This window comes from Lygodium microphyllum, chromosome 8 (assembly GCF_053477565.2).
Source record: "Lygodium microphyllum isolate KBCC chromosome 8, Lygodium_microphyllum_v1.1.10, whole genome shotgun sequence".
Classification (NCBI taxonomy): Eukaryota; Viridiplantae; Streptophyta; class Polypodiopsida; order Schizaeales; family Lygodiaceae; genus Lygodium; species Lygodium microphyllum.
The window spans coordinates 121,128,090-121,272,268 of NC_141142.1; the positions used below are offsets into that span (position 1 = coordinate 121,128,090).

The following is a 144,179-nucleotide window of genomic DNA, read 5'->3' on the forward strand; positions in this document are numbered from 1 at the left end:
AATGACTATTTTGACTCGTTTATTTATGAGCTTACCCATCCATGGCAGGGGAAACTTGCTTCTGATCATGAGCTCCTTGAGAACCCTATAGTCAATGCATAGGTGTGAGCTCCCATCCTCCTTCTATTAGAGCACCAAATGGGCCAGAGATGACCCAATTTGATCCTCCTCTAAGAGTTCATCAATGCATGCTCATAGGTTGTTCTTGCTTATGTACTAGCATACATTGGGGGGTGGTGGGGGGGTGTTTTGCTATTGGAACTAGCTCGATGGTAAAATCCTATGGTCAAGATGGAGCCAACTATTAAGGCAACTCATCCAAGGATGCAATCAAACTCTTATAGTGGTGCCAATCCCATCATGTTCACATCTACTCATGCTAGGAGATGAAGAAAAATCGTCTACATGTTAACACACATATACGTTCATAAAAGTATAATAATCCTATCAAACTACTTTCTTTTCTTAGAGGTGAGATATAACTCCTACTCACAAAGCCACTAAGTCCCACCTAGGATGAAGATAGAGTGTCAACGATAATCGACCAATCCCATGTAGTCATAGAGTCATAGTTTCCCCACAATGACTTCTTGCAATCTTAGTGCAAGTGTGGAAGAATAAATGGCCTTCAACCTTAGAAGCTTGCATAGTGTTCTTCGTTCATATCCACTAGGCATCGACATGTCATTATGTGCATAGTGCACCATGGACTATTTGATCTATAGAACACTATCAATTCCAAGAACACATGCACCTCTAACACATCTTTTGGGAAGGCCACACCATGATCTGCCTAACCTCCTAAGAGTCCATGCTAACAATCCTATAAACTAGGATGTTGTCCAAGAAAAGAATAAGACACTTCCCTAGAAGAGGATAAACATGAAAGCCATGAACTTGGAAGAGCATGTGGGTATGTTGGGCAACCAAATGGAGCAACATCAACTCAAAAAACTCAAAGGGGTCTTGAAAATTGTCGTCGGGTCATTCTCTAAGGCAATCCTAATCTAACAATCTCCAAAATTACAATGACACAATCCTAATTTTACAGTATCCCAAATTCAAATCTACCTTGCTAAAAATGACTATTTTGACCGATAGTTTTATAAACTTACCTATCCATGGGAGGGGAAACTTGCTTCTGGTCATTAGCTCCTTGAGAACCCTATAGTCCATGAATAGGTGTGAGCTTCCATCCTTCCTTTATTAGAGCACCAAATGGGTTAGAGATGACCCAATTTGATCCTCCTTGTAAGAGTTCCTCAATTCCTGCTCATAGATTGTGCTTACTTATGTAGTAGCATGCATTTGGGGGGTGGGGCATGTGTTTCGCTATTGGAACTAGCTTGATTGTAAAATCCTATGGTCAAGATGGAGCCAAATGTCACGGCAACTCATCCAAGTACACAGCCAAACTCTTATAGTGGTGCCAATCCCATCATGTTCACATCTACTCTTGCTAAGGAGAGAACGAAAAATCCTCTACATGTTAACACACATATACGTTCATAAAAGTATAATAATCCTATCAAACTACTTTCTTTTCTTAGAGTGAGATATAACTCCTACTCGTAAAGCCACTAAGTCACACCTAAGATAAAGATAGAGTGTCAATGATGATCGACCAGCCCTTGTAGTCATAGAGCCATAGTTTCCCCACAATCACTTCTTGCAATCTTAGTGCAAGTGTGGAAGAATAAATGGCATTCAACCCTTAGAAGCTTGCATAGTGTTTGTCATCCATATCCACTAGGCATCTTGCTCTATGGCATTGGTAATAGACATGTCATGATGTGCATAGTGCACCAAGAACTCCTTGATCTATAGAACACTATCAATTCCAAGAACACATGCACCTCTAACACATCTTTTGGGAAGGCCACACCATGATCTGCCTAACCTCCTAAGAGTCCATGCTAACAATCCTATAAACTAGGATATCATCCAAGAAAAGAATAAAACACTTCCCTAGAAGAGGATAAACATGAAAGCGATGAACTTGGAAGAGCATGTGGATATGTTGGGCAACCAAAAGGAGCAACATGAACTCAAACAACTCAAAGGGTCTCGAAACTTGTCTTGGGGACATTCTCTAAGGCAATCCTAATCTAACAATCTCCAAAATTTCAGTGACACAATCCTAATTTGATAGTATCCGAAATTCAATTCTAGCTTGCTAAAAATGACTATTCTAATTGGTTTATTTATGAGCTTACCTATCCATGGCACGGGGGAAACTTACTTCTGATCATGAGCTCCTTGAGAACCCTATAGTCAATGCGTAGGTGTGAGCTCCCATCCTCCTTTTATTAGAGCACCAAATGGGCTAGAGATGACCCACTTTGATCCTCCTCTAAGAGTTCCTCAATTCATGGGCATAGGTTGTTCTTGCTTATGTAGTAGCATGCATTTGGGGGGTGGTGGGTGTGTTTTGCTATTGGAACTAGCTCAATGGTAAAATCCTATGGTCAAGATGGAGCCAACTATCAAGGAAACTCATCCAAGTACACAACCAAACTCTTATAGTGGTGCCAATCCCATCATGTTCACATCTACTCGTGCTAAGGAGACAATGAAAAATCCTCTACATGTTAACACACATATACGTTCATAGAAGTATGATAATCCTATCAAACTACTTTCTTTTCTTAGAGGTGAGATATAACTCCTACTCGCAAAGCCACTAAGTCACACCTAGGATGAAGATAGAGTGACAATGATGATTGACCAACCCTTGTAGTCATAGAGCCAGAGTTTCCCCACAATCACTTCAATATTAAATAGAGGACTCACCTTTAGAGAATTCCAATCTTCAATATAAATGATAATGTCCTCCACCTAGTCCCTTAAGTGATACTTCTTAGATTTGATCCGTCTATTGGTCACATGATCTACTCCATTGGTTACGCTACAGTATTGAGTATGATTTGGAGAGGGTAGTTCTTAACAAACTAGTATTGCTATGGTACACTAGTGAGTATGATTTAGAGAGGGTAGTTCTCAACAAACTAGTGTTGATTCAAGTTATTGGATGCTACCCATCCATGAAGGAAAGTGTAGGTCACTTAGGAACATCATGGACACAATCAAAAGATCATGTTGAGCCTAGGTCTATAAATCCACACACTAGCAAACAAGAGAAACCTTTGGTACCCCATCTAAAATCTCACTTTGAAAGCTAGGTTTCCTATGGGAATCTTTAGTGCCACGTCTACTTACATGTGAAACATTTACTTGTCCTGCAACTTTTGTTGCTTCTCATAAGTAGACGTATGAATACATCCATGGTTGCATTGAGAAACATAAGGGCATCAGGAAGGTTAAGTAAAAGAGAAGGAGAATGGAGATGGAGAGGACTCATGATAGAGAGAAAGGAAAGAGGAGAGTGGAGAAGTTTCAATGATGGCAAGAAGGTGAGAGATAACGCATAAAGATTTGCAAAGAAAAGTGACACTTGTTCCATTAGCTAGGTGCCTATTAAATATGCAAATAGGTATTGCTCATGTAGTATATTGCTTTTGGGGAACATCTTTCTCTCCTACTTTGTGCACTAGAGCACCGCATTTCTTATGATCCCCCCTGGTGCCCAAATGAGTCTCATCTCAAGTGAACTTACATACATGGACGTCGGATAAAAGAAGAATGTGAAAAACATATCACAATGGCTACAATACAACCGAGAGGTGGTTTACAAGATTAGACCACAAGGGACATAATCATGAAAATGACATGGACATAACATGGATATCTAAAGTACCTTCACCATTCTCTATGAAAGGTTTGATTGGTGCGGAATTCCCTGTAAATGGATGAGCTGTCCATTGGAGAAAAACTCCATATATAATTGTGAGAAATCCATAGTGATCCTGCCTAATGTCATCAACCAATCACAACCAAGTACAATATCTATGGGCCCCATTTCCAAAGTGATCAGGTTTACTTTGACTTCAAAATTTTCAGCCAACTGCAAAGAAACCTGTGGGCAAATCTGTGTGCTAATTTCCTCTTCACCATTAGCCACTTGTACTCTAATGGGCTGCTGTAAATCTGTGGGAACACAATTAAACTTGTCCATGATGGACTTATTGACAAAACTGTGAGTACTGCCACTAAGTTAATGAGAAGGCTTGTTCAAACAGTGGCCCTTCAGTCCCACTTCAGCCATCTAACCAAAATGGTCATGGAAATGGGATCATTGGAAGAAGAGGCATTCCAAATAGTCAGTATGAAGTAGGAGAAGCTTCACAAAGGCATGATGACTATTTGGGCAGTTTGAATGGGGCCAATACTCAAGCTTTTGGACTGCATACTCAAAATTCCAGGGGTACTTTACCAACAGGAAGATTACATGGTAATTCATGAGGGAAGGTGAGGTGTGAATGGACTAGAGGACAGGGGAAACCCTAACCCTAGCTCACTCAAAGGCTTTATAAACATGGTCAAAGATCACTCTCAACGGATGAGAGAGTGTACCAGTTGTGCTTTGAGTAGCTTAATAAGAAAAAAAAATTCTACATTACTTATATGTGTTGTTTTGCCACTTGTTAAACATGTCAATTGGCATGTGTCATATGTTTGATAGATACATGTTATGATACCTTTGTCCTATGATGTGTGTGAGAAAGGCTGAAAGGTGCTTATTGTCAAGATTGTGGGAGAGAAGGAAGGAGTCTCACTTGTAGCTTTCTTGCTTGCACAATGGGAGAATACACACAGAGATGGAGGCTGAAAACAGTTTTCCTCTTCTTAGTTGTGTAAGCCAAAAAGAACTCTCGTACAAAGAAATAGAAGAACCCTATATATGGGTCTCAAACCAAACTCAACTAACTAAGGTGGCATACTAACTAAGCCACGAACTAGAGTAGATAAGGATAGCTGTCATCTATCTAATATTCATGAGCGGTGTACCAACCGCATCTGCACAACTGACACGTCGGTGACATAAATGCACAACGGTCACCCTGGCATATCACGAGTGGAGCTCGATATCTCAACACTCCCCCTCGAGCTCAATCCCAATTCCTGCACACCAAGTAGGTCTGAACTTGCGCAGCTTCTCTGCGCCCAATGCCTTCGTAAATATGTCAGCTACCTGATCCTCTGTGCTGACATAAGCTAGATCAATAAGACCTAGTAAAACCCTCTCTCGCACATAGTGATAATGCACCTCAATGTGCTTTGTTCTAGCATGATAGACTGGGTTATTTGCCAAGTGTATACTACTCATGTTGTCACAATAAATGACAACTGGTTCATCTGTAGACTGATGCATATCATAAAGTAGCTTATGCAACCAAGCTACCTCACATGCAGCCATTGCTGCGCCCCTGTACTCAGCCTCTGTGCTCGACAAGGCAACTGTAGGCTGTTTCTTGCTGCTCCAAGTGACTGCAGCACTCCCAAAAGAGAACACATATCCACTGGTAGATCGTCTATCAGAAATACTACCAGCCCAATCAGCATCAGTGTATCCATGCAGCTGTATCTGAACCCCAGTCTCATAAAATAGTCCATACGGCAATGTGGACTTCACATACCTAAGTATGCGTCTAGCCGCATCCAAATGCGGTTTCCTCGGAGCCTACATAAACTGACTTACCAGTCCAACAGCATAGCTCAAATCTGGCCTGGTAATAGTCATATAAATCAAGCTTCCTACTATGCGTCTGTACATAGTAGGGTCTTCCAGAAGCTCACCTGCATCTGCGCTCAGCTTCACATTCTACTCCAAAGGAACTGAAATAGGCTTACAGCCTGTCATCCCATATTTGGACAGCATGTCCAATCCATACTACCTCTGCAAGAGCTGTATCCCACTTGGTGATCTAATCACCTCAATGCCTAAGAAATAACGCAGCTCTCCCAAATCCTTCATCTCAAACTTTTGCTTCAATAGCATTTTCACATGAAGGATATCTTCATCACTGTCACCTGTCATAATCAAATCATCAACATAAATGACAAGCAGCATAATACATTTCTCTGTTTTTCTCACATAAAGTGAGAAATCTGCCTTGGAAATCTGAAAGCCAATAGTGACAAGATACTATCCTATCTTGTCAGACCATGCTCTAGGTGCTTGCTTCAAGCCATACAAAGCTTTCTTCAACCTGCAAACAAACTCAGGATGAACAGCATGCACATAACCTGGTGGCTGCTCCATATAGACCTCTTCTTGCAAATCACCATGCAAGAAGGTATTCTTTACATCCATCTGATGTAAAGACCATCCCTTTGATGCAGCCATAGCAATGACTGCTCTTATGGTTGCCATCCTTGCAACCGGACTGAATGTTTCTTCATAGTCAATGCCATATGTTTGTGCATACCCCTTGACTACTAATCTTGCCTTGTATCTGTTCACAGAACCATCTACATTGTGCTTCACCTTATAAACCCACTTACAGCCAATTGCATTCTTACCTTTAGGCAAAGGTACCAATTCCCATGTAGCATTTGCTTCCAAGGCATCCATTTCTTCATCCATGGCTTTCTCCCATTTTTCTTTTCCCATGGCTTGCTCAAAAGAAGTGGGTTCTGGTTCCTGTATCACTTTGACTATATATGCATAGTGAATGGTTGTAAATCCATTATATTTCAGCCTATCCACAAGATACCTAGCTCTCGTAGACCTGTGCAAAGTAGGTTCACTCCCAGGTGCTCTCAAAACATCCCTGGTCTTCCTTAGTCCAGGTGTAACAATAGAAGGAATACCCAACTCATCATCAATACTCTGTTCTGAGCCACTGGATTCACCATCCACATAAGAGTGACCTGCATTCACATCAAACATGGGCCGATCAACCTTCTCTTTTCCTTTTCGTGATACCTGCATACCACTATTTGCATTGCTTTGAGAAGCTTCTCCTGATCTCAATCTGCCTATCCATGGCGAAGAATGTGAAGCACTGCTAGAGGACGCTCCAGGTCCACTAATATTTTGTGACTGCTGCTGTGAATTTTGTGCAGCATTACCATTTTGTGCATCTACATCATCAATCACATTTACTGGTTTATACTAGCTACTCATCTCATCAAAAACAACATCTCTGCTCACTGTAAACTTACGAGTAGAAGGGTTATAGCATCTATACCCTTTTTGCTGCAGAGAGTAACCAATAAAGATGCACTTCTCAGCTTTTGGATCCAACTTGGATCTCAACTCATCTGGCACATGTACATAGGCAATGCAACCAAAAATTTTCAAATGAGAAATATCTGGTTTCCTACCAGTATACCTCTCCTTTGGAGTCATCCCATGTATTGCTGCAGTGGGAGTCCTGTTCATTATGTAGACTGTTGTAGCAACTGCTTCAGCCCAGTAAAAATCTGGCAAGTCTTTTTCGTTGAGCATGGCACGAGATACCTCTCCAATATGCCTGTTTTTCCTTTCTGCAATTCCATTTTGTTGTGGGGTATGACTACATGAATATTGCTGCTTTATGCCATGCTCCTGCAAGAACCTTGCAAACTCATTTGAGAGGTACTCTCCCCCTCCATCTGACCTTAGGCATTTTATTTGCAGGCCTGTTTCTTTTTCAACCATAGCTTTAAGAGTTTTGAAATGCCCAAAAACTTCACTTTTCTTTTTCATAAAATACACCCAAACTTTTCTGCTATAGTCATCAATAAAAGTGACAAAATAATGACAGCCTCTAAGAGATGCAGCTTTAGTAGTCCACACATCATAGTGGATTAATTCCAATGGCTTCTTACTCTCTTGAACATGTTTAGGAAATGGTTTCCTTGCCTGTTTTCCAAACTGACAGGCTTCACATACCTTATGCATTTCTGCAACCTTGAATTTAGGCAATCCTGCAACGATATTTTGGGCCTGCATTGATTTAAGTCGCTGTACATTAACATGACCAATGCGTTTATGCCAGATATCAATATCTGCAACTACACCGGTCCCATGTGCAAACATTGCTGCACTCAATTCAGACATGTCTGCATCCAATGTAAACATTCTGCCCTTCTTCTTTCCTTTTGCTATCAAGCGATCTTTATTTTTCATATCCTCAACAAAGCATCCATGAGGATTAAATCTGACCTGCAAGCCCTGCTCAACCATTTGACCAACAGAAACCAGATTCTTGGTGATATTCGGGACATGAAATACATCGGACAGGTATTTCTTTTTCCCATCCTGCATAGACAAAGGAATTTTTCCAATCTGCACAATAGGATGTGCAGTATCATCACCAGTCTCCACAAATCCTGTTTTTTCCATTTTCCTTGCATCCTCCATCCATTCTGCATGACCTGTCATGTGGTTTGATGCACTTGAGTCAACATACCATACATCGTTGCTTTCTTCTGCACTTGTCACAGAATTATTCATGTGCTGCACCATAAACAAATGCTCATTTCTGTCATCACCCTGTCTACTAGAAGATGCATAATTCCCTTGTTGCAGTTTTCCATTCATGATGTCATTCTGCTTTTTATAGCAGTCTTTAGCCATATGACCCATTTTACCACAGTAGTAGCATTCAACATTACTGTTTGCATTTTGGCCTCTTTGCCATCCACCACGACCTCTTTGGCTCCCCCTGCCTCTAGAGTTACCACGTCCTCCTCCATAGGACTGGTTTTCTTGAGTTTGCTGCATATTCTGATTTCTACCACGGCCTCCAGATCGGCCTCCTCTACCTCTGCCTCTACCTCTTCCAGCATTTGAGTAGAAGACAGCTTCTTTTGAAGTTCCTCCTGAAGAAGATGCACTACCATTTCTTTGCTCCTCAGAAATTAGAAGAGCAATCAACTCCTCAAAATCAAGAAATCTTTCACGGACGGAAATGGATGTTCGAAACTGTGCATAATCCTTTCCTAGACCATTCAAGGTCACAGAAACTAAATCATCATCTTCCACTAGCGACCCAATGGAAGCAAGTGCATCTGCAATCTTCTTCACCTTCATGTGGTAGTCGTTGATGCTCATATTTTCTCTTTGCACATTGTGCAACTCTTGCTTGAGCTGCATTTTCCTGGCTTGCGTATTTGTGCTATACATTTTTGAAAAGTATCCCATGCCTCCTTTGGCGTACTTGCATCTTGAATATGCATAATCATAGAGTCTGAAATGCTGATAGACAGCCAGTACATAACTTTCCTAGCTCTCTCATGCCATGCTTTAAATGCTTGCATTTGCTGTTGATTGGGAACATCAGGAAGAACTGGTTCTTCTTCATTTCCTGCAACAAATTCCCAATATCCTTTTCCCATAAGGAAATTCGTCATTCTAAACTTCCATGCTTGGAAGTTGTTCTTGTCAAGCTTTTCAGTGACAATCTGTGAAAGAGAATCAGACGCCATTACAGAACACTGCAAAAAATTATGTCACTGCAAAGAACACAACTTCAACCTCACAAGGACAAATCTGCAAAATTGATGAAAGTGGTATTTGACCACACAGTCACTTCCTAGTGACGATTTTGCATCAACAGGCAATAGGGATGATTCTGTAACTCCCAATGTCTCTGCGCACAGGCATACGATGCAATTTCTACAGTAACTTTTCACCGACCTGTAGAACAGGGCTGCACAGCACAAAACTGGGCCTTTTCCTGAGTGCGTGCAGAAAACTTCCGCCTCCAAAACAGGCCCCGAAATGGCCTCAAATCAAAAAAATAGGGTCGCCGTGGCTAGAGCCTTCGCCCACAGCATATACTGCCCTCTTGCTTCACCGGAAAGGGCGTCTCAACCTGAGACAATGCACTCTTGCAATTTTCGGCTGTGCTGCCTGCAGAGATCTACTCCCAAAACAGAAAATGAAAGCAACACTGCTCCTCTTACCAGAACACCGCGAGCTTGGCTTGCTTTCTTGAGCTCCTTACCACGAACAAGGCTCTGATACCATGTCAAGATTGTGGGAGAGAAGGAAGGAGTCTCACTTGTAGCTTTCTTGCTTGCACAATGGGGGAATACACACAGAGATGGAGGCTGAAAACAGTTTTCCTCTTCTTAGTTGTGTAAGCCAAAAAGAACTCTCGTACAAAGAAATAGAAGAACCCTATATATGGGTCTCAAACCAAACTCAACTAACTAAGGTGGCATACTAACTGAGCCACGAACTAGAGTAGATAAGGATAGCTGTCATCTATCTATTATTCATGAGTGGTGTACCAACCGCATCTACACAACTGACACGTCGGTGACATAAATGCACAACGGTCACCCTGGCATATCACGAGTGGAGCTCGATATCTCAACACTTATCAAGCAAGGACTCAAACTTGTGAATTTAACAAATGAGTGTCTTTTGACAAATATGTCTCAGTCACTTGGCACTATATCATGAACTCGGCATAGAGGTGTCATTTTAATTATTATACCCTTCCTTTTCCCTTGGGCATGGATGGGCACTTGGTCATGAATTCGCCTAGATAATTATGGAAATAGTACTCAACTTTATCATAATGGCTCAGAATAGTGGAAAAGCTAGACAACAATAACGATCCATCATGGAAGTTTCTTGTGATTAATTTCCTTATTGAAAAAGATCTATACGAGTTTGTTTTTTGGAGTGAATAAAAGGAGCCAAAGGTAAGCAAGCATCCAACTGTAGAAGAGCTAAAGACATGGAAAGAATGGAATGCCAAGGATGAAAAAGTGACATATTGGATGTTTGTGATTATTGATAATAGTATGCTAGGTCATATAAAAAATACAAAGAATTTCCATACAACTTGGACCATCTTTGAGAATATGTTTTCTATAAACACAAAGATGAGAAAGATTCAGCTCAAGCAAATGTTGAATACATTCAAGAAAGAAAAAATGTATGTAAAAGAGTAAATTTTAAAAGTGAGGAGCAATGAAAATGCATTGGCAACTATTTGTGCAATGCTAGATGATGGTTTGGTTTTGTCTACTTTAGATACCCTTGATATTAAAAAGGCCTTGAAATCTTTTGTCACTTCTATCTATGCATGGAAGCCATTTCTAGATTTGATGAGTTGGTCTCTCTTGTAATTGCTAAAGAGATTAACATGCAAGATGAACCATAAAAAAGATGTGGTAAATAGGTCTAAGAATTCTACTCAAGTTTAGGAAGGGAACATCATAGGTTGTCTTCAAAAGGTCGTGTTGTGGGACATAGAGTTGGCCGAATGTTTACTTTGGATGCTAGAATTCTTGCTATAAATGCTAGTAATGTATTCTAAAGGTAAAGATATAGTTGTAGACATTGAAACAGGTCCAAGCAATGAAGATACTTTGGCAACTATTGGTGCAATGCTAGATGATGATGGCTTGGTTTTGTCTACTTTAGATACCCTTAATATTAAAAAGGCCTTGAAATGTTTTTTCACTTCTATGTATATATGGAAGCCATTTCTAGATTTTGATGAATTGGTCTCTCTCTTATAATTACTGAAGAGGTCAACACACAAGATGAACCATAAAAAAGAAGTGGTAAACAAGTCCAAGCATTCTACTCAAGTTTAGGAAGGGGATATCATAGTTGTCTTCAAAAGGTCATATTGTGGGGCATAGAATTGAGTGCATATTTACTTTGGATGCTAGAATTCTTGCTATAAATGCTAGTAATGTATACTAAAGGCAAAGATATGGATGTAGACATTGAAATATCGCACAAATACACATGTAAATTTGCAAAGGCTAAAACTAATAGAGTCCAAAGGGTTGATTATAGAATTTTCTATATTTAGAGTTATAAAATTACATGAGGTCTATCAAGCATGTCAATTTGGAAAGTAGATGAGACAACTTTTTTTGCATATGAGAATGATAAGAAGAAGCCCTCAAAGTCTAAAAGGAAGTACAAGGGCAAGAAATTCTCATATGATTCTTGCAATTTTGCTAGAAAAATCACTTTGGTACTCCAAGGGTAATAATATGAGCCACATGATAGAGCAAATTGCGGGTTTAATCAACAATGGTGTGGTATCTACAAAATTACTACTCATAATGTGAACATGTATCGTACCATATGCGTGTAGTCTGATGGCCTATACTAGGGGTTACCAAGGCACAAGGATGAATGCATCTGCAACCGAGAATTCACCATGGGGCCATATGGGGTATCTGCACTAGTGGTTTCTTATGCACAGTAATATTTTCCTACCCCTGGCATGGACCGAGGTGGTCAAGGATGAGGTCATGGTGGCTAGGGAGACCCTCAATTATTAAGAAAATTGCATGTAGCAAGGCCACTGGCTTGTGTTTTTCTTCGTGCATTTTATGGCATTGTGGCCAAATATGACGTGCTTTCCCACAATAATGACAAGTAAGACTAGACTTGTGGCCACGTGACTTACTGTGAAATTGTCCACATGTCCTAGACTAAGACCTGTTAAAGTATCTACCATGGCCATTTCCATCCTACCAACCTCTCAAAGTCAATGCTACATGTGATGTATGGGAAGCATCCACATTCTTTCTATTCACCTCTTTTGTCAAGAGGGCACTCTCAATATCCTGCAATTTCAATCCATCATTAGCATATAGAGCTATGCAAAAAGTGTCCAAGGACTCAGGCAGAGTACTAAGTAGAAATAAAGGATGCAAAGTATCCTTGAACTCAATCTCCTATGAAGCTAAATGGTTAATGATTGAGTAAAACTCATTCAAGTGTGCAGATATAGAAGTCCCTTCCTTCATGCAAAAGATCCATCAATTGTTTTAGCCAATATATTTGAGATGTAGAACTCTGCTTGCCACATAAAGATTCTTAATCTATGTCTAAAGCCCATATAAGTCTGATTTTCACTTACAACATTGTAGTGAACCTACTTAGAGAGTGGTTAAATGATTGTGGACTTGCATAGCTCATCCAATTCATCCCCATCCTTAGCTCTGCAATGTTTTCAAGTTTGGCAACCCCATTTTTGAGTGGTCTAACCTGCAATTTTTGCACTAAAACTTGTTATATCTAGGTCTTCCAATAGTTGTAGTTGGTCCCATCCAATTTCTCAATATTGAAGATAGCACTATCACGAGAATCACTAGCCATAATGAGGCCAAGCAAGTGCATAGAAGGTCAAAATGGACTATTATAATACCTTGCAAATTGGCCCCAAAACCATTGCTAAATCAAGAGGGAGACAAGAGATATTGCCAAAGGAATGAGCTGTCCACAAAGTGTCGACAAGTAACTGTTAAGTCCAAGTGACTGCCCTCATAAAACTAAAATGATAGGCTACTATAATAAATTGCAATAATATGCCAACAACCAATTGTGAGCAACTAAGAAGGAAGAAGCTAGGAACAACCGACACTAAAGATTGTCGCAAGTGCAGTGTGTCAATAACCATACATGCAATAGGCATAGACATCATGCACAGGGTATATCTCAAAGGTAAATGAGGAGAATTGCCAAATGCATAACCCACTGAGCAAAGCTCAATACATAACCCAAAAGCATATAAATACCAATGACAACACCTTGACAGACATAAGTACCAGGTCCAAGCCAAGATATCAAATTAGCCCACGATAGGGTAACTACATCCAATACATATTAAGAAAGCATGTACATGTCACAATAAGTCCCATTATCTCATTGTAATAAGCTCAAGCTCAATTTCATAAACCAAATGCTCTATAGTACATCCAAGTGCCAAATGTGGCTCAATACATGAAGAAGAATAGCTTCCACTGAAGCAAAAGTTGGATTCCAAATGAGCAAATAAAGCTCAAATGAATGAAATCCATACATCCAAGATCCAAGTGACAAACATCTAAAAGCATTAAACGTAGACAGTTTGCAAGACTCTTACTGTAGTATCCAAGTAGCATCCAAAGACAGGAATGATAGCCAATGTCAAAGCATCCAAGCTCCAATCTCAGCTTAAGAGCAAAGCATGTGGTACCCGAGTAGCTTCAAAGCATAATGAGCATAATTATCCCAGACATGTACCAAGCATCCCCAAGTGTTAAGCTAACATTCGGGCATCAATACCAAGCCCCGAGAGTATCAAATGACAAGAGACATTTACTTTTCACAAATAAATGACATTCAATCCTATTATTATAGCAAGGAAATCTTTGAGAAAAGTGAGCCAAAAGTGTGCCCAAATTAGTTCAATAGCATCTCATAATAATGCCATATCATCCCCCAAGTATCTAGCATCCATACATATGCATATGAGCATCCTAGGAAGCATGTATATGAGCTCCAAATAATGAAGTAAAGATTTCATAGACCTATAAGTAGTAGGTTTATTGTTGTATACAGTAGTGAACTGAAGTGTATGAGCTCAAAGCTCATGTCCAATGCTCAAATGCCAAGAGTGTACTAGAGGTTGTCCCAAGTATCCAAGAGTACTTGGGGAGCTGATGACGATGGCCAAACAAATAAAGGAAAGAGGCTTGGAAAATAGGCACAATTCACCCTAAATTGTTGATCATTTTTACTGCTACTGCCAGTTTGAATGAGGCACAAGCGGAGGTCCAGTAGGTCTTAGGGAAGCCATGGAACATGCCAAAACAAGCTGTTGGGAAGCAAATAATCAACAATACATACCACTTTAAGCTGAGGACATGGCTACCATGAAACTTGTGAATTGTAGGCATTCTTCACAAGCTGCAATGTTGGGTCGAGCTCAAGTTCTCAGGGAAGATGACTCTGGTACTAATAGTTGAAGGGAGTGAGCTTGGAGTGGATGCACGTGAGCGGAAGTAAGAGCTATGGTGGAAAGAGCATGAGCAAAAGAGAGAGAGAGAGACACAAGATGTGGGAACTCAAATAGTCACAATGTGTGATTAGCCTTTCTTTTACTCAAATGTCACTAATGAAAGGATAAAGAATGAAGTGAGAATCTGGTCCCAACACTCGTCAGATTCAATGTTAACCCTCTAAATCAACTCCACATCAAAGAGTTTTTTGTGGATGCCAAGGATAAAGGTAAAGATCTGGTGTTGGAGCAATTAGTGCCATTTACTGATGAGGATGATTAGCAAATGTTGCCTGTCTATCATGATGGCCTGCTCGTAATTTCAAGGACTAGTTCCGCTAATCCCAAGATGGAGTTACTTCTGGAGCACTTCAAAGTATTGGAGAAGCAAAATGTTGATTTGCATGACTTGGTCAAAGTACTCAAAGAGGATGCTCTCCACTACCATGCTAAATTTGAAGCGAAGGTCAAGTACTTAGTCAAGCATATCCCAAAGTCTCAATGGGATTCGTTGGCTTCTCACATGCAAATCACTCCATTGACTATTCTCCCTTTTGACTTGATTCTAGCTTCCAAGGGCTTGAAAGGCCATTTCTCTTGGTGTGGTAAGCCCTGTAATAAGGAGTCTAGCATAGGACATCAGCAAGATGCTACGTAACAAGATTACCAAAAGCTGACTATTGCCAATGATCAATTGCACATTAAGGGTAGTCCAAGAAGCAGGCCTAGTAAGAGGGTCAGCTCACTAAAGTTAAACTGATGGCTTCCAAGTGTCTTCTGCAAATTCATACTCTAGAGGAGCAACAAGAGAAAGTTTTGCAGTAGATCTCTCATATGGATTTCATTCGCTCTAAAACGGGGACCGTGTTTAGTATGATGTGCACAATGTGACATGCTATATGGAGGTTTTGACTGTTGAGATGGTTTTTCATAATGTTCCTCGACCTCTTTTGTGGACTTGAATTGATCTTGATGTAGTGCAATCATCTTACTCATCCATTTGTACCACTTTTGACTCACCCTCCTAGTCCTCCCATTTGGAATTGGCCTCCTCTTCCAAATTTGATTTTGTTGGTTCTTGGATCTTGCTCCACTACATCCTCCAATGTAGATTTACAATTTTGTTATTGTTGTTCGTTTGCTTGTAGTGGTTGCTTTCGATGCACCCATTCTTGATGATTCTGGCGACTTGGAATAGTGACTTCATTGGTTTTGGGTCCATTGTGGATGCCATGTGCTGGGTTCTGGACATGGATGGTCTAAATACTTGGTCTAGGGTCACAAGATTTGAATAGCCATGTAGTAATGGATGTGTCTCTTGGGATCTTCCAATTGCAAGGTGGATTTAACCGTAATGTATTCTAATGTATTCATGAGTATTCATGGTGATAATGAATATAGCAATGAAGTTTTGCCTCATTTGTCTTCTTTTTTGTTCATTTGGTAATGTGATATGGTGAACTACTCAGATAGTCATTATTTTGTGTCAGGTATGGATATGGTATTCCGTAATGCTCTATGATAATGGGATGATAATGTATGTACTTGACTACAATGACAACCCCTAAATTGAGTCGAAACACTTGTTTAACTTAGTTGTATAGTTTATTAGTAAGATTGGTACCTCTTATTCCAATCAAGATAGCAAGCATAAATGTTGTAAATGAAGCTCAAAATCCTCAACCTTGCAATGAAACTTGACTCTTCACACTCCTCTCTCCAAGCACAAGCTCCCACAAAATGAAGCTTTGATACCAATGGAAAGGGAAGCAATAGTGGAATACAAGCTATGGTGTGCAAAAGCGTTGAGAGAGAGAGAGAGAGAGAGAGAGAGAGAGAGAGAGAGAGAGAGAGAGAGAGAGAGAGAGAGAGAGAGAGAGAGAGAGAGAGAGAGAAGCATGTCAGAGAATCTAGTGGGTACAACAAATAGTACCCTTATTTTTTGTTATCTTCACTTATATATGATTGTACAATGTGTACTTATACATGAGGTGCCTACCTAGCTATTGGCCATTGGTCTTTAACCCAATATATAGTGATTGAATTTCTCACATGCTTGAGATACATTTACCCTTATGTTGGTACACATGTTTAATAGAGCCACATGTGAGAGATTTCTAGCTAGTTGGGTAGACCATACTATTGTACCTCTCTTAAGAGAAAGAAGCCCTTGTCACCCACTAACTATTTGGACATTGCTTTTTTGGCAAAAATCAATGGTTTTGGGTTTGAACATGAATCAAGTGTTTGGGCAAAGAAATGTAATCAGAGAGCTTTAAGAAAGGCTACTCTTAGGAGAGACTCCACTTTGGACCATGTACTCATACTTAGAGCTCTCATAGAAGGGGAAAGGGTAAACGATAAGAGAATCTATTAATGTTTTGTAGACTTTAACAAAGCCTTTCCTACTATATCATGGTCAAGGCTTGTGAGCAAACAAGAAAGCATGGAAAATACTAGGTGATAGACAATGGAGCCCATTTACTTGTATGAGTCAATGATGGCACCGAAAGGCCTCTTAGAAAAGGTAAACAACACTATTGGATAAAACAAGGTTGCCCATTGTCGCCTACATGGGGCAAGCCTAGTTGGACTGGAAATCTCTATCCTTTAGTATGTTGAAACATTTTTCTTACCTTATATTCACCAAAAGGTTGTAGTAGCACCTAAATCATTGATGTCTTTTGCATAAATAGAGATCTCTCTGGTAAACCTTGGTAAACTAAAGTCATAATATTAACACCACCAAGGCTTGGATAACTAGATCAAATCAATAACTTAGACTTAATAAGAACCCCATAGATATAGTCAGATCATGCATACATATCTAGGTGTGACTTCAAAGGGCCACAATTTCTATGCAAGAACTAGTAGAGACCAAGTTAACACAAGGTTTTGTAGCACTTGGTACATTGGAGAGACAATGTATACACATTGAAGTCTAGGAAACCACACACCAAATTAAGGCTATTTGACACTCTGGTAACATCAATACTTCTTAATAGATTATGGTTTTGGGGCTTTGTTAGTAATAAACAAGAAGAGAGTCAATACCAAAGTAGGATGACTTGAGAGAGTTTTTTGTGACTAGCAAACCAGTGGAAATACTTTTGACCACGATGATAGCATGCATGCCTCTTGCAATCCAAAATAGATGCCATCATTTAAGCAAAGTTAGGGGTTGTACCAATGGATATAGAAGCACTTTTTAAGGTGGTGACTTTTATTCAAAGCTTATGGGAGCTTCTCTAGCAATAGATACTCATGCCAAGGAGTAAAGTCTTCCAAGAAATCAACATTCAAATGAGAAAAATGTTGTTGCTATTCTTGGATGTGTACGTGGCTGGAATGTGTATGTGATGAGTCTTGATAGGTTGCCCCCTTTTGGTTATAGTCCAAATTATGCAAACCTTAGACATAACATGCCTAAAGTGAATTGAGTGACTAGAATGGATATTGTGAACTTGGATGTTGCGAGGACATGGTTGAGCCATATATAACATGTAGGCACAAAGATGTCACACTATTTAAATCTCTCCAAGGATGGACTTGTCCCATGCCCAATCCCATTGGATGTGTACTTGTCACATGGGCTTGGTTGTGCCAGGGACAAAGACTATAATATATGAGTACATTGTTGTAGAGGTTCCATATCCCAAATGTGCAAGTTAGATCTTGAGAGCGAGAAGCATTGCATTTTATGATGTGCTTGTTTAAGTATGAGATCAAAGGGAGATGCCATTGTCTCTTTCATGATGATTTTGGCCTAATTTAGTGGGTCATGGATATTAGGACCAAAAATGCCTATCCTTATTCTTATTGGATTTGGGGTGACATAAGGAGAAAATTGTAGGATATTGAAGCATAGCATCACCCTTAGGTTCACTTGGTTTTACATATATTTTCACTATAGCCACTATTAGAGAATCCACCCATCCTAAGCAACTTCCACACCCTCCTCCTCCACACTGATGGTTTTTTATAGACTATTCCCATGAGCAATCACAATATAGGCATCAACTATACTACGCCACATGCAATGGCCCACAAAGCTGAGAGAGAGAGAGAGAGAGAGAGAGAGAGAGAGAGAGAGAGAGAGAGAGGATCCTTAAGTCAAATAGTAAAGACATTGGGGAACAAGCAGCTGTACTACTACTTGGGTTGTAATTTTATAACAATTCAAGAGAAGTATGTTTAGGGTTAAGGGTCTAGTTAACTAGGAAAGGATTTAGAGAGATGGAAGGGGGGGGGGGGGGGAGAAATAAATATAATCTCTTTACAACAAGTACCCTAGTGGCTCGTGCTTGTGAGGGACTTAGCACAGAGCGCTAGTATTCCTTTACTTATTTAAAAGAGGTTCGTATAGTACTCTAGGTTTGAGAGATCCTTTGGAGCTCCAAGGCTTCCTTTAGCCCTACAATCACAACAATAATTTAATATAGGTGTAGATATAGATATAGATGTGGACCCTTCAAAACCAAGTGCAAGGAGGAGATAGAACAAGGAGAAGAGAAGAAGAAACGGAATGGAATTAGCGAGCAGAAAGCATCAAGTTCTAGAGGACACACGAGACGTGTCGTATCAAGCTTGCTTCGTTCACGGAGCACCTCCTCTTTTGGGGTTACTCTATGAAATTGGAGAAAGTTCAGAGCCTATCCGCGAACGTGAAATGCGCTTGTGTGTGACACCGCTCTTAGTCGACTAGGAAAACGTAATATTCTGTTCTATTGTTCTGCACTGGCGCAGTGACACGTGTCCCTTTCGCCAGGTCACCATCATTGCCACGTCATTGAGACGATAGAAAAACTTCGGTTCGCAATTTCGCACTTGTAGTATCGTACTCGGACATGGCGGACACAGACACGGAGAAGGAGAAGCACTGCAGATGGAGTCATTTAAAGAATTCTTCTTCTTCTTCTTCTTGCGAGGGCTCTGGCGACGAGGGTTACCACTCTGCTTCAGAAATCCCGTCTCCTCCGCTACTGGCCCTTGCAGGGCTCTTCGCCACACGAGTTGCCGTAATGTCCATGGTGCTTCGGCTAGGCAAGTCTTGGGACGTCGCTCCTCCGGCTCTCGGTTTACCGCCTCTTTTTACCTCGAGGGAGGTCTTGGCCAGAGCGATGTGGCGGGTTCGAAGGGGAATGCGTGACACCTCAAAGTGTTTAGAGGAGGAAGACAAATGTCGGAAAGACCAATTACTAGGATATCCCAACTATGAGCAGTGCAATTGCCAGGTCTCAGCAGCGGCAGAGGAGGAGGAGGAGGAGGAGGAGGAGGAAGAAGAAGATCGTAAGCATGATCATGATGAAGAGGACGATATTTCATATTTAAAGCAAAGGATATATCAGTTGGAAAGGGAGTTACCTCCGGCTCCAAAGAACGGAGAAAGGGCTGCGTTTATAGGCTTATTGAATAAGCAAAAGGAGAAAGATCTGTTGCCTAATCAGCTAGAAGATGCCGTAGGTCCTTATACGTCGGGAGAGTCCAGTGGCGAAGATGAATGCTTATCTTCTGAAAGTATAGTGCTCACAAGTCCCACAGCAGGTAGTGTTCATTCCCACAATACTCTTAGGAAAAGAGGCAAAGCTGACATTGATCCAGATAGTATGGTTTTGCCTCAGGATTTCTATGCAAAAGCAGAAGAAGTTGGAGTTTGGTTGTCTCGTCCTCATAAAACATGCAATGGTGCGAATAAAGTGAGGGCAAGATCGGAAGATATTGCACAGGAGAGCTCTGTCAGTTGGCATGATCAGATGTACCGGAAGATATTGCACAGGAGAGCTCTGTCAGTTGGCATGATCAGATGTACAAACGGCCTCCTGGTGGCCAAAGAAAGGCCTGGCCTATTGAGAGTAATGTGCATGACCAGGTTGGAGATGTCCAGGGAGAAGTGATATCTGAGAATAGCAAGGGAGAAGTGATATCTGAGTATAGCAACGGGGTGATTCTCCGTGAAGACCCTCAAGATCAAAATGAGTATACAAAAGAAAAGGTTGAGATGCCTTTTGATAAAGGCAATGCAAAACCCTTGTTGTACAGGCCACCTGACGATCAAAGCTTGCATTTTGGCAATCCTCTTTTCTGGCCAGTTGGACTAGCTGTTAAAGCTGTTGGTTTCCAGCTACGACTGGTTTTGCAAACACTCATATTTGCTTTATCTGTTTTCAGCTGGTTCAATTCCTTTGCCACAAATAGAGTTCGAGATACTCTGCAAGCAAAAGACAGAGCAACAGAGGTTGTGAGCCATCAAATATCTATGATATCTAATATGCCTCCAAAGGTCAGGGAAAGTGGAACCATTGTTGTCAAAAGAGCTGCCTGGGGGTGCTTAGCTGCAACCTATGTTTGCATCTTATTAAGCATGCTTTTGTTCCCTGCATTGCTTTTAGACTATGCTTTTGTGGGCAAGTTTGTAGAAGAACCTGTAAGCATCAGGGAACCTCTACATTTTGATTACACTCAATCCCATCCTAGTGCAAGTGTCCTTCTGCAACCAACACGGAGTGCTGGAGGCAAATCAGGGAGGTACGAGAACATGCGAGCTATCCCAGTTTCTCATAGAGTCCAGATCACTGTAATATTGACACTGCCAGAGTCGGATTATAATCGAAATCTTGGAATGTTCCAGGTTTTTTCCTGCATTACTCTCAGGTTTTTAAAAGCTATTGATGTTTTTTGTTTGCATATTGTCATGAGGTTTTTCTGTGATTTAGGTGCTGTTTATGCTTCATTTGCTGCAATATTATGAATCAACAGCAGATCAAGTGACTGTAGTGGTTAAGAGGGCCAACGGCTTGGCTCCCACTAACTGCACATATGTGAGGATGAGCAAAATGCCATACACACAGTTTACTCGATGACTTGGCCCATTTCTCTTTATTCCACCGCATTAGCATGTAAATTGGAGGCTCCAAACCCTGATGCCTTCGTCTTGTGCATTTTGCTGGGAGGGTCTAAGTGGCTTTCTTGACCTTGAGGTCAGCTTCCTCAATGGCATAACTACAACACTAAAGAAAAACTGCTTTGTGGGAGTCAAACCAATACATTCCCATTAGAATGATACAGTTGAGCAGGCAAGAAGAGTAACGATCGAATTTGAAGCTTTAACACTCCCTTTTTGGAGCGAGTAGGCAACAAAGTAGCATTCCATTTGAAGTTTTCTTCGCTCCTCTTGGCCACTTTGTCAAATGAAGTCACCCTCTTGTTTGAGCTGAAAGGATAGTTGTTGGTAGTAGGAGCAATATCCATTTAGAAAGCCAAACTTATGTCTCATACTGCTAGATGGCTCTTTGAAAGGGGGTCCTTCTTGAGGATAAATCACGAGATAGTTATCTTTGTTGCCAATTGTTTGTGGTTTGTGGTGTGGGAGGGGTTGTTTGCAAGAGGCCCTACTTGCTGATGTTGCTGTGTTTGAAACAAGGCTGGTGCTCTCATACCAATGAAATGCCCACCTAGTATCCAACCTATATATATGAGACACAAACACAAGCCATACACATGTAGAAAGAACCATAAGGAAATGGACATTAGCCCTCCTTGCTAGCTATAGAGCCAAATATGCTCACCCTTAGGCTTGGAACTAGTACCATGATGGGCCACACTCATGGCATTCCATACCAACAATCCACACCATTCCGGTGTCCAAACGTGACAATCATTGGGCCTAAAATCCAAGTATAATGATCATGCTCAACGTCGCACAAATGAGCTTGTGATTTCTTTTTCTAGCATTCGTTAACACCCCTACCTAGGAACAATGTGTTGTAGACCATACTTGAAGTCTCTTCTTCTTCTCCATGCAATGAACTCATGAGAAATTGGTGATAACACGGTTCTTTCATGAAGTTGATTTCAAAGGTTTTGGTGCAAAAATCATGCTAAAAAAACAATCCTAGAAAGTATCAAATAATTTAAAATTAGACTCAATAATATTAGGTAGGACAATTGGCTTAGAATATTCTATAAAGGATATGCTCCCAGTTTCATCTCTTTATGCCACATCTACTCCATTTAGTGGTATGCAGGTTGCATTCTCAGCTTTGGAGCACCAAAGAGAAATGTGGCCCTTGCCTAAGGAAAACTAGGAAAACCAAAAGAAGGCGTAATGCCTAGAGGATAGGGATCCAAGCTAGCTTATGGAAAGGAAGAGCGTAGACTCAAGATTGATGATCCTAAACTTGCTACCTAAAGAAAGAAAGAAAGAGAGATATATTAACGTCTCTTGATATTGAAATGGCCTATGATGGGACAAAACCATGTAGAATGATAATTGTCACTAGATATCAAAGTGTGACATGCTAAATGATTATGAAATATTGTGCAAAGAAGCTAAATTGATGTATAACAATATAGTGCCCATATAAGGATACAAGAAGAAGAGGATGGGGTGGATATATGGAGCAATAAGGGACTAGATTTGTGGCTGAATATTGATACATTTATGACTAGCTCTACCTAGTCAAGGGATCAGAGTGTATTATACATCTTTAAAATTAACCAACTCGATGAATTATCACCATGAAAATTGAGAGAGAGAGAGAGAGAGAGAGAGAGAGAGAGAGAGAGAGTGTGTGTGTGTGTGTGTGTGTGTGTGTGTGTGTGTGTGTGTGAAGAGTCGACACCACGTTGAGAGGGGAATCGGTCCCTCCCCCCTGACAAGAATTTATTGAAACAAAACCACGAGTACCAAGTGTTTGAACCGTATATAAAATAGCTGATTTACTGCAATTTTGAAACTCGGAGCAGTAAGTTGATTTTTTTCTTTAGTGCTTGGATTAGATCAAGCTAAATAGGAAGTACTTCTTGGATGAGAGATAGATAAGAGAGTATACAGCATGCGGTTGGAATTTCAGTATGAGAGCTTGCTTTAAATGAAGAGAGAGACCTCTAATATATGATATGGGGCTTGGGTGCTCAAAAGTGGAAAGTTGAGGCTATAAATGACAAGTGTTTGTTGAGAATGACAAGTGTAGAGATACTTGTGTCTTCAAAATGACACATGTCCTCTTCTAAATGCCACATGTCATTTTTCTAGAGAAGCTTCTAAATCTTCTACTCTAAAAATCTCTCAAATTGTTTAGAATTTGAGAGAGTTGTTGGAGACAAAATTATTTCTTTTGAAATTTTGGAGCCTTCAACGTGAACAAAATTTTCATTTGAGGAACTTTAAAACATAGTAATTCCCTAAATTTTAGGAGTTCTCAAATTTAGCTTTTGGAGAGCTTCATTATATAGGTTCACTAGTTCATGGTTATGGGCTTCTAGTCAATGTGACTATCTGAGTGTAGAAGTCTATCATTTGAGCTTTCTGGTCAATCTGACTGCTTGACTAAACTTTTAATTTCTCTTGGACATCTTGTCAATGACAACCTAAGTATAATTATAAAGCGTTCGAGCCATTGGCCACCCTTAAATAGAAAGATAAAGATTTAGTCATATTTTGAAATACTTAAATAATACAAATCGCCTTTTAAAGTACATGAGCATCAAATTATTTGGAATCATTGAGCCAATATGTCTTGGTAACAATTGATATATAAAAGGTTTGTTATATTCCTCCCTCTTGAAATCCATATTGTCCTCAACACATTGCTTGAAGTATTTTTGATTCTACAACTTTCTCATAAGCTGCAAGTACTTTTGGATAGTCTTTAAAATACTCATTTGGCATCATTTAGAATTGAAACAAGTGCAATTGGAGGCTCTAGCGGCATTGGACAACCTTGGGGTGGAGTTGCAGACAGGGTAGGTGGAGCTAGTGGGCAGCTGCTTAAGAGTTTAGCAGCTCCTTCTCTTTCTTGTATGAATAAAGCTAGTGGTAGTAGGAGAGTAGCACCGATTGATTGTGGTTGAGTGAAATCCGCATGCAGAAGCTACTGTGATACCAAGTGTGAGAAATGGCACCAGCTATGGAGAAGAAAGAAACAAGAGAGAATGATAGTGTATGAGCTAAAGTAAGAGAGTAGAGTGTGCTTACTGAATAGAAAGATAGAGTGAAAATACAATCTTTGTTTAGGTCAAGGTCTAACCTAACCAACCTTCCACAAAGTAACTAGAGTTAGGTTTATTTACCCTAGAGCCTAGTTTCACTACTTTAATGGTCTTAGATACTAGGTGTACACACACACTACATTTACACTTTAATAAGTGTCCACGCTACATGAATTACATCGGGCATTGACCATAATTGGCAAATTCTAATAAATTTTGATTTGAAATTTGGGTTTGTTTGCCCTTTCCTTGCTACCCCTTTTGAGAAGATGTAGTGAGGGTCCCCTCTTAAGATGGACTTTGAAATTGATTGAACAGCCAAGTGTAATGTAGTAGCTTCTTAGAAAGTGGGCGTGGAAGATTGTGAGATCACATGTTGCACAAAATGGAAGTATTTCCTCGTCACCTTGTTTAGAAATAAGGTGATGTGATCATCAGAGTCTTAGGAGCCCTTTGGTAGGGAACTCAACAAGAAGTTGCTGATACTTAGCCAACTTAACCTTAAGGTCATTCCAGTCAGTGATTTTGAAATTTTGAAGTTCGTGGTTAAGTATGATATGATGGGTCTTATCGTGAGCTACATAGCAATCAGTCAAGTGTGCCCATAGCTTGGATGTAAGATCAAAGCATTGAAACTGGGAATGAAACTCAGGGAGAAGACTTTGCATTAACTCAACTATGTTGGAGGCATTTCTAGCCTTCCATGAGCGGATTACCTCATATGGAACAAGTGTGCAATTGGGTTGGGGTTCCAACCCTTGAATAAGGTTCCAAAGGTTTTGAGAGTCAAGAAGATGCCTCATTAGATTTGACGAAATGGTATAATTTGACTTGTTGAAATGAGTCTTGTTAGAAGAAGTGTGCTTGGTTGATAAGTAAGAGGAACCATGAGGTGTCGGATAAGAAGGATAAGGTGGGTAGGAGGGAGGGGGACAAGGAGGAGGAGGTGTGCAGGTAGAAATAGGCTATGGGTGTCCATATGATGCTGACGATGGAGGCACTAAAACATGAATATTTCCATAAGGTGTTGATGGAGGTGGAGGCATTAGAACACGGATGTGTTAGAGATCACAGCCAGGCAGGTGCAGTCGGACAGGTACAGCAGTGTGCAGTCGGACTGCACAGTCAGACTGCCACGTGGCAGTCCGACCTGTGCAGGCACCGACAGGCAGTTTTTTGGCGCCTCATTTTTCCCCAGATTTTTGGCTATAAATAGCCGACATCTTCAGCAGTCTCCTACACTTCTCTGCTCGCAGATTACAGACCGGTGACACGTGCAGATTGCGTCTCTGTTCGCAGATTTCAGACAGGAGACAGTGCAGACTGCAGCGGACTTCGAGGTGAACAGCAGGTTGCATCGTCGAGGTGGAGACACGCAGTCCAGCGCACTGCGCCCGTGTATATATCTGCATATCTTTGTATTCAGCACACTTTATACAGCAGATCTTCATCTTCCACTCTCTTTCTCTCTCTTCTCTCTCTGCGTTCTCTCTCTCTCAGTCCTACGCTTCCGCACCGCTGCACTCTGACATGGTATCAGAGCAGTGTTAGAGGGCTGACTGAGCGCAGAATCAACCTGAAGAGGAGTTTCTATCGCGACACAAATTTGCGTTTTCAGCGTTTGAGGGCAGACAGGAGGGCTACGCCTTGGAACAAGGCTGAGGCAAGTGTGGGCGCATAGGAAAGGAGTCCAGGTGGTGGATTTGCTGCTGTTTACTGCTGTTTGACGCGGAGGAAGTTTGAGTTTTCAGCCTACAAGTGCAGGTTTTGCTTTTTCATCACCTCCGGCGGGTGAAGAAGTTTCAGGACGCGGAAGAGCCTTAGCAGGCTGAGTTTTCACAGTCAGAGGGGGCTGCTTTTGCGTTTGTGAAGGCATTACAGGTGAAGATGTCTACAGAGATTGACTTGGAGTTCCAGTCGATTATGGACCGGAAGGTGCCTGTCTTACCGGCTCTTCCTGCAGATCAGAAGCTCGACGGCGACAACTACCGCATTTGGCGCATCATGATGTTGGCCATCCTTGAGTCCTATGATTTGACGGAGCTGGTACAGGAGGAGATCGACCGGCCCTCGGTAAGAGATGAGTCCAAACTCTCTTCCGATGCTCGTGCGGAGTTGGCTAAGGCTCAGTCTCATTGGGACAAACTGAATGCCAGGATTCGTTCCTTTCTTTTTCTATCATGTACTACAGCCGTGATCGCTCACATCGAGCACTTGATGGTGGCTCGTGAGATATGGCTGAAGCTTGATCAGATGTACAATCGGATGACCCTTATGAAGCGGGTTTCTTTGGAGGTACAGATGCGGACCTTGTCCGTAAACAAGTCTTCTTCGCTGCGGGAGCACATTAACAAGCTAAGGCAGCTTTAGATGCAGGTTCAGAATGCGGGGAAGCCGATTTCCTCCGAAGACATGGGGATCACACTTTTGTCCCAGTTGCCGCCATGATTCGGTACATTCTACTCTGCCCTAATTGCTTCGGGGCGAGAGTCTACTCTTCGGTGGGAAGAGTTGGTTCCTATGGTCTTGGACCAAGAGGAACAGTTAAAGGGACAGAATGCTTCCAAGTCGGAGGCACTGACAGGTCAATCCTCCCAGAAGAAGGGGAAGGACCAAAAGAAGAAGAAGGGGGATAACAAGTCCAAGAAGGACAAGGACAAGGACAAGGACAAAGAATCCACATGCCATATTTGTGGAAAGACTGGCCATTGGAAGAAGGATTGCCCTGACAAAGACAAGAAGGACATTAACAAGAAGGATATAAAGGATTCTGGAGCGGTGGCTGCACCCTCATCAGCTGCATTTCTTCATCTAGCTGTCATTGAGGACGCTTCACCGAATGCTTCTGATGCTGTGATGACGGCTCCCCAGGCTCGAGAGTGGATCGTTGATAGTGGTGCCTCTCGGCGCATGACTCCTTCATCAGATGGTGTTGCCCAGTTGCGACCCTCGCGTGGGCAGATTCTCATTGGAGATAGCTCTTCAGTATCTATTGCAGGTCGGGATAAGATGCAGCTTATTCCAGATGGACGAGGTGGTACCCATACCTCAGAGGTTTTGCATGTACCAGGCTTAGGGTACCATCTCCTGTCAGTTCATAAGATTTGCTCCCTTGGCCTTTTGGTGGAGTTTGACAGTACTACGGTGCGAGTCCTTGATCGTGGATCGAGGAAGGTTCTATCATCTGGATATGAGGAGAATGGCATTTATAAATTGAAGTCTTCCACCGCCCTCTCTACTCTTCTTCTTACTTCTCAGTCACAGTCAGAGTTATGGCATGCTCGGTTTGGTCACCTGAACTATGATTATCTTCGGAGGGCGTCACGTGGACAGCTTGTTCGAGGGTTGCCGGATATAGTGGTGAGCCAGCAGCCATGTGTCTTCTGCATACGGGGGAAGCAGCATAGGGATGCCATTCCCCACACAGCTTCGCGGCGGTCTACTTCACCAATGGAGCTTGTATCTACGGATCTATGTGGCCCTATGAGGAATGAGTCCTTGCGTGGGAGCTCTACTTCATGCTGATCGTAGATGACTACAGCAGGATGACATGGGCCTATTTTTTGGCATTAAAGTCAGAAGCTTTCTCACACTTCAAGGATTGGCTTCTCTTTGAGGAGAACCGATCGGGCCGGAAGTTGAAGACCTTGCGATCCGACAAGGGCGGTGAATTTGTTTCTAACGAGTTTGCTCGGTTTTTGTGCAGATAAAGGTATTCACCAGGAGTTTGCCAATACCAACACTCCTCAAGAAAATGGCATTCTTGAACGGAAAAACCGCAGTGTGATCGAGATGGCGCGCACCATGATGGAGCACCGACAGACCCCTCAGGTTCTGTGGGCCGAGGCTGTGGCTACTGCAGTCCACATCCTTAATTGATCCCCTACTTCGGCCGTGAAAGGGATGACCCCGTTTGAGGCTTACTTTGGGACCAAGCCAGATGTTTCTTACTTTAGGGTTTTTGGGTGTGATGCCTATGTTCACATTCCCAAGGCTCACCGTGATAAATTTGACGCAGCTTCCCGAAGACAGGTATTTGTTGGCTACAGCTCCCAGTCCCAAGGCTATCGCTTGTATGATCCCGTCAAGCGGGATGTGTACACTAGCCGCGATGTGCGGTTTGTTGAGGTTCCGTCCATAACATTGGGTGAGGAGCATCCCGTTCTTGGAGATCCAGGGGAGAGTTGGGCTCCTTCTACAGTTCCACTGGAGCCCGTGCCTTTTGATTATGATTCTGTTTCTGACACAGAGTCTACCGTTCCACCGGTCACCCTTGAGGAGTTACCACCGGTGGATATTCCAGAGTCTTCTGCTGATGGAGAGAGACGAGGGGAGGTTCGGCCTCCTCCTCGCTGGGCCCGTGACACACTCCATGATTCAGGGATCGAGGGGGTTCTTGATGAGTGGGGACCGCAGGATGGTCCACGGCGGTCATGGCGGCACCAGGCACATTCTATGGAGCTTGTTTGCTCTAACTATTGTTTGATGACCCGTGTTATGCAGGATCGAGAGCCCACCTCCGTGAAGGAGGCTTTACAGTTCGCACCCTGGAAGAAAGCTATGGAAGCCGAGTTGGAGGCTATTGAGAGAAATGGCACTTGGTCACTCGTGCCCCGCCCCCCGAATAAGAAGGTGATTGGCGTCAAGTGGGTCTTCAAGACCAAATACCTTAGTGATGGTTCTTTGGATAAGCACAAGGCTCGCCTTGTTGCTAAAGGTTTTGCATAGCGCCCAGGGATTGATTGTCATGATACTTTTGCCCCCACTGCTCGTATGGCGACCATTAGAGCTGTTCTTGCCTTGGCTGGCCATAGGAGATGGCCTGTTTATCAGTTAGATGTGAAGTCGGCCTTCCTCAATGGTGATTTGAAGGAGGAGCTCTATGTTGAACAACCTCCTGGCTTTGGATCCTCAGATGGGAAAGTCTACAGGTTGAAGAAGGCCTTGTATGGCCTCAAGCAGGCTCCTCGTGCATGGAACGAGAAGATTGATTCGTTCCTCCAGTCTCAGTTGGGATATCGGCGTTCCAAGGCCGATCCGCAGCTTTATGTTCACACTTCCGAGGATGGTTGTGTGCTTTTTGTGTTATATGTTGATGATTTGATTGTCACAGGTGATGATGCACAGCAGGTCCAAGAGACGAAGTCAGCTTTACATCGGACGTTCGAGATGACAGACTTGGGTCTACTCCATTTCTTTTTGGGCCATGAGATTTATCAGTCTCAGAGGGGGATCTTCATCTCTCAACAGAGATATGTACAGGAGCTCTTGGTGTCTTTTGAGATGGAGGATTGTCGGACCCTTTCTACTCCTATGGATCCGAACTGGAAGGCCACTTCCCATTCAGCTTCTCCTATGGCGGATGCTCCCCGCTATCGTCAGTTGATTGGGTCCTTGATTTGGCTTCTCAACACTAGGGTTGATCTTTGTTTTGCTGTTGGGCTCTTGGCAGGGTTCATGAGTGAACCTAAGACGGTGCATTGGCAGGCTGCTCAAAGGATATTTCGGTATTTGAGGGGGACGTCTGATTTAGGGATTCATTATCCCGCAGGGACAGATGGTTCAGATCTTGTACTTGCAGGTTGGAGCGACTAGGATTGGGCCGGTGATGTGGACCACAGGTGGTCTACTACAGGTTACTATTTTACCTTGGGTGCGGGTGTTATCTCATGGAGTAGCAAGAAGCAGCCCACGGTAGCCCTTTCGTCTACTAAGGCGGAGTATCGGGCCGCGTCTTCCACCACATGTGAGGCTGTGTGGCTTCGGAGATTATTGGAGGAGCTTGGGTGCCCCCAGACTCGTCCTACTTTGCTGCAATGTGACAATGAGAGTTGCATTGCCTTGGCACGGAACCCTGTTTTTCATGCCCAGACGAAGCACATAGAGATCCAGTACCACTTCATCAGAGAAAAGCTTCTGGATGAGACTATCACTGTGGAGTACTGCAAGACGGAGGACAATCTTGCGGATTTGTTTACGAAGGCACTTCCCCAGGCTCTACTTCGGAGACATTCCAGATCCCTCAGGCTTCTACCCTGCCCCGGCTCTGAGAGGGGGTGTTAGAGATCACAGCCAGGCAGGTGCAGTCGGACAGGTACAACAGTGTGCAGTCGGACTGCCATGTGGCAGTCCGACCTGTGCAGGTAGTCGGCTGCATTTAATGCAGCCGACAGGCAGTTTTCTGGTGCCTCATTTTTCCCCAGATTTCTGGCTATAAATAGCCGACATCTCCAGCAGTCTCCTACACTTCTCTGCTCGCAGATTACAGACCGGTGACACGCGCAGATTGCGTCTCTGTTCGCAGATTTCAGACAGGAGACAGTGCAGACTGCAGCGGACTTCGAGGTGAACAGCAGGTTGCATCGTCGAGGTGGAGACACGCAGTCCAGCGCACTGCGCCCGTGTATATATCTGCATATCTTTGTATTCAGCACACTTTATACAGGAGATCTTCATCTTCCACTGTCTCTTTCTCTCTCTTCTCTCTCTGCGTTCTCTCTCTCTCAGTCCTACGCTTCCGCACCGCTGCACTCTGACAGGATGCCCTATCCAAATGTCGGTTGGGGCACAAGAGAGTGATTGGTAGGTCCTCTAGGTAAGCCATGGAGGCAAACTGTAGAAGTCGTAAAGGCTATACTTATAGTTGAAGGACCCACCGGTGTGGTATGTGCAATGCCGTGTGGTGTCTGATATGCAAAGGTGAATGGTGCAAAAGGTAATGGTGATGCCATAGAAGAAGTGGGTGGGATGGGTGGGCTTTGTAATTGTTATGGAAATGATGATGAAGATGCATGAAATTGGTTTTGGTTAAGTGATGGAAATTGAAATGAAGATGAAGATGCAAAATGGAATAAAGATGAAACACCAAACTCATTCTGACTTTGAGAAGCAAAATTGAAAGGAGGAAAGGAAGAAGAGATACCAGTCTCTTTCTTATAATCACCCTTTCTTGTATTATATACATGAGTGGAACTTCAATGGGAGATTTACCGTGATCAACATATGATACTCTGGCTCATCTTAATCTTTATCAATATGTTGCAAAGGTGGCGAAGAAAAAGAAATAGATGAAGGGAGAAATGAAAAAACTTGTGTACCTTGCACTAAAGTAGGAGAGCGAGGCTCAAAATAAGGAACGTACTCCAATTCTCTTTCTCTAAGAGGGGGGGTCCACCATCCCGGGTCCATCCCTAATGGAGGTCTTGATGGCCCTACATCATCATCAAACTTGTGCAGTACATTTGATGAGAAAGGATTACATATACCTTCTTCACGCAACTTCTATTTAAAGGCTTGTCAACATAGGTCTTCGATCTTCTTGGCTTTGCGAGCCAAGATCAATTGTAGCTCCTCATTTGTGATGGAGTAGTGATGTGTGTCTCCAATGTATATAGTGTTAGTAGATATGTTAGCTCATGTGCACGTCTGTGCATGCAGAGGCTAGGTACATTATTTAGGATATTTTAGGCATTTTTTGTGGTCTTCATTTGGGTCATATTTAGCATTTATTACTGGCTGACTTGATCATATTGAAGACATATTTTTGTCCTATATATTTAGGCTCCTCCTCCTCTCCTCACTCACACACTCATCTGCCATCACACGTGGAGACTCCGTGGAGAGAGAAGCCAGTGCCAGTGCCCACACAGCTAGTGACTCACTGTTGTATGTGACTTTCTCGTGTTTGATATATGGATTTCTTTCCCTTTCTCTTTTGTCTTGTGTTTTAGCAGTTTGTTATAGCATATATTTATGCTTCCATTGCTGCTCCAGGTCTGATATGGTATCAAATTTCAGGTTCTATGCTCTTGCTGTGTTTTCTTTGTGGATTTCAGGATTGTGTTGACCATTGCTGATCAAGCGACTACTGTTCCTACCAAGCGACGTAATTTTCTTGCATTTTTTTTGTTGACGTCAGCATCTGTACAGCTTGTGTCAACACCTCTCTTGCCTGCATGTTAGTTCCAGCTTGCGTTTTGGTGTCTGTGCATCTCTTATTTTTTTGGCGATTGCATTATCAAGCCGTTTTTGCTGTTTCAGGCAGCTTATGGCTGATTTTTTGACTTTTCGCAGCAGGTTTCTTCTTGTTTTGGTTAGATTTTGGTGAATTTTGTATGTAAACTTTCATTTTCTGCAATTTGTGCTTGTGGTTTGGCTGTGTTTTCTCTCCAAATATCTTATTTTCTCTACTTCTCTTCTAAATCCTCTACAGATGGCTCCTTTGTGCACATCCACTAATGATAAGTTCCATAGAGATTCTAGTGAGGCTCTTGCAGCTTTAGAGAGGAGTTCGAAGAAGAAGAAGTCGAAGACTCAGTGTTATCATTGTCGGAAGAAAGGTAATTTACGGAAGGATTGCAAATAGTTAGTGGCTTCCTGGAAGAAGAAGGAGAAGAAGATGAAGCGGGATGTGGACTTCCTTGACGAGTCATCTTCTACCTTAGACTCCGACTTCGATCCTCTGACTAAGGAGAAGTCTAAGGCACGGAAATGATCAGCTTCTTCGGATCGCGGGAAGGGATTGATGGCCCCTTCCTCAGTTGCTTTCTAGGGTGGTGACGAGTCATCCCTCATGACTCTCTAGTGCCAAAGAGGGAGTGTGAGAGGGCGGTGAGATGGGGCAGCCGTGCCTCATTTATACATCTATACAAATGCACATGATCTAGAGAGGGACTTTCTTGATGCATTGATTGAAGTCTGGCACGTTCAAATCCTGGAGCTAGGATTGACATTTAGGTTCATGATGGGCTGTTTATTTGACAGAGAGCAGGCTTGGCTTCTAGTCTTGAGCTCACATGAGGGGACACTTTGGCGGTTTGGGCAATCCATGGCCATGTATGTTCCAGAGGCATTTTTGATAGGATGTTCATGTATGCTACTGAGAGACATTGGGACCAACATAGAGATATGCTATGATCTTCTCTTTTTTCCGGCACTGGTACGATCGACCTTGACATCATGTTCTCTTCGAGACATCTTGTTGGTGGCTTGATCACCCATTGCTTGGGTATCCATGGTTCTACTTGGTGGTTCTATGGTGTATAGTTTATGATTCATTCTCATTATACCATTGTATTGTATCAGATCACACTGTTTTAAGAGAGGGTATTAGTGGATATGTCAGCTCATCTGTGAGTCTGTGCATGCAGAGGTTGGGCACATTATTTAGGATATTTTAGGCATTTTTAGCATTTATTGCTGACCGACCTGATCATATTGAGGACATATTTTTGTCCTATATATTTAGGTTCCTCCTCCTCACTCAGACACTCATCTACCATCACACGTGTGGAGACTCCGTGGAGAGAGGAGCTAGTGCCGGTGCCCACACAACCAATGACTCACTGTTGTATGCGACTATCTCGTGTTGGATATATGGATTCCATTTCTCGAGCATACATTTGAGTTCTCATTTGTATTCTGTTCTTCAGTGTTCTTTCTTTCCCTTTCTCTTTTGTCTTGTGTTTTAGCACTTTATTGCAGCATATATTTATGCTTCCATCCACTTCTGACAATTAGAAGGATCTCCGGACATGTTGGAACCTTGGGGAGTTGGAAGTGGATGCCACTTTTGCTTAGTTCTCGGCATAGGCTCCTTTGGGGAGTAGGTGTAGAAGTGTTCAATATCATGTGTCCTACTGTAGTTCTTGTCTTTTGAGAAGAGCTTTCAGATCAAGGTCTAGGTTTCTTCAAAGAGTATCTAGCTCTAATACCATGTAAAGAGATGCCCTAACACGAACTCAAATACAATCGTATGACAAAGCATAAATTGATAATAGAACACAATTAGGGTTAGGGTAACTTAGAGACAATGAACACAATGAATAATGAAATGAATGAATCTAAATAGAATACAATGCTTAATGCAACAAACAATGTAGTGAATGAATATTGATCCCCAAACTCCTGTCTCTCGAGGACCGAGATAGAGAGTATGAGTTGGAGAGTATCATACTTTGACAGATCCCGAAATGGAGCAAGGTAGTCTCCAAAGGTGTTTGGTAGCAGCAAACATAGTAGTGGATGCTGGATTAGTTACAAACAAGTGGAAAATAGGGTGAAAACAGCAAACACAGCCCAAGGTGAATACATGATAGTTGGTTCATTACTCTGATCAGCAAAACCAAGCAAAGGGAGGTCCAAAATGATGAGGCGGTAGAAGAGCACTCAAAATACAGTTCAGCGTCGTTTAGGGCTGTGGGTGTTAGTAGATGTTAGCAAATGCAGCAGTGTGGGAGTCCCTAGTTGTAGGTGACAGTTATTCTGGGATGAACACACAGTTTGCAGAGTTTGGAGCAGTAAATGCAAGCTTGAGAAGGTGTACAACAGCTGCCTTGATAATCAGCAAGAAGGAGATGGCTGGAAACAGTTCGAATTTGCAATGGATGGCTGAGAAATAGTTGCCAATAGGTGGAGCACAGTCTAGGACAGCACAGGCTGAGGTATCCTCCGCAAATGGGGTGTGCACAGCAAAGCTTCAGCACTTGCAAACTGTAAAAATGAGATTGGGTTGAATGGAGGGCAGCTATTCTATTTGTAGAAAGTTTGGGGCCTCCCAAATTAGGGTTTTTATGTGGGATATAAAAACTCACTAGGAATGTGTTTCTTTTAATAAATGTTGGTAAAATTCATTAATTTAGTATGTTTTGTCAAAAGATGATGTACCAGCGAGACAATAGGGTTTGTGGGGAGGAACACAGAGTGAACTCGGCAAACATGGAGCAGAGAAGAGAAGAGAAGAGAGAAGAAACTCTGATGAATGGAATGAAGAAGTTTTGAATCATGGAGTGAATGTGATACAAGGGAACAAGGATGCCGTAGCGCAACGAGATAATGAAGATAGCCACAAACCACAAACCACAATGTCCTCCTAAAGGGGTGTGAGGGTAGTGGAGAGGTTGAAGAGAAGAGATGACGGATTGAATGAATCAGCCGTGAGGAATGAATGACAGAGTGGCCTATAGACAGTCAGTCTAGGATGGCACCCCTTTTTGGGGTTGCAAACCCTAAACGCAAAACACAGAAACGCAAATTGTGGGTGAAGGGTTTCTCAACACCCCCTCTCAGGCCCAAAAAGGGGAAGAAGAGAAGAGTGAGGTGGAGATGGAATGCTACATGCTGAAGAATGCTCATGCAACAGGTGCCACTTGGACAATGTCCCACGTGGGGAAATTGTTCACTTGCCCAAGTGCCCTAGTACAAAGGTGATGAAAACATGCAATGTATAGGAGGATTGTCAAACTTTGTGTGGTGTTGAGAACCTTAAGGATATGCATGTACTCGATCTCGGGAGTTGGCTTCATATTGACCAAGTGACCAAGGGCAAGAAGAAGAGGAGGAAGAAAATGTAGAGAATCCCTAAGATCCAAGATTTCCACCTGAAAGGTAACTTGCAATAAAGAACAGTAGACAGAGTGAACTAGAGAACCCGAAACTCAACGTCGGGAGAGAAGCCACTAGCTCTGTGCATCCACGTAAGAAGGAATACAAAGGCCTCATCACCAAGTTGCGGCTGAACCTCCAAGGCCCTGATCTAGGTAGATCCTCAAGATCCTGGGTATCAACAAGCGAGATGACCGTTGGAAGGAAGCCACCCCATCCAAGGGTAGAAGAAGAAGGTAAAAGGCCTCCGCCCAGGGGTGTGAAAGATTGAGCAAGGGGTGGGGATCCCCTTTGAAATTGGAGGAATAGGAGTCCCCTTTGAAGTTGCAGTAGATGTAGATGCCCCCTTGGAGAGCAAAGAAAGATCATCCCCCTCCGAATCCCCATCTGAGGTAGATAGGGAATTCAAAAACTCATGGATCACGGACTCCGAAATGTCTGAGGATGAAGGAAGTGCACCGGACGTGTTGAAGAAGGTATCTGGGGTGGTGAAGAACTCCCAGAGGTGGCCTCTCGAACCTGAGTAGGTGAGGGCGGAGAAGGGTAGGGCTCAGACTGAGCAATGAGTAGGCAACAGTTGCTGCTTCTCAATGGAACAGACCAGGAAGCCGAAGAAGAGGAAGGAGTCGAGCAACCACTGTCTCTTGAAGGAGCGGACTGACAAGGAGACGGTATCAAACAATCACTTTCTCTTGATGGAGCGGATTGCAGAACCGCGGGCCGTGGTGCCACTGTACCCGAAAATAGGGAGAGAAGATTTGCCACTGGCATTGTGACGATCTCCAGGAGATCGTAGTGCCTGATCCTCTATGTGCTCGAAAGGACTTAGTGCGCATCGGATGCATCTTATTGCCTTGAGCATAGTACTTTGATAGTCGATGCAGAACGATCTCTGTGGCCCAGAAAGGAGAGGTGGCACAAGGAGTGCCTAGTGGAAGATGCATATACTCCCGGGGTGGGGGGGGGTGGGGGAGCAAAGGTCGAAGTCGGCAAGCATCGGTGGTGTGTCCTGTGATACCATAGTAGAAGCACCTAGTAGTTTGGTCATCTGTTGATAAAGAAGCCATGGGTACCAGTGTGCCTTGCTGAAGATGGAAGAGGTTAGCCACAAACCATGAACTGCAATGTCTATTGTAAAGCTCAAGTGCAGAGTGACAGAAGTTCGAGTGAGCGTGACGGTTGAAGAGAGAGAGTTAGAGAGCTGAGTCAAGTACGATTGATAAGAGTGTACCAACAATGTATTGGTACACAAAGAATAAAATATATTTATACTTAGGGTACGTAAGGGTGCATTCACGTGTACAATGTGCGTGTACTATACATGGGGGTTAAACCGGGCCTTTATCCCAACAACCTCCCACTTAAAGGTCCGATGTGAACCTCTAACTAACCAACTCCCACTAGTCGTATGCAATGCTCGTGCTGAGCTTTGCTTAGGCTTTTAGTGAGAACATCTGTAGGGTTGTCTTGTGTTGTGATCTTGGTCAATGTGAGTTGACCATCTTCCAGAATCTGTTTGATGAAGTGATATCGCACATCTATATGCTTTGTGCATGAATGATACATGGCATTCTTAGCCAGATACACAACACTCTAGCTATCACATCCCAAAACTGCAGTACCCATAGACATGCCGAGATCCTCTCCAAGTCTGATAAACCATATAGCTTTCTTAGAAGCTTCGGTGGTTTTGAGTGCAACGACGTTCTGTAACCTGGAGCACCGAGACACAGCCGCACCAACAACTGTGAAGACATACCCGCTGGTGGACCTACGAGTGTCCAAGTCGCCTGCTACGTCTGCATCACAATAACCTTGCAAACTAAGTGCACCTTGCCCATAGCAAATACACTTTCTTTGTGTACACTTTAGGTATCGAAGAATACACTTGACAGCTTCCCAATGTGTTTTGCCAAAAAAGACCTCTTGGAAGTCAATCCCTTCCTTTTGTGCATACCCTTTGGTAACTAGCCTTGCCTTGTACTTGGGTTTCCCATCAATTGTCTTTACCTTGTACACCCATTTGTTTGGAAGTGGCTTCCTTCCCTTGGGCAGAGACACAAGATCCCAAGTATCATTTGCATATAGAGATTTAATCTCTTCCTGCATAGTTAGCTCCCCCTTACCGCTGAACTCACATTGCTTGGCCTCTTTGTATGTAAGAGGCTCACCCTTATCTGTAAGCATCACATAATGCAAGGAGGGGTCAAACCTATGTGGTTGCCTTCTTACGAGTGTAGACCTGCGTACACAATGATTAACATTTTTAGGAATTGGGTCTACATCTGGGGGTATATTATTTTCAGCATTTATTGGCTGCTGTAAGCCATTTTCAGCATGCTGTTCATGCTGTACAGCACCTTCATTTTCATTTCCAGCACGTGCATTTTCATAATCAGCAAGCTTATCTTGCTATCCGTGACCTCCTGGTGCTTCTATTTGCTGTCCATCATCATGTGGCTCAAAAATAACCGGTTGATCATCAGTTTCAGCCTGTGGTACAGCACCATGAGGATGTGGTTGCCTTCTTACGAGTGTAGACCTGCGTACACAATGATTAACATTTTTAGGAATTGGGTCTACATCTGGGGGTATATTATTTTCAGCATTTATTGGCTGCTGTAAGCCATTTTCAGCATGCTGTTCATGCTGTACAGCACCTTCATTTTCATTTCCAGCACGTGCATTTTCATAATCAGCAAGCTTATCTTGCTATCCGTGACCTCCTCGTGCTTCTATTTGCTGTCCATCATCATGTGGCTCAAAAATAACCGGTTGATCATCAGTTTCAGCCTGTGGTACAGCACCATGAGGTTTATTTTTTGAAGTAATAGGTGGCTGCAAACTCTGAAACTTCACCTTTTTCATATCTTCATTAGAGGCTAAAGTACCTTTCAACAATTTTGCCTCATTAAACACAACATTACGGCTGCGAATAATTTTCTTGGACTGAGGTAACCACACTCTGTAGCCAAATTCACCCTCATCACCATAGCCCATGAAAATTCCTTTGGTGGATTTTGGGTCAAGTTTGTTCCTCAGCTCATCCCTAACATGCACAAAAGCATCACAACCAAATATGCGTAAATGGTCATATGAGGCCGATTTGCCAGATCAAACCTCCTCAGGGATGCCATTATTTAAGGACTTGTTTGGAGAGCGGTTGCAAATGTGAACTGTGGTTTTGAGTGCCTCTCCCCAAAATTCATGAGGGAGATTAGCAGTGGACAACATGCATTACACTCTTTCACATAAAGTCCTAGTATATCTTTCAGCCACCCCATTTGAAGAAGGGCTGTAAGAGGTTGTAAGCTCCCTCTTAATACCATGCAAGTGACAAAAGGACTTGAACTCAGTTGATGTGAACTCACCCCCATTATTAGCTCTCAAGCATTTCAGCTTTTTACCTGTCTGAGTGGTTACAAATGCATGATAAGTTTTAAAAACGGCAAACACTTCACTTTTCTTTTTCAGCAAGTATACCCAAATCTTCTTGGAACAGTCATCAATAAAGGAGATAAAATATTCAGCACCACCCAACGATTTCACGGGCATACTACATACATCAGAATGCACTAAGTCCAAGACATTGGACTTACAAGAGACACCAAAGTAAAAGGAAATTTTAATTTGCTTTCCAAAGGTGACAGTCATTACAAAAGTCAAGTTTAGAGCCTTTTCCATCAACCCTCTTCAGAGAGGTAAGGACATCAAGTTCTTTTTGGCTCATATGGCCTAATCTCTTATGCCATAACTTCTTATGGCTGCAAATTTCAGCAATTGCAAGAAACTTGCCATTCAAGGCTTTACAGTGCAAACAATACAAAGTGTCCTTCTTGGTTCCTTTTGCAATCAGCATGGAACCCTTTTTCACTTTCCACAAACCACTACCAAACAGTGTGGTGTAGCTATGCAAGTCAAGCTGACCAACAAATAATAAACTCTTTTTAATGCTAGTCACATATCTGACAGCTTTCAACATAAGCTCTTGACCATTGTCTAAAGACAAGTGTATAGTGCCAATCCCATCAATGCTGCAAGCATGGTTATTTCCAAGATACACCTTTCCATAACTGCTTGCATTGAACATAGCAAAACACTCCAAGCAAGGAGTTACATGGAAAGAGGCACCAGAGTCTACAATCCAAGTCTGAGTGATACCATCATCAATTGACAAGAGTGCATCAATCACATTAGGCTTGGTAATCTGCATATTCCGCATGTGACATACAAGAGCATCATAATAAATTGCACATAATACATCAGCCTCTGTATTTGAAAGCTCCTCTATGACCACACTAGAGGCCACATTGGCCTTTTCTTTGCCTTTGGTTGACTCAGATGCATCTGTCTTATCTTCCTTCTTCTTTTTATCTCCTTCATTCTTATTTCTCTCTTGTTCCTTCTGGTAATACCTGCAATTAGGTTTCTTGAGGCCCTTCCGACCACAGTGATAGCAAGTAATGTCACTCTTTTCCTTTCCTTTGCTCTTGCTTGTGTTTCTCTGTCTTGCATTTCTTTTCAACCTTGCCTCTTACATTATAAGCTGAGTTGTTGCCTTCTGCACTAGACATATGTCTAATTTCTTCATTCAAGATAGAATCCCTCACCCCATCATATGAGAGATTGGGGTTATTGCTGAGTGAAACCACCAAGGTCTCCCAAGAGTCAGGCAGTGTTATGATAAAAAAGATCGCCCTCAACTTATCATCAAAGTCCAAATTTGCATCTTTGAGCTGATTTAGAATCCTTGTAAATGTACTCAAGTGCTCTGCTGCAGGCTTTGACTCATCCAGTCGCATATTCACAAACTTGTGCATTAAATGCACCTGATTAATAGGTGTGGTGATCTCATAGGTAATTTTCAGCTTTTCCCATATTGCATAACTTGTATTTAAACCCTTAATGTTTGTCAAGATGTCATCAGTGACATCCATCTTTATGTAAGCCACAACCTTTTTATTTACTTTGGCCCAATTTGCATCAGACATTAGTGCATGTTTATCTTCCTGCAAAGCATCCTCACAATCCTTTAGGAACAAAATGCCTTGCATGCGGTCTTTCCAAAGGTCAAAGCCATGACCATCAAACCGTTTGATTTCCATCAAACTCTTGATGTTTGAACTAGAAGAAGTTGTAGCCATTTTATCACGAACACAAGAGTAAATGCACTAAACTGCACAAGCACAAGCTGAAGCAACAAAATACATTGCTGTTATTTCTCAACCAGAAATAAATCTCTGCTGTTTGTACAAGAACCAGCCACCACACGGGCAAAAAATGCAGAAATTTACCAAATTCTGCACAAATCCCCAAAATTTCAAGTCCAAAATTGCATCAATGTTAGGCAGTTTGACCTAACTGAGCAAAATTTTGCCAATACATGAAAAGCCCCAAATTTCTGGGATCTAATGTCAAGAAATTTTGCTCAAAGGAGCAAAATTCTAACTAATTTGGCAAAATCCCCAAATTAATTGAGGTCACCAATGCAATGTCTACTATTTTTGACTTCAAAATCACTGATGTGCATAAGCAATGTCAAATCTAGGAGAAGCCCCAAATTTTCGGGCCAGGTTTGCACAGATCTGTGTTTTGTGCCTCCAGTGCATGAATTCCCGCCAAGAGTAAGTGATGGCTGAAAGGATTTAAAGGAAAATTTTGATTTTTTTAATAAAAACTTGATGTGACTTGAAGTGGGGTCCGTTGACCCATTAGGCAGGTCGCGTGGCCTGTCTGCTGACGACTTGGTTGTCATAGTCCGACGCCGCGTTGATTGCTGCCTGGTTCTCCCCACGTGGCACTGCCTGTTACTGCCGGCGACTAGTGCTTGGTCTGAAACCAACCTTCCTTCTCGGATAGGGTGGTTTAACCTGATTAAGCACTTAATTACAGCAATCAGCAAATGAACATAAACTGGAATGCTCACTTTACCTTCATAAACTTGGACAGTGAACACCCTGTTGGCCCCAAAATTGGCGCCCCTTTCGGTATTTCTTTAATTTCAATTGCTAATGGATAAATTACAAGCCGAGATTTCACGATATCCTTGGCTGATTCAAAAGCCCCTTGCTGTTCCAATAATCAGCAAAGCATTCAGGCAAATTGCCCCTTGATTTTCACTCAGGACTTGCTCTAATGGAACCCCAACCTGGTCAAATGCTGCCCCAAATTCACAATAGATGGGCTGGCATCTGAAATCCTCACAATTCCACGAATTTTCGCTGCTGATTTCAGTGTACAATGCCTTTGACTGATGGCACGGGTCCCAAGGTGGCTGCTAAACCCTAATTACTGCTGTAATTTAGGGTTTATAGCAGTAAACTCTTTGTTGTCCACTAATTTTGGTTATGCTCTGCTACCAATGGCTGAGAATTATTGAGAATGCTTGAGCATAGACTGGAGGAGATGAGAGAATGCTGTAGAGAGAGAGAAAATCAGCTGAAATGTATCTTTTGATTCGTAGCTCTGATGACAAATCTGATGGCACAAACAGCTTCAAAAGGGGGGTAAAACATTAGCTCGGCTGGCGAGCTCTCCTCTTCTACCGCCGCCTCTCTTGAGGTGGAAGAGAGAACTTGCTGTCCCCTGTCCTGTCGCGGTGCGTGATTAGTCGTCGTCGCCTTTGAGAGCCAAATCTGATCACCTCCTCTCCCTCCGCCAAGCTCAGAATGGTTGCAATTCAGCTTCCACCACCCTCCAACAGCCTTCTCCCTAGTTGCATGGGAAAGTTGTGCCAAGTGGTAGCCTTCCTAATGCATTTTCAGCCATTAAATTAATTTTTCGGAATTAATTAATTTTGAAAATTAATTTCAGCCCTTTTGACCCTGCCCAAAATTAAACATGCCCATCTGTAAAGAAATTGGCTAGGCCATTTGCAACTTGTAGTGGTTTCCAACTTTTGTTGACCCTTGGACTAGCATTAATTAATTAATTAATGCTAGTCCCTAGTGTCACCACTGACACTTAATGGCCAAACAATTGTCCTAGGGTCCAACCTGGCACCAACTGACCACCAAAACCCAGTTGGCATAACTTAACACAACTTTTGCCTTTAATACCCACTGCATCCTTGGAGTCCTTGGCCCGTTCCCATGAAATCACTGCCATGTGTATCACATGTGTTAAACAACCTTGCACAGTTGATTAATAACTTAATCAAATGTTACTAACAAGATTAAAGCATCTCAAAATTTCACGTCCTCGTGACAGACCTCCCCCTTGAAAACCTTGCAATCATCCTCGATTGCACTGCATTGGGCCAAAGCAAAAGTATATAGCACTGGAATTTCCATTTGGCATCACAATCACCACAACATCGGCCACTGTTGTCGAACTGTTGCATATGTGCAAAACTTATTGAAAATTTCCAGTTAGCAAAACATAATAGAAAACTGAAAAACAGTCCAAAACTGTTGCTAGAAACCATTGGATGCATCCATAACTCATGTTTCTCAACCGTTTTGACTTCAAAACCACAGTAAAGCATATTCTTAGCATAAACCATGCTTGAAACTGTCAATGACATTCATTTACATGCAGCTGTCCATGGAATCAGCTGTAAACCATTAAAAATTGAGCATGACCTGATCATAAACTGATCATGGACTGATATGAGAACTGATCACAAATGGCTGCAAATGTGACTCCAAACTGATCACAAGCCGATGGTAAAAAAAAAACTGATCAGAAACTGATGCGAAAACTGATTATCAACGGCTCTCAAACTAATCAAAAACTGAGTTGAAACTAATCAGAAATTGATCTCAAAACTGAGGCTAAAACTCATGCCAAACTGGTCCAAAAACTCATGCATAAGTATAGTCTCAGAGCGGCGGTGACAACCATACTCATATACATGTATCTCACAGTGACAAGTACACCGCGTAGTGACCTCATGGCAGACATACTGTCAGCACAGTACCTTGGATGCATGCTGAATACATCCGAGATCCACTATATATGAGAGCTGTCCAAAACCGGTGGAGTGGAAGTGCTACCTCCCCCTTGAGCATCAGGCAATGCTCCAGACCCCCGCTCTGCTGAACCTGAGTAAGCCCGATCCAAAGTCGGCTCCAACTGAAAAGCATCGAGATAAAGTTGCAACAACTGAGGATGGTCTGCCAAGTCATCCTCTTCCATCCATTTTGCATCCATTGGTGAATAGTTTTGAAACTTCACCAAATATCTTCTGGAAACTTTAGCTCTCACCTTCCTTTCCTTATGTGCTAAAATCTACTCGGGTACCAAGATCTCATCTAGTTCCTCAACCTCTGGATGAATTTAGCGGATACATCTTCTAACACATCACCACGAAAAGGTCTCAACAAACTGACATGAAAGGCATTGTGTATCCGCCAATGTGGAGGTAATTTCAGCCGATATGCAACATTGCTGATCTTTTCCAACACTTGAAAGGGCCCATAGTATCTCATGCTTAACTTCGGATACAACCTCTCTCTTCCCTTCATCTTTTTCAGCCTTGCCTTTTCGAAACGCAACAATACATAATCGCCCTTTGCAAATTGCAAAGCACGTCTATAGCGATCAGCTGCCCGCTTTTGCTTGTCCTGTGATATCTGAAGTGCATACTTTATCTTTGCATAGGCTGCATCCAAGATTTCCACAAAGCGATCAACCTTAAAGATCTTATCCTTAGTGTGTAAAATAGGTGGAGCCTTCTTGCCACCCTCAACCACCTCAAATGGAGCTTTGCCAGTGGAACTATGCACCGTATTGTTGTATGCAAACTCAACCAATGGCAAATACTGCTCCCACTGTGTCTTGTGGTCTGAAACATAGCACCTCAAAAGATCCAACACTGTGGAATTTGTTTCCTTAAATTGACCATCTGTCTCTAGATGGAAGGATGATGAGAATTTCAGCGTGGTACCCATATTCTCAAACAACCCCTTCCAGAATAGACTGGTCATCCAAGGGTCTTGATCACTGATGATAAACTCAGGCATACCATGATACTTGAAAATGTGCTACATAAATAATCGTGCCATATGATCAGCCTTTATCTTCTTCCTCACCGGAATGAAATGGGCTTGTTTGCTAAACCTGCAAATAATAGTCCATATCCCATCATTTCCTGTAGGTGTCCTAGAAAGCTCAAAGATAAAGTCCATAGCAATGCTCTGCCAAGGCCTATCTAGAATAGGCAAGGACTGCAACAAGCCCGGCATCTTTTGCCTATCATGCTTTACCTTCTGGCATATGATGCATGCCCTAACATACTGCTCTACATCATGTCTCAAAGCTGGCCAATAAAAGAAATGCTCCACTGCCTTGACTGTGGCATCAATACCTCTGTGTCCTGCATACGGAAGAGCATGACTTTCAATGGTCACTCTAGGCCTCAATTGCTTTGTGACACACAGTCGTCCATGGAGGAGCATGACTTTCAATGATCACTCTAGGCCTCAACTGCTTCGTGACACACAGTCGTCCATGTATAATCAAAAATCCATCTCTTAGCATAAAATGCTCATGCCTTTGGCCATTGCAAAGCTGATCATAAACATTAGCAAAGTCCGAATCAGCAGCATATTGCTCTTTCATGGCATCCAACTCAGTGTGATAAACCATAGTGACAGCTGAAATTTGTGGCTTACGTGACAATGCATTAGCCACAACATTCTTTTTACCATCAATGTGTACAATCTGAAAATAAAACATAGAGAGAAAATTTGCCCATCTCATATGCTTCTCTGACAACTTTGTTTGCGTCAGATAGTATCTCAAAGTCTGATGGTCTGTCTGCACTGTAAAATCAGTCCTCAACAAATAATGTTTCCATGTAGATAGTGCACGAATTACAGCAAAGAGCTCTTTCTCATAAACGTGTAAATTCCTCTGCACCGTGGAGAATTCGGCTCTCATAAGCTACAACTCGGCCATCTTGCATAAGGACAGCCCTAATGCTATTACCACATGCATCACACTGAACCTCAAATGACTTCCTTAGATTAGGCAACACAAGCACATGATCTGAAGTCATCTTTTCCTTCAACTTTTCAAATGCTGAAATCTCCATTGCTGTCCATCTAAATGACACATCTTGCTTTTGCAAAGCATGCAATGGAGATGCAATTTCAGCAAACCCGCGTACATACTTCCTATAGTAAGAACATAAACCCAAGAAGCTACGGATTTCATGAACATTCTTCAAAGTTGGCCATGAACGTATTGCTTCAACCTTAGCAGGGTCCATACGAATACCATCAGCCGATACAATATGTTCCAAGAAGTGGATTTCATGCAAAAAGAATTCACTCTTCTTGTCATTAATAACCAACCTATGCTTATGTAGCTCATTGAAAACAATGTCCAAGTGCTTTCTATGCTCCGTCTCATTCTTTGAATAGACAATCATGTCATCAAAGAAAGTACCCACAAATGCTCTATGTGGTCGAAAGATGTGATCCATCATCTGATTAAAAGTGGCAGGAGCATTCGTCAGTCCAAAAGGCATGACAAGAAATTCATATAATCCAAAAGATGTCCTGAAAGTTGTCTTAGGCACATCCTCCGGTCTAATGCGTATCTGATGATACCCACTTTTCAAATCTATACGGCTGAATATTGCTGCCCCATGCAATCTATCCATAACATCATCAATCCGAGGGATCGAAAAGCGGTTCTTTATTGTGATCTTGTTTAGAGCACAATAGTCAATGCACATACGCCATGAACCATCATTTTTCTTGCACCAAAAGCACTGGAGAACAGAAAGAAGATGAGCTAGACTGAATCAACTCTTTTTCTAACAGCTCATTTACCCGACTCATAATCTCCTCCTGTTGGGCAGCACTGACTCTATAGGGTGGTTTATTAGGAGGGCTACTTCCAGGAATAAGGTCTATGCCATGATCTTCGGGTCTTTCAGGTGGTAGCTGCCCTGGAAGTGACTGAGAGAAGCAATCAGCATACATTTTCAGAAATGACATGTTATCCTTCTCTAATTTAGACATATTCCCAACATTCTCACTATCATCCTTATCCTTAGCAAAAACTAAAAAAGCTGAAAGATGATTTTTCATTACTTATAGTAATAGCAGTTGTAGATATAACAGGGACAGATTCCCCTTTCAACTTTACATCAAGTGTGAGTGTCTTTCCCTTTTTTTGAATAGTGATCTCTTTTGCATATAAACAATCACTGCATGCATACGGTGGCACCATGGCATACCAAGCAACACATCACAACCCTCAAGTGGAGCAATGTAAAACTCTTTGCTGTCCACATATCCCTGTATGTGCAATCCGAAGCTTTCCAATGAGTGGTGTGACAGGTTCTGCATGACCCTTACATGCCATTCCAACTTCTCCCATGGCTCCCATCTCATTCTCTTTGATGCCTAGACGGGCTGCCATGTCAGTAGAGATGAAGTTGGCTCGTGTACCATTATCAAAGAAGATCAACGCATGCTAATCCCTAATTTTGCCCCATGCTTTGCACAACTCAGTAACATCATCATTGGGTTGATTACTAACAACATCAGGCACCAATCCCATTGATGTTTTGGGCCTTTTAGTATTTTACCCTTAGGATCTCCCTGATTTTCTGATTTTGCAGCTTGCTGCCTGTTGGGACAGTTCTTTGCAATATGACCCTCTTGTTCACAAATAAAGCATTTATTTGCAGCCATCAATTCCCTACGTGCCAATGTTTTCGAGCCCTTTCTTTGTTGTTTTGGCCTCTTTTCAGGCTGGTTTTCAGATATGCCCCTTTTCTCAACCTTAAACAACTTTTTATTCCGCTCTCTTGGAAGCCTAAATTCTTTCCACGCAGCAAAGCATCGGCTGTAGCAACAGTCTCTATGAGCTGAGACATGCTAGACACGGATTTTATGCAAAAATCCCTAATTCCTTTGGGCAGCCCACATACATATTTTTCCACTTCCTCATGAAGAGGTATGGCACGATAAGAAGTGACGGGTAGCAATGCATCCCAAAACTTCTTATTATATTGCTCTAAATTCTTGCATTCCTTTGCATCAATCTTGTTCCAAGTTTTCATGATGTCCACCTCAAAGGTACTAGTCAACCAATTCGATGCAAACATTTGCTTGAATTGTACCCATGTTGACGGTGCTCTATCTTGCATCAAGAGCGTAGACCACCACTGCAATGCATTCCCCTTCAAGAAAGTGGCTGCCTTTCGAATCTTAGAGGATTCGGTGAAGTTTCCCCCTGAATAGGCTGCATCAAACTGCTGAATGAAGGTCAAAGCTTTGAACCTATCTTGTGCACCACTAAAGGACTCAAACTTCACTGCTTTTCCATCCTCATCATAGTCTTTTGCTTCCCCTTTGGGAGTCAAATTGTCATACACTAGCTACTGCAAAAAGGGTGCATTTGCTGTATTTACATCATGACCAAGCCCAAATGAAGCATTTGGATGACCAGTAGTCATTCCTTGAGCCCCATAAGCATTGGGGGGTGCAGATGCATTGCCAAACATTCCACTTTGTGCCCTAGGCATCAAGCCAATGCTACCATACATACAGTTTTGCTCATTTCCAGCCATACCCGAATACAATGGGCCTTGCACACCATGCGTTGGCTGCTGCATACCATAGGGATTTGTGCCATGCATTTGTTAGCGATCAGGTCTTGGCCGTTGGCAGCCAGTCAGACTGCACAGTCGGCTGCATTTAATGCAGCCGACCTGCATTTATTGGGCGCTTGGTTTTTGGCTATTTATAGCCGATTTTCCAGCAGTCTTCTCCACTTCTGTACGCAGGTTCCAGGCTGAAGATACGTGCAGATCCCGTCTCTGTTTGCAGATTTCAGACAGGAGATCGTGCAGACTGCAGCGGACTTCGGGGTGAACAGCAGGTTGCATCGTCGAGGTGGAGACACGCAGTCTCGTGCACTGCGCCCGTGTACATATTTGCATATCTTTGTATACAGCACACTTTATACAGCAGATCTTCATCTTCCACTGTCTCTTTCTCTCCCCTCTCTGTGCGTTCTCTCTCTTTCAGTCTTACGCTTTTGCACCGCTGCACTCTGACATGGTATCAGAGCAGTGTAGAAGGGCTGGCTGAGTGAAGAACCAACCTGAAGAGGAGTTTCCATTGCGACACAAGGCTGCGTTTCCAGCGTTTGAGGGCGAGTGGGAGGGCTGCGCCTCGGAACAAGGCTGAAGCGAGCGTGGGCGCGCAGGAAAGGAGTCCAGTTGGTGGATTTGCTGCTGTTTGAAGAGGAGGAAGGCTGAGTTTTCAGTCTTCAAGTATAGGTTTTGTTTTTTCATCGCCTCCGGCGGGTGAAGAAGGTATGGGGCGCGGAAGACAGAGCCCTAGCAGGCTGCGTTTTCACAGTCAGAGGGGGTTGCTTTTGCGTTTGTGAAGGCATTACAGGTGAAGATGTCTACAGAGATTGACTTGGAGTTCCAGACAATAATGGACCGGAAGGTGCCTGTCTTACCGGCTCTTCCCACAGATCAAAAGCTCGATGGCGACAATTACCGCATCTGGTGCGTGATGATGTTGGCCATCCTTGAGTCCTACGATCTGGTAGAGCTTGTACAGGAGGAGATCGACCGGCCCTCAGTGAGAGATGAGTCCAAACTCTCTTCCGATGCTTGTGCGGAGTTGGCCAAGGCACGGTCTCACTGGGACAAATTGAATGCCCGGATTTGTTCTTTTCTTTTTTTGTATTGTACTACAGCCGTGATAGCCCACATCGAGCACTTGATGGTGGCTCGGGAGATATGGCTGGAGCTTGATTAGATGTATAACCGGATGACCTTTATGAAGCGGGTTTCTTTGGAGGTGCAGATGCGGACCTTGTCCGTGAACAAGTCTTCTTCGTTGCGGGAGCACATCAACAAGCTTAGACAGCTTCAGATGCAGGTTCAAAATGCGGGGAAGCCGATTTCCTCCGAAGACATGGCGATCACACTTTTGTCCCAGTTGCCGCCACGATTCGGTGCTTTCTACTCCGCCCTTATTGCTTCGGGGTGTGAGTCTACTCTTTGGTGGGAAGAGCTGGTTCCTATGGTCTTGGACCAAGAGGAACAATTGAAGGGACAACATGCTTCCAAGTCGGAAGCCTTGATAGGTCAAGCCTCTCAGAAGAAGGGGAAGGACCAAAAAAAGAAGAAGGAGGACAACAAGTCAAAGAAGGACAAGGACAAAGAATCCACATGCCATATTTGTGGAAAGACTAGCCATTGGAAGAAGGATTGCCCTGACAAAGACAAGAAGGACACCAACAAGAAGGACACAAAGGATTCTGGAGCGGTGGCTGCACCCTCATCAGCTTCGTTTCTTCATCTAGCTGTCATTGAGGACTCTACACCGAATGCTTCTGATGCTGCAACGACAGCTTCCCAGGCTCGAGAGTGGATCGTTGACAGTGGTGCTTCCCGGCACATGACTCCCTCATCAGTTGGTGTTGCCCAGTTGCGACCTTTGCGTGGGGAGATTCTCATTGGAGATAGCTCTTCGGTGTCTATTGCAGGATGGGGTGAGATGCAGCTTATTCCAGATGGACATGGTGGTACCCATACCTTAGAGGTTTTGCATGTGCCAGGTTTGGGGTATCATCTACTTTCAGTTCATAAGATTTGTTCCCTTGGACTTTTGGTAGAGTTTGACAGTGATTCTGTGCAAGTCCTTGATCGTGGGTCAAGGAAGGTTCTCTCATCAGGATATGAGGAGAACGGCATCTACAAATTGACGTCTTCTACCGCCCTCCCTACTCTTCTTCTTACCTCTTAGACATAGTCAGAGCTATGGCATGCTCGGTTTGGTCACCTCAACTATGATTATCTTCGGAGGGCGTCACGTGGACAGCTTGTTCGAGGGTTGCCGGACATAGTGGTGAGCCAGCAGCCATGCGTCTCCTGCATTCGTGGGAAACAACATAGGGATGCGATTCCCAACAAAGCTTCGCGGCGGTCTACTTCACCGATGGAGCTTGTATCTATGGATCTTTGTGGCCCTATGAGGAACGAGTCCTTGAGAGGAAGCTCGTACTTAATGTTGATCGTAGATGACTACAGCAGGATGACTTGGGCCTATTTCTTGGCATTGAAGTCGGAGGCCTTCTCCCACTTCAAGGATTGGCTTCTCTTTGAGGAGAACTGATCAGGCCGGCGATTGAAGACCTTGCGATCCGACAAGGGTGGTGAATTTGTTTCTAATGAGTTTGCTCGTTTCTGTGCAGATAAAGGTATTCACCAGGAGTTTGCTAATACCAACACTCCTCAAGAAAATGGCATTCTTGAACGGAAGAATTGAAGTGTGATCGAGATGGCGCACACCATGATGGAGCACCGACAGACACCTCAGTTTCTGTGGGCCGAGGCTGTGGCTATTGCAGTCCACATCCTTAACCGATCCCCCACTTCGGCCGTTGATGGGATGACACCTTTTGAGGCTTACTTTGGGACTAAGCCCGATGTTTCTTATTTTAGGGTTTTGGGTGTGATGCCTATGTTCACATTCCCAAGCCTCATCGTGATAAATTTGAAGTAGCTTCCCGAAGACAGGTGTTTGTTGGCTACAGCTCTCAGTCCCAAGGCTATCGTTTGTATGATCCCGTCAAGCGGGATGTGTACACCAGTCGAGATGTGCGATTTGTGGAGGTTCCGGCCATAGCAGCAGGTGAGGAGCATCCCGTTCTTGGAGATCCAGGGGAGAGTTGGGCTCCCGAGACAGTTCCTTTGGAGCCCGCGCCTTTTGATTCCGATTCTGTTTCCGATACAGAGTCTACTGTTCCACCGGTCACCCCCGAGGAGTTACCACCGGTGGATATCCCAGAGTCTTCAGCTGATGGAGAGAGACCGAGGAGAGGTCCGGCCTCCTCCTCGTTGGGCCCGTGACACACTCCGTGATTCAGGGATTGAGGGGGTCCCTGAGGAGTGGGGACTGCAGGATGGTCCGCGGCGGTCACGGAGGCACAAGGCACATTCTACGGAGCTTGTTTGCTCTAACTATTGTTTGATGACCCGTGTTATGTAGGATCGAGAGCCCATCTCCGTGAAGGAGGCTTTATAGTCCGCACCATGGGAGAAAGCTATGGAAGCCGAGTTGGAGGCTATTGAGAGGAATGGCACTTGGTCACTCGTGCCTCGCCCCCCGAATAAGAAGGTGATTGGCGTCAAATGGGTCTTCAAGACCAAATATCTTAGCGATGGTTCTTTGGACAAGCATAAGGCTCGCCTTGTTGCTAAAGGTTTTGTAGAGCGCCCAGGGATTGATTGTCATGATACTTTTGCCTCCACTGCTCGTATGGCGACCATTAGAGTTGTTCTTGCCTTGGCCGGCCATAGGAGATGGCCTGTCTACCAGTTGGATGTGAAGTCGGCCTTCCTCAATGGTGATTTGAAGGAGGAGATCTATGTCGAGCAGCCCCCTGGCTTTGGATCTTCAGATGGGCAAGTCTACAGGTTGAAGAAGGCCTTGTATGGCCTCAAGCAGGCTCCGCGTGCATGGAACGAGAAGATTGATTCGTTCCTTCAGTCACAGTTGGGATATCGGCGTTCCAAGGCCGATCCGCAGCTTTATATACACACTTCCGAGGCTGGTTGTGTGCTTTTTGTGTTGTATGTTGATGATTTGATTGTCACAGGTGATCATGCACAGAAGGTCAAAGAGACGAAGGCGGCTTTACATCAGACGTTCGAGATGACGGATTTGGGTCTACTCTATTTCTTCTTGGGCCATGAGATTTATCAGTCTCAGAGGGGGATTTTCATCTCTCAGCAGAGATATGTACAGGAGCTCTTGGTTTCGTTTGTGATGGAGGATTGTCGGACCATTTCTACTCCTATGGATCCGAACTGGAAGGCCACTTCACATTGAGCTTCTCCCATGGCAGATGCTTTCTGCTATCGTCAGCTGATTGGATCATTGATTTGGCTCCTCAACACTCGTGTTGATCTTTGTTTTGCTGTTGGTCTCTTGGCGTGGTTCATGAGTGAACCTCAGACGGTGCCTTAGTAGGCTGCCCAGCGGATACTTCGGTATTTGAGGGGGACATCTGATTTAGGGATTCACTATCCAGCAGGCACAGGTGGTTCAGATCTTGTACTTGCAGGTTGGAGTGACTTGGATTGGGCTGGTGATGTGGACCACAGGCGGTCTACCACAGGTTATTGTTTTACCTTGGGTGCCGGTGTTATCTCATGGAGTAGCAAGAAGCAGCCCATGGTAGTCCTTTCGTCTACTGAGGTGGAGTATCGGGCCGCGTCTTCCACCACATGTGAGGCTGTGTGGCTTCGGAGATTGTTGGAGGAGCTTGGCTGCCCCCAGACTCGTCCTACTTTGCTGCAATGCGACAGTGAGAGTTGCATTGCCTTGGCACGGAATCCTGTTTTCCATGCCCGGACGAAGCACATAGAGATCCAGTACCACTTCATCAAAGAGAAGCTTTTGGATGAGACCATCGCTGTGGAGTACTGCAAGACGGAGGACAATCTTGCAGATTTGTTTACGAAGGCGCTTCCCCAGGCTCTACTTCGGAGACATGCCAGATCCCTCAGGCTTCTGCCCCATCCAGGCTCTAAGAGGGGGTGTTAGCGATCAGGTCCTGGCCGCCGGCAGCCAATCGGACTGCACAGTCGGACTGCCACGTGGCAGTCCGACCTGTACCAGGATAGTCGGCTGCATTTAATGCAGCCGACCTGCATTTATTGGGCACCTGGTTTTTGGCTATTTATAGCCGATTTTCCAGCAGTCTTCTCCACTTCTGTACGCAGGTTCCAGGCTGGAGATACGTGCAGATTCTGTCTCTGTTCGCAGATTTCAGGCAGGAGATCGTGCAGACTGCAGCGGACTTCGAGGTGAACAGCAGGTTGCATCGTCGAGGTGGAGACACGCAGTCCCGTGCACTGTGCTCGTGTACATATCTGCATATCTTTGTATACAGCACACTTTATACAGCAGATCTTCATCTTCCACTGTCTCTCTCTCCCCTCTCTCTGCGTTCTCTCTCTTTCAGTCTTAGGCTTCCGCACCGCTGCACTCTGACAGCATTCCCGTATGCGGACCTTGGCCAACCATTGCATGAAAAATCGTGCTACCACCAAAGTATCCTGGTTGCCCCATCATAGCATGCATGTCCCACTGTCCAAAATCCATTGGATTGGCACTTCCATAATGGCCTTGCATTTGCATTCCTTGCCCCATAGGTACCAATTGTTTAGCTTCATTGGCCTCTTTAGGAGCTTCAAGTGAAGGATTTGGCACTACCTTTGGTGCACCTTGCTGTCTCGAAGGTGTAGAAGTTAACTTCTTCTTCTTGCCCTTGCTGTCCTTCTTCGGAGCATTCAAAAATCGGGTGAACTAAGGATCCTTTGCCAATTCAGCAAAGAGATTTGCTGCTGTCCTCATCCAATTCTTGAACTGGTCATCAAATTCCTCTTCGCTTTGCTGGTCATCTACCTCATGACAGCTTGAAGGCCCTGCATCTTGCCCAACAGCAACATTTTCAGCTTCTTGTCCATCATGAGAGCCTTGTCCAAGATTAGGCATTGCATTTCCTTCATTCCCATGAGAATGTCCATACTGAGAGGCATCATCACTGCTTGATTCCATCTCACTGTATGAAGACATGTTGCTGTAATTTCTCAGCTGAGCACAGAAATCAGCACTAGCACAAAGCTTTGGCTTGCAATCAGGTGCCTCGGGCTCACCAAATCAAGAGATTGAGTGATTATCCCGGCAATGGAACCATGAAACCAGCCTTCCTTCTCGGATAGGGTGGTTTAACTTGATTAAGCACTTAATTACAGCAATCGGCAAATGAACATAAACTAGAATGCTCACTTTACCTTCATAAACTTGGACAATAGACACCGTGTTGGCCCCAAAATTGACGCCCATTTTGGTATTTCTTTAATTTCAATTGCTAACGAATAAATTACAAGCCGAGATTTCACGATCTCCTTGGCTGATTCAAAAGCCCCTTGCTGTTCCAATAATCAGCAAAGCATTTGGGCAAATTGCCCCTTGATTTTCACCTAGGACTTGCTCTAATGGAACCCCAACTGGTCCAATACTGCCCCAAATTCACAATAGATGGACTGGCATTTGAAATCCTCACAATTCCACGAATTTCCGGTGCTGATTTCAGTGTACAATGCCTTTGATTGACGGCACGGGTCCCAAGGTGGCTACTAAACCCTAATTACTATTGTAATTTAGGGTTTACAGTAGTAACCTCTTTGTTGTCCACCAAATTTGCCCGTACTCTGCTACCAATGGCTGAGAATTACTGAGAATGCTTAAGCATAGACTGGAGGGGATGAGAGAATGCTGTAGAGAGAGAAAAAATCAGCTGAAATGTATCTTTTGATTTGTAGCTCTGATGACAAATCTGATGGCACCAACAGCTTCAAAAGGGGGGTAAAACATTAGCTCGGCTGGCGAGCCCTCCTCTTCTACCGCTGCCTCTCTTAAGATGGAAGAGAAAACCTGCTGCCCCCTGTCCTGTCGCGGCATGCGATCAGTCGTCGTCGCCTCTTAGAGCCAAATCTGATCACCTCCTCTCCCTCCACCAAGCTTAGAATGGCTGCAATTCAGCTTCCACCACCCTCCAACAGCCTTCTCCCTAGTTGCATGGGAAAGTTTTGCCAAGTTGCAGCCATTAAATTAATTTTTCAGAATTAATTAATTTTGAAAATTAATTTCAGCCCTTTTGACCCTGCCCAAAATTAAACATGCCCATATGTAATGAAATTGGCTAGGCCATTTGCAACTTGGAGTGGTTCCCAATCTCTGTTGACCCTTAGACTAGCATTAATTAATTAATTAATGCTAGTCCCTAGTGTCACCACTGACACTTAATGGCCAAACAATTGTCCTAGGGTCCAACCTGGCACTAACTGACCACCAAAACCCAGTTGGCATAACTTAACACAACTTTTGCCTTTAACACCCACTGCATGGGGTACTTGGCCCGTTCCCATGAAATAACTACCATGTGCATCACATGTGCTAAACAACCTTGCACATTGGATTAATAACTTAATCAAATGTTAAAGCATCTCAAAATTTCACGTCCCCGTGACATGGTTGTTCCCACGTGCGCCTGCTGGATCCGTTGTGAACGGTTCCACTAGTCGTCAGTCTGTCTGCCTTAAAGCCAGACGACGGTCCCCGCTGAAACTTGCCTCACAAATTGCGTGTTTGTCGCTTGAGCTATTCGCCTGCGACTGTAAGTTGTGTGTCTTCTGTCAGTTGTTAGTTGGTTGCGCGTTGAGGAACATGCAGAACCTCGCTCTGTTACTAGTTGTTGTAAAGCTCAACTGCAAAGTGACAGAAGTTTGAGGAGGAGTGAGCGTGAGAGCGTGATGACTGAAGAGAGAGAGTCGGAGAGCATAGTCAAGTACGATTTGATAAGATTGTACCAACAATGTGTTGGTACACGAAGAATAAAATGTATTTATACTTAGGGTACGTAAGGGTGCATTCACGTATACAATGTGCGTGTACTTTACACGGGGGTTAAATCGGGCCTTTATCCCAACAATGTTCGCCTCAAGGCCTAGGAGGGTAGTGGAAGGGCTGGAAGTGAGCTACCAGTGGGAGGAGGACGCGACCAGCAGTAAGAGGTTGCAACCAATAGAAAAATGTAGGTGAGGAGAGAGAAATACTAAAAACGCAGGCTGTAGGAGAGAGAAAACAGCAAACACAGGTGACAGGAAAGAGAAAGACTAAAAACGCAAGAAAAACCAGCAGTAGCAGTTAGCATGCTAAAATCAACTCTGAATAGTGTGTGATAGGTTGGAAATAGGCACCAGATTGTTGTAGAAAGCAATGGCCAGCTTGGACCACGATATTCTCTGTGTTCGGGGTGTGGGCAGCAATCTGAAATACTTGAAATCTGCAAAAACGAGATTGTTTTCTGAATGGAGAGTAATCAGTAACAGTCGATTTGCTGTAAATAGTTGTAGACTGCGGGTGGAAGGTTGGAAACAGGCACCAGACTGTAGATGATAGCAAGGGACAGCTGAGGCTGCGATGTCCTCCGCGAAAGGGGTGTGGGAAGCAAGCTGAAAATACCTGAAATCTGCAAAAAACGAGATTTTGATGCAGTGGAGGAATAAGAGAAGTAGACACCGGACCCGCCACTGGTCTTTGCCATCACTGGAGTGGAGGATCTTTGCTGTTGTTTGAGCAAATCTTTTTTTTTGTGGCTAATTATATTACTTCAGAAAAAACATGAATACAAAGAAGTGCTCATGCTCAGCATACCAAGCTGGAGCTGGTGAAAGTCACAGATACATCATATATATAAGCCTCTCAAGGCGGTCTGGGGGGGATAGGGGCAAGAAGCCATGGAGGGGGGTGTATCACTATCTGGGGCTACTTGCTTGCATCACGAAGAACAAGTCCTAGCTGCCCCAAGTGCGCATGAAATGACCTCGGAGCTCTTGACGAGCTCTGGACTCGCCCTGTACCTGATCCCATCAGCCTCGAAGGGAGTGGATGATGGAGGTCCAGAGCTCTGCTAAGGTCGCTTGTACTGAAAGTCTCTCTCCGCCGAAAGCCACCTGACACTGTGCCTTCCAGATATGCCAACCAGTAAGACTCCCTATGATTTCCCATACCTCAGAGTGGTCTGCTGTGGGCTCCAGTACCTGACGGATGGGTAGAGCCTCTAAACTCACCATTGCGCACGACCCTGCCTCGATAATGAATATCGTATCCTGCATCCCCGCCTCATACAAAAGGTGACGGCCCTGGCTGACCGCCTGCCAGCAGAAAGCACTCTAAGAGATACATCCAAGGCTAGGTGCTATGCGGCGCAGGATGCAGCATACTCCTCTTCACACAAGCTGTGCCGCCTCACACGACCAAAGGCAGTGCTTTGGGGTTTCCATAGACTGCTGTGTGCAGCACTTACAAACTCCCTTTTTCTGCATTTGGGCAAGCCAGCTTTCCACCGCCAAGTCTCCATGTGCCACTAGCCATAAAAAATATGATACCCTCCTCGGCCTCCAGCTGTTCCATAGACAGCGCTAGAAGGTCCATTGGAACGGCTTTGTGATACTGTGCTTTGCCTAGTGCCTGCTGCGTGACGGCGCCCAATCCATGTCCTCCTGCATCAGTACGTGTCTGCCAATCCTGATAGTGCACTCCAGGAACCTCGATGGCTTCTTGGCGACCGCAGTGACTAGCCAAGGCCACTCTTCCGATCCCACTCCAACTCATCAAGTGGCCTTCCTTCCCAGATCCAGAGGCGCCACTCTCTGAGCTCCTGCCAAAAGACCAAAGGGGCATCCGCCATGTCTTCCCTTGAAGGCCAACCACCCGGATCCTCTTCCATGAAAGGACAGCTATCCCTTCATCCTGTTGTCCTTTGTCAAGAGCCAGATGCTCCCTCTCCTGCATTGTGAAAAAGGTCCTAGGTGGAGCGCCATCCACTCTTCTTGCCACCTGTAGGGGGATGCTTGCTAGTGAAAACCTAGCGGCCCATACCTCCCCGGGTTCTATCGGCTCTCGGATCGGGGGAGCAAGCCACTCCTGAGGTATCGCTGCGTCTATCTTCCTTTTCCTCAGCTCCACTTCTCGCTGGTAGCCTGATACTTGCTTCAGCACCTCCTCGTCCGCCATCCTGTACACCTCCCGCCATGTCCTGATGGTACAAGCCGGGCCAGCCTCCCAACTAGCCCATTGGATGTGGGGGTGCTCGCCAATCAGTGCCCCTTTCCAATCCCTGACCTGGGGGTTCCAAATCACCGGCTGACGGTCTATCTCCTCTTGGCAGCCTGGGGGGCTCTGGATTAGGGCCTTACGGAGGCCTTGCCACACGCGAAGCAAGCTACGTAGAAAGGGTGATCTGGGGGGGGGGGGGGGGTGATCTGGGCTGACGTGAAGATCCATCTCAAGGATGGCCTCCACTCACCGCCAAGCCTTGGTCTACAGTCCTGAAGACCCTCTTGCAATAGGATCTTCCAGGTCTGCCCTCCCGGTGTGAGGCTGCAGACAACTAGCTTGCCCAAGAGGGCCATACTCTGATACTCTGGGTCTATGATCCCAAACCCTCCCTCTGATCGATATCGTATAATGGTTGCCCATGCCACCTTGGCCTTGGAATCCCTGGAGCCGTCTGACCCAAACTAAAGGAAATTCCGCACTAGGCGGCGAAGCTGCATTACGCAGGAGGAGAAGCATCAACACGAGGCGATGTACCAGGCCGTCGCTAGGAGGACCTGGTTAACTACCAAGGCTCGGCCGGCTAGTAAGAGGCGAGCCGTGCTCTAGTAGGTCAACTTCCTCCAAATAGAATCGAGGACTGGAAGTAACTACTGGGCAGGAGTGATGTCGAGTCCCACCTAGAACCCTAGGTACCGGACGGTCTGTCCTTTGCTCACCCATCTAAATCCCAGGTGGACGCCCCACTCCATGCTAGAGTCTAGGTCTGTGAGGAAACCAACCGACTTTCGCTAGTTGATTTTTACTCCCGCTGCAGAACAGAACACCTCAAGAGCCAACCTCACTCTCTCCAGCATCAACTCGTCGTTCTCTATGTAGAGCGTTGTATCATCTGCATACTCTGAGTCTAACAACTCGGTCTCCTCTCTAACTGGAAGTCGAAGGCCATGTAAACCGCTCACACGTGACTTGAGGAAGTGAGACATCGCCTCTGCAAAGTGAAGGAACAGGTACAGGGCCAGGGGGCAGCCCTGTTGGACCGATCTCTCTAGTCAAAACTCCTCCCCTTGCCTCCCTCCTATGAGAACCCTGCTAGTGGCCGATCTGTAAAGTGCGGAGATCCCAGAAATCCAAGCCTGGGGGAAACCCAACCTCACCATGGTGCCCTCTAGGAAATCCCAGTCCACCCTGTCATAGGCTTTCTCAAAATCCAAGAGTAGTACGGCCAGTCTCTGCCCACTGTACTGGGCCCACTTTGTTGCCTCAAAGAAGGTGAATACATTGTCCAGGATGCTCCTATCCTGGACAAAGCTTGTCTGTGTGTCATGGATGATGTTTGGAAGCAAGGGGCGTAGTCGCCTACCAATCATCTTTGCCAGTGCCTTATAGGCCACTGACAATAAGGTGATCGGTCTTCACTAGGAAAGCTCCAACCGGTCTCCCCCTTTGGGGAGAAGACTGATAAGGCCTGTCGATAGACTCCTTGGCATTTGTCTTGAAGTGAAAATCTCCTGAAAGGCCATCAGTAGGGGGTCCTTCACCACTTCCCAGAAGGTAGTGAAGAAAGCCTTAGAGAGGCCATCCTCTCCCGGGCATTTCTGCCCATCCCGTGTATGGAAAGCCTCCTCTAGTTCCTTCTCTGTGAAGGGGGACTAGGAGGGAGCATCCCATCTCCTCTGTGACGAGGGACGGGATGTTATCCTAGACTTGCTGTCTACATCGCAGTCCTCCAGCTGAGGCTGTCTCTTGTTGGAAGAGGTGACTATAGTAGTTGGTGGCAATCTCCATCACCTCGTCTAGGCTAGAATGGGTCCTCCATACTGATCTCGGAGACTACGTATCTGCTCTCCTAAGGTGCGAGGCTGGTGCACCTGAAAAAACTCCTTGCACATCTTGTCCCCCTTCCGTGCCCAGAAAGCTGCTGAGGTGCGGAAAGAGAACTCAGAGCGCTTGTCCTCTGGGCCAGCAATGGCTACTTGTGCACGCACCTGTGTGTGGAGAGTGGGATCCCTTGGTGCCTCCTGTAATAATCTCTGCGTGGCTACAAGGTCCCCCCCGGAGTGCTCTCTCCTCCCAGCTCTGTTGCCTGGCTTGTATGCCTGCCTCTTGGGAGATTCTACTCGAGTCAGCTAGGGGCTCTGCAACCTCCTCTGTGATCTGGCCCCTCTTGCCCCACTCTCTGGTCCAAATCTGCTCTATCTATCTCGTCACCTCCTCCCTCGTGTAGATCGAGTCAGGGATCCGACAAGATTGTGTATCTAGGGTAGATGATGGGGGATCTAGTGTCAGGAGAATTGGGCAATGATCAGACAATGTGGTGCTTGCCAACTGCCCAATCTGGCCTCCCCGAGAGCCTCCCCACTCTCCCACATAAAACCTGTCCAACCGCTCCAGCATTACTCCACCTAGCTACCTGTATCCCCAAGAGAAGTCCAGCGACCTCTCCTTCCTGTGGAAGGCAGGGTCTCTCCAGGCATCGTGTACTCCTACTGCCAGTAGAAACACCTCCCATGCCTCTTGCTCCTCCCTGGCCATGCCCTGGTAGTTTCTCCCTTTGCCGTGCTGGTCCTCTAAAGCCTTCAGGTTGTCGAAGTCTCCTCCAACAATCTAGGAGTCCACCTCTGGGAGTCCTTCCGCGAACTCCACCCAGAACTTGCTGCTTGCCCTAACCTCTGTAGGGGCATAGATATTAAGGACTCTAAGGCACGAGTCTCCAATATCCAATCTGATCCATAGCACCCTCCTTGCCACTATCGTCTCGTGGTCTCGAAAACAAGTGGTAAGACTCAGACCAATAGAGGTGCATACGCCTCCACTCCTACCATGGGCACCTATGGCGTGCTCCCAGTAAGTGTGCGAGCTACCGGTGAGTAGCTTCCCTACCCGCTGGGCTTGGGTGGGGGTGAGCTTGTGCTCTTGTAGAAGTAAGATGTCAATCCATCCAGCAAAGGCAAGCTGCAACTCCTACCGAACAATCAATTTCCTGGAACCACGTGCCCCACTGTAGTGGAGGCTATTTACATTCCAGAATGCAAGGTGTAAGCTCATGGGGAAACCTGTGACTGCCAGAATAGGCATCTGTTTAGTGTGGAGGCTGTTGATGACGAGGAGGAGCTATGAGGCATGCAGGTATAGTTTGCCGCCAGTCTGGACGGCGAGCTCCATTCCCCCATGGTGGCCCTCGGCTGGACCATAGGGGTGATGGAAGTTCCAGGTGGTACTATCAATGCATCTATTAGCCATGCTGAGAGTCGTGACTCTGTGCATTGGTAGAAACGGGCTGCCTGTGCCAGAGGCCACTCGATCACATCCCTCAGAGCTCTCCACTGTGGAGGGGCTCGAAAGATAATGCTCAGGTGAGGGACCTCGGCACTAGCCCACCAGTTAATGTCCATCATGCAACCAGGCCACTGTTGTGCAAACAATGCTAGTCCTTCTTCTCCCATCCACTGGGAGGTGTGGTCCGCCACCTGACTCTTCAACTCTTTCTCTATCAGTGTCGTCGTCCACTCCCCTAAGTGAGAGGACTGAAGAAAAAAAAACATAGTTTGGTCCATCCGGTGGTGCTAGTAGATGGACCTTGCCCCTCCTTGACTTATGTACCACGAAGATCCCCACCTCTAGAGGTAGTGGGAACACTCCACACTCCGCAACTCTCAAGTAGGACCATGGGCCACTGCGGAAGAACTCCTGTGGCAACAGGTGTGCCTGTCAAGGGAAAGTGTGACGGGCGGTAGGGGTGGATGAGCTGGTGGCTGTATGGGAGGGTGAGGACTGCTGGTGTGAAGAGGATGTAGGCGTGTGTGGCTCATCACCTCCTATGAGAGGAGGGGGGGTGGGTCTGGGGGAGATCACCTGAAGCAGGTGCGGATCAGGGGGTGCTCGGTACGGGAGGTGGTGGGGGGGAGGACGATCGAGGGATGGTGGGATGGACGGAAGTACATGGCGAGTGTGGGAGGGGGGTTGGTGGTCCTGGAAATGGGAGGCTGTGGGCCAGGGTGGGGGGGGCATGGGATGTGGAGGGGGGTGGGTGTGGGGGCTGTGGAGACTCAGGAGAGGTAGTTTGTGGCGCGGGTGGTGAATGTGGGGGGTTGCGGTCCTGCCGGGTGGGGCGGGCTGTGGAGTGCTCTATCGAGGGGGCATCGCACCCCCACCTGCTCCCTGCTGCCGAGGCTGGGTCTAAGACATTGGCTACGCCCCCCTTGCCATCTCCCTCTCTGTCGTCTCTGGACCTGTGTGAAGCTGTCAGCGTCCACCTGCGGGCCTATCGGTAGAGCCACCTTGGCTCCGAAACGCGTGCAACCTGTTGCCTGATGCCCAAAGTCGTGGTAGCATAGGCACTGCCCTGGCTGCTTCGTCACAATGACCTGCTGCCTAAAGGAGTGTCCGTCCGCCTCGATCTCTAGGAACTGTGGGATATTCTTGACCTCTTTCATTGCCACCCGTACCTTTGGGACTCTTGCAGCTATCACTACATCTGAAAGGACGCAGGAAGGATAGTGTCAAAAAGCCTTCCAAAGTCTCCCACCAACTGGTGATAATCAATCGCCAGGCCGGGGAAAAGAAGGGTGATCGGGTGCCGAAGAAACCTGATGTGGAGTGCAAACGCCTCCACAGTAAAGCTCGTGTAACAGGGGACCATGTGTATAACCCCCTTCGTGGACGCGTATGGTGAATTGGCGAGTAACTCGCGAGCTGTGTCCACCAAGCTGAGTCGGACCATGAAGATCCCTTGGTCCAATAGGACTACCTCCTCGATCTGCGCTCTCCCGATGCGCAGCGTGGAGTGTAGCCAGTCCTGAAGTTGGGCCTTGGCTGGGGAATGTCCTACTACGTGACCATAAATCGCTGTTTCCATTAGCTCCAGCTCCTTAGCTCGGACGGCTAAGAGCTATTCCTCAGATAGGACTACGCGCAAGGTGTTTGATTGGGGGGCACTTGCTGAGTGCACCGGCGTCTGATAAGAGGTTTCCATTGCGCGTCCCTATTGAAAAACTTGCCGATCACACTGCTGAACTGCCGGAGAGGGGGGGGGTGTTGCTGCAAATGGAGGGAGCAATCGGGGTGGGGTGGAGGTGGTGTGTGATGTCGCTGAAGAAGGGGGGGGGGGGGGGGGAGGGGTTCTGTTTTCTTACGGTGATAGGGGCACCGGGTGCCACAAAAGATGTTTCCAGATTGAAGTCGCACGGGTGAGGAGGCTGGAGCTGCCAGTTGAAAGGGACGGGGGACAGCGCAGGAGTTGGGGGGGACTAGGCGTCAGATTTGGGAGGTGTAGAAGGGTCAGAAAGGGGGGACAACAGAGAGCGTCAGGTTAGGCGTTTGATTGGGGGTCAGCGCAAGATTTTTTGGGGGGGGGGGTTGGGCGTTAGATTGGAACCAGGGCGGAGGGAGGTTGGCCAAAGAGGATTTTGTGGCAGAGCTAGAGTTGGGGGGGGGGGGGGGATGGGTGTGGGGCAGTGCTGTTGGAAGCAACACGAATGTTACTACTTATATTTATTTTATTGAAAAAGTTCAATCTTCTAATTCGTAATGTAATTTGATTTCTTTTGATACTAATCTTAACATGAATTCAAATGTTACTACTTATATTTATTTTATTGAAAAAGTTCAATCGTCTAATTTGTAATGTAATTTAATTTCTTTTAATACTAACCTTAACATGAATTCAAATGTATACGAGTATTTGGATCTGATTTTATGTGAATATGCTAGTGTCTTTCTGTTCGAGTTATTTGATGGAATCTTACACCGTTTAATTGAGATGTTGCTCGTTAGCCATACTTTCGCTGTCTCGTGGTATCTTATACTATAGGATTAAGATGTTGTTTAGTAGCCATCCCCTCTCTTGGCAACCTTATAGGTTTAGGCCGAAAGAGGAAGATGAGAAAACTAGGCAACTTCAAGGCTACCTAGCTGAGGGTTTTATTGAGCATTGTCTCCATATGACGGGCTTGTTCTTCTCGCTAAAAAGAAGCATAATAAGATGCACTTTTGTGTTAATTACATAGGTCTCAATAAGGTGACTATAAAAAATAAGTATTCATCGCCTAGAATGGATGTTCTTATATAGATTGACTTTGTGGTATGCGATATTTCACCGAAATCGATGCTACCATCAGATATGGATAGCTTTAGAGAATGTCTTGAAAATTGCGTTGTGAATGCAGTACGAACATTATTAATTTTTGGTTCTACCTTTTGGATTGAAATGCTCCTGCAACTTTCGAACACATAATGAATGACTTATTTTATTCATATCTTGGAAAGTGAAAAGTTGTTTTTTTTGACAATATCCTTATTTATAATAAGTCGTTCAAGGAATATGCTAAATATTTGCGTATCGTCTAACATCTCTTAAGACGAGAGCAAGTGTTTGCAAAAATATCTAAGTGCAGAATTTTTTGCATGGAGCTATTATGTCTTGGTCATGTCATCTCGATTGATGGCATTCGGATTGATTCCAAAAAGATTTGAGTAGTATTTGATTGGTTTGAGTAGCAAGAAAAAACATGTTAGTTCGTTGATTATTTGGACTAGTGAGTTTAATCAATGTTTATAAACATTGAAATGGTTGGTTAGCATTGCACTGATGGTGTAGCTTATCAATCCGAATAAACCTTTTGAGATTCATACGGATGTGATTGATTATGCTTTAGATACTGTTCTTTATCAAGATGCCCGACCTATCGCATTTGAGAGTTGTAAGCTCGTTGACGTCCAAACCCATTACACCACCCAAGAAAAGGAACTATTGGCAAGTGAGATGGGTAGAGCTTACGCAAGAGTTTGGCTTGAAAATTTGATATAGAAAGGGTGTAACTAATATGATTACTGATGATCTTAGTCGAATGCTTGAATTAAATGTCTTATTTTTCTTTGAAATCTGGATTGATTTTTCTCTCTCTCTCTCTCTCTCACTCACAAAGGGTGCCCAAACGATGTTCACTTTGGTGAGATTAGGCAACTAGTGTTGGGGATGTAAAGGTCCTTTATTCACCTTCGTGTGTGTACACGTGTATTATTTAGTTGTACATGTGAATCCATGTAAGTATAAATACATTTTATTCTTTGTGTATCAACACATTGTTGGTACACCCAAATCATATTGTACTCTCTCCCTCTCTCTGTCGCTCTCACTCACCTGCTCACTCCTCCAGCTGCAATACACTCACAACAATTGGTATCAGAGTTGACCGTGCAAGACCCACAGGTTAAACGGGCTATTGAGGTTAGGCGTGACAAGAGCAGGCAAGGACTATAGTCGCAAGCGATAAGTGTAGTTGACGTGCAGGCAACTCATGACTAGGCGTTGGGAACTGTGGCAGACAACCAACACGTAGTGTTACATGAGCGGTGATCGAGAGCAAGCCTCATTCACAACCCGATAACGAGACGTTAAGGAGTGCCGGTTGGGGTAATTGACTTTGTCGAATGCACAACTTAATTTGAAAAATTCAAATATTTGATAAAACACCACAAGCCACACAAATAATAAGAGTAAAAACAACGCCTCTTATAACTCAAAAATTTAAAACCCGTATGCGGGTAGAGCATCACACAACCACACAATGGAAATACCAATTATTCGAAAACAAACAAAGAAAAATATATTCTCGTACCTTAACAACCTTGAGCCGATGCTCGACACCACAAAGTCTAGATTCTTCAACTTCGAAATTAACGTGTCAAGAGTATCCTCTCGCATGCGACCCTCCTCTCACATCTCTCACAAGATGACAAGAAGACTCTAAGGGGAAGGCCCCTAACTCTCCACTCTCCCCTCTCCTTTTATAGTTTTTTACATTCTCACTCATGTTGAATATGATTTTGCTTTCCCAAAAAGCCTTAGGCTTTTTATGCCTTTAGCGTTCTCACCGTTTAATCTTTCAATAAGCTTTAAACTTTAAACGTTTTTTCTAAAGAGCTAAAAGCCTTTAAGGCTTTATCAGATCTTGACGTCCTGCGTTTGATAGCCATAGCCTCCTCCCACAAACATTTTGGCTATTCCTGACATGACTATGGTCATAGGCATTGAAATGGGGCAACCAGCAACACACTGCAATAGCCGTCGCATGTTTGCTTTCTAAAACCTTGAGTGTTGATAGCACTCATAACGACTCATTTGTTCTGGTGTAAATTGTGCCAAGATAGCCTGCATCTTCTCAGGATCCACAGTCTGCGATTTCCCCAACTTGATGTCTGGATTCTCTTCCTTTTTCGTCCTTCTTCGTATATGTCGTTGCAGCAGTGCTCGCTGTTCTTCTTCTCGTTGTCTCAGCACACCCACTACGTTGTCATCGTCGGCTCTCTTTAGCTCTATTCCCTCTTCATCGTCAGCTTCCGTTTTAACTTGTTTCTTTCTTCAACTTTCTGCAGTCTTCATCACCTCCATATTCAGCGTCTTCTCGTCCGCCTTCATTAGCTACGGCTTTGTGGCCTTACCGGTCTTCGCTGATGATCCCCTCCCTTCAGTCTTTTTGTCCCAGCTTGCCATCGTCAACTTTGGCTTTGCCTTCTTCATCGTGATTGATTGACATGTTTGATCCCCCTCTTCTTCGACTATCTCCTTGTCACCTTCCTGTTTCGATGTCGTCCTTTGACTTCTGTATCAACAGCAGCATCACCAATTATTCGATCGTCGTCTTCTGTTCTCTGTTGTCGATGTCACCCCCTTTTTTTGTGTTTGTTGAAGCCGTTGTTTTTTATGATGTCATCGGCTTCGTCGACAGCCTCGTCACTCATCATCCTCAAGTCCTCGTCTGTAGTTTCTACTCTCCTCCATTGCATCTACAATTCGGTCCTTCTTCTCCACCTGATTGTCGTCTTTGTCTTCTACTCAGTCATCTTCACTCCCTTTTTTGTCGTCGTTGCTTCGTCTTCTTGTCCTTCTTCAGCTTCTCTATCTGCTTCATTCGTCATGCGTCATGCTTCCTTTGTCACCTTCAGCCAGCAAAGATCGGTTGTTAGTGCAACTTCTTGTTCTTCTTCTGTTGCGTCTTCAGATTCGTCACTTCCTTCGTTTCGTCATTGACTTAACTCTCTCGTAACTGCATCACTTTCATCCACGATCTGATGAGGCTTCGGCTTCTTTTTCATCGTCACTTCGTCATCTTCCAAGCGCTGTCATTTTCCGCGTGTTAGAATGCCATCCCTCTTCCATCATCAAGTCGCCATTTTCCTGTTATTACATGTTGCCATCTTGACCATCATCATCAAATTGAATTGAAATGCCGTCATTGCTGAATTAATAACGATCCCAATAAGTATATTTGTAGGCCGTCTATGCCTTCATTCCAATCTCTTAACCTTTTTACATTTGAGAGTTTAATTAGTTTCCATCGGCGCAATCGTTACCATCATGCCCATCATTAACGATAGCTGCCCTTCGTCTACAACAACCGCCAGTTCCTTCATGTTACACCCTTTATTTATTATCTGTCCTCTGGCATCTAGATCTTGAATACTGGAAGTGTTGTTTTTCCTTGTCACTTGGTTCACAACCCATTTCATCACTTGCTACACTCATAGCAGCCACATGCCTAGATTGAATGCACCCTATCTTGCCATAGCTTTGAAAATCCATCCTCAAATGCTGATCCAATTAGCTTGCTTGATGAAGAAGAACCTTACTCTTGCAATATGGACCTTTCAAGTCTTGCGTATCCTTGTATTCTTCATAAACTCCAATGCGGTTTTGACATTCTTGGAATCTTCAAAATGAATCTGTATTTTCATGCAATGTGCCCTAGCAGAAATATGCTATGAAAAAGAACTCCGTGCACAATCATACATGATTTGAGAAAACATGCAATTGATCGAATCCATGACATGCTACTACCATTCAAACAATGCTCACACAAAAAATATGGATGCATTGGAAGAATTGTGCCTAGCCTATCTAGATGTGCTAGTGCGTTATGCAAACAAAATTCCTTGTTAATTAAATCCTTATTCTCTCCTCTCAATGCTCTTCTAAAATATATGACATACTCCGCTCCACCCATCCATAATCTCACCAACACTCTAGAAAAGAAGGTCCTTAAGATGTTGACCAGATAAGAACAACCCATCTCACAATTGACGGCGTCCTTCACGACCCTCTAAACTCACCCAACCTCCTTACACACTCAACCAGAGGTTCCTAACTTTGTGATGAACATCCCAAATGGTGCGTGCAAGAAATGTGTGTGCTCAATGACACGTGCTCTCTCATGTGCTCGTGCATCTAAAATTTACTGCATATTGTTGTAGCGGACCTCATGCCGTGCTAGTGCTCAACGATGGTGCAAAACGTGCATAATCCCAACCCATGGCATGGAAGTATTTGATAAGAACAGGAGACGACCCCCAAGTGCAGTGCATCAACAAGTGCAACGTGAAGTGCTCGTGAACCCATTATCCCCGTGATGTGCAAGAGTCTCGACAAGAATACATACCTAGCTCCTTAATGTTCGGTAGCTAATAGCAAACTCTAGCATCAACCTGTCCAAAAAAAATACCAAGCTCGACCAAGGCTATTAAGTTTCACACTCAACAAATCAAATAAAATGACAGAAACAAATCCTAAACTAGACAAACACAAGAAATCCAACTACGAAACAACAAAACAAACTGTTATGCAAACAACTAAGCTAGCAGAAATCAAACCTAACTACAATTTGACTAGGGGTTTTCAATTTTCACAAAAACGCTTGATAGTGGCAGGTCTAGCGTGGCAGACAACTAGCACGCGGACGGTCCAGCGAGCGACCAACGCGGAAGTGTTGAGCGTTGGCAACAAGAGACGTAGGTCTAGTGGGGAACGATGACCGGGCGCACATGGGATGACAGTAGAGTGTATGCATGGGTGAAGACCCGTCCGATGCGACGGCGGGTCAATGACATCTGATGAGGGTTCGTACATGGAAGTGCAGTCTTGAAATCTGTGCAAATTTGGTTCGGAAAATTTGGGGCTTTTCCCTGATTTGAAGTTGTTTATGCTTGACAGTGACATTTGTGTTAGAAATTGCGAACATTGCGTATACTGACCTTAGTACATTGGGGGTTTTACCAAATTTGTCGGAATTTCACCCATTTGAGTAAAATTTCTTGACATTGGACTTGGAAAAATTGGGGCTTTTCATATATTGATGAAATTTTGCTCAGCTTGGTCAAAGTGGCTGACATTTACTCACTGTTGGACCTGGAAATTTGGGATTTTGTGCAGATTTCGGTAAATTTCTGTAGTAGTTGCCCGTGTGGTGGCTGGTTTATGTAAAAACAGCAGAGATTTATTTATGGTTGGGCAAGAACAAGAGTGTATTTGCTGGTTCAGCTTGTGCTTTTGCAGCTTAGTGCATTTACTCTTGTGTTTGTGATAAAATGGCTGCAACTTCTTCCAATTCTGACTTCAAGAGTTTGATGGAAATCAAAGGGTTTGATGGTCAGGGCTTTGACCTTTGGAAAGAAGGTATGCAGGGCATATTGTTCTTAAAGGATTGTAAGGATGCTTTGCAAGAAGATAAACCCGCACAAATGTTTGATGCAGACTGGGCCAGAGTCAACAAAAAGGCTGTGGCTTATATAAAGATGGGTGTCATTGATGACATTTTGACAGACATAAAGGGCTTAGATACTGGTTATGCAATATGGGAGAAGTTGAAAACTACCTATGAGATCACCACACCTGTTAATTAGGTGCATTCAATGCACAAGTTGGTGAATATGCGAGTGCATGAGTTGAAGTCTGCAGTTGAGCACTTGAGTGCATTTATTGGTATTTTAAATCAGCTTAAGGATGCTAATTTGGATTTGATGATAAGTTGAGGGCGATCTTTCCGATCATGACATTGCTTGATTCTTGGGAGACCTTGGTGGTTTCTCTTAGTAATAACCCCAATCTCTCACATAATGGGGTAAGGGGTTGAATCTTGAATGAAGAAATTAGACGTAAGTCTAGTGGAGAAGGCAGTAACTCAGCTTACAATGCTAGAGGTAGGGCTGAAAAGAAAAATGCAAATGCTTGACAGAGAAACAGAAGCAAGAGCAAAGGAAAGGAAAAGAGTGATATTACTTGCTATTAGTGTGGCTGGAAGGGCCACAAGAAGCTTGATTGTAGGTACTATGAGAAGGAACAAGAGAGAAAGAAGAATACAGGAGACAGAAAGAAGAAAGAGGATAAGACAGATGTATTTGAGGTAGTCAAAGGCAAGGAAAAGGCCAATGTGGCCTCCAGTGTAGTCATAGAGAAGCTCTCGGATACAGAGGCTGATGTATTATGTGCAGTAGATTATGATGCCCTTGTATGTCACATGTAGGATATGCAGATTACCAAGGTTGATGTGATTGATGCACTTTTGTCAATTGATGATGGTGTCACTCAGACTTGGATTGTAGACTCTGGTGCCTCTTTCCATGTAACTCCTTGCTTGGAGTGTTTTGCTATGTTCAATGAAGGTAGTTATGGAAAAGTGTATCTTGGAAATAACCATGCTTGCAGCATTGATGGGATAGGCAGTGTACACTTGTCTTTAGATGATGGGCAAGAGCTTGTGTTAAAAGATATCAGATATGTGCGTGGCATCAAGAAGTGTTTACTATCTTTTGGTCAGCTTGACTTGCATGGTTACACTACACTGTTTGGTGGTGGTTTGTGGAAATTGAAAAAGGGTTTCATATGCTAATTGCAAAAGGAACCAGGAAGGACACTTTGTATTGTTTACACTGTAAAGCTTTGAATGGCAAGTTTCTTGCTGTTGCTGAAATTGACTGTCATTTGGAGTTGCGACATAAGAGATTAGGCCATATGAGCCAGAAAGGACTTGATGTCCTTACCTCTTTGAAGAGGGTTGATGGAAAAGGCTCTAAACTTGACTTTTGTAATGTCTGTCACTTTGGAAAGCAAATAAAAGATTCCTTTTACTCTGGTGTCTCATGTAAGTCCAATGTATGTAGCATGCTTGTGAAATCGTTGGGTGGTGCTGCATATTTTGTTTCTTTTATTGATGATTGTTCTAGAAAGATTTGGGTTTATCTATTGAAAAAGAAAAGTAAAGTGTTTGCTATTTTTAAAACTTTTCATGCATTTGTGACTACTTAGACAGGTAGAAAGCTGAAATGCTTGAGAATTGATAATGGGGGTGAGTTTACATCTATTGAGTTTAAGTCCTTTTGTGACTTGCATAGAATCAAGAGGGAGCTTACAGCGCCTTACAACCCTTCTTCAAATGGGGTGGTTGAAAGATACAATAGGACTTTGTGTGAAAGAGTGCAGTGCATGCTGTCCACTGCTAATCTCCCTCATGAATTTTGGGGAGAGGCACTTAAAACCGCGGTTCACATTTGTAACCGCTCTTCAAATAGGTCCTTAAATAATGGCATCCTTGAGGAGGTTTGGTCTGGCGAATCGGCCTCATATGACCATTCACGGATATTGGGTTGTGATGCTTTTGTGCATGTTAGAGATGAATTGAGGAATAAACCTGACCCGAAATCCACCAAAGGCATTTTCATGGGCTATGGTGATGAGGGTGAATTTGGCTATAGAGTGTGGTTACCACAGTCCAAGAAAATTGTTCGTAGCTGTAATGTTGTGTTTAATGAGGCAAAGTTGCCGAAAAGTACTTTAGCCTTTGATGAAGACATGAAAAAGGTCAAATTTCAGAATTTGCAGCCACCTATTACTTCAAATGATGAGCCTCATGATGCTGTACCACAGGTTGAAACTGATGATCAGCTAGTTATTTTTGACCTAGATGATGATGAACAGCAAATAGAAGCACAAGGAGGTCATGGACAGCAAGATAGACTTGCTGATTATGAAAATGCAGGTGTTGGGAATGAAAATGAAGGTGCTGTACAGCATGAATAGCATATTGAAAATGGCTTACAGCAACCAATAAATGCTGAAAATCACATACCTCCAGATGTAGACCCAATTCTTGAGAATGTAGATCATTGGGTACGCAGGTCTACATGCTTAAGAAGGCAATCACATAGGTATGACCCTCTTTGCACTATGTGATGCTTACAAATGAGGGTGAGGCTTGAGCCCCTTACATATAAAGAGGCCAAGTCGTACAAAGCAGTAAGTGGGAGCTAGCTATGTAGGAAGAGATTAAATCTCTGTATGCTAATGGTACTCGAGATCTTGTGTCGTTGCCCAAAGGAAGAAAGTCTCTTCCAAACAAATGGGTTTACAAAGTAAAGATAGTTGATGGGAAACCCAAGTACAAGGCAAGACTGGTTGCCAAAGGGTATGCACAGAAGGAAGGAATTGACTTCCAAGAGGTATTCTCACCTGTTGTGAAGATGACCACTCTACATGTGCTTTTTGCTCTTATTGTTGTATTGGACTTAGAGCTGTACCAAATGGATGTGAAAACAACTTTTGTGCATGCAGACATTGATGAGGAAATCTACATGAAACAACTCAAGGGTTTTGCAGTTCCTCGAAAACAACAATTGGTGTGTAAACTAAAACGCAGCTTATATGGGCTGAAGCAAGCACCACTGCAGTGGTACAAAAAGTTTGACACTTTTATGCTCTCTCATGGGTTTACACGTAGCCATGTAGATCATTGTTTGTACATGAAAAAGGATACAGATGGCATTCCCATCATACTTGTTTTGATATGTGGATGATATCTTGCTAGCTGGGAAAAGAAAGACTAGCTTGGATGCTCTCAAAGATCAGCTGAAATCGGGAATGCAGAGCATATATTGGGCATGAGGATTCGCAGGGATAGAATGCAGAAATTACTATTCTTATCTCAAGAGAAGTACATTGAAAAGGTACTGGACATTTATAACATGGCTGAAACTAAGCCTCTTGGGGTGCCCTTATCTCCATATCTTAAGCTTAGTAAAGCCAACAATCCAAAAGATGACATGGAAGCCAATGCTATGAAGGGAGTCCCTTATGCATTAGCTTGTGGCTCTCTTATGTATGCTATGGTTGCTACTCGTCCAGACATTGCTCATGGAGTGGAAGTTGTCAGCAAGTTTATGTTAAATCCTAGTAAAACACATTGGGAGGTTGTCAAGTGTATTCTTCGATATCTAAAGGGTACACAAGGAAATTGTATTTGCTATGGGCAGGGTGCACTTAGTCTGTAGGGTTATTGTGATGCAGACATGGCAGGTGACTTGGACACTCGTAGGTCCACTAGCGGGTATGTCTTTATAGTTGCTGGTGGGGCCATTTCTTGATGCTCAAGTTTGTAGAACATCATAGCACTAAGTACTATTGAAGCTGAATACATATAAGCTACTGAAGCTTCTAAGGAAGCTATATGATTGAGTAGACTTGCAAAGGATCTCGGCATGTTTATGAGTACTCTAGTGTTGGGATATGATAACCAGAGTGCTGTGTATCTGGCTAAGAATACCATGTATCATTCACACACAAAGCATATAGATGTGTGATATCACTTTATCAGACAGATTCTGGAAGATGGTCTAATCACATTGATCAAGATCAAAATATAAGACAACCCTGCATATGTTCACTAAAAGTGTAAGCAAGGTTTAGCATGAGCATTGCATATGACTAGTGGGAGTTGGTTAAAGGTTCACTTCGGACCTTTAGGTGGGAGGTTTTTGGGGATGTAAAGGTCCTTTATTCATCTCCGTGTATGTACACATGTATTATTTAGTTGTACATGTGCATGCACCCTTACGTGTCCTAAGTATAAATACATTTTATTCTTTGTATACCAACACATTGTTGGTACACCCAAATCATATCGTACTCTCTCTCTCTCTCTCTCTCTGTCACTCTCACTCACCTGCTCACTCCTTCAATTGTAGCACACTTTGTAAAGGTTTTTTATTCACCTCTGTGTATGTACATGTGTATTATTTAGTTGTACATGTGAATGCACCCTTACATGCCCTAAGTATAAATACATTTTATTCTTTGTGTATCAACATTGTTGGTACATCCAAATCATATTGTACTCTCTCTCTCTGTTGCTCTCACTCACCTGCTCACTCCTCCAGTTGCAGGGGACACTCAACAACTAGTTCAAGAGGGAGTAGCTGAGATGGCATATTAAGACTCTGGTTACTTGCTACTTTTATTGGTGGCATATTAAGACTATGGTTAAGTCTTATGTGCATGAGTGCTCATAGTGTTAGCTTAATAAAGTTGAACGGCATATACAGGCGGGGATGTTACATCCTTTGCAAATTCTTGATAGAAAATGGAGTAGTATTTCTATGGATTTTTTAGTAGGATTTTCCCGTACAAACCAAGGTCATGGCATAATTTAGGTTGTGGTCAATTGATTGATGAAAATGACTTGATTCATTCCTATGAAGATGATAGTGGAAAGCCACGCATTGGCTGGTCTCTTTGTCGAACATGTTTATATACTTTATGGTTTACTTGACGAAAAAGTCAGTGACATGGATCCTAAGTTCACTTGCCAATTCTGGCAAATGGTTTTCCAAAGACTGAAAATTGGATTGCCCATGTTGTCCGCGGAGCATCTTGAAATCGATGGACTGATTGAAATGCCAAATCAAACTATGGAGGATATATTGCATGTATATGTCTTATAGGCAATCTAATTGGGAGCGTTATCTTTCTCAGATTGAGTTCACTTGTAACAGTACTAAGCATTCAACTATTGGTTATAGCTCATTTATGCTTATGTATCATTATGAGCTGAAACCACCAATTGCCATAGAGCTTAAGGGGTTGAAAATGGAGTCTATGATTGACTTTTTGTACAATATATAGGAGATGTTGATTGATGATTACTAGGGAAACCATTAAAATGGCCCAAGATCATGCCATGTTCTATGCTAACCAACATCGCACTCCTCAAGAGCTCTAGGAGGGAAGGTAGGTTTACCTTAAAAGTCTTAAAGGACTTTGATTCAATGACTACCGATTGGTGCTATAAATTGTCTTCGAGATAGCATGGTTCTTTCCAGATCGCTCATTACACTCTTTGCATCCATTCTAAGATTTCCTTTTGCACTACACTTGAAACTAGCCTTCCTTCTTAGATAGGGTGGTAAATGACTTGATTAATCACTAATTATTACAATCATAAATTCACATAAATTGAAGTGCACACTTTACTAGTGTAATCTTGGACAATGGACAACATGTTTGCCTTGAAACTTCTGCCCCTTGCGGTATTTCTTTAGCTTTTATGCAAATAGATAGAGTACAACTGAGATTTTTTAATCTCCTTTGCTAATCCAAGTGCCTCTTGTTGTCAAAACTGACCAGTACGCGTTCAAGCCAATTCGGCTCTTGGTTTGCTTGGGGATTGGCTTTCATCTTGCTCTTGGAAAGACAAATTAAGCCCCAAATTTGATATGAGTTGACTGGCCTCTTGAATCTCCTTGAAATTCTTTAATTGAATTCAAGTCCTTGGCTCTCAATTTTGAGCATGCATCTCGAGGTGGTTGTCAAATCCTAATTTTGGTTGTAAATTAGGATTTACAATATAGATTTTTCTATATCTCTATCTTTGATAGCTCGAATGGTTGGATTTGGTTGAGATAACTTAAGAGATGGCTATAGGACGAGAGACTATGCTGTAGAGAGAGAAAGTTTTGAGTTTCATTGCTAGAAAGGTTGAATAACTGCTTTTGCTGCCCTGCTCAAACAGCCATGGAAGCTGTCACTTACAGCTTATGATCACTAGAAATGTTGCTGCCTCTCCTATATGTTATCACTTGCACTAGAAGGACCTTGGGTTGTTGTCACCTGTATTTAGAGAGCTCCAAATCGTTATCACTTGCTTTAGGACTGGTCCCTGGTGGCTGCAAATCACATCAGCAGCAACTCCTTGCTCTCTTACAGCTTCCTCCTCTCTAACAATGCCTGGAATAGACTTTCACTTGGCCCAAAAACGTTTTGCCCACTTGCATGGGTAAGTTTTACGAAGTGATAGCCTTCTAACTCCATTTTCTAGCATTATCTAACTTATTTCACCAACCAATAATTCCACCAACCAATAATTAAATTGGCCAAGCCAATTTGTCTTCCTAGTATCCCCGAGTAGTTATTAGCCCTTAGATCAGCATTAATTAATTAATTAATACTTACTCTCTAATGTCAACACTAACATTAGTGGCCAATAAATTAGTCTAGACCAAAATTTGACATCGAGTACCACCTAATAACTATTAGACATAACTTACTATAACTTTTGCCTTTGGTATGAATTAATATTTCGGGATACTGGGTCCCATATTGTCAAATAATTAACTTGCATCTCATATGTATAAGTCACATTTGTACATTTGATTTACTTTTAATCAAATGCTAAGCAAAGTAAAAAAATTTGACATCCTCGTGACATTACCCTAGGCACACTTTTCCACCTTATCATGTGTTTCATTGGCAAAGACCTGTTGATGGAATAATGTGATAGTGGTCTCATCCTTAGTTTTTCCTTCTTTAGTTTTCCGCTTCATTCTTTCGTACACATACACTTCTAGCACATCCTTCATTTAGCTTTTTTTGTTTTGTTTTGCTTTGAAGCATCTCACTTCTAACCTTTGTTTTGCAGATTCTGATCTCTTGCATGGTCTTTGTATTTTAGTGTAGGGCTAATATGCAGGTTTGTATTGGTCGTTCCTAGGTTGGAAACATGGGATGTGCATCGTGTCTTCATGGCTTCATCTTTCTAGGAGACCTACTCTTTTTCTAGCATGGAGTGGGGTGCTCTATCCTTATCTTGATCTATCATCATGGTTCTTGGCACTACACAAAGATTGACATCAGGCTCCTCTTTCATCTTTGGCCTTGACATCCAAGATTAAGAGAGGGTTTCTACCCTTCATTGGTATTCTATATGCTTTGGCACTTGTCTTTGACATCAGCCTCCTTTCCTTGTTGTATCACCCCTTTTCATTGCACGATTATCATCTTTGTATAAGGATACTCGGGCAAGTGAACAATTTCTTCACAAGGGATACTATCCAAGTGGCACGTGCTGCATATGCGTCTCATCATGTAGCACACTACTCTATGCATCTCATTGCGTAGAGCATACTCGGGCGGACTCTGAGTTGTCTCTATTGGCAGTTCTTCACTACTTTACCACTATCTCACCATACTTATTCACCCCTTTTCCTCATCATTGACACCCATGAGTGTTTGGGTTAGCTTGTTTGTTTTGTGATATGTTGAATCTAACAATCTCTTTTCATTCTCTCTATAAGGTATAGCTACTTGAAAGGTTGAAAACAATATCTATTCTTTATTAAAAGAAAAAAGAAGAAGAAGTTCAATGTGGTTCCATTTGCCTTTGCAGGTCTTGGTAGATCACTGGGCAACGGACGAGCACCCTTTGTCTGGTGCCTTGGTCTCTTTGGGGTTATGACTTGGACTTCCTTGGTAAGATAACAATCGCCTTTGTAGACTTGGTAGGCCATTAGGCAACTAGCGTGCATCCTTTGTGTGATACCCGAGCTACTTTGGGGTAAAAATGGACTTGAACTTTTCTTTGTTGAGTCCCTTTTTGGTTCTAGTTTTGGGCGTGAGAGGGGGTGCTGAGTGGTTCAAAAGATTTTTTGTGTCCCACATGCAAAACCTTAATTTGGGAGGATGCTTTTATATCTATAAATAGCCAAGTTGCTTACCATTCAACCCCATTCTTGTCTTGTAGATTTTGGCTATTAATCCTTTTCGACTAGTTGTCCAGCCCCTAGCAACTATTGCAACATAATCTATAGCTATCACCTAGCCTTCCATTGCTGTGGGTGATCAGCTGCTATCATCTTTAGGTGGTTACATCGCTGCATTATGAGTTCGAGCCCTAGAGATTGTTGCATTCTGGTTTTTAGTCTGCTACCATTCAATTTTCAGCATCAACGTGATTTGCATTTGTATCTACTATAGGTCTTTTTTGTGTCTTCAGCACTTTTCTTTATTATGCTTTGCTTCGACTGGTGGTTACTATTACTACACTTTGGATTTGTCTTCGGTGGATGACACACATACCTTAGTCCACTTCCATGAGAGCCACGTTGTTGCATAGTTTTGCCCTTGAGCATCTTATACATTCTTTTCTTTATTTACAATATTCATTCATTCACTTCAAAGTCTTATCTTTTCTCTGTTTGTGTTTTGCGTTAATTATGTTATTGTTTGCGTTATTGTGTTTTAGTTGTGTTTATATATTTTGTGTTTTCTTAGTGCAAACCTTAGTATACCTTCACATCTAGGGCAATTGAGTCCTAATTTATAGAACTCAAGGCCCTATTGTGCAAATTATTGTGTAAACACTACTCTTGGACTCTTGGCTTGTTGGCCAACACATCCCTATATCGGGACGGTGCGGGTTGGTGGTATGGGAAGCTAATCTTTGGGATGTGGTTGTGACTTAGAGTGTTGTTGGCTCCCAGGCTTGAGGGTGTATGCTCATATTGTTGAATCCTTAACATGTTTGCTCAAGGGTATGTGGAGCAAGAAAAAGCATGTTAGTGTGCTAGTTGTTTGAACTAGTGAGCTTAAATAATGTTTTCAAACATTGAAATAGCTGGTTACCATTGCATCAATGTTGTAGATTATTGATTCGAATAAACCTTTTGAGGTTATATAGATACAAATGGTAATGCTATGAGTGTTGTTGGTTATTAGGATGACTAACTTGTCGCATTTGAGAGCCATAAGCTCATTGATGTCTACACACGTTATACCATCCAAGAGAAGGAATTGTTGACAGTCGTCCATGTGCTTAAAATATAGTGTTATTATTTGTATGGTGCCTAGTTCATTATTTGGATTGACCACCATTCATTAGAATACATTTGTGATTTAGCCCGATCTCTGTTGCTGCAAAGCGAGATAAGTAGAGCTTATGCAAGAATTTGGCTTCGAGATTTGTTATCGAAAGGGTGTAACTAGAATGGTTACTATGCCCTTAGTTGTATTTTCAAAGTTAATGCCTTGTCCTTCTTTGAAATTTCGACTGATTCTATCTCTCTTTCAAAGAGCGTTGGCAAAATGGTCTTTACTTTGGTAAGATCTTGTACCCAGTTTAGGAGCGATCTAATAGCCTAGAAAGCTTTGGTGGTTTGGATGCCCGAAAGCTGGCTACTGAGAGAAAGATAGTAGAAAAATATTCCATTCATAATGGATTACTTTTTAGACAAGGCAAAGTGTGTGTGCTTGACGATGAGGATATTTGCAAGAAAATTTTATATGAGTGTTACAATGTGCTGAGCACTTGGGCCTTGGCCTTGGTTACTCGCTACTTTTATTAGCTGCGTATTAAGACTATGGTTTGAGTCTTATGTGCATGAGTGCTTATAGTGTTAGCTTAATAAAACCGAATGCCATAGACATGTAGAGATGCTACATCCTTTGCAAATTCCCAACCGAAAATGGAGTAGCATTTCTATGGATTTTGTGGTAGGATTTCCCTGTACGAGTTGAGGTTATGGTGCAATCTAGGTTGTAGTCGATTGATTGATGAACATGAGTCGATTCATTAGTATAAAGATGACAACAAAAGCCACAAGTTGGTTGGTCTCTTTATTGAATATCTTTACAAACTTTATGGTTTGCTTGATAATGTAGTTAGTGACCTGGATTCTAAGTTCACTTACCATTTTTGGCAAATGGCTTTTCAAAAATTGCAACCTAGCTTGTCCATGTTGTCCTTGAAGCATCTTGAAACTGATGGATAGACCGAGATGACAAATCAAACTATGGAGGAGATGCTGTATGCATGTCTCCTATAGATAGTCTAATTGGGAGCATTGTCTTCCTCAGAATGAGTTTACTTATTACAATGCTAAGCATTTGGCTATCGATTATAGCCTTACTCATATATGGTTACGAGCTGAAACTGTTGATTTCCGTTAAGCTTAAGGGGGGTGAAAATGCAATCTGTGGTCAACTTTTTGCACAATATGTAGGAGATGTTAATGGTTGCAAGGAAATGTAGTAAAATGGCCCAAGATCATACCACGTTTTATGCTAACCAACATCGTACTCCTGAGAACTCCAGGAGGGTAGGTGGGTTTACTTGAAAGTCTCAAAGCACTTTGATTCCATGACTACACGACTATAAAATATCTTTGAATATTGTGGTCCTTTCTTGATTATCAAAAAGATAAGTAGCGCATCTTACGAGCTTGATTTACCTTTGGAAATCCAAGTTTACCTTGTGTTCCATGTTAGTCGTTTGAAAGATTGATTGGAACAAGATGAAGTGATTGTTTTGATTGAGGAGGTCCTTCGACTTGAGGATATTACTTGATATATTCCACTTGAACTTGAATTGGTTCTCGACCTTAGGACTAAACGATCTTGTTAGACCGTTTATCCCGACTATTTTGTAAGTTGAAAAACCACTTGGAGGTGGAGGCTACTTGTTTGTTGAAGAGTCCGTTTTTTCCACTTCATCCTTGAGAATATTGTTGAGGATATCAATCATTCATAATGGGAAAAGTGTTATATCCTTGGACACTGAGATGGGCACTATTAGCATTGGTCACAGTGATCATGAAGTGACTTTGTGGAAATGCACTAAGTTAGGACATTTTGGAGTTAGGGTAGCTAAGTCCTATTTATAGAACTCAAGGCCCTATTATGCACATTATTATGTGATCACCACTTAAACTCTTGGCTCATTGGATTTACACTAAGGACACTTTGAGGCTAGGGTAGTTGAGTCCTTGTCACCAGGTGGTGATACTTTTTACAGTTGCTTTTCTTATTTACTTATATAAATATTTTATTTTTCTTTTCTTTTGTTGCTGTTGCTTTTTACACCCAGAGTTCTCTTGGAATAAGCGAGATCTTTGCATGGCCAGAAGAGACAGCCATTGGGACAAATTGGACTAATGGTTTGTCTAAGCCTTAGGACCGGTTCCATATTGAATGGGCACTGAAGAATAGAGTGTTAGTGGTTTGGGACTGTGTGCTTAGCCACTGGAGATGGTGCAGGACAATGAGCCTGGCCAACATAGAAAATGCACATGTGAGAATGCTCACGGAATAAAAGTCACTGTAACTGAGCCACATTACACTTTTGATGTGGTCGCAATGATAAAAGTTTCACAAAACAACTTGAGGAATGCAGGGTTACCATCCCTAAAATTTAGGGAGCTACTATTTTTGGACCCCAGAATCTGTTCGTGTCATTGTCTTTGTTTTTATACGAGGATTAATTCTCTGGTCTGTGTCGAGGTCAAATTTTGCACCGATCATGGAGAATTTTAGATCAAAAGGTTTAAACGGGAAAATTGTTACATGTATGCCATGTGGCACAAATTCCCAAAAGAGAGAGAGAGAGCATAAGGAAAAAACGTAATAGGCATAAGGGGCAGATGGGTGAATGAAGTTTGGAGGAGCTGAGGGCAGATTGCTGCAAGAAAACCAGCCATGGAGAGTACTTCTACGTCTCTGACTCAAGCACGAAGGTAGAGCTTGCTCCCTTTGATCACCTCTCTCTCTATTCTCAGAAGAAATGCTTTGCATGATGGATTGATTCTATTGAAGGTACAATTCTGTGTTTTTTTCTGCACACGCTGAATCGTAAGAATAGCGAACTCTGTTCATGCTGAATAAGAACGGTGAACTGTGTACGTGCTGAACAATAAGAACTGTGCACATGCTGGACAGTAAGAACAATGAATTCTGCACATGCTGGATAGTAAGGGTTGTTGATCTGGACATGTTGTACTGTTCCTATGCAGCTGGGATTTACTTAGAAGAGATGAAAACCAACTGTTCAGAGGTTATGTATTTTGGAACATTACCATTTTTGTAATTTTCTATCTTTTAATTGATAAAGAAATACCAAGAGGGGCACCGGTCTTCGGAGCCAATCTAATGTTAAGCGAGGGAGAGAGGTCTTTGTTTATGTGTGTGTATGTAAAGTCCAGGTGTTAATTTAAGGAACTACCGCTTTATGTGAGTCAGAGACTGGTTGCATGGTCCCATCCTCCGGATTTGAATTCTTTTCTGTAAGAATTTAAGCTCGGACACTTTTGGGTGAAAAGGCCATACACACTGGTTTTACAGAGATTACGAGACTAGAGAGATTGCAAACATGGATAGAGGCAAAGGAAAACTCCCCCATGAAGAAGAGAGTTCTTCTTCTGTTCATAGACACTGAAGAGAGAGTATTGGTGCACAGGTGTCAGCACCTTCTAGAACCGAGATTGAACCACATGATGGGGAGCAAGAACAAGAGGACTTGTTTATGGCACAACTCCTCAATATGGTTGGCTCTTTTCAATAGCTGGTAAAGAATCATCGGATGCAAAAATTTTTGAAGTCACATAACGAGGATTCTCAGGCTGAGTTATCACATCATACCATGAAGCGCTCAAAAAGGCAAACCTCTAATGTGCGTGAGCATGTGGAAAAGACACCAAACATGGAGATAGGTCCAGTGCAACAAGAAGCACAAGTATAGGATCAGGGAGTGAATGGTCAAGGCAGTTATGCACAAGTGGCACAACAGACTATTCCTCCTCAGTTTGCTACTTATCTTGGTTACTTTGGTGGTGGGTCAGTTTTTCAAGAAATGGCTCGATTACCCACAGGTTATTAGGGACACTTGCCTAGAGGGCCACCAGGAATAATGCCTATTGAGGCAGTGAACCCACTTTATTCTAATATTGGTCTACAGCCCGGTTATCAGACTCTGCAGAGTCCTTATTTGATGCCTGGAGTACAAAATTCAGCCGCTGGTTTTTCTCAGCCTAGTGGGCATATGGCAGCTAAGACAGGTGAAATGAATGCTGATAATGCACCTAAGGGACTCCCCTTTTTACAACCACTTGTCTATGACATCATGACACCAAAAAGTGCAAAGCCTAAAGACTATAAAGCGGGTGGTCAGGCAATAAGGTTTGAAACCTTCAGTGGTATGTAAGATAAACTGAAAGCTTTGACATTTATACAACAGTTTGATGCAGCTTACACAGGAGGGAATTTTACTGAGACTTCAAAGGTATGGAAGACTACAACTTTTTTGAAAGGTAATATTATGCAGTGGTGGAACATATTGTTGATGCAAGGATATGCATATGCCACTTGAGTTCATTTCAAACAATTGTTTGCAGCCTCATGGTTAACTAACACATTTGAAGTAGATGTCATGACTGCATGGCATAAATTGGATGTGGCAAATTGTACGGATTTAGAAGAGTACAATAAGAAATTTTGGGAAGCACTTTTGCCCGTGAGTTCTTACAGGACAGTGCCCCTGTCAAAACAAATTGAAAAGTACTGTTGCGGTTTGCCCAAAACCATCAGGGATTATTGTACCAAGACTAGGGTTACAAACATGGTAGAGTTAATTGAAAATGCTGGTGTGGCAAATGCATTGTTGAAAGGAAAAGCTGACAGCTTTAAAGGCACTGAAAAGAAGGATTCTTAGTTTAAGCAGGATCTTGGCAAGAAGAAGAAGCAATTTCCAGAAAGGACCAGTTTTACAAAGAAGTCTTTTTGGAAGAAAAGATTTCAGCAGCAACCTCAGACTTCTTTTAAACAGGGTAAAGGACAAAAGAGGCCACTTTTTGGCAAATCATTTGAAGAAAGAAAGGCTTTAATGATGGCTGGAAAATACTTTATTTGTGAACAGAAAGGCCATATTGCTTCTAAGTGCCCACAACAATTTTCTAAAGATGTGGAGGATAACGATGTGCCAAGTAAAAAGAAGCCCAGTATTGGCTTAGTGCCTGATATGGTGGGAGATCAATCAGTTGATGATGCTAGAGAATTGTGCAGAGTTTGGGGAAAGATCAGAGATTCACAGTGCTTATTTTCTTTGATCGTGGAGCTCGTGCAAACTTTATCTCACCAGCATTGGCAACTAAATTGGGTATACGTCTGGAGGAAATGGGACCAGTTGGACAGGCTGATTTAGCATGCCCAGGACATACTGAACCTGTCACCCCCATTCTTGGCAAACTTCGCATGCATATTCAAAGCTATGTGGACACAGACGAGTTCCATATTATGCCTCTAGAGAGCTGTGATGTTCTGTTGGGTATCCCATGGTGCCACAAGAAGCATGCTATCTTGGATACTTACAATAGAATGATTACTCTTGTACATAAGAGCAAGACTCATGTGTTAGATGTGAAGCTTAAAGGAGAGTCTATCCTAGTTGTTTCTGCTTCTGTAATTACTTCTGTAATGAAAAATCATATTTCTGCGTACTTGGTTTTTGCAAAGCAAGTTAATGAAGTTGACAGTAATGTGTCTGTACTAGATGAAAGTAGAAGGGCTTTCTTGGATAAATCGGTGATTGTTTCTCAGATTCGTTACCAGGAGAGTTACCCCGTGAGAGGCCTAAAGATCATACCATAGATCTTATTCCAGGGACTAGTCCGCCCAATAGGCCACCGTACAGGGTCAATGCAGCGCAACAGAAAGAGATTATGACACAGGTTAATGAGCTTTTAGAGAAAGGACTAATTCAGCTCAGTAGTTCTCTGTTTTGTTCACCTGTGTTGCTAGTTTAGAAAAAGGATGGTTCTTGGCGAATGTGTATTGACTACAGAGCCTTGAATAAGAACACAATCAAGAATAGGTTTCCGATTACGAGGATAGATGACATTCTTGATCGATTACAGGGAGCAGGAATGTTTAGCAGGATAAATTTAAAAAGTGGATACCATCAGATCAGAATCAGGCCAGAGGATATCCATAAGACTGCTTTTAGAACGACATTTGGTCTCTATGAATTTTTAGTCAGGATTGACCAATGCTCCTGCTACGTTTAACAAGATGATGGATAGAATTTTCCGCCCTTATCGAAGTTTTGTTGGCACATTCTTTGATGATATGATTATCTTTTCAAAGAATGAAGAGGAGCATAAAAAACACCTAGTTGCAGTCTTTAATGAGCTTAAGCGTAACAGATTGCTCATTAATGGTAAGAAAAGTGAATTCTTTTTGGAAGAGATTCACTTCCTTGGGCACATAGTTTCTAAAGATGGTGTGAAGATGGATCTTGCAAAGATAGAAGCAATTGTCTCTTGGCCAGACTTGAAAACTGTTCATGATGTTCGTAGTTTTCTTGGCCTATGCTTTTACTACAGAAGATTTGTAAGACACTTTGCAGAGATTGCTTCTCCTTTACATACGCTTGAAAAGAAGGATGTCAAATGGCAATGGACTAACAAAGAGAAATCAACATTTAGATGTTTGAAGGAGAAAATGACTATAGATCCAGTACTTATTTTGCCAGATCTGTCTATAAGCCATTTGTAGTGCAGTGTGATGCATGGGGAAACAACATTGGTGCTGTATTAATGCAGAATAGCCGAGTTGTGGCATATGAGAGTAGAGTACTTTCTGTCGTTGAAAGGACTTACCAAATTTATGAGAAAGAATTATTGGCTGTGATCCATGCACTCTCTAGTTGGAAGCACTATTTGCTTGGCGCTGATTTTGTAGTGCAAATGGATCATCAAACACTCAGATACTTTCTCACACATGCTAAATTGTCAGAGAAACACATGCGTTGGGCAAATTTCTTATCTATGTTTCATTTTCAGATAGTGCATGTGGAAGGCAAGAAGAATGTTGTTGCAGATGCTTTATCTCGCAAACCACATGTGTCAGTTGTTTCAATTCCTTATCACCATGAATTGGATGATATGAAAGAGTAGTATGCTGATGATGAAGATTTCTCTGAAATCTATGAACAGTTGATCAATGGCCAACATCATGATCATTATGTGTTCAAAGAAGGCTTTATCATGATGCATGGAAGACTATGCGTTACAAATCAGCCAAGGCCTAAAGTTATATTAGAAAGTCATACTCCACCGTATGCAGGACATCGTGGTATTGATGCTACAGTCAAAGCGGTGGAGACTTTCTTCTATTGGCGAGCCTTGAGATCTAATATTGATGCATATGTCAGATCTTGCCTTGTATGTCAAAAGGTCAAATTTGATAGACAAAAGGCACTAGGGTTATTGCAACCACTGCCTATTCCAGAAGGGCCATGGGAAAGTATTGCCATGGATTTCATTTTTGATCTTCCAAGAACTTCTTCAGGGAATGATGGAATCTGGACTATCATTTGTAGATTCAGCAAACATGCACATTTCATTCCTGTAAGAAAAAAGGTTAAGTCAGAATACATTGTAAAGATATTTATGCAAAATATCTTCAAGTACCATGGAATGCCACGGTCAATTGTCAGTGATAGAGACCTAAGAATGACTAGCTTGTTTTGAAAAGCATTGTTTGAAAACATGGGCACTATGCTGAAATTTTCATCTTCTTTTCATCCACAAAGTGATGGATAGTTTGAAGAAGCAAATTCGACTGTTTTAGATTTACTGAAGTGTTATGTTTCAGATCATAATACTTCTTGGGAACACTACTTGCCATTGGTTGAGTATGCATATAATAATACAATGCACTCATCTATTGGCAAAGCATCTTTTGAGATTGTGGAAGGTGGAAAGAAATTGCCTTCCATTTTGCAAACAAAAGATAACATCTTTGAAGCAGATTGTTTTGTAAAAGATTGGGAAGAAGCATATAAAAAGGTCAAGTATGCCCTAGAAAAGTCACAAGCTAAACAGAAAAGAGCTGCTGATAGTCATCGTCGGGAGCTCTTGTTAAAAAAGGATGATTGGATCTTATTGCATTTTGAAAAGGCACGTTTGAGAAAACAGAAGGGCAAGGAGCGTTTGTTTCCAAAGTTGAGTATGCGTTATTATGGCCCTTTTCAAGTCTCAGAGAAGATCAACGACGTAGCATATAGGCTGAAATTGCCAAAGAATTGGAAAATTCATAATGCATTCCATGTGAGCCTATTGAGGCCTTTTATTGGTGAACTACTAGAAGATTTGGTTCAAGAGGAACAGCCTGAAGTAGAGGAATTAGATGAGATTCTAGTTCCTGAGCAGATCGTGGCACATAAGGATAGGAAAGTGAGAGGTAGAGTTATAAGAAGATTTTTGGTGAAGTTCAAGAACTATTCACCAATGGATGCCAAATGGATGGAAAAGGCTGAATTGGCAGATTCGCCTCAGTTATTGCAACTTTACCGAGAAGCTTTCTTACTGGAATCCACAGTGACTTAGAATGCTTTTTGAAGCAATGTACATTCTCTATCGTACAGTTGAATATTGTATCTCATTGAATAATGCATAATGTATGGCTTACATTTAGTATTAACATGTGTATCATTGAACGAAATCTCAGTGCTTTGAAGTTGTATTTGTTACACTTCAGTTGAATGAATATGCATGTTGTGACACTAATAGTTCGGGTATACGTGCTATCGCCCTGTTTTGCATCCGAAAACATGTATATTAGAAAGGCTCCTAATAATCATAGTTGGATACAGGATGTAATCCTCCATCTATGTGAGGCTTGAACTTGCGATGACACAAATGGTAGTGGGGAAGCTCCTACCATCGCCCCGTGTCATCTGTTAGTAAGTGATACATGCGATGACACTAATAATATGGAGAATCTTGTTATTGTCTTGTGTCATCCATTAGCATGTGTGGCATGCAATCGAGGTCGCTTGCTTCTTTCAAGAGGGGGGTATGTCACCAGGTGGTGATACTTTTTACAGTTGCTTTTTTTATTTACTTATATAAATATTTTATTTTATTTTTCTTTTGTTGTTGTTGCTTTTTATCCCCAGAGTTCTCTTGGAATAAGCGGGATCTTTGCATGGCTAGAAGAGGCAGCCATTGGGACAAATTGGACTAATGGTTTGTTTGAGCCTTAGGATAAATTCCATATTGAATGGGCACTGAAGAATAGAATGCTAGTGGTTTGGGACTGTGTGCTTAGCCATTGGAGATGGTGCAGGACAATGAGCCTGGCCAAGATAGAAGATGCACATGTGAGCATGCTCACGGAATAAAAGTCACTGTAACTGACCCACATTACACTTTTGATGTGGTCGCAATGATAAAAGTTGCACAGAACAACTTGAGAAATGCAGGGGTCACCATCCCTAAAATTTAAGGAGTTATTATTTTTGGATCCCAGAATCTGTTCGCGTCATTGTCTTCGGTTTTACACGAGGATTAATTCTCTAGTCTGTGCGGAGGTCAAATCTTGCATCGATCATGGAGAATTTTAGACCGGAAGGTTTAAATGGGAAAATTGTTACATGTATGCCATGTGGCACAAATTCCCAAAAGAGAGAGAGAGAGAGAGAGAGAGAGAGCATTTAAAAAAAACGTAATAGGCATAAGGGGCAGATGGGAGAATGAAGTTTGGAGGAGCTGAGAGCAGATTGCTACAAGAAAATCAGCCATGGAGAGTACTTCTACGTCTCTGACTCAAGCACGGAGGTAGAGCTTGCTCTCTCTGATCACCTCTCTCTCTATTCTCCGAAGAAATGCTTTGTATGATGGATTGATTCCATCGAAGGTACAATTCTGTGTTTTTTTCTGCACATGTTGAATCGTAAGAACAGATAACTCTGTTCATGCTGAATAAGAACAGTGAACTCCGCACATGTTGAATCGTAAGAATAGTGAACTCTGCTCATGCTGAATAAGAACAGTGAACTCTGCAGATGATGAACAGTAAGAACAGTGGGCTGGACAGCAAGAACAATGAATTCTGCACATGCTGGACAGTAAGAACAGTGAATTCTGCAGATGCTAGACAGTAAGGGATGTTGATCTGGACATGCTGTACTGTTCCTATGCAGCTGGGATTTACTTACAAGAGATGAAAACCAACTGTTCACAGGTTATGTATTTTGGAACATTACCATTTTTGTAATTTTCTACCGGTTGTAGTCCTATTTATAGAACTCAAGGTCCTATTGTGCACATTATTGTGTGATTACCACTTGCACTCTTGGCTTATTGGCCGACATATGCATACACTTGGATGGTGTGGGTTGGTGGTATGAGACGCTAACCTTGGGGATGTAGTTATGACATAGAGTGCTACTAGCTCCTAGGCTCAGGGTGAGCTCATTTGGCTCTATAGATGGGAGTTGAGTCTAATGTTCAGTCCCTTATATTTGTGAATGTTGCTTGTGTCGTATCTCATATATGTAGGTTGGATCCTCGGGGAACCTTTCACTGCGATTGCCCTCAAGATGGCTCAAGATATGAAATATGAGGAGATGGTTGCCATCTCATATGCAGGTTGGATCCTAGGGGATCTTTAACTGTGACCACCCGTAAGGTGGCTAGAGAGATGAAATATAAGGAGACGGTCGGCATCCTTTTGGATGATGAAAGGCGTAGCAAAGATGTCCACATAGCACCTGTATCCTTGTACACCAAGGATCAACCACCCAAGTGCTGATATTGCAAGTGTATTGGTCACACTATTGACTAGTCTGACAAGGAATAAGGCAAGCAATAGGATGAGCAACATGTCCAGTGTTGCTGCTAATATCTTATTTGACGACGACCCCAACAAACCACCTACTATCTATGATAAGGTGTTGAATGTATCTATTCAGCCATTGTACTTAAGACAATGAACCCTTTAAATATGCATTTTGAATTAAATAGTAAATAAATAAATGTGTTTGGAATTAGACATTGACCATGCTATTGCATGCATTAAGACCTTTGTAACACATCTATTTCTTGTGTAGGGTACTTTGCTAGGATTTGTATCCAAAAAGAACAATATTTTACTTTTTATGATTCTATTAGGAGTTATATTTTAGGGGGCATTTGTAACCATTTTACACATGGCCTCTAAGTTGGGTCCAAAACCTATGCCCATGAATTCGGCCATTGGTCACGTGTCCAGTGTCTCTAAGCCATGCTAGCTTTTGATTAGCCTTTGAGCCATGCATACACACCTTTGAGCCATTTTCTACTTTAGATCTTTGAGCTTCTTGGTAAACCATGTCATAACCATCCTCATGTTGCATCTCTCTCATTCGTATGTCTTCTTTCTAGAATCATTGTATGGGACTAGGCCTCGTTTCTCTTTGTTTTGTGTCACAGGCGCAGCCACCCACAACCCAAGGGAGGGGAGGTGGGTTAGTTTTATACACGCCCCCATGTGTGAACACACCTTAGGTGTGTAAGTTTGTGCATTGAAGGTGTGAACACCTTTTACACATCCCAACATTAAATAAGGGTCAAAGGTTTGGAGGAAACCCTAGGTTTATATAACGAGGCCCTAAGCATTGTACCTTCATCAACATCTATCACATCAATCTATCCAGCTTCTCTTTTAGATTGCTAAGGCTTTAAATCTTTGAACTAGATCGTAATAAGTTCAACTCCCCTTCCTTCAAGTGCTAGCAGTTGTGCACCAAATGTGGATAGCCGGCTTACCTTCATTGATAATTGGGATGTGTTTGGAAAGGATATGATGCATAGCTGAATATGTGTGTGTCGTTGTGTTTACACAATGTCAATTGGCTGCCACTAAGAATATAGATTGTGTGTTTGTTCCTATGTTAATTGATTTTGAGCATTCCAGTGTGTGTTCAAGATTCGCTGTGACAATCTAGTTGTATGAATTTCTCAATTGGACCCAATTTGATGACGGAGGGTTAAACCTGTGACTTATACTATGACTATTTTTGGGTTGCTTTGTACATTTCAGCTGACATCAGAGTTGATTGGAAAGGATGTTCAAATACTCAGAACATCAAGCAGGCCTTGCATGCTGCGATTTCATAGTACCCCCATTAGAATGGTGAAGACATTACTTGTAAGCCTGCCATCCCTTGTTGGCATGTTCAGTGAGTCACAAACTTTGGTCATTCCTTTAATGGAGTTTGAGGAGCAGGCAATTCCAACTTGTACTGTGAAGATTCTGTTACAACCTAAAGCAGGCATGCCACATGGTCAAGGAATTCCTGAGCTATACTCTGCTGAAATCCGAATTGAGTCACATCTTCCTTGGTTGAAGGATGTAATGCGCAGATGGAAGTGGACTTTTTACATATGGACTGGGTTTGTGGTTTACATTTTTGAGGTCATTCTGCTTTTATGTTGCTGCAGACAGGCTCTTATGCCTAAAACATGGGTAAGTCGGTCTGAGCAAGCTAGCAATCAAAATACTGGAGGAGAAAACTCGTCCTCAGAAGATGTAAGTGAAGGAATAACTGAAGAAAATAAGCTGCAAAATTGTTACAGTGAAAGGATGCAAATTCCATGGAATGAAAGGATACCGAAAGCCATGCCATACATTCCAGATGCTGGGTGCACTAGCACAGAAGGCCCATATAGCAGTAGGACACACTGAATACAATCTTTTAGAAAGCATTCTGCTGAGTGGGGCTTTCCATGGGAACAAAATTTCACACGATTAGTTTCAGATTTTTGAATAATACATCCTCAGAGCATTAGGACCAATGAAGGGTTTGTCAAGGTGGTTGTGCAGGGATGGTGTCACAAAGGGTAAAGTGATGTTGCTGGGTTGCAGAAGCGCTCCAAGGAGATGAGCAGATGTTAAAGTTTCATCAATCTCTACAGGGTTTCACAACATCATCTTCTGCATCCTTTCTAGATTCCTCCACAATGTGGAATCAAGAGTATCACCAGCTGTTTAATTTCATTTTGTTATTTTTTGAGAATAATATATTTATTTACTGTTACATGTGCAGCTGGTGTTGGTTGTTGTTTATACATTGTTTCAGTTAATGAGGAAGTTAGAAAATGAGAGCAGTACCAGCTGCCAGAACTATTAATTTGAAGTCACTAATCGTGTGAGGCTTTGTGTCTGGACTTTCGAACCACATATGGTCTGGCATTATAGCTGACCAGACTGGTTGTTCACTCAACCATTGTATTATGCTGTACTTAGCAGCCCCTTACAGGGCCTCCTTTGTACTTCGTATTTTATCTGGGGGGGTTTTCCCCTGAGGTGTCATTAATAGAATTTTCTTTTGTTGGGGAAAATAACTATTTTCAAGGACGGCTTTGAAATTTCAGGTCAGATATCATGTTGCCTTTCTAGGTTATTGCTCATCTGACTAATCGGGAGACATGATTCACTTAGGAAAGAGCCTGGAGTGTGATCTTTCTTACCCTACCTTGTGGTGCATCAGCCAGTGCAGATGGCTGGGTACGAAAACAATTTCAAATTTATGTATTATCACATCTACCTATGACATATGAAGTGGTGCTGAGATTTAAGTGTTCTCAGGAAGGTCATGCAGGTATTTGTATTTTAATGTGGCAGATTGAGTACAAGCATTGTGCATTGGGAATGCACAAGTTTCAAGAAGGGAATGCTATGGGCAGACATACTTGGTTTTTGGTGGGATAGTATGACCATTTCTTGAGCATGAAACATGCATGTCCTTCTTACCACCATATGATTAGCATCGCTGAGTTGCCTTTTGGGCCTCAATTGTTGATTTGATTTTCTCAATGTGTTTCTAGTAAGGATTAGGGTTTGCATGGTAGCATTGGCATACATGCATGTGTGCTTTTGTGATTAAGAAAGGTAGTGGATATAAATTTAGCTAGTGGACAACATCATGGGTAAGATTCTAGGTCTATGAACATCATGGTTGTCTTGATTGTGAAATTGAGGAGCAAATCAAAATTTTTGGTATGTGATTATGGAGAACAAAGTATTCCAAATGTTGTGGAGAATCGACTCGGCTAATAGAGGAAGAGCGGATCTTGGGGAGTGTCTCTCTCGGATTGGAGGCAAGGCTTGACTTTTCTCGGGGATTTGAGTCAACTCTCAATTATACATGTATTTGGAATCAATGTGAAAATGATTATCATAAGGGGTACTAATGTCTTTGGGGCCAATGGAGTGTTAGCTTATTTTAATTTCTTTAGGGCATTTTAGCTCAATGTGATGAGGTGCTTAAATTTAAATTCGTCTCTTATTTTATGAATTTATTGCTTGTTGAAAATTGCAATGAATTAGCGAGTTTTAGGGTTTCACTATACTTATATAAAATGACTGTTTGTTGATTTACACCCACTCTCCTTTCCCTCCATGTATTGTTCCCAAGATTTGTTAGTTGCTACTTGTGATGTGAAACTAGCTCCAGCTCGATGTTGGCTTGTTACAAGGTGATAACTAGCAACTTTTTGTAATGCACTAGAAAATTATTTACTTGAAAGTTGTGCCATTTATTAGGTTTATGATATAATGGGTGGGTGGCTTGGTGATATGGTAATATGATAGATGTATAGCAAGAGTGTTGGTGGAGTGTGTTGTGTGGTGAATGGTTGAATAATGATATAGTAGTTTGATTTAATAGATTGCGAACTAGCAATGGATTCAACAATGGAGAGTTAATTATTGCATATATATATGTCATGAGGGCATGTATTTTTGAAACTTCACTTACATGTGGATTAATTTTTAATTATATGGTTAAGTAAATATTACGTATGTGAGGTATAATTGGGATTAGAGTAAATTTATGAATCCGAGACTCTAGATAATCATGGGATGTCAAAGATAAAAGTTATTATAAGTTATACTATACAGATACTTTGGTGGTATCAGATATCAATTGTTAGTTTAGGTTATTTATTTCGTCACAAGTGTTAGTTGGTGAAATTAGGAGAAGTGATATTTAATAGTATTTGATGTTAATTTGATTGTTAAAGATAGCGTAGACACTTGAGAATGGAAGTTATCTAGCAAATTTAATTATTGGATAGATATGATTTTTTAAGACTTTGAAATAATTACTAGATTAATTTTTAATATTTAAAGATTAAAAATTAATATTTAATTATAGATAATATTGAAAATAATTTAGGAAGATTGTCACTTGTAAAAAAAAAAGCTCATGTAAGATTAAAAAATATTTTTAGAGGTTAGAGATACATTTTTAGTATATTCAGTCTGTAAGAGAGAGAGAAGATATTAGTGGTTTGATTTGTAGCCATTGGAGAGTCTTTTGAGACAGCTAAGGGCAGCAACTAAGGGCAAGAGAAGACCAATCAACAACAGATAACAGTATCTACAAGCTGTTGAGACATGGTAAAATTAGTAAATGATTGATTTTTTTAAGTTCTTTGCATTTATATCTATAAGCTATTGAGACAAGGCAGCAATTTCTTCAGTTCTTTGTGAAGAAAGTTTGAATTTTCTCTCACTATTCTCTATGATCTTTTAGTTTTTTTACAGCTTTGCTCCGAAGATTATAGTATTGAGATTACTAAAGATTGAGAAATTTCAGATTTCTCTGTTATAAATTTTAATGTGCAATAGAAATTAGAGTTTAGTAGCAATCATTGAATTTGGAGCATTTTTTATCTCCACAAAAAGGGACTTGCTCGAATTAAGAGACAAATCAGATTGCAGGCTTGCTAGTTTTCTTGGATAGCAAGGGGAGTTGGAATACTGAAAGGGATTGGAAGAATCCCATTGTATATATTCTTCTTTAATTAAGTTAAATAAATACTGAAATGGGTGTCAGTTTTGAGGCCAATAGGGTGTCCAATGTCCAAGATTATAAAGTATACATTTTAATTTTTTGAATTTGTTAATTATTATAAATAATGCTTAATTAGATTAATTATCACTCTATTCAAGGAGGAAGGTTAGTTACATGGTTCCATCGTCAAGATACCACTTAATCCCTTGATTTGATAGGCTTGAGTCACCTGATTACAAGTCAAAGTCTTGTACTAGTGTTGATTTTTAATCTCAATTGAGAAATTATATCATAGAGTGAGATAAACTCAAGCAATGATGATGTATGTCAATATAAACATTCACATGGGGATGAAGGAAATGCAATGCTTGACCTTGGACAAGGCTTAGACCATGGACATTAAGTTGAAAATGTTATTGGGCAAGATACACGACCTTTAGGGCATAAGGAGGCTAATAACTAGCAAAGTCCAGGAATTTGATGACCAGTTCAAAAATCAGATGATGACAGTAGCAAATCTCTTTGCTGAATTGGCAAAGGATCCTCAATTTGTCCGATTTTTGAAAGCTTCAAAGGACAACAAAGGCAAGAAGAAGAAAACATATTCTATATCTTTGGGATAACAAGATTGACAAAAGATAATGTCAAATCCTTCATTTGAAGCTTCCAAAGATGTTAATGAAATAAAAAAATTGCTACATATGGGGTAAAAAATGCAAATGCAAGGCTATCATAGAAGTGCCAATCCAATGGATTTTGGACAGTCAGGCCATGTATATTATGATGGGACAGTTAGGATATTTTGGTGGAAGCACGATTTTTCATGCTATGGTTGGACAATGGCTACATACGAGAATGTATGACACAAATCCCTATGGTATGTAGCAACCAATGCATGGTGTGCAAGGTCCAATGTATTCGGGTATGACTAGAAATATGTAAAACCCTATGTATGGCAGCATTGGCTTGATACTTGGGGAACAAATTAGCATATTTGGTACTGCATCTATACCCTTGAATGCTTATGGGGCTCAAGGAATGAATGTTGGTCATGTAAATGCTCCGTTTGATGTTGGTTTTGATGTAAATTCAGCAAATGCACCCATTTTGCAGTAGCCAGTGTATGACAACTTGATACGCGAAGGTACAACAAAAGACTATGATGAGGGTGGAAAAGCAGTGTAGTTTGAGTCCTTCAGTGGTATACAAAATAGACGGAAAGCTTTAACTTTCATTTAGCAGTTTGATGCGGCCTATTCAGGGAAATACTTCTTGGAGTCCTCGAAGATTCGAAAGGTAGCCACTTTCTTGAAAGGAAATGCATTATAGTGGTGGTCCACTCTTTCGATGCAATATAGAACACCGTCAACGTGAGTACAATTCAAGCAAATGTTTGTATCGAATCGGTTGACAAGTACCTTTGAGGTGGACATTACGATAGCTTGGAATAGCTGGATGCTAAAGAATGTTGTGGTTGATGCATTGTTACGTAAGCCACAAATTTCAGTCATCAGCATGGTTTATCACACTGAGTTGGATGGCATGAAATAGGAATGTGTTGCTGATTTGGACTTTGCTAATGTTTATGATCGGCTTTGCAATGGCCAAAGGCATGAACACTTTGTGCTAAGAGATGGATTTCTAATGATGCATGGATGACTGTGTGTCACAAAGCAGTTAAGGCCTAGAGTTATCATTGAAAATAATGCTCCTTTGTATATAGGGCATAGAGGTATTGATGCCATGATCAAGGCAGTGGAGTATTTCTTTTATTGGCTAGCTTTGAGGCATGATGTAGAACAATTTGTTAAGACATGCATTGTATGCCAGAAGGTAAGCATGATAGGCAAAAGATGCTAGGTTTGTTGCAGCCCTTGCCTATTCTAGATAGGCCTTGGCAGAGCATTGCAATGGACTTTATTTTTGAGCTTTCTAAGACACCTACAGGGAATGATGGGATATGGACTATCATTTGCAGGTTTAGAAAACAAGCCCATTTTATTCTAGCGAGGAAGAAAATAAAGGTTGATCATCACTTCCACTCCTCCAGTTATCGACAACTCTCGTATACTTTCACTCCTCCAGTTATGGACAACTCTTGTATGTAGTGGATCTCGAATGTATTCAGCATGCATCCAAGGTACTGTGCTGACAATATGTTTGCCATGAGGGGACTACTTAGTGTATTAGTCACTGTGAGATGCATGTAGATGAGTATAAGTTTCGCTTCGGCATTGGAACTATACTTTTGCATAAGCTTATAATCAATTTATCATTAATTTTATCTTAATTTTGAGACAAATTCTGATAAGTTTCAACTTAGTTTTTAATCATCTTGAGAACCGTTTATGGTCACTTTTGGGATCAATTTTACATCAGTTTTGCATTGATTGTTGGTCAGTTTTTGCAATGAGTTTGTGATTAGTTTGGGGTCACATTTACAACAATTTGTGATTAGTACTTAGATGAGTAAGTGATTAGTTTATGATTAGATTATGTCCATTTTTCAATGGTTTATATCTAGTTTCATGGACAACAACATATGTTATGATGCCATTGATGTTTTAGCCATGGTTTATGCTTGGTTATGCTATGCTATGGTTTGATTTTGTGAGATGAGTTGAGCTCATGAGAAATAGACATGTCACATCATAATCTAGTAATGGTTTTGAGATTCTTTGAGTCTTATGTTATGTTATGATTGGTTGGTAAATTTCAATATGTGTTGGACATATGGAATGGTTGAGCAACAATGCGCATTGTTGTATTAACTATGATGCCTTATGGAATTTCCAATCCACTATTTTGCTTTTGATGCATTTGGCAGTGCAATCAAGGATGATTGCGAGGATTTTAAGGGGGAGGGCTGTCATGAGGACATGTATTTTTGAAACCTCACTTAACATGTGGATTAATTTTTAATTACATAGTTAAGTAAATATTGCACATGTGAGGTGTAACTGGGGTTAGAGTAAATGTATGAGCCCGGGACCCAAGGAAATCACGGGATGTTGAAGATAAAAGTTCCTATAAGTTATATCGCACAGGTACTTGGTGGTGTCTAGTGCCAGTTGTTGGCCTATGTCATTCATTTAGCCATAAGTGTTAGTTTTGGTGACACTAGGAAAATGGCATTTAATGGTACCTAATGCCAATCAGATGGTCAAAGATGGCACAGAGACACTCGTGAATGGAAGTTGCCTAGCCAATTTAATTATTGGTTAGTTAGATTATTTTTAGGGTATCAAAATAATTATTATTATTTAAAGAAAAATTAAATATTTAATTATAGACCAAACCATTTAGGAAGGTTGCCACTTGTCAAAAATGCTCATGCAAGACTGAAAAACGTCTTTAGAGGTTGGAGAGAGGTATTTTTAGAGTATTCAGTTTCTACAAGAGAGAGGAAAGAGATGTTGGTTTGATTTGCAGTCATTTGAGGACCTTTTGAGGTAGCCGCGGGTAGGAGAACAATCAAAAGCAAGTGACAATATCTACAGGCTATTGAGACAGGGCAGAAGCAGTAAATGACTGATTTTCTTTAGTTCTTTATATCTAAAAGCTATTGAGATAGGGCAACAGCAGTAAACGACAGATTTACTTTAGTTCTTCGTGAAGAAAGTCTGAATTTTCTCTCTCCTCAGTGTTCTCTCTCATTTCCCAGCCTTTCTATAGCCTTGCTCTGAAGATTATAGCATTGAGATCCCTAGAGATTAAGAAATTTCAGATTTCTTTGCTGTAAACCCTAATCTAATAGAAATTAGGATTTAGCAACAGCCTCGGGAAGCATGCCAGAAATTGGAAGCTCCAAGACTTGGATTCAACGAGGCTGAAGCTTTTTTAGCCTATTCAAGTGGAGCGACTAGTAAATCATTGAATTTGGGGTGTTTTTGATCTCCATCAAAGCGGATGAAGGCTAATTGATTGCTCGAATCAAGGGTCAAATCAGATTGTAGACTTGCTCGTCATTTTGGATAGTAAGGGGAGTTGGAATACCGAAAGGGATTGGGAAAATCCCATTGTACATCAACTTCTTCTTCCATTAAGTTAAATAAATACTGAAAGGAGTGCCAATTTTGGGGCCAACAAGGTGTCCAATGTCCCAGATTATATGGTAAAGTGTGCATTTCAGTTTTATGAATTTATTAATTGTTGTAAATAGTGCTTAATCATGTTATTTACCACTCTATCCGAGGAGGAAGAGTGGTTACATATATGTAGGGAGATTGCATTATAATCACCAAGTCATTAATAATTTCGATCATTATTTTTTCGTGATCATCATGGGTTTGTCAACATCGCCACCTTCAACAATGAAGGAATGAGCGGAAGTGCTAGTGTTGATTGTGGTAGTTTGTGATTGGGCGTGGCTCCTATAGGACTTGTACTGGATATGACAGAGGATTCAAAGCATGTGAGAGTGTAAGTCGTACTTTTGATCAGAGAAGTGTTGTTCACAATCTTTGCCCATGTACATGCAAATATCAGTATTCTAAAATTTATGATAGGTAAAACATTGTTGCCTTTGGGTTATTCTTTGGTCTTTGTAAGGAGCATTTAGAGCTCTGTTTGGATCCACTCTTTTTTATCACTTTTGGTCATTTGGGCCTTTATTCTTTATTTGGAGCATGTCAAAATTTTTGGCTTGAAATGTTGTTATTGACAATTTTAGGTTGGTCTTGCCTATTTATAGGTCCCATTTTTCAATTTATAGACATCACTTCAATCATTGACTTCTTTCATCTTTTGCTTTCACTCCTAGCAATGAGTACCCTCGTCATATCTAGTATTATGCAGCATGTCCAAGGTTGATTCAAGCCATATATCAACGTCCTTTCATTGTTCAATTGAGTCTATCTTCTTGCCATAGTATTTCTTGCCCAATTGCGGATTTTGCAACTGCCATTAGGTGGACCTGCTTTCAATCTATGTATTTGCTCTTGAATTAGTCTTTTCTACCTCTCTCTTCATCATGTCCGAAAATCAATCGGCCATGTATGAGAAAGGGAGCTCAATATCTTTTCTAACATGTCACCTTGCTCACCAACTTTGTGTTTGACATAGTATCCCACCATAGTAGATGCTCCTTGCCTCTCTTTGATCTTGTCTTGCTAGTCAGGCATTTCTGACCCCTTTCCCTATAGGTTATATCCCTTGTAGCATTAGTGACAACGCTTGCTTGTTGCACTTTAGTAGGATGGCCCTTTTTGTGAAGGTCTCAGTGTTACAATATAGGCATGGGAATTCACCCTAAGCAAGGGTATATGAGGGAAGATGGATGTGAATGGCCTTAAGGGGTAGGGGAAACCCTAACCCTAGCTTGGCAAATGCTATATAAACAGCGTATGGGTCACTATCAAGTGTGAGATAGAGTGTACCCAAGTTTTACTTTGAACAACTTAGTAAGCAAGATTTTGTTCTTGTACTTTGAGCTCTCATCTCCCTCTTGTGCACATTCTTCTTGCTGCAACTCTGATTTTCCACATGGTTTCAGAGCCTCCTCTGATCCTTTCATCTTCCTCTAACATCAACTTCACTAAGTGCACAAGAAAAGCTTCATTCTCTCATCTTGGACCTTCAATCTCCATAGCCAGCTTGACCCCCTGACCTTGGAGGACCTGGGGAAGCCAAAGGAGAGCATTTCAACTCCTAACTTCAACTGAGGAATTTTTCAACTGAGCGCTTCATCATGGCATGTTAAACGCAAGGATTAGTCGACGTGGAGGGTAGCATTACTCAGCTCCTGAAAATGATGCAGTTTTGGGCAGCGTGAAGTTCCAGGGCATGGTGTGGTCTGCAGGCGATGCAATCTTCTTGGCCACCATAGGGATTTCAAAGCCCCCCCAATGAGCTATCTCCCTCTAAGAGGGTTTGGTGAAATTCTTCCTGTGGTGGCTGCAATCAACCAAACCCTAACTGTCTGTTTCCTGGCAGCCATAGCTAGGAAGCTTCAAGCTTTCTCATTCCTCAAAATTTTCAATGTATGAGCACTAACAGTGATTATAATCACTGATTGATCTTATCCAAAGTTAGGTGAAGGTTTGAAAGATCCATTTCAAAGTTCTTACCCTTGGTGAACCTCTTAAATTCATCAAACAATCCACATCTTACATCTCAAGTGGCATAAACCTTGAGATGAATGCTTGTAAGCACTAATGTTGCATTTTGCAATCATGTTGCTGGTTGGATATTGACTAAATCTGGTTTTTTATCAGAAAATTAAATCCATCAAAGTGCTTTATAACATTTATTCCTTCTTGCTTGGTTGTAAGGTTATGTGTACAACTATAAAACATAGACCATATCCCAATATTAGTTTACTGGTACATCAGAGATATGAGTGTTATTGTACTCTCTTTGATTCATCCAAGAGCGTAGGATTGATTGATAAGCTGTGCTCCACCAAAAACTCCTCTAATAGGCCACATTATCGGGAAGAGCCTGAAGTCCAGTCAAAGCTCACCTTGTTAAAACCTAGAAAAACAGTAAAGCCTAAATCAAGGGTTGTTCAAAGAACACAACCTCCTAAATCCTATCTTGAGATATTGCATATGTATGATTTTCAACCATGTTCAAATCTACAACTTTAAAACTTGGCTATTAGTTCTGTTATTTGGTTGTACTTGGCCATCTATAAAGGATTAGACAGTGCCATTGCTTAAGGCAATTGGTAAGACCTTCCTATAATGGCCATGGCCTATGTAAGGCCTTAAATTCACAAATTTAATGGAAAAGATTTCCATCCTTGGGAAGTCTTGGTAAAATACAAAATGATGGAAAGAGGCTACTTGCCCTTCATAAAAGGGACCAAAGTAATTGACCCATCCAATAACCTTGATGTAGAAGATGATGAACGGGCTTAGGCCATCATCATGCTTCATTTAGATGAATCTTTAATTCATCATATTGACCAACTCTCTATTGCCAAGGAAAAGTGGGATGAGCTTGAAAGGCTCTACGGTGCTACAGGGAAGAGCTCTAAGATATTTCTCAAGATTGAGTTTTTCAGCTTGGGATACAAACAAGGAGAATATTTAAGTAAGTTTATTTCACATATGAAGGGGCTTATGGCTTAGCTTGCCTCAATTCAAGCACCCATCCATGATGAAGATGCCATTGCCATCTTGCTAAAGTCCGTGAAGAAAGCTTTTCCAACCCTTGTGACTACCCTAACTACTATCCCGAACCCGACTTTGGCAAGTACCATCCAATCTTGCCTAGATGAAGAGAAAAGAAACCATACTGAAGGAACTTCAACGATCACTTCCCATGAGCAAGTGTTAGTCCATACCGCTTCTAGTAAGTGTTTCTTCTGTCACAAAAAAGGGAATATTGTAAGCAATTACTGGAAGAAATACCCTAACAAAATTAAGTGCAACAAATGCAAAAGACCGAGCATATCACTAGTAAGTGTCCCAGTGTTCCACCAATATCTAAGGAATTGGAGGCCAACTTTGCCTCCCAATCCACAGATGACTGACTCTTTTGAGTCTTGTAACATCCTCTACCTATGAATATCCATGTAGCCTGATTTATAAAGGCATCCCATTTGATTGGGGGGGGGGGGGGGGGGGGGGAACTTTAGCATGTTTTGTGATGCAATGCCACCCTGGCATTGAGGGGGGGTGTTACAATATAGGCATGGGAATTCACCCTAAGCGAGGGTATATGAGGGCAGATGGATGTGAATAGCTTTAAGGGGCGGGGGAAACCCTAACCCTAGCTTGGCAAAGGCTATATAAATAGCCTATGGGTCACTATCAAGTGTGAGATAGAGTGTATCCAAGTTGTACTTTGAACTTAGTAAGAAAGATTTTGTTCTTGTACTTTGAGCTCTCATCTCCCTCTTGTGCACATTCTTCTTGCTGCAACTCTAATTTTCCACACTCAGAGCATTACCAATCTATGATTCGCTCCTCATACTTGTGTTTTGGAGATTCTAACTTGCTGATGTTGCGGTTTCCTTCTAGGTTGATTAATGTTATGTTTCCCCTCTTTAGGACTCGGTGGTGTTGTGTTTCCTTTTTTGGGACTTGTTGGTATTGCATTTTCTCAATTTGGGCATTGGTGGTGCTAGATTTTCTCATTTGAAAGTGTTGTTAATGTTGTGTTTGCTCATTTTGGGAGTGTTGGAGGTTGTGTTTTTTATAGGCCTTGACCATGTGGCCTGAGTGGACATTCTCTTAGGCCCACTTGATCGTGTTTGGTGGACACCCTCCTCCGTCTTCATGTGTTTGGCATTTGTGTAACATTGAGGCATTAGTTTGAAATTTTCTCAACATGGATATTTTTGATGCACCTTGTTCTATCACTTGTTGTTAGCCTACCATAGTGGTTAGCAGGACTCAACCTAGTTTCTCTCTGCTTGCATTAGCAATGCATGTTCTTGTTCTCCCTAACCTACTTGAGGCTCAAAAGCTGGATGGTTCCAACTATTCTTTGTAGAAGGTCAAGGACTTCACACTCATGGAATGTGCAAGTTCTTTTGCATTGATTGTTCGAGGCTCAAAAGCTGGATGGTTCCAACTATTCTTTGTAGAAGGTCAAGGACTTCACACTCATGGGATGTGCACGTTCTTTTGCCTTGATTGTTCCAACAATGTGTCGATTAATGTAAATGACATAGCTACTGCAACACAAGTGTAAACTAAACTTAAGAATCTCATCACTCACATTGGATATGTGGCTTTGATATCTATTCAAGTCTCCTACTATGATAGATCACATCAACAAGATGGAGCAAATTAGGTCTAAGTTGGCTTCTTGTGGACAAATGGTGGATTCTAGATGTTTGGTAGTTACATTGCTTACCCATTTTCCCGTCCTCAACTATGATATATTTTATACTAGTTTGCTTACCTTACATGCTTGTAAGACTTTGACTTAAGAGGCTTGATATTTAGAGACCTTTGGTAGATTATGAGTGATCACCAAGGCCTTCACTTGCTAGTTTCAATGGAGGAGAAAGTAGAAAGGCAAGGGTAAGAAAGAAAAGGAGGGCAAGGGAAAGAAAGAGAAGGAAAGATCTTTTGAAGAGTGCCCTTGTAGAAAATGTACTCATATGGAGGACGAGTGTTGGCAAAAGGAGCACCATTTGTGTTCTTCTAAGGATGCTAAGGCATTTGATACGATTGCGAAAGACTTGGGCCTTTGTAGAACTAGCAATAAAGCTTATATTTGTTGTTATCTTGTGAGATTTAGAGGAGACAACTTTGGCATCTTCAAAGTTGAAACCCTAGTTGGTGGATAATGGAGCCATTAATCACAATGTTAGACTTATTGTGCCTCTCTTGGTCATTTTGGTGTAAATGGTCTTATACAAGGACTTTTTACCTTTGTGTTGGGAAGTGTTTTTTAACTTGTGTGAATGCCTTCTTAGTGGTGGTACTTAAAGATTCTGTACTTGAGGTGTACTTTCACCTTCACTCTTGGTAACATTTCAACACACACACACACACACACACACACACACACACACACACACACACACACACACACACACACACACACACACACACACACACACACACACACACACACACACACACACACACACACACACACACACACACACACACACACACACACACACACACACACACACACACACACACACACACACACACACACACACACACACACACACACACACACACACACACACACACACACACACAACAATTGTTTCTACTATGCGCATGGTTTTTACCAAAGCCAACAATGATAAGCAAGTGTATACTTTAAAAGAAAATGCAAGGGGAATATTATATTCAATGGTAAAATATTTACATCACCCCTAGTGAGGGAGGGAGCTAAAATTTCTGCCCTTTAAAGAGCTTGAAAACTGGCTTAAGAGCCTCATCGGTCTTGGATATCTTCACCATATGGCACACATCCACAAAGATGCGATTGCAGATTTGCTTCATCCTACTAGATGCAAGTTCATCCTTTCCATGGTTTTCTTGATTTTTCCACACGTGAGTGATATCTATTGGAACTTACAGATCCCGTCTTTGGTGGTGAGCTTGTTGGCTGCTATCCTCCAAAGTAGTACATTGATTTGAAATGAGCCTTCTTAAGGTGCTTCTTCCACATCCTGAAGCCACCTCTTGGATCCACTTTCTGCCAGGACTCCATGGTCCTGAGCTGTCACCCAGCATTGGGCTTTCTAAAATCCGACCTTCCTCTTGTAGCTAAGAGTGATTTGTCACGTGAGTTGGTCAAATACTTAAGAAAAGCATGACTATTCATATAGGGGGAAGTAGGCCAACCCTCTTTAGTTCTAGACAACACTTCTTGTGACCATTTAGCTTTTTTTTTGTTTAACCCAAATTGCATGGTAGCCTGTTCATGGAGGAGAGAGGAGTAGGAGCTCTGATCAGGAATATGATAATAGTATCCAAGTCTTTTGCATTGGATTCTGATACAGAAATTAGCATTTGGATGAGCTGGGACAAATCCATTGTTGAAAGCATGAGGCGACAACCAAATGTTCAAGGCTAAAAGGCATCTTCTTTCCCATTATCCCCTCCTCTCCACTTGAAGAGGTAGCTCATTGCTTGCCAAGCCGCAACAGACTGATTGGCGGCATTGGAGTATTGCATAGTGATGCACGGTCCTGCTAACAAAACATCATACCATTTGACATCAGGCCACATCTTACCATGCACCATGAGTCTAAGATCCAGTTTGTGATCAGGATGGACGAAGATTGTCCCTTAGTAATCCTCTTTAAAAGAGAGACCGAAAGCCTCAGGGCCCACTCTTTGAGAGGCTCTAGAACTAGGCCACCTTTGTCAATTGGAGAAGTGACTTGCTCCCAAGGAATAGGGCTTCAATCGTATCCCAATTTGCCTTAGCAAAGGGGAAAACCCATGCAGTGAAGATTAGTATAGGAGACAAAATTATCCTCCAAAGCACCAACCTTCCAGCACATCCAGTTGTGAAAGGCATGCAGGGTTAGATGGGTACCACGGCAACATGCGCCCACCTCCACGTTCCCACCTCGGCACTAGCTTAGTAATTCCACTTGGGCCTCCAATCGTCAGTGCATACTTGGTCGCCTTGTTTGTCATGCCCTCACTTCATGCATTAAAGCTCTCGTCTTGAACCACATTAAGACAAGAGAAGAAGACAATGAAGGGGTCCAACAAAAGGGGTAAAGAGTGAAAAGAAGAGGGGACAAACAAGCAGCAGGCTCCTTGCCGTTTGCTATCAGAAGCTAGCGGTCTTCGTCTAGCCAATCTTTGAAGAGTTATTAGACTTGTTGCATGTGCCAAGTAAGCATCATATGCAATGTTGTGCTCACATACGAAGCCTCAAGCCAATTAGGCTGGTTATACATCAAGTGACAGATGCCCACTTTGTAAGCTTTAACCAATCAAAACATGTATTTAAGGGTTGGGTGTCCACAGTCCTTTACACACTACAGAGGACATGACCTGTTGTTTACCTGCTAAACAAGTAAACTCCCCGCCCACTTTTGGAAGGGGAGTCTCCCTTGCCCACTTTGCAAAGTGGCAAGGGTGCACTTCATGCATTTGCAACCAATCAAAAAATTTATAAGTTTATTATTTTTTATTTTTTTACAAACTATGTCCATTTAGTGTGTAAAGGTATGATGCCCATGTCCGTGCCCAGTTTCAAAAAGTGCATGTCCACACTTTGGGCAAGGCTTTGGCCGTCGATCACTTGGTGTGTAACCAACCTTAGTAGACATCAAATGGCCCATATGTGCATCGTCAAAAGCACTTGTGGGCATTATTTCTTCTTGCCCGTAAATAGATTTCTTTAGCCAATCTCCTTTCGTCATTTATTCTTCTCGCTCACCATCAATCTCTTTTCTTCTTACTTTCCTTCTCTTTTTGCCATTTCCTTTTCTTCTCACTTACAATCAATCAAACTTATCATAGCCCACCTACACATCAACTTGACCTTTGCCCCAAACTTGTCACATAGTCACCACCTTAGCTCTCACCATTGTGGGTGGTACTACCCAATATTTTGCTAAAAAACTATACAATGGACTATCTTCATAGTTTGCTCAAAAAGTATATGATGAGTTATTTTCATAGTTTTGATTGTTCTTTTGCAGTCTGTTCATTGATCTAGTGCTTCCATAGGTGGACATCGCTAAATTTTTTATTTTCTTGTGTGCTTTTTAGGTTGTTTGAATAACAAAATAGACTTGCCTTGGCCGCTTTTGGCTTTTTTCAAAGTTGCAATGCAATTAACATACACATCAGACAATGTTATCATGGCAAGTCAAAATGATGATCTTAACAAGTTTGACTTTGATGATTGGATGACACTGGTCACTGGAGCTCTAGAAACCCCTTGCCGAGTTCGGAACAAAGTTAAAGACTGCCGTGAGCTCAACATCTCTGTGGCATTGAAAGATCCTATTCTAGATCATGGATGGAAATTATGGTGCCATGTTATTTAGACCAGGTACTTCTGTTGGACAAAAGGGATACATAATTCTCCTGTATGGGTAAGAGACGAGCTGGTTATATAGTAACAGGTGGCTCCTTCTAAAATATCACCCTGCATACCTCAATGACATGCTCATGCGGCTTCTGCTCCATTTGGACACACATGATACGCCATGTGCTAGTTCTAAAAATTTTAATGGATGTATGTATCATGGATACAGTTAAGGCCTACATGCATGGGTGCACAGTAACATCTTTGAGTGCTAGAGAATCGACTATTATAGTGGTTTGTTAAGCTTAGTACTTTTTGCTCCCCCTACTCCTAAACAACTAGATGGTATGAAAATGATGCTGATGCATTGATTACCTCATTATTAAAGAGCCATATCATTCCTCATATTCGATTGTATTCTCTACCAAGCATTCTTGGGATATACTTGCATTGTTATATCAGGTGTGTAATGAGGCACTTGTTGTGCATACTTCCGAAAGTAGTTGGAGGTTGAGCATGATCAACTAAAAATTCCATGGATTCATACATCACATAAATCAAATATCTCAAGAAAAAACTTGCCAACGTTGATGAGATTATTGTAGATTCATACATCACATAAATCAAATATCTCAAGAAAAAACTTGCCAACGTTGATGAGATTATTGTAGATGCATATCCTATTTCCATAGTCTTGGATAGATTGTTGGATTTTTATCAAAATGTTGTTGGTACTCTTTGCTTGGTTACCAAGGGTAATGCTAATGCATACTCTTTTGATGAGTTGATATTTGTGTTTTTATAGGATGAAAATAGTCCTAGATTAAATAATCAAGCATGGTTTTAAGAGATTAGGCAATTGCACCCTCCCATAGAGACAAGGGAAGTCATGGCAAGAGCTAGTGAAAAAGGCCAAGGGAAAGGAAACCCCATCTTCCAACTTTAGTATTGCGAAAGACAAAGGGGAAGAAGAAAAAGAGATGCAACTGATGCATGAAACTTGATTATATAATTGATGGATGGCATAATCATATTGCCAATGAGAAAAAAAAACAAGCAGACATGCTTGTCATGAAGAGTACACCTTGTGTGAAAGATGTGATAGAAAACATAGCTTGGTTGGACACACAAGTAGATTATTCATTCGTGGTTAGATGCTCTTATGATCCTTCATTGCATACATAATGCTCATTATGCTTGGGGCCAAGGATGCGTTGTACTTTAATATTGGTGCTTCTAAGCACATTACTCTTATAGAGGGTGTCATAGGGATATGAATTTTTAATGCTTCACTTAGCATTTGATTAGTTATTAATCAAATGTGAAAAGTGAGAAGCATATGTGTTGTGTAAGCCAGCTAGTCCCAATGATAGGCCAAGGACCTTGAGATATCAGTGGAGGTGTCAAAGAAAAAATATAACTTAGCCACGAAATGTTAGTGGTGACATTAAAAACTTAATTAATGCTAGTTTTGGGGCTAAACAATACTAAGGACCATTTGGGAGCCGAAATGGCCTAGCCAATTAATTGTGGATGGGCTCGTTAAATTTTTTGGGAAGGAACAAGGGTTGAAATTAATGTTAAAAATAAATTAAAATGGAAAAAAAGTGTAATAAGAAGGATGAGACTTGGCAAAACCTTCCCACATAAGAGGGGAAAAGGATATAGGAGGCTCATGGAACCTCTTCTAGCATTCTAAGAGCTAAAGGGAGCAAGAGAGAGACCAAGCTTCTAGGCACCTATTTTGGAGGTTGTTCTAGCTGTGAGAGTGCACATGAGGTAGGCAACTTATCAAGGACTATGAGAGGCTAGTAGGATAGCAAGATTGATCATCTTAGAGACTAGCGATTGCATTTTGGGCTTCAATGTAGATTTGGCTACAGTCAGTCAACCATTTATTGCAAGGCAATAGCAAATTCCAACGATTTTTGGTGATAGAAGTCGAAATTCTCACTCTCCACAAGTTTCCCCCTCATTTGTAGTCATTCCCTTAATCTTTCTTAGCTATCGGATCTTAGACACAAAAGGTGGACAACAGAGCGTTTGCTATTGTAAAGTATTATTTATAGATCAAAATTTAGGGTTTACAAGTAGACCACCTTGGGTATATGCTAGAAAATTGGAGCTAAAATTAGTAGCTAGAATTCAAGGAATCGCTAGAGATTTGAAGAAGCCAACCATCCCAAATGGATTTGGGGTTTGATTTGACAAGCCAATGGTCAATTGAAGGTATCAAGGGAAAATTTGATAAGAAGGCTTGTTGGTCATTTATGATAGCAAGAGGTGTTAGAAAGTAAAGAAGATTAGACTAATCTCATTGTACTTCATCCAATTGCAATATAAGTTACATAAATACTCAAGAAATACCACAAGGGCACAAGTTTTTGCAGCCAATTGGGTGCCCATTGTCCAAGATTGATTGGTAACATTTGAATTTCATGCTTGTTGTAATTAGTGTTAAATTGAGTCATTGCGACACCCATTCCCTAAAAGGATTGACTAGTTTCATGGTTCCATTTTCGGGATACTATCAATATATCTTGCATTTTGGGCGTGTTGCACTTAATTGGAAGTTAAAAGCCTTACTTTAGTGCTGAAGTTGTAATAAGCTATGCATTACAACAAGAAAGCCTTCAAAACCTTTTAGTCCTAAAATTCACTATGTGTTGGGGGAAATGTAATGCCTAATCTTGGACAAGACACTCAACATGCGATGTAATCTTATTATGTTGGTATAGACCAAAATGCAAGTCCTTTTAGGCATCTTGATACTAATGATGAGCAAGAAGATAAAGAATATGATGACCAATTTAAGGATCGGCTAAGGATAATAGCTGAAATGTTTGTGCAATTCACAAATGATCCCTAAAATTTTTACCTCCCCATAGGAGGGCACTAAATGCATGAAGAGAAATCATGTTTTTAAGAGCTTCGCGATAGCAAGATGCACCGTAGAAAGGGTCAATGCAATAGCATGATGTTCCAAATGTGAGTAATGAGCATAAGCAAATGATGCCAATGAAACACTTGACGCATATGTAAGGCCAACTTGGAAGTGTCAACACAATGCATTTTAGACAATAAGGCATGCATGCTAATGTGGGTCACCTAGAGTATTTTGACAGTGGTTCAATTTTCCAAGTAATGGTTGGTAATGCTTTAGCCATGCAGATGCAAGGACAACATGGATGAGACTACTTCTATGTGACATGGGTATTGAGATAGATGGTGAAGTAACCATGTATCATGATAATATCAATAGCATTACACTTGCAAAGAACACAATCTATCATGCAAGGACAAAACACATTGAAGTGTACTATCACTATCTGAGACAAAGTCATGGATGGAGAGATAGACCTATACATGCCAAAACCAATGATGAAGTCATGACTGTCTTTACCATAGTATTAGGTAAATATAAGTTTTTGAGTATTTTATAGGTGCACTTGGAGTACTATGTTTATAAGCTCATCTTGAGCTTGAGGGGGAGTGTTGAGAAATATGTTGTAGGTTATGCTTATATCATATACATGCACCAAATAAAGTGAGACTATGTATAAAGTGACCTTAAAGTTAAAAGAGTATCTATCCACTTTGTGAGATACTCATAGTAGAATGTGGACAATGAAGGAAGATGAAAATGAAGAATGAAGAAGAAGAAGACGGCCTTGGTGTTTTTTCATGCTTCAGGACTTCAGCAAATGGCCTTGATGTTGGGTCTTTTTGTAGTGGGAATTTGTTTCTATAAGCTCCAGACCAATGAGGTTGTTTCCATACCTAGCCTTATGCAAAGTTGATGAATACATCCTTTAAAACAAAGAAATGAGAATTCTCAATTGCACCTAGCCTAGTAAACCATGTCCTCCCCTTATTGTCTAAGCATAGCACGAAGGCTTGCACCTTCTTCAAGTTTGAGGTGAGGTTACTAGCCTCATAAACTTGCTCAAATTGCTTTATGAAGCTATATGGGTCATCTCTAGTCTATATACTCTATTTTCTTGCCTATTAAGGGGATTTTGGCTTGACCATTGGTACCAAGTATGCCATCTAGTCTCATGAGTAGGAAGTAAGCCACATGGATCCCAATAGACAAGTTACTAGTAATGCCTAGTAACTTCTTTTGCACAAGATTGATGACTAAGTTGCTTGAAGATCTTACAAGCTCCACATTTAGCAATAGCCTCCTACTATTGTTTATCTCTCATTGCATGATCCCATGTTTGTGCTAAGTGGCTATGATCAAGCTCATAAATTTATTGAGTGTTTCTTTGCTTAGGCTTAGGACCACCAGCATTTGGTACTAGTATTCCATGTCTATTGCTATGAGTTCATTGTTATTCCTTTGAGCGTACTAAGAGGATTTCACTAAGAAAACTCAAGTCCTTTTTGTGCTCTTGGCCTACATCTAGGTTCAAGTATTGAGAGGATTTCAATATGAAAACTCAACTCAAGCCTTTTTGTGCTCTGAGTCTACCTCTAGGTTCAAGTACTAAAAGGATTTCAATAAAAAAACTCAAGTCCTTTCTGTGCTCTTGTGCTCAGACATGTTTTCTTCGTTTTAACAATTCAAGTGTTGTATGACATCCATATTCACATGCACTCCCCCTCTTACTATTCTCTATGATCATTTATTTAGCTCTTTAGGTAAGTGGTGATTCTTTAAGGGTTCTTGCACTTGAGTGTCCCACAACTGAGTGGTATTTTAATCAAGGCCATTTAAATATGTGCAAACTTGAGATTAAGTGCCTTCACTCAATTACTTGGGTCTCTGTGTGGTGGCTAGGTGTTCGAGTGTATCAATGCTCAAGCTAGGAAGATCCCAAGTAAGCGCAAGAGGAGTTTAGATTAAAGAGGGCTAAAGTGATCTCAACTCAATGGGTGTGTGGTTGATGTAATGCATTGGCATTGAGAGGTCAAGGATAGTTGAGCATGTTGCACTTGGAAGGTTAGAAACTCGAGTCACCAAGTCTAGGTGTATGAATTAGAATATGAATCTCAAGTGTGCTTTTTGACTTTCAAGGATGCTCTTCATGAGGATTAGTTGATGTCCTAAAATAATCATTACGCTTCATTTTACCCATTGTGACATGGAAAAAAAATCCCCCTTCAAAATTCACTTTTTCAAAAATTTTAAGACAAATTAGTGCAATTGTGTATACAAAGGTATTTGCATATCCAAACATTTGAATCACTTAAAAAGTCAAGCTCTAAAACTAGTACAAGTAATTACAACTAGTACTTAGCATTTAGAAGCTCAAAATATTCAAGGTAATCAACCACTTTGACATGCCATATCATACACCTTGCATTGCTTAAACATCATATATAGTGTGTTCTTTAGCAACTTGACAAACCTCAAAAACTCAATTCCATTCCACATCATCTAGCTTTGGTCATGTAAGTGCAATAAGCATGAGAGCATCCAAAGTTTTGATCAAGATGGATGTTCTTCTTGCATCCTTAATCATATTTTGTTGTGACGAGAAATTCTTTCACATGCCATAGTGCTTTGTGGAGTAACAAGAGTCTCTTGAGCCATAGCTTCATCATATTAGGGAAGCTTTATTGCCATTGTTTCATTAATGAAAATGCTCTCCATGCTTCCTTCATTGCAATTTAGGCGAAGAGTCTTAGTAAACATAAACAACTCTTGTTCACAAGCTTTTGTATCAACCAAGGGATGCAATGGTTCTTTTCCTTCTTCACATGGTTGAAGATGTTGTGTAAGCTTATCAAGCCATCTCTTAGCATTGTTTTCTCTGATTTCACCATCCTGAGCATAACAACACAGGCTAAATGCTCATTAAAGAGCGGAAGATCTGGAAAATGAGCATTTAGACTATTTATCAAACATTGCACATAGTCCATTGCTAAGTTGTATGCAATATTTCAAAAGTACCATCAATGTGTGGTCTTATCATTGGAGTGTCTTGCTTTTTGACATCCTTTTTCTTCCCACCTAGTAGATGCATGACCTTTAGGAAGCGATCTATTATCAATTCATGTCTATGTATATAGCCTTCTCAACCATTTCCAAGTATCCTTTTTTAAGAGCATTCAAGAACTTGATAAGTATGTGGTATCTTCTACAAAATCCATGGGTCTAAAAAAGCAATGCTTGAGCTTTGATATAACCACATCAATATCACTTCTCCAATGGATGTTAGATCCACCATTTCTTCTTAAAACTTTAGACTCAAGAAATTCAATTCTTTTAAGATATCAACCAACATATGAATGCAAAACTAAACAACAAAATGCCTTGTTTTATTATACTAATTAATCAACTTTTCATTTTTCTAAGCTATCAAGTTAGCATGCATTAAGGCAGCAGGTCTTTCCATGACTTATCCACATGAACGCCATTTGATTGCATGAGTTTGTAACGGTTGATTTGCATCTAATTGCACAATCTCTAAAAGAGACATCAATACATTGTTTCTATAGATGAGTTATTGATCCAAGAATACACTTTGTTTGCTAGTTTCTCTATATAAAGAGAAGCTTTGTAAATAATTTGCAAGCATCTCCAATTGCCAAAGCTTCTCAATGTGTAATACAATGCACATCTATTTAATTTGGCAAGTCTTTTCTAAGAAGCCCAACAACCCTTGACCATGCATGATGCCGCATTAGTTGCCAAGCTAATCACTTTTTGGTTGAGATAGACCTCTTGCATTAAGAAACTACATTGAAGCATCATGGACGGTCTTTCCTTTTCCATATGTTAGTGTCATAATGCCCATAAAACTTGACTACTTACATCCCACCCCTTGCATGCAAGATAAGTACCATATACTACCAAATGCATCTCAAGTCCTCTCTTTGTACTCTCATCCAACATCACTGAAAAATTTGGAGATTCTGTTATAGATACCATTTGCATTTCCAACAGATGACTTGACATTGCCAAAAGGAACACAATGCCTATGTATCGACTTGTATAAGAAGAGTACTTTGTTGTCCTTAGCATCTTTAGACCATTTAGAGACAAAGCCAAGTCACAAAGATCTTCAAATGAGGAAATTGAGTTGTCTTTCTTTGCAATGTAATACATTAGTTTCATGGTGGTAATGATCCTTGCCTTATTTGCATAATCTATTGATGTAATGTGCACTGGAATTGGCTTTGCTTTCTTTTCCATTGCACAAGTGTACTTGGCAATCGCCATTTTATGGTTGCTAGACAAAGCATGTACCTTGATTGCATCATGCTGCATAGTAATACATCCGTCTCCTCCATGGACCAGGTACTTTGAATATTCCTCATCATTTGCATTTTATAACTCGCTTTTAACTATCTCACAAAACATGTTTGAGCCAAAGAAACTTTGCTTTCCATTGGGCTATGAACTTCCTAATTGAACCTTGGATTTGCTCTCCTTAGGCATTTGAATCATTACTTGCATTTTCCAAAGAAGCTTCCCCTTCCAAGTTGAGCATATTACTTGCATTTTGTGTGGAAGATGACCCTTTCAAGCCATGCATATCTAAATCCTCTTGCAAATCATCATTAAGATCAAAATCAAGAGGACAAGTAGTAGCTTTCTCAATAGCCTAAGAGCTCCGGACCTACCCAACCAAATATTGGTTTCGAAGTTTTTTGCCTCTTCATTGTTTTGGGTGCCATTGAGAATCTATACTAAAACACATACATTGTAAAGCATTAATTTGCATGAACTATTATTACAAAACTTTGAAAAATAAAGTGATAAAGCTTAGAGCTCATACCTTGATCTCATAAGCAAGAATATCATAGAATCAAAGCCATTTGAGATTATGAATCACCTCCTTTCTACAAAATCACTATCCTGAAGCGCTCATCATCAATATCCAATGGAACAATGGAAAGTCCTATAAGATGAAGACCACATTAAATTTAGATATATTTATGTTTAGAACCTATAATCATTTAGAGCTTACATAATTAATTCAATCGATTCACTACAATCATTTAAAACCTATAATGTGTGTGTGTGTGTGTGATTCATTACATTACACTCGATGTAATAGATCAATGTAATAGGCTGATCATTACAATCAATGGCCTCTCGAGGACTGGGACTTGGGAGCATCATATGCAGCACCGCTCTCTCTCTCTCTCTCTCAATTCACTACAACCGATGAGCAATGCAATATAGGCTCATCACAATAATATAGTCGATTCATTACAATAATCGATGTGATCACGATTCTGATTCACTGTAACAGGCTCATTATCTCTACAGTCCTAGGTGACTTGGTTTGGACACGTGGCAATAGATCGGAGTCAATCCCAGATGCGCCTTTTTGGATCCAACGGCTAGCAAGTCGATGGCCTCTCAGGCTTGGGGATCATTACCCAGCACGATGCGCTCCACTAGGTACAAGAGGACGTCTAGTCTATGGCAATAGGTCAATGTAATATTGCTCAATGCTCATTACTATCAATGTAAATGGCCTCTCGAGAGGAGTTGGGAGCATTACAACACACTCCATTAATGGAGATGCAAGAGGTGTAAGAGGGTGTCTAGTTTGCCCTCCCTTCAACCTTGCTACTTCTCTCACAATCTATAGGCTATATACTCAATCCATGTAGTGAGAATCGAAACTTTCCATTTATTCAAAGACGCTAATACTCTATTACATTGCATAACAGAATGCAACCTTAGTTCATGACTGAAACATACCTTTTATGAAGTAGGACTCACCTTCCAAATACCAAAAAGTTTGATCCATGGGTAGTCAATGGTCACTCACGACTAGTCGTGACTCACTCTCACTACTCTAGTGCTTAGTTTGTCTCTCAAGTCTCGAGTCTTGAGTGACGAGTCTCAACCTACAGCAAGTGTTTTGTGTACCTCAATAGGCAACCCTACAATAGTATAGTGTACTATTGCGAAAACCAAGAAAGCAAAATCCAAGAAAATAGAAACACAATTTGAAAAGAGATCTTAGGTGGCCCATAGCCTATAGGCACTAGACACTAGGCATTGTCCCTTATGGGGCGAGGCCGAGAAGTCCCTGAATCTCTGATTCCTCGAGCTTGAAGGCCTTAGCTACTATTCACTTACTAACTTGTATTATATTAAATTTGACTTGCACTTTTTAACTTTAACTATCAAAATGATGCCCTTGTGAAATACAGGCACTTCAATGGTGATGGGCATGTATGCCCTTCAAACAATAGGCTTATGATGATCCAAGTGTATGGTTGATTCATGGTGTCTGGAGTCAAGTCAACTAGCCTTGAGTGTTTGAGAATTCACGAAACCCTTGAGCACTCTAAACTCTAGTGCCTAATGGGTCTATGTCCCTATCCTAATCGAGTGGGTGTGGGCTCAAGTGGGGTGCTACTTAAGTATCTGGCAATCCAACAAGACCCTAGAAATGATACAAAAGCCAAGGGGACGGTCCCCACATACGAGTGCAACAATGATGGTGGTGATGATGATGGCCTTGAGGTGTTCTTGCATGTTGCTCCCATACTTTGCTCCTCTCTCACTCGTCACTCTTCTCCCCACTTCTTGGCTACACTATCCTTTGTTATCGACAAAAGACCTTGCTCACTTCTTGCCTCTATGCCGGTTGCTATATATTCACTCAATTATGAGTGATCCACACTAATCTGATACTAGGAGGCATATTCCACGGTGGATTTCGTAAGACCACGATGCATTCCATGAGGTTTTTTATTCCACGGTGGATTCCGTAAAACTATATTTATTTGTCGAGGCTCGTACACAAGGTGGATTCCTTATGCAAAAAGTTGATGGGGACGCTTGTCCTTTTCGGGATTCAGATAATTTTAATGTGCACGTGGGTGATTTCACAAAATACATATTTAAATTAATAGATGTTTATGAGTTTAGAGTGCACTCGTATTAAATTAAGGTTAGGACATAGTTCTAACCTATTTATTTATTTTGTAGCTAAAGACTATTAGGTATTCACTTTTGTCGATTTAATTTTATTATTTTCTAACAATTGTGAATGCTTCAGTTGATGTGTAGAGCACGCATCGGTGGCGTTGGGAAGCACCGGGCGATGGCATGTATTCAGATTATCTAGAACAAATGATCTTTTTTTTATGGGTGCACACCTTATCATTAAAGACATGGCGCTAATATTTATTTAGGCGTGCTTGACAAACATTTATTATTTTGTATGCGCATAGTTGCTCGGTTTAAATATTTCATTATTGGATATTGTATTTGGGCACATCTTAGCTTTTTGGATGCCCAATCGCTTTATTTTCTATTTGGACAAAAGCAAACACAAAAGCCAAAGCATGCTAATTGTAAATTGGGATATTTTTTAGCTTAGAGATTAATAAATTTATAAATACATGCCTTATGGAGCACTCACACAAGGCATAGGGGGAGATTGTATCTAATTTGTCTTTTGTCTCATGTTGTGCAAAACCTTCATCTTACTTTATGAGTTTTAGTAGAGTTATTTGTTCTTGGGGACCTTCCGGCGTTCACTATACGCGCGCATACAACATTCGATTTGCGCACCAGTGGTATCAGAGCGAAGCTGAGATCAAGGGCTTTCAATTGCTTACCATCTTGCGCAAAGGTGAAGCTCCTAGAATGAACGGGCTCTATAGTCTCACAATGAACCGTCAATACCAGCGTGTTCCTGGTGGTGAAGAACCCCCTATTGTATTGTCAGATCGTGAATGACCACTTTCAGGCGAAGGAGGACCACTTCCCAAGCTCTTTTGCAAGACGTTTTCTTCTTAGAGAAACAGATACGAGAATTTCAATTAGTTTGAGCTTATAAGCTTTTTTAAAAAAAGCTTAAGAAAGAGCGAAAGCTCTTCAAATTTCAGCATCTACGGAGGGAGTGTGTTCTCAACGGCACCGAATCTGACGACGACATCCCCTGCACGCTACCAAAACGATTTAATAAAGCTTTTTCTTTAAAATCTTAAAGTTCTAAGCTTTCCTAAAGCTTCAAAATCTCAATCTTAAACCTTCCCATAGTGGGTGTTCACATCAAGCTTATCTCGAACCCATTTCGCAATTTCTACAAGCATCTATTCACACCTACACCTTGACATAGTCGATTTCCAGCAAGCAAACTATCACATGTAGTCTATTTTCCACTTGGAAGAAGATCGTCATCAATTACCGTAACTATCACATGTAGTCTATTTTCCACTTGGAAGAAGACCGTCATCAATTACCATAACTACAAAAAAACAAGATCATACAAGCAAAAGCCATTTTTAAAAAAAAGCAAGCCTTGTAAACCCAAATTTGAGCTACCCTCATTCCTCTAACGAGATTTCGAGTATGTAAGGTTGTTTGAGATTTTGTAGGATGTCCAATCAAAACATGGAAGATTTTATGGTTGAAAGTGATTTACCGGAACCAACCATGGAGCAAAATTTGGATCTAATTATGATGCAACTTTAAGAGGAGCGAAGAGCACATCAAACTTTGCAAGCACAACTGGCTACACTTCAACGATCCATTGTTGATCAAGATGGAGCGCAACTTGAAGATGTTATTCGACGCACGATTGATGTGACACTCGATGCACATTCTCTCAGAAAAGAAGCCAAGATAAGTAAAATAAATTTCAAATTCTGTACTTTTAATGGGCAATGTGACGAAAAAACTGTTCTTGCTTTTATAAATTAATTTGATGATTATTTCCATGAAGAGTAGTATGCTGAAACAGATAAACTCAAATGAGTCACTAACCATCTAGTAGATATAGCATCATTATGGTGAACTGTTGTCTGCAAGAGTACTGATTGTCCTACTACTTGGGAGGCCTTTCAAAAGATATTTTTGCAGAATTTTTTTCCACCTCAATTCCATGAAAAAGCAATCAAACAATGGGATCTTCTGCAACAAAGAGATCGTGAACCTATTCTGTAATACATAGAGCATTTGTAGAGTGCTTTACTACAACTTTGAATGCTTGAAGATGTTCATGAGGTGATCCACAAGTGCAAGTATATGTCTAGTTTGCTTGGTTAGTTCTATGCGGAAGTGAACATGTTCAAGCCAAGGGCTTTGGAGGATGCGATTTCTTTGGCCCATGATGCTGAAGACAAAATTCGTGGATGAGAAAAGCGACCACAATAATTTCCAACTAACGATAACTTTGGTACAAAGCAATTCAATTCTAACTTACGAAGATTTAATCAAAATCACTTTGTTCCTTCTTCTTTCCATAAACCCTGGATTCGACCCTCTCTTTTACCATCAAACATAAATTCAAACTCTAAGCCATCTCTCTAGCCAAATCCCAATATACCCAAATTTCTAGCCATTACCAATAATGTTTCCAAAGGAAAGCCTATAGTTTGCTACAAGTGTCGTCAACCTGGACACTTAGTAGTAAATTGTCAATCCAAGAAGCCAATTGTTCAAATCAACTACTTGGAAGCGACTGAAGATGAAGACCATGAAGATATGCCAGATTTCATGGAAGATGATGATGGTATCGGTAGTACTGCTTCAGATACTTTACCAGGTATGCCAAATTCTCATTCATTATTAACGATGAAATATCTTGTGCATGGTCACGAAAAGATTGTTTTGCATGATGATGAGAGCACACATGATTTTATTTCTGCAAAGTTGGTAAAAGAATTGAATTTAGATACTGTTCCAACTCATTATCGCATAAAGGCTGCATTATTAGGCACTAGATACAATGGTACACAAGAAGTTCATGATTTAGAAATTAAAATTGGTGATTATGTTGAGCGCATAAATTTATTGGTTGTGCATTTGTAAGCTAGTGATATTATTTTAGGAATGCCTTGGTGTCACAAATATAATCTCGACATAGATTATTCCCCACATTCCATGAAAATTCTTCTTAACAGAAAACAAATTATATTACATGGAATGCACACCTTTGATAATTTTCCCTTGCGTAGTCACACACAGGCTAAACGTGCATTGAGAAAATATAGCAAATTATACTTAGTATGGGTGAATGAGATTGAAGCTAAGGAAAACTAGATACATCCTAGACACACACAATTTCTTTCACAATTTAAAGTTTTTTTGCTGCTGCTAACTTACCACTTGGTTTACCACCTACACGTCTTGAAGATCATAAAATAGATTTAATCCTTGGTTCTCAACGACCATGGAAAATACCTTATAGACACAATCAGATTAAGCAGAAAGAAATCCAACCACAAGTTGAAGAATTGTACCTGAGGACTCATTAGGCCTAATAGTTCTCCTTTTGGTGCATCTGTCCTATTAGTTAGAGAAAAATAATACCTATAGGATGTGCATTGACTACCGTGCCCTAAACAAGATCACTGTTAAGAATAGATATACGATCCCTAGGATAGATGACCTCATGGATAAACTACAAGGAGCCACTATTTTTAGCAAGATAGATCTCAAATCTGGATATCATCAAGTACGATTGGATACACCTGACATTTTTAAAATTGCATTTAGAACTCAGTTTGGCCATTATGAATTCATTGTTATGCCTTTCGGTTTGACTAATGCACTAGCTACATTCAGTCGTATGATGAATCAAATATTTTTGAAGACTCAGCATTGTGTAATTGTTTTCTTTGATGACATATTAGTTTTCAATAAGAATGAGAATGAGCATTATGCACATTTATCTTTGGTTTTCAAATTGTTGAAAGAGAATCAATTGTATGCTAACCTTGACAAGAGTGAATTTTTCCAAACCCAAATTGAATACGTAGGTCATATTGTTTCTTCTAATGGTATTCATGTTGATCCTAAAAAGATAGAAGCAATTTTAAATTGGCCAATCCCTAAAAATACGCATGAGTTATGTTCTTTTTTAGGTCTTGCAAGCTTTTATAGAAAATTTGTAAGAAAATTTTCATTACTTGCATTGCCTTTAACGAAATTATTAAAGAAAGGTGTTGTATACCATTGGTCTGATAATCAACAAAAGTATTTTGATTTATTAAAACATGCTTTAACACATGCACCTATTTTGTAATTACCTGATTTAATTGACCATTCTTTCTAGTAGTCACTGATGTTAGCGGATCAGGAATAGGAGCTGTCCTTATGCAAGATTCACATCCCATAGCCTATTCTAGTTGCAAACTTAAACCCTCTGAACTGAAGTATTCTACCTATGATAAAGAATTTTAGCTGTAGTTCAAGCTTTACCTCAATGGAAACATTATCTAATGGGATCCAAATTCATGATCAAAACTGTTCAACAAAATATCAAACATCTCCTTAGTCAGCCACAAATTTTTGACCGTCATATCAAATGGGTTGCTTTCATTCAAAATTTTCATCCACTTATCCAATATCAATCCGAAAAAGTGAATGTTGTTGCCAATGCATTGAGTAGAAGACCAAGTATCCATAATATTTCCATTATATCTTTTGATTCTCTTATCCCTATGAAGGATACTTATGACCATGATCTCAGTTTTCAAGATGATTAGAATAAATTAGTTGCTAATAATTGGATTCCAATTGATTCTTTGTTTTATTCTGATGGATTTATGTTTTATGAGAAAAGATTGTGTGCCATTGTTCCATTTAGATCATTTGTGTTGCACGACATTCATTGTCCCCCCATATCAAGGCCATAGAGGTATTATATCTACTTTAAGAACATTAGTTGAAGATTTTTACTAGCCAAAAATGAAATCTGATGTTTCTAACTTTGTTTCTGACTGTTTAATTTGTCAACAAGTCAAGCAATACCATGGTGAGCAATATGGTTTGTTAATGCCTTTACCAATTCCTGAACGACCATGTGAACATATTTCAATGGATTTTATAACTGGTTTGCCTAACACACAAGTTAATCATGATATGATTTGGACTATAGTAGATCGATTTAGCAAACAAGCATATTTTCTACCATGCAAGAAAACATTAAATGCATCTCAATATGCACAATTATTTTTGAAGACTGTTTTCACTAACCATGGTTTGCCAAAAGTTATTATTTCAGATCGTGATTCTAGATTTTGCAATAATTTTTAGACTACTTTGTTTGCTAATTTAGGTACTAAGATTGATTTTTCATTTGCATTTCATCCTGAAACCAATGGGCAAATAGAAGCTACTAATAGTACAATTCTAGATCTTTTGGGTGCATACACAATTTCAAAACCACAAACATGGGATACACATTTGCATCTACTTTAATTTGTATACAATAATACACCACACATAGCTATACAAAAAGCACCTTTTGAAATCATTTATGGACATAGATTGCCTACACTTGTTACATCATTGTTGAACAAAGTTAAAGCTGCTGATGATATTGTCAATATGTATGCTACTATTTTTGCTCAAGTTAAAGATATGATTGGGAAAGCCCAGCAATCATACACTAAACAAGCTAATAAGAAAAGAAAAGCCATGAGTTTCAATGTTGATGATTATGTTTGGTTACGCATTACAAAGAGAAGATTGCAAAGTGTTGAGAAACACCCTGTTGTTAAATTAGCACCTAGATTTTATGGACCTTTTAAAATAATTCACAAGATCAAAGACAATGCATTCAAATTAGAATTACCTCCACATTGGAAAATCCATAATACTTTTTATATCAGTTTACTACGACCTTTTAGAGGTCAATTACATGTCTACCATGTCTATGAAAACCCTCCTTTGTTAAAAGAAGAAATTAAAATACTTGAACCTGAAACTATTCTAGACACTGACTTTATGACCACTAGAAGTGGACGTAGATATTCTAGATATTTAGTTAAGTTTAAAAATCATCCTGTTGAAGAGGCCCAATGGATGCATGCCCACGACCTAAGTGCTTACCCCTCACTGCTTGCTCCACATTGAGTTAATAGCAATTGAGGACAATTTCTATCCCACCTCCGGGGTATGATGCTAGAAGGCATATTCCATGGTGGATTCCGTGAGACCACGGTGGATTCCGTGAGGTTTTGCAGTGGGTTCTGTAAAACTATATTTATTTGTTGGGACTCATACACAAGGTGGATTCCTTGTGCGAGAAGTTGATGGGGGCGCCTGTCCTTTTCGGGATTCAAATTATTTTAATGTGTACGTAGGTGATTCCATAGAAGGTGATTTCATAAAATATATATTTAAATTAATGAACGTTTATAAGTTTATAGTGCACTCATATTAAACTAAGGTTAGGACAAAGTTCCAGCCTATTTATTTATTTTGTAGCTGAAGACTGCCAAGTATTCACTTTTGTCAGTTTAATTTTATTATTTTCTAACAATTGTGAATGCTTCAGTCGATATGTAGAGTAAACAGCGATGGCGTTGGGAAACACCGGGTGATGGTGTGTATTCAGATTATCTAGAAGAAATTATCATTTTTGATGGGCGGGCACCTTATCACTAAAGGCGTGGTGCTAATATTTATTTAGGCGCTCTTATTTATTAAAGCACTTGACAAACATTTATTATTTTGTATGCGCATAAGTGCTCAGTTTAAATATTTCATTATTGGACATTATATTTGGGCACAAGCCAACTTTTTGGATGCCCAACCGCTTTATTCTCTATTTGGACAAAAGCAAACACAAAAGCCAAAGCATGCTAATTGTAAATTGGGCTATTTTTTAGCTTGGAGATTAATAAATTTATAAATACATGCCTTGTGGAGCGCTCACACAAGGCATGGGGGGAGATTGTACCCAATTTGTCTTTTTGTCTCATATCGTGCAAAACCTTCTTCTTACTTTATGAGGTTTAGTAGAGTTCTTTGTTCTTGGGGACCTTCCGGTGTTCACTATGTGCGCATACAACATCCGATTTGCACACCATAATCACTCTTGGATTTTATACCACTGCACTGTAATGGTTGTAATTAGCCTCAAGTCACTTGAGGACTCGAGCATTGCAAGGTAGACTTGATGGCAATTGTGCAAAGTGGTTTCCGTATGGCCTTAAATGCATCATCCTTTATATCCTTTGAAGGCTTAGGCATTGTGATGGTGGTTAACAATTAGTGAATCACGGTTGTCATTGCATTCCAATTGTTCATCCTTTACATATGACACAGAAAAGCTCTAGTCCATAGAAATCCCTTCGTGTGGCCTCCTTGCTTCTCTATTAACTTGCTGGGCTCTCTTCTCACTCAAGTATTGTCAAGTTTCAATTCAAGCCTATCTAGCTTTTTGCTCTATGGCTCAGGCCGGGTTGAGACAGGGATAAAAGGCACCATGCAACATATAAATCCATGCCCTTTAAGAAGTAACCTTACCATCATACAAATGATATTCTCAATGTATGATCAATTTTACCTAAGTGCCTTTTTCGTATCATCTTCTTGTTTTGTAAATGTGGTGTTACAGACACAATGTGTAACACTGAGGTATCTCTTCTATTTGTTATTTGATATATCATTTTAAAATCTATTTCAAATATCTCTTTGCTAATTGATATCTTTTTTTTATAAAAAGAATGGAATATGGATAAACACTAGTTTGATTCCCAAGTTAACGAGGAAGAGAGTATTATCTATCAAACAATGTTCTCTCAATTTGTTTACTATTCCTTCTCAACCTCTCTTTTCTCCATGCCTTCACTACCATGATAACATCCCCCTCACCTACCCCCCTCTTCTTCTTTAGAATACCCCCTCCAAACTTAGCTCCTGAACTATCAAGCCCTTCTTCTCAACAAGCACCACCCACTTCCTAGAGCATGAAGAATGGTGGTCCTAATCCCAACCCTACAGCTTCTCAACCCTCCAAATCCTATGCTAAACCTTCAAAGAAGAAGGCCATAGACATGTACAATGAAGTGCAAAAAGTTACTTCATCCAAGAAGTAATATACTACAAAGAAGAAAGTTATGTTGGACCTCATCGATGACATCAATAATGACAAGGGGAAAGGCAAGTGGAATGATTTTTGAATAGATCAACTCATTCATGTTTGGGGTGGCATGAATGAGGAATTTGGAAATCCCAAAAAAAAGGGGCAAACTTTTGGGCCAAATTAGTACACAAATTTCCCTCTATCTTTCACGACTTTGACAAAGACGCTGAAGCATGTCGAAAAAAGTGGGTTGCAGTATTAGGCCAATATAGGATTGATGAGACTCATGGTTTGGTATTTGAAAACGATAGACGTCGCACTTGCAAGTGGTATGAAATGCTAGATGAGTACTACCATATAGGGTATCTATCAATCGTGTGTCCCATGCAACATCTAGTACCTCTAACCATAGTGTGGGTGCTCCGGGGGTGAGACAACAGTTGACTGAGACTCCCAAGTTGACCAACAATCTTCATCTTCATCTCACTGTACCACTCTCAAATGTGATGACCCTTTGGCGGCCAACATGGCTGAAATTGGTCAAGCACTTCTTGATCATCTCAAGGAGAACTCAATTTGATAAGAAACCTTAGAGAGTAGGCACCTAGATATCCTTGCACAATTCCAAGCCACCATGGTTGGATTTCATGATCAAGCTTAATGAATTAAAATTTCTTGTGATTTTGGAATCTTTATTAAAGTGTGATGCCAGTAGCAGTTATGCTTTTCACATGTGTTATCAATAGTAACTACTACTACTACCAACTTCTGCTATAAAAAACTTTTGTACTATCAACCTACATTGTCAAAGTGGTTTGTTTACTTATTATACATTTCTCACAATATTGAAAAGCTAACACAAGAGGACAATTCACCTCACTAACATAGATGTGTGTATGCAAGTTATGTTAAAATGTGTATATGGTATTAGATGCACATGTAACTAAATCCTATAAGCAAAGAGAAGAGAGTGAGTTCTAGTTGAAAAGCTATAAAATGGTGTACTAGGGTCATATCTCAAGCAAGCAATAAAAGGAAATTCTTGGAGCAATGCCTTGTAGGTGTTTCTCTTGTTAGGTTCTTCTACTCTTTTTCTTCATAATTGAAATGTCTCAATTTGATTTCCTTTCACCTTAGCTAGTTAACTAGCTCTAAATTCACCATGAATTTTATCATGGCATTAGAGTTAGGTGAGCTAGTCAGGTAGTTAAGGTTAGGATAAATTAGATTCCCCACACTTACTCTTAGCCTTATTCCCAAATTTGGACACTTTTTAAGCTTGTCCCATGGACATTAGACACTCATCATTTCCATGATCATGGGTAGCTCACAGGCCCATTCCCTTTCACATTGTAACTTGTCTTCAAACATGTTCTTCTATTCTTGACCTTATTGGACAGTTTCTGGATACAACCACTTACACTATCTTTGAGTTACAATCATATACATTGAGTCTTTTAGCATCATGTCTCAAAACTAAGCACATATGATAATGGAAGAATGGCAAAACCAAAGATTAGCACAACATTGACTAAGAACATTGAAATCTTGTGTAACAGTAATTCTCTGGAGGTTTTTCATAAGTGGACGTGCAACATCAGAGTACCAAGCATATGCCACATCAAATCATGACCTTATCTAGATGGTGCCATGTTGTGAGCTCACTAGAGTAGGGATGTTAAACTACAACACTTGAAGAGAGGAAATCGTGACACTCTGCAGCCTTCGATGGGCACTTGCACATTGACTACCAGAAACTTTCATCAACACTTGAAAGTAGTTAGTATTCTAATAGTCAACCACTCATTTACGACAACAAATATGTGGAGTATCATTCAGGTTCACAAAAGCACCTTCCCTGTGGAGTAGCTTTCAATTTCATTCTCCATCACATTCTTTGTGCAAATTGTGCCAATTTTGTACATTTAGTGCAAGAGCGCTTGATAGTTATCTTGCTTGTGATTCATATGTGTTGCCACTCTATAATGATTTCAGAAGCTATTCTACAAAGATAGTTGAGAGTCACCTCACATTAGTAGTGGAGTTAAATCAATACTTCTTCTTCCTCTTGGACAAACTAAAACACAAGCTAAGTAGAGATTCAAACAAAGATGGATTCTCAAAGAAAAAAAGGAGATTGTTATCTTATCCTTGAGACAAAGAATGAGCCACGGAGGTACCAAAGATAGTGAAGATGTAAGTGAGGGAAAAGAGCTCGCTAATAATGATGGAGTGATTGAAGAATCCTAAAGAAGATAAGTGGGAAAGTTTGTGATAATAAAGAAGGTTTTCTTCAACCTATTTAAAGATAATGAAGCCAAAGTGAAAATATCTCTCTCTCTCTCCCTCTCTCTCTCTCTCTCTCTCTCTCTCTCTCTCATGCTAAGGTCCCACATCCCCTTCCCTCTACAAGATTGATAGAAGAGGAGAGAGTATGTGAAGAGGATAAATGGTATTTTTAAATAAAGCAAAGGTTGCTTGGTTGTGGGCACTGGGGAGGGGAGGCCTAGCTTTACAAATTACACCCCCCACCCAATCTCTTCGTCCACCTGCTTCTCCGTCGTCTAGTGCACGCGCGATCCCTGCGACCGTCCACGCAGTGCGGCCGCCTAGACAACCGCCACCGCACCTGCTCGATGCCCTGCTGGGCCTACTCCTTCCCGCCAGTTGCCTTCTAAACCACCTGAATAGCGCCGGCACCACCCTGCCTCCCAACACAGCCACCACCGTCAGCTGCCAATAAGCATTGGCTGCCACGCCATTGTCAGCCATCTTCCTTTGTGATCATCATAGGCAAGCATCTTATACATCGCCTCCACACCCTCCCTTTCCCCCCGCCGTCCACAGCCCTGTCTTCTCCTTCATTCTATCTCACCCAAAGATACTCTCTCCGCCAGAACTTCTACCCCTCCACCCCCCCCCACCCCCCTTAACCATCCTATCGCTTCTCTCTTTTCACCACGCAAACTCCATCTCCATTTTACCCCATCCCCAAACCCCCCACTCACTCCACCACCAGACTCTCTTCTAAGCGCCACCATCCACCACCACCGCTTTTGCCATCTCATTCAATGTATTTTGTATGCGATCTTGCTGTTTTTATTCACTTTCAACTAATAAGGTTGTTTGTATGCATAATGAATAGCTTCCTTTAAAGCTTTCGCCATCATTATGAATGGACACTTAGAAAAGGTTGTATCACTCAGATTGGAGACATTTTTGGTTCTATTGCCAAGATTGAGTTGAATCAACCAACTAAGGTGCTCACATATCTACCATGTATAGAAATAGGGAGCTCACAAGGGTATGTGAGTGGGAGACTAGGGAGGAATCAGTCCTTGCAGACTTCTCTCCTCCAAAACATGCATGGTTAGTAGGATAGATATAAATCATGGATGGAATGTTGCATATGGATTGAGTGGTTGAATTGTTAATTGAATTTGTTTAATTTCATTGAGAGATAGATTAGTGATAAAAGGCCTAGATAATCAAAGGAGCAAGACATTGTGCTTTGTGGCCATTTGGATCAATACTATGATGCAAAAGAAAGGGGATTTTCCTCTTTGCTTTACTTAGTATCCTGTGATTACATCGAAGGGTAGCCACTCGAGTATATGTGAGTAGATTTGAGTGTTTGAGCTCAAGTAAGAGGAAAGAAGAGCCAAGTTAAGTAGTCTTGAGTCTAAAGAAGACTTTAAGAGAAGGAGAGTTAATACTAGAGTAAAGATGGTTGCTGGGATAAAAATATGAGGGATTGGGTGTGTCATGATGTGCAAAGAGGGAGGGAATGATTCAAAGGCTTAGTACCTAACAATCATAATTTGGCAATGAGAGATTGATTCGAGTCAAGTGCACCACTGGAGTTTAAGGTTGAGTTCAGAGGAGGCTGGTAAAAGTTGATGGTTCGAGAATGCATTTCTAGGTGGATAAGATACAAAAGCATCCTTGATGCTAGCCTTAAGTTCATGTGGCATAGGCAAAAGATACTTTTTTTAATGTTTTATCGCTATTTATGTTCACACAATGGTGGCAAAATATTCAATATTTTTTTCATTTAACAAAAGTGTGTACTTTGTGAAGAATTGAAAAGTTAAGATTAAGTCACAGGATAGATTCCAAATCACAAACATGGTTCAAAAGCAAGATTAATCATAACATTGATCTAAAAAGAGAGGACATACTAGTTGTTGCTAAATAACGAAGTGGAAAAATACATGAAGCAATTCTTTTTCTTTCAAGTGGAAGATGATGATGACTAACTTTCTGAAATATTGTCACCAAAGACTTGATATAGCTTTCGAACCAAAGTCATTTAGTATAGCTCCACCACCACCTTTGTCACCTCTTTGTGCTCACTCCATTGCATCTTCTTCTTGGACATGATGAATTGTTTGTATCTCAACCATTGAGCTTGCTATGTTGTTCTTTGATCCTTTTTCCATTGAGCTACCAAGTTGCAAGCTTGCCTCATCCTCATGTATCCATTCCATGTCAAAAGAGTCACCATGGCATATGCATGATATTATGTAACACAAAGTTACGAGATCTAGCACATGATGTAGATCCATGCCACATCTCTTCAATAATATGTGAAACCTTTCCTTCAATATACTAAAAGCTCACTCCACTAGCATTCTTGTACTAGACCATATAAAATTCCAATAATATTTCATGTATGATAAGCCTTCTTTGCATCTTGTGAATGGCACTACATGTATGATTGAGCTAGGTAAGCACAATCTCCTACCAAACAATAGTTACCCAACTTGCCCCTTGCACATCTTTGACCTAGCTTGCTTGTAGTGAAGTTTAAGGAGTCATGGATTAGCCCAACACATCCTACATCATAGGTCCATATAGAACAATTTGTTGCAATTTTTTATTGCAATAAAATTGAGCAGAACCATTTACAATTAAAGTAATCCCCATGGTTCTCCTTTGTGGCAATGATAGGAATAAGTGAGCCATCAACTACTCCCACGATGTAAGGAGTACCTCTCAAGGCGTTAAATTCCCTAGCAAAGTTCTCAAACCCAGCTTGAGATGGCCACTTGATATATGCATCCCTTAAGCCCAACGTGAGAATGACCTTATAAAAGTCTACGACTATGCCACAAACTAGTGCTCTTTATACACCCATGAAAATCTACTAGAATCGCTAATGTTGTGCTAGATGCCAATCTATGAAGAGCAAGAAAAACACACATACTAATACTAAGAGTGGCATGCATACTTGTGGTTTTCTTTTCCATTCATGGAGCAAGCTTGCCATACAAGTAATGAAAAGTCTCTCTATTGATGTGAAGTTGGTGTTTGAACATACTTGTTGAGTAAGAACCTAGCTAATAATGTTCAAGAAAATATGGTGGACATGGGGATAAGCCCAAACCTTTCTATGATCATGGCCCTTAATATGGTTAATTGGCTTCCTAACTTTTATTGAATAACCCATACATTGAATTAAATGCAACCTTATTTGTAGCATAGCCTCATCAATATACATGTGGCTTGTGTAAGAAGCTCCATGATTGCCAAGGAGCACAACCATGCACAAAACAAGGCCATTCTTTTGGAGATTGCCATTATAATATGATAAAATACATGGTGAATCTAGAGCTAGGTTGGTAGCTAAGGTGAAAGGAAATCAAATTGAGATATCTCAACTATGAAAAAAAAGCATAGAAGAATCTAACAAGAGAAACACTTACAAGGCATTGCTCCAAGATTTTCCTTCTATTGCTTGCTTGAGATATCTGCCAAGTACATCATTGTATAGCTTTTCAACTAGGACACACTCTCTTCTCTTTGCTTATGGGATTCCGTTTGAGTAGCAACTAGAATACAAAGAATACAACTAACAATGATTAAGCATAGACCACTAATACCAAAGATTGTCATGAACTCAAAGTGTCAATAAACCATACATCCCATAAGCATATACATCACTAAGAAATTATTGATAGAGATAACTATCGGTGTCTAAAGTATACAGAATCAAATTAGCCCACAAGCGAAGGTAACTTCATCCAATAGGATACAAGAGAGCATATAAATGCACCAAGAGTCCCATTGTCTCAAAGAACCAAACTTTGCCAAGTACAAGTGTCTCCCACCGAAAGTAAATCTAAAATGCAAAGTGTGTAAGCAAAGCTCAAGATATGTAATAAAAGCATCCGAGAAGCCCAAGTACATCACAAATACATTCAACTTAGAGCATAAGTGTCCATTGAAGCTTCAATACCCATATGTAAGTAAGCATAAAAGCTCAAAGAAGCTGACCAAGGTCAAGTACATCAAATGTAGCTCAAATCCAAGTACCCAAGCATGCATGTCATAACCATATCTGGGTTCATATACCAATGCTCACATTATCGTAGACTTGTAGTATATGTGAAATACCATATAAATAGAATAGGCATTCAAAGCATGATGTTTACTATTGTATGCTTGTTGTCCAAATTTTTGACATTAATAAACCTCTGTAAAATTAAGATAATCAAGCTCTAAACAATCCAAATATCATGTCAAAGCATAGCCATACCATATGGGCACCAAAATAGTATCCACGAAGCATCAAACATGCATTATGGAATTTATAATTTACTATCCAAATCAAAATTATTTTATTTTATGTTATCAACTCAAATATGTAGCTCTTGTCGTGCTCTTCATTTTTAGCTATAAAACACCTAAATCTGATTTCATATGCAAAAGTTATGGCCAAAATATGAGAGTACTATCAAGCCACCACAATTGTGCATGACTTTTGCAGCATGCTTTGTATCCACTCAAAATGGATAGAATGGTTACTCCTTGGCTCCATAAGTACTTAGTAAGGCTCAACTAAGCCCTGGGAAGTTCCTTGATAAGCTAAGAGCAAGTTGGAAGAAGCTGTAGGAGAAGGGAAGACTCAATGCATACCTTGGGAGGAAGAAAAAATGAATGCATAAAACCTTGAGCTAAAGCTTTGAATTAGGGATGAAGCAAAGGATAAAGAAGCTCCTTGAATGCTCGCTCTAATATTAGTTGAAAGGTAGATCCTAAGTGAAAGCACATAAGCGGAAGCAAGAGCAAAGTAACAGCTATGGTGGATGGAGCAAGAGAGCAAGAGAGCAAGAGAGCAAGAGAGAGAGACACCATATATGGGAACTCTAATAATCACAATGTGTGACCAACCTCCCTTATTCTATTAGTCACTGAAAGAATAAAGAATGAAATAAGAGTGATGAGTGCCTCCTACCTATAATGTATAGTTGTACAAGTACTATCAGTGCAGTGAATACAGGGGTAGCATAGGCACACCCCCAACACCTCCTTGGTGCTAGCTCATCCTATAGATAAGTGCATCTAAGAGTGTAGGTCTCCCTTAAATGCTTGCAAGGCCTCTAGCTTATGCAGTGCTAAACAATGATGTAGGAAAATTTACTACTCAAAAAAGAGTTTCAAGTTATTCTTCTTCTGAGTTTGTTTCTTTTACAAAATTTTGTTTATGCCTCCAATATTCTTTCCTAGCATGTCTAAACTTGTTGCAATTCTTGTAGTTTGTGACTTTTATTTATTCCAACATTCTTGTTCTTTATGTCCATTTTTCTCAAAAATCCTACAAATAATTCTTGAAGAAGAACCTTTGCTGTAAAGTGCAGAGATTATGGGGTTCAGTGTAGTCTATTAGGTCTTCTCTTTGATTTTGCTCTATTGCACTCGTACAAGGTAGCTTCCACTGAGTTGAGTTTTCTATCTTGCACATTTCTCAAGGTTGCTACCACTTGCTCATAATCTTTATTAGGTTTATCCACACTATTGAGTCGAATGGCCATGGCTTCATCTTCTTCAATATCTTTACCAATGGAAGATAGTTGCACTCTCAAGCTTTTGAATTTATGTATCAGTGAGTTTAGGGAGTCGTAGTCATTTAGATTGAGTCTGAAAATTTCCATTAGAAGATTTATTTTTGAGCTCTTTACTTGGGAGCCAAAAGTTTTATCCAATTCTTTTCATGCTTCTTTTACTTTCGTAATCCTCAATATATGATGAATAACATCATTTGACAAGCCCATATTGTTACCTTGAGTGCTTTATTGCTTTTTCTTTTCCAATTTGGATCATCATGCCCCTTGAGCTCCTCAAATATTTTCCACAAGTCTTTCTACATTAGGTGATAGTACATGGTTTTCATTTTCCAAAAGTGTGAAAACCATTGACATTGATTTTTTCCACTACTTCAATTTCATTCATTTTGAGGATGGAGAGGCATTACGAGTGACTCATACTGCATGCAATATCTAACTCCTTACAAAAAAGGGAGGCAATTTGTTTTTGGAAAAATTCAAAGAGTTTTACCAATTTCATAAATTTCACAAAGGAATAGCCTTTTATGTTTTGATACTTGGATTCAGCCTTGGGAGAGTATGAACAGCCCTTTCTACATAGGCTCATTCAGTACATTTGTAGTGTAAATACAATGTTTAGATCTTCTAATTCAATCCATCAACCAGTGTAAAGTGGGACTCAAACAAACTAGTTTGGAGAAGTGAGTATGAATAAGTCTTTATGACTAGTTTACATAAAGTAGTGTGAAGAAGCATCGTAGAGGTTAATCTTTAACCCTAGTGTTAAGGATTTTAATAAAGAAAAGCTTATCACTTGAGATGACAGCCGGTGCCAATCAACACATCCCTTCAAGATGCCATCAAGAAGGTCAATCTGAAGTCTTTAAGCAAGAAGGTGCTGCATTCTAGTACCAACCTCTCTCTCTCTCTCTCTCTCTCTCTCTCTCTCTCTCTCTCTCTCTCTCTCTCTCTCTCTCTCTCTCTCTCTCTCTCTCTCTCTCTCTCTCTCTCTCTCTCTCATTCTTATTCTTATTCTTCTTTACTTGTTTCTTTGCTTCTATCCCCCCTGCCTACCTCTTCAACAAGAGTACATCAAGATAGCATTGATTGTAGCATGCTTCTTGACACTGATGAGACAACATCTGGTTATGTAGATTCTTAATCCGAGTGATGAATGCTTCAGTCATCTCTCCTTCAGCAAACTTATCTGATGCTAGTTTATGTTGGCTTTGATGGAATCCTTCTTTATTATTGATATGGTAGTTGCTACCCTTGGGTGCCCATTGAGTACAAGGCTTTAGTGTGTCAAATCTACTGCTCAAAACAGTAGTGTTTTCTTATAGCCTTTCCTACTGATTATGTAGCCTTTGAAGCAATGGATGTATGGCTTGATTATGCAGAGCTTGTCACCTCACAAACAACAGATAGCAATAATATTAGGTGCAAACACACTATTCTTCTCTTCCTTCTTTCTCACTACTCTCACAACTCCCTTTCTAGGTGGATGCCAAAGGAGGTTAAAAAAGGGTTCAATCCCCTCACCCACTAATAGATAATTAAGAGTGGATGCCAAACAAGGCTAACAAAGGATTCAATAAGTTTGTGGGAAAAAAACGTGGAGTAGCAAAGGGAAGGGATTTTGTGCCATATTTTCTACATGGAGAGGCCTATTTACTACATGAAACAAGGTGCAAGATTATTGCTTAAAAGCGAATCTTTCAATCATGAAGTCTTGAGGAATGGAGAGCTCTTATGAAGGGTATATGGAGTGCTTGCTCTTGAGCCTATCATGGAGGCTTGAAGGAGGAAGTTTATGACTGATATGGGCTGTCCAAAATAGTGATTTATGTTGCCATAACATGGATTTAATGGTGAACCAATTTTTCTTCAATTACTATAGGTATTAGTCAAGCTTTGGAAAGAAGAAACAAGGCAACAACTATTCTATTATCGAGAGTATTGATCTTGATAATCAAAAGAAGGCTTTGATGCATTCTTGTGTTGTCATAAATAGGGAATAAAATGATTTATAAGCTACGTGTGTGTGTGTGTGTGTGTGTGTGTGTGTGTGTGTGTGTGTGTGTGTGTGTGTGTGTGTGTGTGTGTGTGTGTGTGTGTGTGTGTGTGTGTGTGTGTGTGTGTGTGTGTGTGTGTGTGTGTGTGTGTGTGTGTGTGTGTGTGTGTGTGTGTGTGTGTGTGTGTGTGTGTGTGTGTGTGTGTGTGTGTGTGTGTGTGTGTGTGTGTGTGTGTGTGTGTGTGTGTGTGTGTGTGTGTGTGTGTGTGTGTGTGTGTGTGTGTGTGTGTGTGTGTGTGTGTGTGTGTGTGTGTGTGTGTGTGTGTGTGTGTGTGTGTGTGTGTGTGTGTGTGTGTGTGTGTGTGTGTGTGTGTGTGTGTGTGTGTGTGTGTGTGTGTGTGTGTGTGTGTGTGTGTGTGTGTGTGTGTGTGTGTGTGTGAATCTACAGCTTTTACAAGAACAATTTTTGGAGTATTTACTTACTTACAGGAAGGAGATGCATGGTCTATACTTTGAGCATACTTTAAAGACTTTTGGGGCAACTTAATAGTGAATTTTGATTACCTTAATAAATAGAAAATACAAAACTAAAGTGAAGAATGGAGACCTATATAAGGTTTTCATTAGAATTAGTATATACCAACTCTTGGTCTTATACTTGAATATCACTAGCCTCTTGATTTGCCATATTTTCTTAAATTGAGAATGTATTTTGTAGTGCTTAGTATTGAATATGGTTTATGTACAGTAGATCTTGACTTAGCTCAGGGTATTTATTGAGCTATAGTTTGAGAGTGTTTTGGGAAATCGTCCCAAGTTAGTGTTCATATTGATGCACTAGATAAATATATTGGATGTAACAAAATTGTTATGCTAAACCATACATGAATCAAAGCATCTTGACTGCACCTCTATTTGTATCTCTAGAATTTGTAACTCTTCACAACCTTCCTACTTAAACCCCTGTGGTTAAGGTCTTCTTTCCTAAATGCCCAATATTTGGTGAACTCAACGTAAAGGCCAATGGAAGGATTTTAGGCATGGGTAATACAATAGGTTTTGGTTCTTCTGCAAGGTCAAGTGATGACATGAGACAAGTGCTATTGCTACTACAGCAGTAGTGGCAACAACAACGACGACGACGACGATGATGACGACGGTTAGACGTAGATAAGCATAAGACTATAGTCATAAATGCTTTGCAATCAATTGAGCATGAGATACAGTTTGGTGGGCATAATGTCAGCTTATTTGTAATCATATGCATTAAAAATGTATTTTTCTGTGATTCCATAGTATGCATAGAGTCTATACTTTGCTTAGCTTACCATGCAAGCACTCAAAGAGGAGATTTCAACATTGTATAGCCAAGCTTCAAATTGGGTATAGTTTAGAAAGGCTTTGAGAGAGGAGTTTTTCTGGATGACACTAGTTTGGTTATATGAATGACATTTATGGACTAGGTTTAAAAATCCAATAAGGGTCTTACATCCATTGTATTGCTGCATGAATTTGAGAATATGAATATACAATTGGATGCCGTTGAGTAGTATGCACTAGAAGGTCAGAAGGTTGAATTGTCTTTGAAAGCCATAGATCCTAGCTTGCAAAAAAGGCTAGGGGATAATTTGGAAGATGATACAATATACACAAGGCTAAAAAAATATAAGTCGCATGCAATTGATGTTGTTAACAAGATTATTAAGAGAGAAATGAAAGTGAGATTGTATGTAGGGGCTATGATTGCTACCTCTAGCAAAGACTCTATGGTGAAAGCATATATACCTATGGTTGTATCTACGATCCAGATAGTGAAAGAAGATGCATTGGATGAGATTATGAAGGGGATGTGTGACATATAGCTCAAGATTACAAAGCTGGATGAAAAGGTGGAAGAAAGAGGAAGGACAACATAGTAAAAGACGATTATAGGCTGTGCCAAAAAAAAAAGGTAATGAAATCTTTAGAATTTGGCATTGAGTTATTTACGAGAGTTGTGGATTGGAAGCATGGCTAAAATTTTACAAAAGAAAGCTTGATTATCTGAGTGTGGATCAAAAGATATGGGTAGTTTTCTACAGGGCGGTCTTGTAAGACAATTTTCTGGGCAAAGAGAGATTGAATCCAATGCATCTAAAGTGCTCTACACGACATATGCTTTAACAAAGGTGGATAAGACTGACTTACGGATAACCAAGGCATAAAAGAGGATCACAATAGTCAAGGGAAGAGATCTAAAACCATAATCTATGAAGAATGAAAGGCAAGATGACATGGTAGATGAAGAAGCTATTACAGAAGAAGAAGAAGAACTTGAAATAGAAGATGATAACTTTGAGCAAACAATTGAGCTTGGGGATGATGATAAGTAGTTGTGGCCCATCTGAAGGATGTAGAGGTTTAGAGGGGGTGGATGTCATGATGTTGTGGGTCCACTTACAAAAACCTTACGAAGATTACTATTACATAGGATTTCAATGTTCTTAATCAATGTCATGTTAATCTTATGTTTCACCATTCTTCCATTCTCATAATAATTTTTTTTCGAGACATGTTGGCAAGAGACTCATTGTATGCAACTACAACACAAGATGGTGCAAGTTGTAGTATCCAAAAATTGTTCAACGGGGTCAAGAGTAGAATAATAAGTTTGAAGACAAATTATAGTGTAAAAGGGGATGACTTTGTAAGCTGCCCATGATTACGCAAGTGAGGAGTGTCCAATGTCCATGGGAGAAGCTCAAAAGGTATCCAAAATAGGGAATAAGATGAAGAGTAAGTGGGGGAAAATAGAAACCCTTTTGGGAAAACAAAAGTGGAGCAGCAAAGGAAAGGAAATTTGTACCATATTTTTAGCTTGGACAATCCTAATTACTTCATGAAATAGGTAGCAAGATTATTACTTAAAAGGGGAGCTTTCAATCATGAAGACTTGAGGAAAGGAGAGCTCTTATCAAGGCTATATGGAGTGCTTGATCTTGAGCATGACATGGAGGCTTGAAGAAGGATGTTTATGAATGACGTTTTGTATTCAAGACAACGATTTATGCTACCATAATAGGGACTTAAGGCTGAACCACTTTTCCTTCAATTACTATAGGGATTTGTCAAGTTTTGGAAAGAAGAAAACGGACAACAACTAGTCTATTATCTAGGGTATTGATCTTGGCAATCAAAAGAGGGTTTTCATGCATTCTTATGTTGTCTTATATAGTGAGTAAAAGGATTTATGGGCTGTATACAACAAACATATATTACTGTCCTCGATCTACAGCTTGTATAGGAACAACCTCTTAGAGTATTTGCCTGCCTAAAGGGAGTAGATGCAATCTGAATGTAGTGTAGGGATAGCATCAATACCAAGGTCATGAACCAAATAGCCTAACCTTATGGCCTCCTTACAAGCCTCAATGGCTACAACATACTTGGCCTCAGTGTGATGGAAAGAGCCATACACTTTTGCACCTTGGACATCCAAGAGACAGCACCTCCAGCATAGGTGAACACATAGCCAAAAGTGGACGTCCTACTATCTGCATGTCCTGCATAATCAGAGTCAGTGTACCCCATGACTCTTGTATCCTGACTACCATAGCATATACACATATCTGTAGTGCCCTTCAAGTACCTCATAATACCCTTCATGGCATCCCAATGCTTGTTGTTAGGTGTAGCCATAAAGTGTGCCACAACACCAACTGCAAAGGCAATATTTGAACGAGTGCTATCATGGCATACATAAGATTGACCATTGCGGATGCATAGGGAATCTTGGCCATCTCGACTCTCTACTCATTTGTTTGCGGACAATCGGCCTATGATATCTTCACATAAGAAGGCAATGGACAGCTAATAGGCTTCACGTCCTGCATGCGGAAGTGCTTAAGGACTTTATGAATGTACTCCCTCTGTGACAAGTAGAGGAGTCCTTGATGCTTGTCGCGTCTAATGCGTATTCCAAGTATGTGAGAGGCCTGTCCCAGATCCTTCATCATCTCAAAGCTCTTCTTGAGCTAAACCTTAAGAGCATCTAGCTCATCATGAGCTTTCCCTGCTAATAGCATGTCATCCACATAGAGTACCAAAATAAAAAAAAATCCAGTCTTATGTATGCCATGATAGTCACTAGTCCAGATATTGCTTTTGCAATTGGGGTTGTGGCACGTTATGTGGCTACACCTAGCAAGAAACATTGGGATGCCGTGAAGGGTATTAGTCGACTTTATAGTCATGAAGGGAGTGGACTATGACATCCTATTAGACCGACCCTGGATGCGCAATGCCAGAGTCATTGAGGATTGGGGTAACGGCTTAATCTTCCTGGGCAATAAGATGGAAGCTGTGAGGGTAGAGATGGACACGTGGAAAACCTCACCAGACGACTTAAATACCATCTCCGCGATGCTTAAGGGTAACGCTTAGGTCAAGAAGCCCTATGGGCCCTTGACCAAGTATATCCCATGCCTAGAGGATGAGCGAGATTGGATGCATGTCCTTGCTACGATCGACGTGCCATTCTCAGATCATGAGGCATACGAACAAGCCATCCAAACAGTTGGCAGGATAACAGAAACACCCTCCACACCAATCTGTATGATGGCAGGAACCCTTGGTGGGCGACCTAAGCCTATCACGTTCCAAGTGCCAATAAACAAGAAGGAACTCCAAGAGATTCTGGAGTATTTGACTGGCACGCTAGCTGGAAATCCAGCAACAAATTTCAAGCCATTCCAGGATCTGCTAGATGGACCTAGGTGGCAATGGACCAGGGTGCATGACTTAAACCTCATGTACAAAAAGCGGACAATGAGCAGTTGGACGAAGATGATTCCATGGACGAGTACGAAGACTGTCATTCCTTCAATGACAAAAGTAAGGGCGAAATAGACACGGTGGAATACGACACTGAGGGATGAGAAATAGAACAGATATGAGCAGACTCCAGGCCACAAAAAAAGGGTGCCTTTAGGATGGAACGACGGGTCATGCGCATGGAATGTGATCGTGTGTGGTTGGAACACACAGGAGCCATAGATTTCAAATGAGCAGGCCTTACCTGACCAGGTATGACACCAGTGCTTAGAGCAGAGTCACTCTCTGATTGCGACCGCCAAAAGAAACCACCTCTTCTAGCGAAAACGGTGAGTTTGATTTCGAGTCGAAAGTGAGCTCAAATAGCGATCTAGAGATATCTTGACCATCCAAGACCAGACCCACCAAGGGGGACCTACCCGTTCACTTGAGGCATAGACGGTTGAAGGAAGATAGGGCAAAATAGCCTAGGGACACATAAACGGAGGAGCAAAGGAAGTTGCAGGATCTCCCGAGGAGATTTACGAAGTTCAAGAAGGGTGACAGGGTAGTGATCTTGTTGGGTGCCAAACACCAAGGGCAAACTAGTGAACCCATCGAGGGACCAGCCAAGGTCAAGGAGGTGAACCTAGCATAGGAAGGGGAGGCACCCCGACCGGCCTTAATTGCCGATGACTTGACTGAGGAAGAAGAGACAAGTCTTATTGCTCTCTTGCAAGATTATGTAGACGTGTTTGCTTGGTCCCTGGAGGAGCTTAAGGGGGTGGACTCGAGTGTAGTGACCCATAACATACCCATGACACCAGACACAACACCGATCAAGCAGTGACCATACTTGATGAATTCGAAAGATGCTCATGCAGTCAAATAAGAGATTGACAAGCTAATGAAAGTAGGATTCATCTACGAAATCGAGCACACGGACTGGGTGTTGCCCATAGTCATAGTAATGAAGAAGAACGGAAAGATTAGAGTGTGCGTCAATTATAAGAAGGTGAACGCTGCCACTAAGAGAGACAATTACCCATTGCTGTACACCGAGCACATGCTCAAAAGAGTGGTGGGTAAAGAGGCCTACAGCTTCTTGGACGGCTTCTTTGGATACAATCAGGTGCAAGTGCATCCTGCCAACAGGCATAAGACTGCCTTCGCCACCGAATGGGGCATCTTTGCTTACATAGTCATGCCCTTCGGGTTGACTAATGCCCCAGTCACCTTTCAATGCCTCATGTGCACCATATTTAAAGACATGCTTCACAAGGAATTGGAGGTCTTCGTGGATGACTTGTGTGTTCATTCAACCTAGCAAGAACACTTAGGCAAACTTCGAGCAGTCTTTGAGTGGTGTCACCTATATTGTCTCTCCCTGAACCCCTTAAAGTGCCAGTTCTGGGTGAAACATGGGTGCATCCTAGGGCATTGGTGTCAAAGAATGGCATTGCCACTGACTTCCCAAAAGTCAGGGTTATTGTTGATCTTCTGTCCCCAATTAACTATAAGGGAGTTCAATGTTTCCTAGGCCATACGGGGTACTATTGACGGTTTGTGTTGAACTATGCATTGATTGCCAGACCTTTGCACAAGCTATTGATTATTTTCGAATGGACTGAAGATGTCAACGAGTGTACAAGGAATTGAAAAAGGCTCTGACTACTGCACCGATCTTAGAAGCTCCAGATTGGACCATCACCTTCCACGTACATATTGATGCTTCAAAATTCACCGTGGGGGCAGTACTGTGCCAACCTGGCGAACACAACCTCGACTATCTAGTGAGCTTTGCTAGTAGACAACTCACTGAGATGGAAATGAACTACTCAACGATTGAGAGAGAAGGCTTAGCCATGGTATTTGCGGTAAAAAAGTTTTAGCATTATCTTTTGGCTACGCCTTTTACTTTCTTCGTGGACCATCAAGCTGCCTTACTGTATCTAGTGAACAAACCCTGTGCTACAGGACGCATAGCTCGATTGCTCCTTCTACTTTTAGAATTCAACTTCTTCGTGGGGGTATGGAAGGAAAAGCAGCACTACATGGCTAACCACATGTCACACATTCCCACAGGAGAGGCCGCTAGACAAGGCATTGCTGATGAATTGCCAGATGCACCAGATGCCTATCTATTCAACCTTTCCAGCGAAAGAGATTTATTCAAGGTTGATCTAACACCATACTAGGTAGATGACATCGTCCACATACTGGAGCATGAACTGCCTGAGGGGCCAATAGAAAAGGCCCAACTTAGGCGACTCATCCTCAAAATCCAGCCCTATCAGTTAATAGCAGGCCAACTATATAGGTTAGGGCAAGACGGGTTACTGCATAGATGCATATGCAAGCATGAGATGCACGATGTGCTCACAGAGGCGTATAGCAGAATTGCTAGAGGACACTTTAGTGGAGACACGACAGCCCGCAAGGTTCTACAATCTCAACTGTGGTGGACCACACTTTTTTGCGATGCAGCACGATTCGTTAAGCATTGCGACGAGTGTCAACAGACAAAGGTATTGATTCACAAGGATCAAATGGAGTTAACCCCGATCATTGCATGACAACCCTTCAAAAAATGGGGAATTCACTTCATAGGACCCATTAGTCTTGCGGCACAGTATTCAGGCCAAATATATCATTGTGGCCATGGACTACCTAAGGAAATGGGCAGAAGTGAGAGTGGCACGCAAAAATGACGCTAGGATGACTGCCAAGTTCTTATGGGAACAAGTGATCTTACGGTTCGACTGCCCTATCGAACTAGTCAGTGATGGCCAGGGCATGCATTTCATCAATGAAGTGATAGCGCACCTTCTATCCTCCTTTCTTATCATCCATCCAAAATCCTCTCCATACTACCCTCAGGCAAATGGACAGGCAGAATCGACAAATAAGATCCTTGTAAATGTCCTGACAAAAGTTGTCTCTGCTTCGCACAACGACTGGGATAACAAGCTGATGGCAGCCCTATGGGCTTACCATACACAACTTATAAAACGGTTGTCAGCCAGACCCCCTTTAGGTTAACCTATGGGAGTGAGGCAATTCTACCAGTAGAGTTCTTCGTCCCTAGCCTGAGAATAGCACTTCAAGAATGGTGGAAAGGGAAGGAGGCATGGACGCAATGCCTGGTAGAGCTTGAATGCCTCTTGAAAACATGCCTTCTGGCCACCCATGAGCTCATATGCGAGAAGGCATGATGCAAGATCTGGTTTGACAAGCATGTCAAACAGCACGACTTTGAACATGGCGACTTAGTGTTCCTGTACTCAGTCAAAGGACGCAAGCAAAAAATGAAGTTTAGAGATCTTGGGCCTTTCAAGGTTTGTACAATTAGCTGAACCGGCAACATTGAGCTCGAGACTCTAAACGGTGAAGCCATCGGCTTCTTTAATGGCAGTCGCGTTAAGAAGTACTATCCTCTTGCGCATCCATTGCATGAGCCACCAATGTTGGAACCCCCTGTCACAATACAAGTCGCCAAAATTACGGAAGTTGGTGATGAGGACGAGGAAGCCGTAGAACCCACATACCTCCACATCATGGTCACTGCCAAGCAAACATGCGCTTCCAATGCCTTGATCGATGAGGGAGTAGACTTCAATGTCTTAACTCACGATCATTAGACCCAACTTGGTAAACCACCACTACAGTCCACTAATGCCCAATTAAACCCATATGGGGGCCGCTCATATGCACTCCTCGGCAAGTGTCAGACCGCTATTGCTATCGAGTTTGAGACTGTACCAATGATCTTTTATATGTTGCCAAACACTAAAAATGCAGGCACAGAGTCGCTACTAGGGCGAACCTTCAAGAAGCAAACTCACTGCAATGTCTATTATGAGTTCCATCGCATCCACCTCACTGTAGGCAACGTCCGTATTGATACAACCTTCGACAAAGGCTACACAATTCCGTTAAAGTTTGCAAAGCCACCTGTAGAAATACTCGCAGCCAAGTCTATGGAGGGGGGTAAGGCTCAGCCACCATGCACCAAGCCTCATGGGCCGCCGCTCACAGTGGCAAAAGCTAAGGCCCAACTACTTGAGTTTCAATGGAGGCCTAAACAACTACAACTGCCGCCTAGGAGTAGACACCCACGTCTTCGTAACTCAAGAGACTCTAAGCCCAGGAGGCTGAGACGTCGTTATGGAGATCAAAGCATGATCAAGCTGAGATGGGTTCCTAAAGCCCTCTTGCATGCGCAAGGATACTATGAGGGGAATGCCTGGCTATGGATCCCTAAGGCCAGAGCGGCCCATGACATCACTCAAATGCCACCCTCCTGTTTAACCAACCCAAGCCCCGTGGAACCTTGAAACCAGAAGTTGCAACGTTTTCTGAGCTTGCCTGCTACCAACTCACCCACGCATGAGCTCCGAGGAGTTAAGCAAGACTATCGGCATAAACCCCAAACAATGTTACCCCCTTCAACCCCTACTA

At 41.6% G+C, this 144,179-nt stretch overlaps 2 protein-coding genes across 2 annotated transcripts; both read left to right on the forward strand.

Annotated features, from left to right (window-relative positions):
- The first annotated feature begins 19,383 nt into the window (after positions 1-19,383).
- On the forward strand, positions 19,384-20,395 carry LOC148032812 (uncharacterized). The gene is made up of 2 exons (XM_087683487.1): positions 19,384-20,186; positions 20,264-20,395. Exons 1-2 carry the CDS (start codon positions 19,490-19,492, stop codon positions 20,314-20,316), a joined length of 750 nt encoding a protein of 249 aa, XP_087539613.1. The 5' UTR covers positions 19,384-19,489; the 3' UTR covers positions 20,317-20,395.
- Positions 20,396-20,407: 12 nt separating this feature from the next.
- Positions 20,408-92,142, forward strand: LOC148032813 (seipin-1-like). Its single transcript, XM_087683488.1, has 2 exons — positions 20,408-21,270; positions 91,146-92,142. The coding sequence occupies exons 1-2, from the start codon at positions 20,446-20,448 to the stop codon at positions 91,788-91,790; spliced, it is 1,470 nt and encodes a 489-aa protein (XP_087539614.1). The 5' UTR covers positions 20,408-20,445; the 3' UTR covers positions 91,791-92,142.
- The last annotated feature ends 52,037 nt before the right edge of the window (positions 92,143-144,179 follow it).

What these genes read in the sequence shown, in the direction of transcription:
- LOC148032812 (XM_087683487.1), top strand. Translation starts at nt 19,490, where the DNA reads ATGGCGGACACAGACACGGAGAAGGAGAAGCACTGCAGATGGAGTCAT. An exon ending in GCTCACAAGTCCCACAGCAG is followed by an intron (nt 20,187 to 20,263) that starts GTAGTGTTCATT and finishes GTTTTGCCTCAG; the next exon opens with GATTTCTATGCAAAAGCAGA.
- LOC148032813 (XM_087683488.1), top strand. Translation starts at nt 20,446, where the DNA reads ATGTACAAACGGCCTCCTGGTGGCCAAAGAAAGGCCTGGCCTATTGAG. An exon ending in GAAATCTTGGAATGTTCCAG is followed by an intron (nt 21,271 to 91,145) that starts GTTTTTTCCTGC and finishes TGTACATTTCAG; the next exon opens with CTGACATCAGAGTTGATTGG.